This window comes from Lepidochelys olivacea (assembly GCF_965140295.1).
Source record: "Lepidochelys olivacea isolate rLepOli2 genome assembly, chromosome: 7".
In the NCBI taxonomy this organism is placed as follows: domain Eukaryota; kingdom Metazoa; phylum Chordata; order Testudines; family Cheloniidae; genus Lepidochelys; species Lepidochelys olivacea.
Window position 1 is genome coordinate 86464091 of NC_140417.1, and position 144179 is coordinate 86608269.

Consider the following 144179-nt stretch of genomic DNA (forward strand, 5'->3'; position numbering starts at 1 on the left):
GTTATGAATATTGGCCATGTACTGGTTTGATTTCTAAATAACCTTAGTAGAGCATTTGGTCAGTTCCTGGAGAAAGGAATTTGCAAAGTTAAGTGTCCAATCAAGAAGCACTTAAGGAACAATGCACCTTGGAATGCTCCAATCCACATAAGAAGTCTTCCTGGAGACATTCAAGATGCCATGTCAGCAATGGCTTCTGCCTGTAAAAACTGTGAGTCATGCATGGACATGTGATTTGCCCCGGTGACTCCAAAACTCCATCTTGGAGCTGGACTTTGCATAGGAGAGAGGAGGGGTCTCCACCCACAAGAGAAAGTCTATTTAAGCCTGTGGGAGACCCCTCCATTTTGTCTTCAGCTGGCTAAGGAGATAGCCTCTCCACGCCCAAGGATACCTGAAAGAAACTGGAACAAAGGACAGTAACTACAGGGGGTGTGAGTGATTGCTGGACCCAGACTAGAAAGAGACTAGTCTGTAAAAGAGAGCTTACTGGAACTGGTGAGGATTTTATCTGTATTCAGTTTGATTAGACATAGACTTGCGTGATTTGTTTTATTTTGCTTGGTAATTCACTTTGTTCTGACTGTTACTACTTGGAACCACTTAAATCCTACTTTCTGTATTTTATAAAATCACTTTTTACTTATTAATTAACCCAGAGTATGTATTAACACTTGGGGGCAGGGGGAAACAGCTGTACATCTCTCTCTATCAGTGTTATAGAGGGTGAACAATTTATGAGTTTACCCTGTATAAGCTTTATGGTAAAATGGATTTATTTAGGGTTTGGACCCCATTGGGAGTTGGGCATCTGAGTATTAAAGGCAGGCACACTTCTGTAAACTGCTTTCTGTTAAGCCTACATCTGTTAGGGGACGTGGTTCAGGCCTGAGTCTGGGTCTGTAGCAGGCTAGTGGGTCTGGCTCAAACCAGGCAGGGCACTGAAGTCCTAAGCTGCCAGGGCAGGAAAGCAGGGACAGAAGTAGTCTGGACACATCAGGTGGCAGCTCCCAGGAGGTTTCTGTGATCCAACCCGTCACAAGCGCAATATAAAAAACAATAATAATTAACGTTTTTTTGCTCCACAAATAGAAGCACACAACTCAAATTTTAATATCAGTCTTACCTTTCTAATGTGATGGATGTGCCCTCTCTCCCAGCCACAGCAGCCCCCCAGGCTGGGGCTGGGAAGGAGTGGGGTCTCTCCCTCTCTTCCCCCACTGCAGCAGCCCCTGAACTGAGGCTGGGAAGGAGGGGGGTCTCTCCCCGGTGGCCGCAGCCCTAGAGCTGGGGAAAGTCGCCTCTTTCTCTGGCCACCGCAGCCCTGCAGATCCCAAATTTCCCCCTCCCTCTCTTCTCACCCCACTGCCCCCTCCCACCTACCCCCTATTCCCCCCAAGGCCACCACCTCACCTTACATGTGCGTCTTCTCCAGGGTCCAGGCACCTAATTAGTGGAGCCATGCCTTCGTGGCTCCACTAATTAGGTGGTTGTCCCTTCATTCTCTTGTGTGCAGCCACCCAGATGTGTACCTTAGAGGGAACTATCTGCAGACCACCGTTTGAGAACCTCTGGGTTAGCCTATTTGGCATGTAAATACCTTGCAATGCTGGCTATAAAAGTGCCCTGTGAACACCTGTTCTCACTTTCAGGTGACGTTGTAAATAAGAAGTGGGCAGCATTTTCTCTTGTAAATGTAAACAAACCTGTTTGTCTTAGCGATTGGCTGAACAAGTAGTAGGACTGATTGGACCTAAAGTTTTACATTGGCTCTAAAGTTTTACATTGTTTTGTTTTTGAGTGCAGTTATGTAACAACAACAAAAGATCTACATTGTAAGTTGCAATTCGATGATAAAGAGATTGCACTACAGTACTTGTATGAGCTGAATTGAAAAATACTATTTATTGTTTCTTTTTTACAGTGCAAATATTTGTAATCAAAATAATAATCTAAAGTGAGCACTGTACACTTTGTATTGTAATTGAAATAAATAATTTTGAAAATAGAGAATATCCAAAAATATTTATAATACATTTAAATTGGTATTCTATTTTTTAACAGTGCAATTAATTTTTTAAATTGAGTTAATTAGTTTTGAGTTAATTGCTTGAGTTAACTGCGATTGACAGCCGTAGTTCCTAGTCTTAAAATTCCTTATCAGCATCATTCTGGAAGAAATCTAGATGGCTTTATTGTGCTTGGAGGAAGGGAGCAGCTAACTTTCACAACTATCCTGCTGCCCAAAATCTTGAAGTTGAGCACAGGAGATTGATTGGATGTACAGTGGGAAGGGATGGACCTTTTCAAGGGAGATGAGCAGTCTTTTCAGTCTAGGATTGGTCCTGCTGAACTTTTATTGCTATACTCTCTATACTAAGCAATTAGGGGTCTGAAAAGAAAAAAAAAAGACCTTAATCAAGGTTCAAATTGAGCTGCTATATACCATTACTTTTCACTGGAATAAGGTACTTGTCACTATGCCCTAGTAAGTATTCTATGCCTTGCAATAACTCCCTGTCTCTTACACTGTTCGGATTCCCCTGGGTTTCCTTCCTTTTCTACTCTCTTACTGAACCAATGCCCCAGCATGATGTTACGTGACATATGTTTCTCCAGGAGGTGCCAACGGTCATGTGGGAGACATAATACAATTGACTTGATTACTTATCTAATTACAACCAGGTAAGCTGCTGTGCCAAAGTGCAGATCTGGTGGTTGCAAATGCAGGAGGTGATAAATCTTACGAAGGAAGAGAAATGGGGAAAAGAAACTACAGTCATTACAGCATGACAGGAAGAGCTGATAATTCTCTTGGGGGAGGCGAGAAGAAAGTGAGGGTCTACACACTGAGGTACCACAGTGATGTAGCAGCAGCCTTTCCCTTGAAGACATGGCCATAGTCAATCTACATGTAGAAACAATAGACAGCAGACTTTGTTTACCATAAGGAATTTTAGAGAGAAGAAAAATCCCATCCGTGTACTACCACTGAATTTAGCTGGCAGCCTGAGTCTGGTTTTACAACACTCAATCCAATCTGTAGAGGAGCAGGTTTACTTAAATTCGTATTAGAAACAGGTCTATCCCCTGTCCACAAGAGCTTTGTTTACCATTGGGCTCCTCTGGAAGCCAGTGGTAGCACCAGTGGTATCTTCTCCCTCATCCACCTAAAACTGCCTAGTTTGGACGAAGCCTGAAAGCTCTTGTGACAGCTCTAATCCTGCCAACATGCTGTGGGTGCTTGAGGGGGTCAACCAGGGTGTGGACCAAGGGGATAGTGGATATAATGTACTTAGATATTCAGAAAGCCTTCAACAAGGTCTCTCACCACAGGCTCTTACACAAAGTAAACTACCATGGGATAAGAGGAAAGGTGCTCTCATGGATTGCTAACTGGTTAAAAGATAGGAAACAAAGGGTAGGTATCAATGGTCAGTTTTCAGAATAGCGAGAGGTAAATAGTAGTGTCCCCCAGGGATCTGTTCTGGGACCAGTCCTATTCAACATATTCATAAATAATCTGGAAAAAGGGGCAAACAGTGAGGTGGCAAAATTTGCAGATGATGCAAAATTACTAAAGATAGTTAAGACCCAGGCAGACTGCAAACAGCGACAAAAGGATCTCTCAAAACTGGGTGACTGGGCAACAACATGGCAGATGAAATTTAATGTTGATAAATGCAAAGTAATGCACATTGGAAAGAATAATCCCAATTTTACATATAAAATGATGGGGTCTAAATTAGCTGTTACCACTCAAGAAAGAGATCTTGGAGTCATTGTGAATAGTTCTCTTAAAACATCCACTCAATGTACAGCAGCACTCAAAAAAGCTAACAGAATGCTGGGAATAATTAAGAAAGGGATAGATAATAGGACAGAAAATATCATGTTGACTCTATATAAATCCATGGTACACCCACATCTTGAATAGTGGGCAGATGTGGTTGCCCCATCTCAAAAAAGATATATTGGAATTGGAAAAGGTTTAGAAAAGGGCAACAAAAATGATTAGGGGTATGGAACGGCTTCTATATGAGGAGAGATGAATAAGACTGGGACTTTTCAGCTTGGAAAAGAGACGGCTAAGGGGAGATATGATTGAGGTCTATAAAATTATGACCGGTGTAGAGAAAGTAGATAAGGAAGTGTTGTTTGCTACTTCTCATAACACAAGAACTAGGGGTCACCAAATGAAATTAATATGCAGCAGGTTTAAAACAAATAAAAGGACGTATTTCTTCACACAACACAGTCAACCTGTGGAACTCCTTGCCAGAGGATGTTGTGAAGGCCAAGACCATATCACGGTTCAAAAAAGAAAAAGATAAATTCACAAAGGATAGGTCCATCAATGGCTATTAGCCAGGATGGGCAGGAATGGTGTCTATCCTCTGTTGCCGGAAGCTGGAAATGTGGGACAGAGGATGGATCACTTGATGACTACCTGTTCCGTTCATTCCCTCTGGAGCACCTGGCACTAGCCACTGTCGGAAAACAGGAGACTGGGCTCGATGGACCTTTGGTCTGACCCAATAGTACCATTCTTATGTTCAGCTTGGGGAGCACAGGCCCCGCGGTCATAAAGCTCAGCTCAGGCGTGTTTGGAGGATGCTACCCCTGCAGGCCTGGCCTTGGCGCCGCGGGAGGTTTTCTCTGCAAACCGAAAAGCTCGCACAGCTTTTGCAGAAGGTGGGTGCTGGGTAACACCTGCCTCGGAGCGAGCAACTGCACTGCAGAGCCAGGGCCAGCCTACGAGCCGCAAGGGAGCCGGCAGAAAATGGCCCCCTTGGCGAAGGGCTGCAGCAGGCTGCGTTTCGTCCGTACGGTTCAAGGCGTGGGGCCCCTGCGGCCTCGGGACAGGCAACGCGAAGCGACGGCGGGCTCCGGCCGCCACGCCCTGCCCCGGACCTTGGCTTAACGCTCGCCGCCACGGGCCCCGGCCAGTTCCTGCACGCAGGGGGCCGGGCCAGCGCCGAGCGGGGGCGCTGGCGGAGGAGGAGCCCGGCCGGAGCGGGGAAGTATCGCGGTGCTGCCGCCGCCAGTCGCTCTCCGAGCGCGGAGGGAGGGAGCTCGGCTCCCGAGCGGTGCGCGGGGCGATGGGGTCGCGGGCCCGCCCCACTCCTCCCTGGGCAGCCGGCAGCTGGTGAAGCCCGCAGGGCGCAGACCCGGAGCCCGCGCTCTCCCCCCGGGACATGGCAACCGAGCCCCCGCGCCGAGCGCCGCCCCAGCCTACGGGGCGCCCGGAGAGCGGGCAGCGCCGCGCTGGGGACGGGGAGGAGGCCGAGCCGCTGCGGGGCTCCGCGCGCGAACCGTCCAGCGCCTCAGTCGCGGTAGGCGGGGGCAGGCGGGGGTTGCTGAACGGCTGCGTCCCGCTCTCCCACCAAGTGGCCGGGCACATGTACGGCAAGGATAAAGGGGGTGAGTGCGGCCGAGGGCAGCGAGCAGGGCGTGGAGCCCGCCCCTACCTAGTCGGGAGGCTGAGCCTGGGGTGAGGGGAACACACCGGGCTCTGGCTGGCTTCCTTCTTCTCACTTGGAAGGTGGGGTCTTGTCTTCTCTTCTCTTCTACGCCGGCCCCGGTGTGATTTGAACTTGGGTCCCGTGTTTCGACTGGGTCGTGCCCATCCCTCCCGCGCCCCATTACGTTTAATCCTCCTTTTAATTTCCTTTGGGGGTGCGGGAGTGGATCTGCTGTTCTTTGCTTTGCTATGAGCTGAGCCTCCCCTGTGTGGTGTCTCTGTGCTCCCCTTTTGCCTGTTGGGGTGTGTGAACCCTATTTGGGGTATGGATCTATTTTCTAGTCCTATATAGGGATTCCTACTAAGGAAGAAGTTGTGTGAAAGGGGTAAAACCTGCATTACCACCCAAGGGACCAACACATGTCAGTTTCTCAGGAGAGATTGTTCTTAACTAGAGGTTGTACAAAATTACAGGAGCCCCATTGCATTGGGATTCTCTAGAATGAAGGGCTTGAGTGTTGGAGATTTTTTCCCAATACAGGTTTCACTGGGATGACTGAATAAGAGTTATAAGGAAAACATCAGAGTGAGGTGTAGCTGAATATAATGATGGTGAATGACTAAAGAGAGGTTTAGTTACCATGCAAAAAGTGTCTTTGTCGTTTGGAAAAATCTTGGGGGGGCAGGAGTACCCGTACTCTGAGTAAAAGAGGGAACAGTCAAATCTCAACAACAAAGGTTTTTATCACATTCATCACGCTACTTTAAACAAGCGTCTTTAAACAAATCACCCTTTTGGTGATATGTTGGGAATATTTCTGGGTTAGGCAATACAACTTGTCTCTGAGGTAATATTAATAGACCCAGCTCAGTAGGTACAAAAGGGTCTGTGGGAAATGTAAGTCATACATGATTATCTAAATGGAAATACAAGTGACTGCAGAGCCTTCCAGATATTAATTTTTTTTTAGCTGTTAACTGAGAGGAAATGCCCATTTTTTTTTGAATGGATGTACATCTTAATGGATCCCTAATATTCTGATAGCTTCTTTTTAATTGTCCTTCTGGCTTCTGAGATACTTTTGGTGAATACTTTCCTCCCACAGTACGTGTAGTACTACAGCATTGAAGTTTTAGGTTGCTGGTTAGGAAAATATATTAGTTGAACCAAAAAAAATATATGCAGTCAATTGTCTCATAAACTAGATATTAATCTATTCAGAAAAAGGAGTACTTGTGGCACCTTAGAGACTAACCAATTTATCTGAGCATAAGCTTTCATGAGCTACAGCTCATTTCATCGGATTGTACTCCTTTTCTTTTTGAGAATACAGACTAACACGGCTGTGACTCTGAAACCAATCTATTCAGAGAAATTACTAGTCCAACTGAAGATGTTTTGTCTGTCCACTTAAAAGTAGGTTTCATTTAAATAAAATCTGTTTCTCTGCAATGAGCCTCTCTATAATACAGTTAAATACCTTGTCCATCATAGCAAGGTTAAGTTTGTTGGTGTGTTTTCTGCAGGGTCCCTCCCCCAAAGTATGCAAGCATATAAAAACAGTAGCTACTAGAGAGAAATTGGATAACTATTAAGTTTTTTTTCCTCCTCTCATATCTACATATAGAAGCAGCCCACAAATTTATGTTTGATAGATAAAGGTACATCTGGACCACAAACCTTACACATCAGATACACTAATACAGACAGTCCATGTCTAATATCTTAACCACGGTCTTTCTAAATAACATTACATAAGAAACTGCAACATTATGTGGTATGGTTCTACTCCAGTTTAAAATACTCATAACTTCTTCTTGTCCTCTGAATATCTGTCCTTCCTCTTTCAGAGGAAATGCTTCCCCAAAAAGAGACTTAGGCCCAAGTCCACAAAAGTATTGAGAAGCCTAGCTTTTATTAGTGCCAAGTATTAATAATGTTCATCCTTGTAAAGAACACAGAGAATATTTTCTAACTGTTTTCTGACGTGTGTGTGTGTGTGTGTGTGTGTGTTTAAAGGGAAAATTGGGGGCGTGGTCTTTTTTTTTTTTTTTTTTGAACACTTGCTGTATGATAGATGGGAGTGGTTGACAAGTCATATCTGGTAGTGAGCACAAAGTTATGAACAACTATAATGGCATTATGACTGTAAATATAAAATTTAATTTGTATATTAATTTTGCTGCCTCTCAGCATAAGTCTTTCTTTTCCATGAATGCAGTGAGCATTACATTGACCTTGTGAGTCTATGTGAAATTGTCCCTGCTAAAAATGTTTTGTATGGTAAGAAAAGGTATGTTCCACGATCCAGCACGTATGATGATTGTTTTCAGTAGCATCGGGCAATAAAAATATCTGGCATTTCTGTTTGAGTGTAAGGGGATGAGTGATTAGTTGATATCAGAGGGAACATATTAGTGATCTATCAGTCAGGATGAAAATGTAGTCCTCAAGCTCTTTGTTGGAGTCCAGGGAGATTGTAGTTTGAAGAATCTTTGTAGACATCTGTTGGTCTCCCTTATTCTTGACAGATTGATGGGACTAATCTGATGACAAGTTTCAAAGTGGGAAAAGAATCTGTCACCCTATTTTCAGAAGTGATAGTGGGCTATGTTCCTGGTCCATCTTTGTAAAGTATTTTGAGATTCTTTCAAAGGATCATGTTTCAGAGTAGCAGCCTTGTTAGTCTGTATCTGTAAAAAGAAACCGATGCAACCGATGAAGTGAGCTGTAGCTCACAGAAGCTTATGCTCTAATAAATTTGTTAGTCTCTAAGGTGCCACAACTACTCCTTTTCTTTCAAAGGATCATGTCTTTGTTTTTCTACTGAAGAAATAAACAAAAGGGGGTGTCTTCTAAAATAAATGTTCAGACTATTTATGTGAAAAATTGGTTTATTTATAATGCCATCAAGGGTACGTATTGGATGTAATGTGAGAATATTTGTGCAATAACCGAATAAAGTAACTTTCTTGTTTTGGTCATCCGAGCATGCGTAAAGGTGCACACACAGTGAGAAAGTTCCATTGTGTTTTCTATTGGTGGAAGTCAGCTTTTTGACTGCCAACCTTCTTTACTAATTGTTTATAAATGCATTGAGATGTAGATCTTTATTGCGCATGAAACTAAATTAAACCAAACCCACTGTGATGTTCCCCTCCGGTGTTATCTGGACCGGTGATCTGCTAGGTCATGCTAATCCTTGACTCTGGGAGCCGACCTTACCGTGCTCTGCTGTGAGTACCCCCATTCCTGGGCAATTCACACACAGGAATGTTAGCTGCTCCTTGGATTGTGCAACCGAATGACACTACCCAATATTTCAGGTCCCAAACACAACCCTAGGAACCTCTGTCTTGCAATGTCCAGTTATGTCTGCTGGACACTGAAAGCTTATATGGGTTCGCCAGTTTAACAAAGAAATTGATATGTACCAGGCTTGTTATCCCAAGCGGAGTCTGGGACACGCTTCAAACCAAACACACTGCTTCAGGTAGAATAAACATATTTATTAACGACAAAGATAAATTTTAAGTGATTATAAGTCAAAGCATAACAAGTCAGATTGGATCAAATGAAATAAAAGCAAAAAGCACTCTAAGCTGCTCTTAACACTTTCAGTGCCCTTACAAACTTAGATGCTTCTCACCGCTGGCTGGTTGCTCTTCAGCCAGGCTCTCCCCTTTGATCAGTGCTTCAGTTGCTTGGTGTGGTGTCTGTAGATGTAGGTGGAAGAGAGTGGAAGAGCGAAAGTCTCTCCCTTTTATCATGTTCTTTCTTCCCTCTTGTCTTTGCCCCCCCGCTCCCCCCTTTAGAGTCAGGTGAGCGTTACCTCATCACAGTCCCAAACGGACCAAAGGAAGGGGGGTGACTCACTCGAGAGTCTAACAGATCCTTTGTTGTTGCCTAGGCCAGTGTCCTTTGTTCCTGTGACATTGAGCTGGGTTTGTCCCATACATGTCCTGATGAGGTGTGAACTGCCCTTCTGCTTCTGGCGAGTTTTTGCCTGGGCTTGCTTTAAGCTTTGAGGACACATTTTCAAGCCTCGTAACTGTACACATAAAATTACAACCTGTAACATTACCATAACAGTGCTTAGTACATCGTGAGCCTTTTGAAGACATGACAAACTTTGCATTAGATACCCCCCCAATCATATTATAAGGATGAACATGGGGGTGCTGGGTGTTCCCCCAAGGTACAGAACGTCCCACCCACATACTCCCAAACTACATTAATATGATTCTCAAGTGGTGGTGGTGGTGGTTTTGTTTTAGGTGGGTGGGAAGGAGAAAGAATCTTGTCCTTGTGAAAAGTGCTAGGTCTGGAAACTAACTAGACCTCCCCTTGCCATTTGTTAGTAGATTTTAACTCTTGAAGTGTTCTGTATTTTTAAGAATGATTGTACTAAACTCTTCAAGTAATAAACTTTTCATAATCCAGTGTCACATATCAGAGGTAGGTAGCTGTTTAAAAGAACAAACAAACAAAACCCCAAAACAAACCAGCCAAACACTTGTATAACAGTTTGTCCTCAAAGTTCAATATTCATCACATTTCATTTTGTTAATTCAGTATTACGTGGGTTTTATTTTGAGAAGTATTTGCTTGGCTTTGTATGTTGTCTAATCTTGATGATGCAGTGGCAGAATGTAAGCTCTAGGTTAACTGAAGTTCTGTATGTGGCCTTTAACATTGAGATTGTTAGTAATTCAAACATTTGTCAGTAGAGTACCATGTTCACCTGAGGGTGTGCTTTCCACCATGTCTACACACAAATATATGTAGAAAAGGGCTGTTCTTCAAAGATGTGTTATGTTGATCCTAGTGAGTTATGAGGCCCGTATTCACTTTGTGTCTGGCAGTTCATAATTGTGGAATGTGTTCAAAACCCAGTCTTAGCAAACAGCTTGATTTCAGTCTTAAATTTATACCGCTTAAAAAAAGCCTGTTACTAATGATGCAGCCAACTTATAGACTGTGAACTAATTTTTGACTGAATGTCCTTGTAGCTGTGCCTTTAGAGAGAGGGGCACATAATTCATATGCCAATATCTAAATAAAGGACAAAAATTAAGGACTCTAGAAAACTATATTCAGCTCTTAGCACACATTTTAAACTGTTGTTAAGCGACTGCCAAGACTTCTTTACCTCATTTATAGCACCTGCTACGTTGCATAGGCCACATAAGTAACTCCATTCCCTATATAGTTGCGTGTGTAAATAGAAATTACAGAAAAATATAAAACCAGGCTTATTTTTAAAAAAAAAAAAAAGCCATAGAAGAAGCAACCATTTCCAAGACTTACCAAAGAAACCCAAACAAATGTAATTATTCCCAGAAAGTCACCATTTTTAGTAGCAATAAGAATTCTACCATCCACTGAGATGTCAGGGGCCACCCAGCTTTTTTTGTTTGTTTACCACAGGGGTGGGCAAACTTTTTGGGCTGAGGGCTACATCTGGGTGGGGAAATTGTATGCGTGGCAAGGGGTTGGGGTGCGGGAGGGGGTGTGGTGTGCAGGAACAGGCTCGGGGCAAGGGATTGGGGTAGAGGAGGGGGCAGGATGTATGAGGGGCTCATGGAAGGGGGTTGGGGTGCAGGAGGGGTGCGGAGTGCAGGAGGGGGCTCAGGGCAGGGGGTTGGGGTGCGATGGGGGCTCAGGGCAGGGAGTTGGGATGCAGGAGGGGTGCGAGGTGCAGGCAGAGGGCTTATGACAGGGAGTTGGGGGGGGCGGGGTGCAGGAGGGGTTTGGGCTCTGGCCCAGTGCCGCTTACCTAAAGTGGCTCCGGGGTGGCAGTAGCATGCACTAGGGCCAGGGCAGGCTCCATGCCTGCCTGTCCTGGCCCCATGCTGCTCCACTCTGAGAAGTGGCCAGAACCATGTCCCTGCGCGGCCCCTGATGGGGGGACCGGCACAGGGCTCTGTGCGCTGCCCTTGCCACACCTCCAGGTACCTCCCCTGAAGCTCCCATTGGCCACGGTTCCCCGTTCCTGGCCAATGGGAGCTGCGGGGGGCGGTGCCTGGAGGCAAGGACAATGTACGGAGCTGCCCCTTCCCCCGAGGCTCCAGGGACGTGGTGCTGGCTGCTTCTGAGAACGGCACGGGGCCTGCGGCACCATGGGGGCAATCCCGCAGGCCAGATCTAAAGCCCTTACAGGCCGGATCCAGCCCGCGCGCCGTAATTTGCCCACCCCTGGTTTACCATGTTTCATAAACTTTGAAGGGCTAAACTTCAGAGTCAGAACTTATTCTAGGTACTTTTTTTTTTTTTAAACCAACAGCATATTAGTACTTCTGATAACTGTCACACTATGCTTTCTTCTGTTTTGTATAGAAGAATTTATCTGAAAAGTTAGGAATGAATAAATCATAGAAAGAAGCTTGTCATCACAAAGTGGAATTTTTCTTTTTGATCAGAATGACACTCTTCAGTTTCTGTTCTCTATTAACAAAAATTTAGTAGTGGAGGGGTAGAAATCTCCTTAAAGGCACAATATTGTCCTGCCCTGTCCTTGTGATGAGGACAGTTTAATGCAGGCAGTACTAGCTCTTGGTGAGCTGCAGTCACTCTGAGTCTCTCCCTTCTTTTTCCGTCTTCTGCCCAACCATATATTTTGACTATGTGCCAAAACAATTAATTTAAGTAAATGTAAGATGACTGAGCTGAGAGATTCAGTTAATTTCTTACACTGTTACTTTGCAACATTGCTATCAGCTAAGCCAGAAGGCTGATTTTAGCAAAATAACGCATATGCAGGAAAAAATGACTAAGCCTTTTAAAACTTACATTGCCTATTCATTTTTGTTGTTATGGGCATTTGTTGGCTCTTGTTATAGTAGAGTTAAATAGCATGGAAACTTTTTCAGGCATAACCCCAATTCTCCATTTGTGTGTTCATAACTTGCTGAAACCTGAACATACTCTTCACTAAATGAATATAGAATTATTTTTGTCTGGCTTAACTCTTACCAGGAATTGAATAGCTTTGAAAAATAACATAATATCAGTCACCCTATAAAAAGGAGAGTAGTTTTGTTCTTGTTGTTATATGCTATTCTAATCCATATAGGTTTTTATACCAGGGTGTTCACGATTATATCTGAGTGTGGTGTTCTTTCTCTCATCCTCTCCTCAAAGGGAGAAGTGAGTGGATGTTATGTTTTGCTAGCTGTTTTGTTAAATATACTTCTTGCTATGCTCATGTTAGAGAAGCGAGGTCAAAGAAATGCACCTTGACCTTAGAATGGAAAGTGGTAAGGTTTGTGGTACTTCTTAGTTCCTGGGGGAATTCATGCCACAGTCTTGGTCCACCCCTTGAGAAGGTTGTCTCTTGCGGTGATGAGATTTACTCTTGTTGTTCAAGAGTTTAATTGTGCCAAAGGAGTGAATGCTGCTTGTAGAAGCAATGTTATCTAATGAACAAGTAGGTTTCTGACCAGGCCACAGCTGAACTGACCAATCATGAGTCTTAACAAACACACACTGAGGTGAGAGTCCAGCGAAAACTCAAAGATTGGGGCAGCTTTCTTAGACTGATCTGCTGCCTGTGCCACCATACGGGTGAACAGTCTTCTGAAAGCCAGCAAAATTATCGCATGATAAAATTTTTCCAAGAAGTTTTGACCAATCGCAGGCTTTGCACTTTCCTTTGATGACTAGGTCAACAGAGTATGCACTCTCAACAATTGCCTATCACAGGGTTCAGTGCTAGCACCGATCTCGTTTAATATGTATACCACTGACCTTCCCCAAACAACATCATGGAAATCTGTCTTTGCTCTGACTACACAGGCACAGGATTTACCTACTGTAGAACAAGTCCTAACCAAGAACCTTAAAAGCATGGAAGAATATTTCTTATATTGGCAGCTAAAACCAAACCCCATTAAGACTGTAATGTCAGCGTTTCATCTAAACAGTTGAGAGGCTAGGATGAAATTGCATGTAGACTTCTGTGGCCAGCAGATAAGACATGATACCACCCTGAATGATCTTGGAGTGCCATTTGACTGAATTATCACATACCACCAGTACCTGAAAAACGCACATGACAAAGTAAAGGATGCATGTAAATCTCCTCTAGAAACTGTCAGGAATGATTGGAGAAGTGGATGCAAAAAGCTTTTTGGGCCTCTTCACTAGCCCTTGTCTGCTCTACCACAGAATACTGCTCGTCTGTCCAGATTGATGGCAATCACACATCACTTGTCTCAACATCACCATGTGGATCTCTATGGACACAGCGTAATCAATTCCATAACCATGGCTTCCTGTACTGGTACACATCAACCCAGCCCAAATTAGTCGCAACATGAGAATCCTTCTGGAGTCTCATCATGTTTGAGGGAACAAGGGTCTTCCAATACATGAAGTCTTAAATAACATACTGAGATTTCCAATTCAATCCCAGAAAACCTTTTTGGCTTGGAGTGCAAGAGCTTGAAGACTCAGCATTTTGCTGTCCAAGATTAATGACGAGCAAGGTGGGAGGACACGAACATTCCGAACAAACATCTCATCTAGGATCCAACTGGGGAACCCAGTGGCTTTTCACTCCCGTGGAAAATATGGTCCACTTTGAACTGCATATGTATATCATGTGGCAGATGTGTCTACTTCCTCTATACATGGAGGCTGAGCCATGATCCTATTTGTGAGTGTGGAATCGGACGTCAGCCTATGGGACACTTGAACTAGTGTTCCAAATGATCATATCCTGGTGCTATCTCTGCCATCTACTCCACGTCACCTAAGGCAGTCAATTGAATTGCCAACCTAAACTTTAATATTAATGTTTTTAAGCCATATGAAGGAAGAAGAGGTGCAAAGTTGTTGGCCAGTCTCTTTCCTGGAGCTTTAAACAGCCTTTTTGGTATTCTGGGCCCAAAATGTTGGCTTCAGTTAGATGAGCTTGTAGTTGGCCTTTGGCTAGATTTCTCAGGAATGACAGGTTTGACAGTGGGTGATTGTTGGCTAAGATTGAAGTATCTAGGGTGGGTTTCTTTACTGTTTGAAAGAAAAAGGGAAGTTTTCCTTTTTTGAATGGGGCACTGGCTGTTTTGGTCAGGAGTAGCGCTTGTTATTCATTTCTCTCTTTCACAAGCTAAGAAGGACCTGGGTTGGATTTATATCTTGGGTTGGGTCTCCTTTAAGGTGTCTGGAACTACTTGATGAGTGAATACGTTGAACTCAGGGAATGCAAGTTGCCTGTTTGGATCCACTATGCCTGCATCGCCCAACCATGTTGTTTGAGAAGGCATCCTGAATGTGCATGATCTTTTCAGTAAAGTAGGATGATAGTGCTTTGATGCAGTTGTAGACACTCAGGCCATGGCTACACTACCAGCTAAATTGGCACAGTTGCGATCAATGCAGCAGTGTCGATTTAGCAGGTCTGGTGAAGACCTGCTAAGTCAGTGGCAGAGTGCTCTCCCATCGACTTCTGTACTCCACCTTCCTGAGAGGTGGAAGCTATGTCGATGGGAGAGCATCTCCCGTCAGCATAGTGGGGTGTAGACACTGCTGTAAGTCAACCTAAGTTACGTCGACTTCAGTTACTGGCGTAACTTAGATCAACTTGGGCCATGTCTACGTTACCCGCCGGATCGGCTGGTAGTGATAGATCTATCGGGGATTGATTTATCGCATCTAGTGTCGCGTCTAGTGTAGACACAATAAATCGATCCCTGATCGCTCTGCCGTCCACTCCGGAACTCCTCCACGGTGAGAGGCAGAAGTGGAGTCGACGGGGGAGCAGCCGCCATCAATCCCATGCCGCGAGGACGCGAAGTAAGTGATTCTAAGTCGATCTAAGATACGTCGACTTCAGCTACGCTATTCTCATAGCTGAAATTGCGTATCTTAGATCGATACACCCCCCAGTGTAGACCAGGCCTTAGAATGTTAGTATAGACCAGCCCACAGAATTAAATGATTTACCACTTGGGATAGCTTCTTGGGGTGGGATTTGGCAACCTCAATGGAGGCTGATAGAAAGGTTCTCTTGGCCTGTAATACAGCCTCAGGATAGGCTTTGAGGAATTTTTGTTTTGCTCTGTCTGAATCAGTCTTTGTTTTCTGTCCTCTGCATTTAAGTTTCTGCTCATCTCTCTCCATTCAACAGAGGGTGTCAGAAAACCAAGGAGATCTGTGTGGGGCAATGGGATGGAAGGAGCTGTTTTCTGGGGTAGTGTGCCAATGGCTGAGGCCAGTATAAAATGGTAATGATTCACCAGGTCCTCGACTTCTTGTCCTGTGGGTGGAGTACTGTTGTCCTTTAGCGGGCTGTGGAATTTGTTTGGAACACCAAATTCAAGAGAGATTCTTACACTGCTGATGTAGGTTTTTTTTTTTACCAGTATTTTAACTAACTTGTCAAGTCACAGTCCTGTAATGTTCCTTGGCAAAAGAGAACCAAAAAAACCCCTAAGTAGGTAGAAATTATAAATCAAATATTTTCCTCTCAAAAGCCTTAAATTTTTCCATAAAGTTTTAGATGGAGCTGGGATAAACAATTATATTTATGAATGATTCATTCCGGCATGATGCATCAGTATGTATTGCTTAAACAAATCTAAAGTGTGCTCTTGTTTTCTTGTGTTAGTGACAAAGTAAGTGTTTGGGATTTAGCTCAGAAATCATAGGGGTCAGAAATTTGAGAAGTGTTAACTTGTTAAAGACCTATTCAGAGAATGGAAAAAATGAAGTTAGATTTCTTTTTGATTAGTAAAGGTGAGAGGATTAAAATAGAACTTGCAAAGGGGTTTGTTTATAACTCATCAGATTGTCTGTCTGTTTTCAACATTATGCTGATTGCAGGATTCATATCTTTTAGCGTCGCTGCCAGTTGGATAACAATAATTAGTACAAAATGTTGATGTTTTGTCATAAAACAAAAATCCCTTTACAAATTTGAAAACTCTTTTGATTAGCAAATATATAACAGTCCTATATGGTTATCAAAATGTCCCATAATTAAATATAATTTCTGCTTTCGTTTGTAATTTTTTTTTTTTAAACGGTTTAGCTGATATGCTTACAAGTATCAGGGTATGGTAAAATATACTGTACAAGCTAGAATGCCTTTAGTGAAAACTTTATAGATAGTGGAACAAACATGTTCTTAAAACTCTCATTACAGTGAGAAAATACTTCTTGTACTGCCATAAAGGGCCCAATCTGGTCGCATTCCACATGCATAATAAACATTGTCTTCAGATTTTCCTGTGCAGAACAGCTATGGGATCAGTAGGTTCCTGTAAAAGTCACAGGAACAATAAAACTATTTTGTTTCAGAAATATTTTGTCCACAAAAGGACCAGTACTCCTGGCATGCTGTTTTAAAAAAAAAAAAATCACTTTCTAAAAGAATAATTTTTTATGATTAATGCCTGAACACTACATAGTGTATCAGTTAAAGTTGCTACGCACACAATATACCTAACAAAACTTCATAAGACGGGAAATGAAAAAAAATAAGGCATTACTACTCTCAGCACATTAGCACTAGTGAAGTCAAGGGAGTACAACCTCAACTTTGCCCTAGTCTTCCAGACCCTTTTTCTCAAGGTTCTTCTCACTGGACCACCTTCTTCTGACCAGACCTTTCTGCCTCTTTTTCTTTCCAGCACAGTACTATACTATAAAATCACTTGTGGGAGTGGTGGAAGGAAAGCGGCAGAAAGGTCTTCCATCCCTACTTGTGTAGAGTTAAGATTTCAATTATTTTCATATAAAAATAATTATAACTTAACACACTTTCTACAAGAACTCTTCTCTTCTGCTCTCCTTTTCCCTAATCCCTGCTAAGAGTTCGGTGATTGGGGCTGTGTTTGCTAGGTTCCTCTCTTATTTGTAAAGAACAGTAGGAATAGCTTACACTGAGCAGTTGGGCTACCTCTTGTTTCATATTTGCTAGCTTTAAAAGACCGGATGGTTGCATTCTTTAGAATTAAACTATAAACGAACTGTTTGTTTTTCTAGGCATACTGCAGCATCCAGATGGCACAGTCTTGAAACAATTGCAGCCACCGCCTCGAGGTCCCAGAGAACAAGAGTTCTACAACAAGGTAAGAGTTGTTCAGTAAGGAAGTGGCCTGTCTTATTGAAGGGAGAATGTTGTGTCTGATTCACTTAATGTTCCCTACCCATCACTGACTGAAAAAGTTACAGTGCAGTGTCAAGGTTTAAGTGGTAAGTAATGCACCATCCATATATAATATAGAGACTAGGATTCAAATCCTGCTTTCCCGGTGTTGCAGGTTTGAATGTTTGTTGCATTAGCAGAGTTGTCAGGACATTTGTGTGTTGCCTGGATCTTGCTGTTAGTAGAGTTTCTGCTGTCTGAGTCATAGAATAATAGTATCCTGGAATATCAGAGTTGGAAGGGACCTCTGGAGGTCATCTAGTCCAACCCCCTGCCCAGAGCAGGACCAATCCCCAACTAAATCATCCCAGCCAGGGCTTTGTCAAGCCTGACCTTAAAAACTTCTAAGGAAGGGGATTCCACCACCTCCCTAGGTAACGCATTCCAGTGTTTCACCACCCTTCTAGTGAAAAAGTTTTTCCTAATACCCAACCTAAATCTCCCCCACTGCAACTTGAGACCATTACTCCTTGTCCTGTCGTCTGCTATCACTGAAAATAGTCTAGATCCATCCTCTTTGGATCCACCTTTCAGGTAGTTGAAAGCAGCTATCAAATCCCCCCTCATTCTTCTCTTCTGTAGACTAAACAATCCCAGTTCCCTCAGGCTCTCCTCATAAGTCATGTGTTCCAGACCCATAATCATTTTTGTTGCCCTTCACTGGACTTTCTCCAATTTTTCCACATCCTTCTTGTAGTATGGGGCCCAAAACTGGACACAGTACTCCAGATGAGGCCTCACCAATGTCGAATAGAGGGGAACAATCACGTCCCTCGATCTGCTGGCAATGCCCCTACTTATACATCCCAAAATGCCATTGGCCTTCTTGGCAACAAGGGCACCCTGTTGACTCATATCCAGCTTCTCATCCACTGTCACCAATAGGTCCTTCTCTGCAGAACTGCTGCCTAGCCATTCGGTCCCTAGTCTGTAGCGGTGCATTGGATTCTTCCGTCCTAAGTGCAGGACTCTGCACTTGTCCTTGTTGAACCTCATCAGATTTCTTTTGGCCCAATCCTCCAATTTGTTTAGGTCCCTCTGTATCCTATCCCTACCCTCCAGCGTATCTACCACTCCTCCCAGTTTAGTGTCCTCCGCAGACTTGCTGAGGGTGCAATCCACACCATCCTCCAGATCATTAATGAAGATATTGAACAAAACCGGCCCCACGACTGACCCTTGGGGCACTCCGCTAGATACCAGCTGCCAACTAGACATGGAGCCATTGATCACTAGCGGTTGAGCCCGACAATCTAGCCAACTTTCTACTTACCTTGTAGTGCATCCATCTAGCCCATACTTCTTTAACTTGCTGACAAGAATACTGTGGGAGACCGTGTCAAAAGCTTTGCTAAGGTCAAGGAACAACATGCTTTCCCTTCATCCACAGAACCAGTTATCTCATCATAGAAGGCAATTAGATTAGTCAGGCATGACTTTCCCTTGGTGAATCCATGTTGACTGTTCCTGATCACTTTCCTCTTGTCTAAGTGCTTCAGAATTGGGTCCTTGAGGAGCTGCTCCATGATTTTTTCGGGGACTGAGGTGAGGCTGACTGGCCTGTAGTTCCCAGGATCATCCTCCTTCCCTTTTTTAAAGATTGGCACTACGTTAGCCTTTTTCCAGTCTTCCGGGACTTCCCCGGATCGCCATGAGTTTTCAAAGATAATGGCCAATGGCTCTGCAATCACATCCGCCAATTCCTTTAGCACTCTCAGATGCAACGCATCCGGCCCCATGGACTTGTGCACGTCCAGCTTTTCTAAATAGTCCCGAACCACTTCTTTCTTCACAGAGGGCTGGCCACCTCCTCCCCATGCTGTGCTGCCCAGTGCATAGTCTGGGAGCTGACCTTGTTCGTGAAGACAGAGGCAAAAAAAGCATTGAGTACATTAGCTTTTTCCACATCCTCTGTCACTAGATTGCCTCCCTCATTCAGTAAGGGGCCCACACTTTCCTTGGCTTTCTTCTTGTTGCCAACATACCTGAAGAAACCCTTCTTGTTACTCTTAACATCTCTCACTAGCTGCAACTCCAGGTGTGATTTAGCCTTCCTGATTTCACTCCTACATGCCCGAGCAATATTTTTATACTCATCCCTGGTCATTTGTCCAATCTTCCACTTCTTGTAAGCCTCTTTTTTTATGTTTAAGATCAGCAAGGATTTCAGTGTTAAGCCAAACCAAATGCACGGGCCAGGTAGGGCTTTGGGATCATGCACCTGTTCCATGGGCAACAATTCCACGTATAACACTTGAAAAACAAACAAAAAAAGAAAAACCGACCACCACCACACACCTATTTTCTCTCATTGCAAAACCACTATGTGTACTTCAGCTTCTTATTCCACCCCAGTTTTCTATATAATGTCTCAAAATCCTATGTTTAGAAATGTAGTATATATGGCCCATCCCTCCAGTTTTGGTTCATTGTTGAGAGAATAATTGCATTCTCCACTCTATTAACAAACCAGATCCATTAATTTAAAAGAAACAAGCAAAACTTCCCTTCTAACTGGGTGAAATTCCCAGTCTGTTCTGAATGGACCATGATGAAATTTATATACAGTCTAAATTTATTGCCTTCTTGGATTTGCTTTATTGGTACCTGAGATAATTGTAACAAACATAGGCTGATGTTTAAGTCTCCTTGCCAAGGTTTTGCTGTTTCTAGGGTTTTCCCTGGAGGACTTCCTCTTAACCTTGTTCTCTCTACCTCAGCGAGTTGCTCCAATCCTAACATGCATAGGTTGGAGCAAATTGGACAAGAGAACATGGAAATCTTCATATGGGATCAAACTGGTAGTCCATCTAGTCCAGTATCCTGTTTTTCAAAGTGGCCAATACCATAATTTTCAGGAGAAGGTTCAAGAAACCCTGTAGTGGACACCTTGCTATTAACCTTTTCCATGTTGAAATAAACCATTTATTCCTAGTGTGAGAGGTTGGACCCCCCCCCGCTCCCCCCTTTCCAGGGCGCCACCTGCTGTGTTGGGGTCCCATGAGCCCACCTGTCCCACCATGGGTCCCCCCAACTGTGTGCTGCTGTGTCAGGATCTCCAGCCCCTGTCCAGCACACACAGAGGTAGCGACACACCCAGCTGCAGAATCACATAGAGTCTGCAATTAGCTCTCTGTGGGAGGACTGAGCTAGGGGAATGCCCAGCTTTCCTGTGCGTACGCACTCTGGAGCGTAAACCCAAATTTATATTGTCTTGCGCTGCACAGAGAGATCTGTACAGCATAAGCTCGTAAAAATTGCCCCCTTCCTGAATGTGGAGGGAGATATGCACAGCTTTGTGCCCCCAAGATATGAATTGCACAAACTGGGTTTTGAAATAAACAAAAAATAAGTTTTTTATTAACTACAAAAGGTAAATTTTAAGTGATTCTAAGGGATAGCAAACGGAACAAAGCAGATTACTGAGCAAATAAAACAAAATACGCAACCTAAGCTTAATTCACTAAAGAAACACAAAAGCTTATGCCCAGATAAATTTGTTAGTCTCTAAGGTGCCACAAGTACTCCTCATTCACATTACAAATAGTAATTTCTCACCCTAAATGTTTTAGGCAGCTTAGAGTTTATTTCTCTTCACAGGCTAGACCCCTGTCTCAGTCTAGACTCGGCCCTTGCTTTTCCCCAGCTTAGTTCCTTTGTTTCTTCAGTTTCTTTCAGCAGTCTTCCTTCTTGGGTGGGGAAGCAATGGAGAATAAGAAGCTTGATTGACTCACTTCCTAGCCTTAAATAGGATTTACGTAAGACGGGAATCCTTTGTTTCCAGTGAAAAAATACCAGCAGTGTCCAAGATGGTACTTCGTACCAGCTGACTCCTCACATGATGCTGTAGTGTCAAAGCAACATCCCAGGAAGCTTCTCAGGAAGGTGGGAGACTAGTATCTTCAAAGTTCTATTGTCCTTCTTAAATGGCCCATTCAGGCTGATTGCCTACTGTCTGGGGGGCATTCCCCCAAGTACATGCACAGTTGTAATTGTTACATAATCAATATTTTGAACTTCAGATACAGAAATGATACATGTATACAAATTAGATAATCACATTCAGCAAATCATAACCAATGATGCCTTACATTTTATGCAAGATGGGTCATGTATCTTAGTTATGCCATATTCATATAACAATATTTCTATGAAGAATATGGGGTGTAACGTCACACTTAGTACCATATTTTCAGTCTGTTGGCCAGTTTCCTGTAGTACTATAAAATATTTTTGGGGTTTGTAGGAAAATTTTTAATTTGCATCTTAATAAATATTCATTTTCTTCTATATACATTATAAATAAAAATAAGATATTACATGTTTGAACTGCTTAGATTTTAGATTCACTTTGCAGGTGTACAGGGATTTATGTAGAGTCTTTAATTGTTAGTACAAGACATAATTTGTAGTGTGCATGCCTACAAAGCAGGCATTAATGTTATATGATTGTATTTATGTGGCATAATCAGTCTTTTCTAGCAGAATAAGATGAATACAACCAGTTTGCCAAATGACTTGAGAATAACCATGTTCATACCACACCGATTATTTTCTTATACATGCTTTGTAGTGATCACCAAAGATAATATGGGTTTTATAAAAAAAAAAAAAGGTTTTTTGGAGTGAAATGTTTGGTCTATGTGTTTTCAAATGGCACAATCCAGAAACTGGGGTGTGTGTGTGTGTGTGTGTGTGTGTGTGTTTTTAAGAAGTCCATAGTCAAATCTGTAGATTAGTAAGAAATATTATTGAATACTTGTTGCTGAGATTTTTGTGTCCTTAACTCTTTCTATGTTTTGGACTTGAAAGTTAAAGATTTTTCTAAACGAGTGAGAATATTTTCTAAGAATAATTTTTCTAAACGAGTGGTCACCAGAATATTTTCTGTTTTGGGATTGTGTGTGTTGATACCAAATTGACTGCAGTAAACAACAAGTGAAAACAATATTTACTTATTAATGTAACTTGATAATTGATGTTATGAGACTGTGTTAAACAAAATCACAACTCTTCGGTTACAAGAGGCTCAGCAGGAGCCATCTAAACCTAAATGTAAATATTTCCCTGAAGTTTCAGGATGGCTACAAAGGACATAATCCAGGCTAAGTGGTAATTCCCCAGCAAGAATAGGAGGCTGAATACAGGTGTCTTTGAAGAATGATAAAATAAAGGATAAACTCGGCTGGGCAAGTTCCTAGACCCTGATAGAGAGATGCCATCACCACCCAAACCCTCAATTCTTCCTTGAAAATCCAGGGAATGGAAACTTTCAGATATCTGAGGAAAAACTTTAAAGTATTAACTTCCATCATGCAGGATTTGTTTGTCTGTCTATTTTCATAAACCCATGTGAAAGAAGCTTGAGGACTAAACTAAGGAGATCACTTCTTTGTAATGCCACCATGGATGGAGTTGCTCTTTCAGGGAATTCCATTGCTACTAGGGTGGTGGCCAGAAATCAGTTTTAATTAAGAACTCCAGGAAGAGGATTCATCTGCTTAACAAATCCTGGTATTGACCCAAGATTTGGGGGAGCAAGCTATTTGGGAGAAACCTTGGAAGAAACACTAATTGAAAAGGAAAAGCATGTGTTACTAGTCTCCAACTACTCAAGCTAAAAATAGAGCATGGATAGTGTTCTAGATAGAATAAATTCTTTTGTTTGTGTGGGCAGAGTCACTATAGGAGAGAGCAAGAATATAGCAAGAACAGACAATGGAGTGGGAGGAAGTAGGGGAGGGATTTTCAGATACAATGACTTGAATGCCACCTTTATCTTAATTTGTCCATTAACATACCACCAGGTGTGTTTGTGCTCCCTATTCCTCCAAATGAAATCATCTGGCTCTCCTGAAATTGAAGGACTTAATTTCTGTTGGCAGTTGTCTGAAAATGACAGATAATATGGCAACTGTTGTCTCTTTCAGTCGGACAGCAGAAGCTCCCTTAATGGCTAATCTCCATTGAGCAGAGAGCCAAGTGCCACTGATACAGGTAATCACAAAATAGGAGTCTTACAGTAAACAGCAAGGCAGACTTGCTCAGTGGGACAATATTGAATCAATTAAAGTGGAGCCTGCACCAAACAACAAATTTAATAGCAATAATGACCCAGAAGGTGAAATCACAGTTGAATCTCTTCAGAAGCAGATGATAAATCCAAAAAGCCAAGATAATTTTCAGGAATCAGTGAAAATGTAAAACCTGTTTAGTCAACTCTCCAACTTCTGCCTAAATATGGATAACTAGGTTGAGTTTTTTCTTTGATTGTTTTCCTGGGAGACCTAAATTTGGCCAGGGAGCGAGACCTTTTCAATCCAACAATCCTCTAGTTAACAAAGTAAAACTTGGCTGGCTTGCTTATTTGTTTTTTATGAGATTATTTCATTGGGTAAATCATATTTTGCTTTACTCTACCACAGGGGTGAGCAAACTTTTTGGCCCGAGGGCCACCTCTGGGTGGGGAAATGGTATGCAGGACCATGAATGTAGGGCTGGGGCAGGGGGTTGGGGTGCAGGAGGGAGGGTGAGGTGTGGAAGGGGGTGCGATATGCAGGAAGGGGCTATGGGTAAGGAGTTGGGGTGCAGGAGTGGTGCAGGGTGCAGCATGGGGCTCAGGGCAGGGGGTTGGGATGCAGGACGTGGTGCAGAGTGTGGGAGTGGGCTCAGGGCAGGGGGCTCAAGGCAGGGGTTTAGGGGGCTCAGCGGGCTCAGGGCAGGCGTGTGGGGTGCAGGAGGTGTTTGGGCTCTTGCCCGGCACCACTTACCTTGAGTAGCTGTGGGGGGGAGGCAGCAGCATTAAGGCAGGCTCCATACCTGCCCTGGCCCTGCGCCGCTCCCAGAAGTGGCCAGCATGTCCGGCAGTGGCTTCTGGGAGTGGGGTGGATCAGGCGGCTCCACTGTGCGCTGCCCTTGCCCGTGGGTGCGACCCCCAGAGCTCCCATTGGATGCAGTTCCCCGTTCCCAGCTAATGGGAACTGCAGGGGGTGGTGCCTGCAGGTGAGGGTAGTGCATGGAGCCCTCTTCTCCCCTGGCCCACCTCCTCCCCCAGGGGAGGCAGGGAGCTTGCCTTAGCCCCGCTGCCCCATGGGGCTGGCAATCCCACAGGCCAGATTGAAAGCCCTGACAGGCCAGATCTGGCCCTTGGATTGTAGTTTGCCTTCCCCTGCTCTACAAGAACATGTGGCAATCTACACTGATGGGAAATAACAAATAGTGATTATCTCTGTTAGTAGGGAGGGGAAAAAATAAACTGTAACAGGAGACTGCAAGACAAATACTGAAACTGTCCCCTATAAAATGCAATTTACTAACAGATTAACGATCAGTAATTTTAGTTAATGGCTTACTAGACATTGCTTAAATTGATAGCTTTAAAGAATGTGTGTACCAATTTTAAAATAGTAGTGTTAACTTTGTCATGTGCTATGAATATGTGGCTAGGATCTGCTGTGAAAACTGCAGAGAACCCCTTCCTCTTTCAAATAAATTATTTTCCCTCAGGCTCTTGTCCTCATTTTCAGGCACATACTCTGGAGGCTGCATAAAGAAGTGGCCCATATCTTACAGAATAGGGGTGTAGAACTATCCAGAAAGTAGTACCACCACTTCATTTCTAATGGCTCTACCTAGTTAAAAGACTGAGGATTCTCTTGCTGTTCATTGGTTGCAATTCATTTCAGCAGACTTCCAAATCCATGAGCAGGGAGAAGAGAAAACATGTCCTTCGTGGGTTTTTCCGTTTTTGAGAATTTCTTAAACTGCAACAGATTGTGATAACTCACTTGCGCATTGCAGCCTAATGGAAACGTGTAGTTGGAGCCCGTGGGAAACTACAGAGAAATTGCAAGACAAGAGGGAGATTAGTGTTTTTGGGGGTGTGTGATTGTAACTCTAATATGGCAGCTCTTCTGTTTTTCCCACTTGTGATCTTTTTTTTCTTTTGTTTCTGGGGAAACTGCTTTCTCCTGCTGCCAGCTAATGTAATCTTGTAGCTCAATTAGTAGCAGTCATTACTGTAGGTTTAGGGTTCAAACCCTGTTGATTGATGATGTGGCTGTGAGGAAGCTATTTGTTTCTCATACCAGAAGTTGGCTTTTACATTTTTCTTTACTTTAAAATTAAAACTCATAAACTAAGACAGTGCATACATGAAATCCCATTTAAAAACATTAGTTAGGCTGCCGAGTCAAGCACTTGTTCACTAGGAAAAAAGATTTATGGTTTACCGTGCAACCTTAATTCTGTACCTCTGTGCATATACCTTATACCGTAGTCTTAAAGACATAACTAGGTGTTACTTTCACCCCTGACTTTGGGGAAAAAAAGTTAGAGGATTTACCAGTATGCCGGAGTCCTGAGCAGGGGGCGTGGCCTTAACCGGAAGAGGCAGGGCCTTAAATCCCCGGGCCCTTAAAATCTTGATTTAAAGGGCCCGGGGCTCTAGCTGAGGTAGTGGTGGCTGGGAGCCCAGGGCCCTTTAAATCACCCCCGAGCTACCAGCTGCAGAGGCGGCTGGGAGCACCAGGGCTGGGGGGTGATTTAAAGGGCCCAGGGCTGCAGCTGCCACTACCGCAGCGGAGCCCTGGGCCCTTTAAATCACTGAGGAGCCCTGGGGGCTCCCAGCTGCTACCGCTACCCTGGGGTTCTGGGCTCTGGCAGAGCTTTAAAGGGCCTGGGGCTCCGCTGTGGTAGCGGCTGCCAGAACCCCGAGCCCTTTAAAGGCTCGAGCTTTGTCGGGGATTTAAAGGGCCCTGGGGCTCCAGCCACCGCTACCACCCTGGCCCTTTAAATTCCCCCCAGAGCGCCGCCGCCACTACCCCAGGGCTCGGGCAGCAGGGCTCAGGCAGGGATTTAAAGGCCCGGGGTGGTAGCAGCGGCTGGAGCTCTGGTGCCCCTTAAATCCCTGCTGGAGCCCCACTGCCACTACCCCAGGGCTTTAAATTGCCATCTGGGAAAGCCGGTCCCAGTATGGCACACTGGCTCTTACCGGTACGCTGTACCGGGGCGTATCGGCTTACTTTCACCTCTGCCCAAAGGACACTTGTTTCATTCACCATACAGGCTGGCTGTGCAAGAAAGCAGAATTGACTGTTGCCCAGGCAACCCTAATATGCCATTCTTTTTTTTAGTGTATTTGAAATTAAATATCACTCATTTAATGTATGTATATTAGTACAGGTGCAACAGATACATTTTTCACTTGAAGCCTAATCCTGAATTCCTTGTGCTCCCATTTGTTCTATGGAGCCACTGTGACTTTGAGTGTATGGGCAACATTGGATAGGGGTCATGGGCACTGGACCAGGGCGGCCATGGCCCCATCACTTTTTACCGGCCGTAAGGACAAGTGATGTGGGAAGGAGGGAGTGGAGAGGAGCGAGTGGGGGTGGGGCTTTGGGGGAAGGGGTGGCATGGGGGCAGAGCCTGGGGAAGGGGTGGCGTTGAAGCATGGTTCAGGTGCTGGTGGGGGCCCCCCCACACTTTTAGGGAGCTTCTACCACTCCTGCTTGCAGTCCTAAGTTATCATCTTCCCTCTCTCTCTCTCTCCCCTTCCCCTCCACCATAGTAAAGCAGCAGCTTGCTTCAGTCCTAGAGGATTTTTTGCTTTGCTTCTTCCAATTATAATTAGGATTCCAGTGACTTGAGGCAGCTCAAAAGAATTTGATGGTTCACCCTCCCCATCAATTGCAAAAAGTCAGCCCACTATTTGAAGGAGGTATCTGGGTTGGAAGATTTCTAATAGAACTGTAACAACTAACAAGGCTCAGCCTATGTAGGGCAAAGCATGATAAGGCAGCCTGTGTTCCATAAACTATTCTTTTGCTGGTTATAGAAAATGAAGTAGATCAGGGAGGCAAGGCATCTTTTGCTGCAGGTTGAATTACAGTATTTAATAAACCCGGTTAATCATTTTTACAGTCTTAGTTCAGATAACTATGCTTCCCTAAAAAAGAAATGAACAGGAGCTCTGTCACTCCATCACTGTACTAATGTACTTTTGCCCCTCTGCAATGTTATATAGAAGAAACAGTTTCAAACAATAGAATTCAAAGAATTTTCTTATCCCTTAGGATTTTATCTGGGGGATCTTGTCTTGCATAAGGTGTATATTAAATTGAACCTCACTGTATTAAACATACCTTAAAAAGACCTGTCAATTTAAAACAAATTTCTAACTAAGTTGTTTGTTTATTATAATTAAATAGTTAAAAGTAACTAAGATTATAAACTTAATTAGAATATTTATTCTGTGTTCAGATTGATTACTTCGCATTTGTACGCTGAGAGTTTCATTGCTTCTTCTGAATATTCTGTTTTTCTTTTTGTGTGGGTCTTTCATGCAGTACAAGGGGATAGAAAAAGACTTAACAAAAAAGAAATGTAACTTGCAACACCTTAAAAATGTCCCAGGGGGAAACAAGGGCATGCATTTCCTTAAACTACTTTTTCTTAAATGACTAGATTTCAAGGTAGCAATATCTGTTTAAAAGTCCCTTCTCTCTTACTCTATCCCAAAAGCAGTGGCTAGAAAACTAGCAGATCTCTGGCAGAGATCTGAGTAAACTGAGGATCTTTCAGGGCACAATGCAAAGTTAAAGAGGTGGGGGAGAGCCAACTTCATTTGCATATTTTCAGTAAGAGGGTGTCTTGCACCAGTTCTTCAACCTCACTGCCTTATGAGGTTTTGCACAGATAAACCTGAAGGCAGCATTTGCACCTGCAGGTGGAAAAAGAAATGTATTTTGTACCTGTCATCCACTGAGGCAGTATGTAAAGCTACTACTTAAAGCTTTTCTAGATAGGCTATCAACTGACGTTAAAAAGTGTTTTCTAAAATACTTGAAAATCTTGAAAACACAATCTCATCCGTAGTCGAAAGAGTGTGTCGTTTCAGCCTGTTTGTGGAATTCAGTCATATGTCCAGGTCATCTTCTTGATCTGTGTATAACCAGAGTTGCTCTTAAGGGATATGAATGTGATTGGTTAAGTAAGAAAGCTATAATTGAATTTGGGCTATTTGATTCTTAACGCTCATGACCTTCTTTTCTTGTCTGGCTTGTTAGATGTAGCCCTTTGTAGAATTTCAATTGTCTAGTCTTCATGTTCATTGCTGTGTTTACAGAGAGACCATACTTTGCCAAAAGAAAAGGAGTACTTGTGGCACCTTAGAGACTAACCAATTTATTTGAGCATGAGCTTTTGTGAGCGACAGCTCACTTCATCGGATGCAGACCGTGGAAAGTGATCGGATGCATCCGATGAAGTGAGCTGTAGCTCATGAAAGCTTATGCTCAAATAAATTGGTTAGTCTCTAAGGTGCCACAAGTACTCCTTTTCTTTTTGCGAATACAGACTAACACGGCTGTTACTCAGAAACCTGTCATATTTTGCCAGTTTCAAATGAGCCTCAATTTGGCCTCCCCCCATTTTAAATTTTTATTATTTTTATTTATTTATTTATTTTGCACGCTCAAACATGCGTCCCAACACCTGCATGCTACTGTGTGTGTGCAGTGGTGTTAGTGCTTGAAAAGTATGTGGAGAGGTACACGCGCATGGATGCCACTTGTTGAAAATTTGGCCCCTGGTCCTTTTTTCTCCATAAACAGTACAAAATATTTGTTTGAAAACATGGTAAATAAATTTTAAAACAGTCCACTCATGCTGTTGGTGCCATCACATTTTGCTGATGACATGGCATGTGCCACTGTGAACAATTTAACTTTCTCCACTTAGTTCAGGCAATTCTATACAGTATTTAGTTAGAACCATCAGACCAAACAGCAGTATTGACAATTCAATAAGAAAATCCTATACACCACAACATAACAGAAGAAACCGATATTTCAATTAGTTTGCTAGATAACTTAAAATGGCATGATTGAGAAAAAATAGCAGATAAAATAGTTCTCTAACGGGGAAAACAGATCAATACAAGCTGTTTTTAATTAAACTATTTACATTATTAATAATAATGTGGGCCCAACAGTGTGCAGTGCCCATATATCCATGATATAGTTATACAAACATGCTCAAATTACAATCCAGATCACTACTAATTTATTCGCACAGTACAGTAGGGTTTGTTTAATCTTGTAAAGTCGGGAGTTTTAGTTTGGCAACAGAACACTGGAGCTCAGGCTAAAATACAGATTTTGAAGGATAATTTTCTGTGCTGTAGTAACTTGGAGTATAATATGAGTATAGCTATGGAAAGACAGTTACACTATACTTAATTTTTCTGCATCATGTTAGAATGTAAACATAAGACTACATGAACCATAGTTAGTGTTTAGTACTAACGCCTTATTCTAATATGCCATAGTTCAGTTAAGGCAGCACTTCATTTCCTGTTGTTGCTTTATTTATCACATGATCTCGGTAGACTGTTAATAGATTATTGAGAAAAGCGTGGGTTGACTTAACACCACCCGTCCCCCCGAATCTGATCTCACTATTGAAAACATGAGGCTTCAATGGTTTTTTTGTTAAATATGTAAAACGTTAAAATATTTCTAGGTTTGATCTATGCTTGCTATAGTATAATGAACTCTTCTGTTTAATGTGGGAGCTCTGTTCTGTACTGAGCTACTTACTGACAAATGTTTTGGGGATTACATATTAATATGACTTGCTTTTTAACTCCTGTAACTTCAATAAGTAGCTGAACTTTGGAAGCAATTTGCTAATAATTGGATGTAAAATCTGTGTTTACAAACATAGGTCTGTTAGATGACATGGCAAAACAAAGAGTTTACTAACTAGATCAGCTTGAGTGTAACTAAATCCAGTTACCCCCATTTTTTTTTTCTGACTTGCATCAGACTCTGACCGAAGTCTTGGTATCATTTTCGTTCTTTATTCCTTCCAATGCTTGCCAATAGGATAGCACAGTTTTCTTCCTTGTCTGCAGAAGATGCCCCCAGCATGGCTATGTTGGTAAAAGCCCTATTGTAGTTGCAGTTAGATCGGTCAAAAGTGTTTTATATTTGTATAGCTTATGCTGGTAGAGTTAAACTGGCAAAACCCTCCTAGGAAAGACTAGTCCTAATGCAAAACACACATTTTGGTCCACCTAAAATGTTTTGACATAGCTACATCTAATGCTAAAATGATTCTGCAGTAACTAGTTCTGTATATATTAGAATGGTTAAACAATTGCTACCAACATATGTATAACTTCTCATACCAATAAAATTACCTAAATTGTATGATGCACAAAAATAAAGAGGCAAGACTACTTTAAAATTAATTTCAAAATAAACACACATCTAAATATTTGAGAAACTCATCTTAAGGTAATGTTATTGTAGTACCTTCTCTGTGTGAGTTGCCTCCTGTATTAAAAACATATAATTGCTGAAACTTGTCTCCCTTTCTGTCTATTTGAAGTATAGTTTAAAATTTTGTTAAAGTATAGTGTTTTCTCCACTGCCCCTCCATCTACCCAAGCCTTTTAATTTGAGAGAGAGAGTGTGTGTGTGTGATTGATAAATAAATTATATAAAATGAATTGCTGTGAAAGTTTACTCTGAGCGGTGTAAGTGTGGAAGGGGGTCAATTTTTATGAATTCGAGGTACCAGCTGGTTTTAAAAGGTGAAATCTGACAAATTACATTTGCCAATTAATATTATGGCTAATATTAGAATAGACTCTAATAGGATAACCCCTTTTTATTGAGTCCAGAGAGTGTTAGTTTACTAACTTAATGCAAGGTTCTTTTCAGGTCAATTTTTAATTTGAATAGTATTTCTCAAATCAGGACACTTGGTTACTCTTAACCAGTGAACAATTCTTTAATTCACCCAGAGGAGCGATGTGTTCTAGGTATGTACTGTGCACACCGATACAGTCTTGCAAGCAGATATCAAAGACTAAGGTTAAAGCTCAGCATTTACACTAAGGAACAATGCAGATCACCAAGATTTCTTATTACCAAGATTTTGTGAGATAATAAATTCCTTAGTACCTAGCAATATGTCACTTTTCCAGTATTTCTCCAAGGAGTAAGGATGTACTTACTTGTCTTTAAAGCATTTTTAAGAGTGTGGTCCCTGCTGTTGACGTTGATTGGTCCAAAAGGGACAAGTTTAGGATTTCAAAAGCAATTGCTTAAAGCTATGGTTCAAATCTCTCTTAGGCCAGTTTGCTTGGACCTCTAAAGGAGGGCATACATATAGCATTAGTTAAAATTTGGTTACTCGAGGCCTCACTAGAGACTGCAGATTTAGCAAGATAACCTTCAGTTATTTGTATTTCTCCTTCTATTCTTTAATATCTTTGAAATGAAGTCTCACCATTTCTTATCCTCATAACCCTGGGATGCGGGGAGAGTTCTTTCCACATAGCTGGTCTGGGTACCCATCATGCTGTGGATTCTGCAGTTTACTTGTGGGTTTGGTCAGCCTGAGGGGGTCTTATATGGCAATCTGTTCTATATATATTTCTCCTGATTTCAGGGCTCATTGGAGAGAGCTACCCTATGACTTCTTTTTAACATGTGCCAACTGAACATATGCTGCTGGTTTCGCAGCTGTTTCCATTGGTATCCAGTATATGGTATTTGTGTATAACAGATTTCTTCAATCCTTTTCTTATCAGTGGGGTTTTTTGGGGGGCGGGGGCAGGAGGAAAAGGTTTTAGCAATGTACAATATTATGAGAGATTCTTGCCTAGTTTATTGATGATGATCTCATTTAGTCATTTTAATTTCTATTTTGGGGGAGTAGAACTTTCAGTTTGGCTGATCTGTGGGTCTCTAAACAAGGTTTCTCATATGAGATAAACCATTTTCTTCTTGCCTTGACTTCCTAGGTGGATCCTAGTTTGGGATTAACAGAGTGGATGGCTATATATTTTTAGTCCAGGAGAAATTAATAATTCAAGGGTTATCTGTTCTCTGTACCCTTTACAGCAGAAAGTTCTCATAAAGGGATTCTGCCCATCCCAGGAGATAACTTACTTTTACCGTGTTTTGTTTAAATTGCTGTGGACAATGTAAAGGACTTCTGATGTTTCATGTAGGCCAGGTTATACTCCCAGTTAGTGTGTCACAAATGAAACTGGGAACTGGTGTGGGGAAAAGATGAGTGACCAAGTTGTTGAGAGAGAGAGTGGTGGGGAAGAGGATTTACTGTATTTTTTTAATTGTGGGGCAGAGGGGAAGGAAAAGAATAGCTCAGGAGAAGATGTCTTTTTATCTCTATTAGATTGTATGCTCTTTGGGACAGGGACTGAATGTAGATTCCCCCCCCGCCCCCCCTTCTGTTTGGAAAGTGCCTAGCATGTTTTGGGTACTACTGCAATCTAAATAATAGATACTAATAATTTAACATACTAGATGAGTTAAAAGTAGCTCCAGGTATTATACTTGCCTCTAATACCTTGCTCCATGCTAATAAGTAATAGACTAACTTACAGATAGTTTGAGAGTGTTTGGCCAGAATGCAGACATGCTTGAAGGACCGTGACAAGAGATCCATCCACTTTGTAAGCTGTGTGTCAAATGATTTTTTTTCAGATGTCCTAACTCAAAATCGGTTGTCTGATGATATACTTGCCCCATGCTAATGTTTATGGTTTTATGATCACATTTTCTTGTGTCTTTGCTCAAATCACTTTTCCCTCCCCTTTGCTGTGTGAATTATTTTGTTTAATCTTTCTCTTACAGTGATCTTAGTTGTTACTTGTAACAATAGTAATTTTTTTAAAGAACTCTTGTTAAAGTGAGCTGTCTCTTTTTAATGCAATTTGTCCATAACATGGACTGGATTCTCTGAAAATTACTTGCAGTGTTGAGTCTTCTTAAAGAAATGTGAATGGGTTTAATCTGTTTGTATGTTCGGGTTGCTTTGGTCAGAGCTTGGAAAAAATCCTTTCCCTTACCCACTCTGGGTGCCTGGCACATCCATGTGGCCGAACAGGCAAAGAATCGACCTAAGTGTCTGTCTATGTTTCTAATGTCACAAGGATTAAGTCTGTTGAAGTTCATAGCGGCAACACCAGGTTAGCACTATTTCTGCTCCTTCTCCCAGCCAGAGCCGGCACCTGACCACCATGGAATGCATTATGAAGAACAACAACAAAAACAACCCAAAACAAAACGAGAAAAGGCCCCAGCCTACCAAACCAAAATGCTACATTGCACATTTTTCTCTCTCCCAGGGAAAGAGAACTAACCACATGTGACAGATGTTAGTCATTTAATGCGGTTCTTGCAAGTTCTTGGATGAGAGTAGTGTAAGAACCTGTATAGAATAGAGCTCTGAACTCTTATGTAGTTTCTGTTAAAATAATTTGTGTTGGTGACTGTGACAGGTTTCAGTCGGTCCTCCGAGCCCCTAGGGGGTGATGGAGAGCTATGGTCCCACTGGCAGGCCTTAGTCACACCTTTCGGGCGCTGGGGAATTAGCGGGGAAAGTGTACCGGCACGAGTCTGCAGTGCGCCCCTCAGGCAGGGGAGCGCTGGCACGAGTCTGCAGCGTGCAGTTCTGCTACCCAAGGCAGGCTGGCTGGGGTAGGGGAACTCAGACCCACCCAACTCCATTGCGTTCCAGCCCAGGGCCCGGTCAGTGGCGGGAGGCGAAGGTCCTGCCACTGGGTCAGCAGGGCCATCCGCGCCTGCTAACCAAACACAGCCACCCCACGGTGCAGTTCTGCCCCTGGGCTTCTTCCTACCCGGTCTCTCAAGCGGGTCTCTCCGGTCCCTCCAGCTCGTCCGGGTATTCTGCTGCTGGCAGCTTCAGCTCCCCCTCTGTGTCGGATTCAGGCTGGTCCGGGCTACAGCCAGGCCCCTTCAGGTCCCCCGGGTATTCAGCGGCTGGCAGCCCTGGTTGCCACAGACCTTCCTCCCGGTCAGGTTCCTCCTTGCCCAGGGCCTCACCTGGGTCAGCAGCAGGATCGCGAGGGAGCAGCCTGTGTCTGTCTCCCTCCCTGGTGCTCCCTTCACTGGGCAAAGGGCCCCGCCCTTTGTACTACTTGTCCCACCCCTCCCCTTCCGGGGATTGGCGTAAGCTTGGTCTGGTCCCGCCCACTCGGGCTGAGAGGGTGGCTCTTTACCCTCTGGTTGCTCCCTACAGTGACTATGGGGTAAAAACTTTTTACAAAGGTTTGCCTACTTAGCATGGACAGACTTGTATCTTTTGACATGTGTTGGATGTTTTTAAGGAGAACAGAAGATCAGCCTGAAATTGGTGGTATTGGGGGATCTCTAAAAGACAGTAAGTTTGATTGAAGGGTGCGGAAGGGGGAGGGACTCATTGTTCCAACATGCTGGTTGGTGGAAGGAAAAAGAAATAATGCCAAACTGGATTGGCAAGTGATATAGTACTGCCCAAATGTTAGTTTAGAACTGGACATATAAACCAATTCTGGGTTTGTTGTTGTTTTTTTAAAAAGGGGGGAGGGGCACAGGTTATGGCTGACAATGAATTCTTGCTGCTGTTTGGAATACACACACTCTGGAGATGATGTGATCCCAGGCAGACAGTTTGAGTGTGTCTGGCCAGAATACAGACATGCTTGAAGGACCCTGACAAGAGACCCACTTTTTAAGCAGTTGGTCAAATTATTTTTTTTTTGGATATGTCTTAAGTAAAAATCTGTGGTTTGTTGCAAAATTTATTAATCTCCTTAGTAGTACCAATATTAGTGTGAGGTATGCTGTGTATAATATAATGGATTTCTTCAAGAAAACGTAGGGTTTTTTTTTGTTTGTTTTAAAATAAAAAGCCTGCTTGTTTACTTGGCGGAGGAAGGCAGTTAAGCTGTACCGGATGTTCTTGAAGGAAGGAAGAATGACGGCTGCTTCCTTAGATCTTAAGATCAGAAGTTAAATAGAGAGAGAGCTTTTGTACAGAATCAGAATTGAAGATACCCTGGTGACATCTCTATAGGATGCTGTGATGATGGCTGCATAGGCATTTGTGGGCCAGGGAAGGTATAAGGGCCTGAAGAAGTTTACTTTGGTAACAAAGGATTTGCTGTGAGAAGATGCTGCCTCTAATTCCAATGATAATGGAAAGCAGGACTCTGAAACAAGCTACTTCATTTGTGCTGAGTAGGATGGCTTGTACCAGTGTTGAGATAGTATTTTTATTTTGTGTTAACTCATTGTCTCCTTTTTAATCTTGCACCAACCAAGAAACTCAAACCAGCCAAAGATTGGACTGGACTCTATTGTGTTTCTACTTATAAGATAAAGACTATTAATCTGTTGTAGGAATATGAGTGTTGCGAGGCTTTTCCTTTGCAGTCTTACAACACCATTGCATGGGAAGCAAGAGGTGGAGAATAGTAAGGTCAACTATGCGTGCGTAGACTGTCAGTCCTTCATCAGTTGAGACTGAGCCGATCACAACACGCCTTCCAATCTTCTCTCGCTCTGGCTGTCCTTCGCCATTCTTGTCCATATCTCCTTGTTAGGAAATCATCCCACTCTTTGGAGGCTGACCGCGTGGCCGTTTCTGTTCTCTCAGATCCACTTGGATATAGCTGTGGTCCATCTGTTGTCACTGAGTCAGGTCGCATGTCCCACCCACCGCATTTTGCTGAGCCTGCTTTCAACAAAGTCTTGCACTCCAGACTGCTGCCTAATTATTTCATTGGGGATGTGATCACGGAGTGAAATGCCCAAAAATGTTTGTTCCATTGCCCTCTGTGTGACAGACAGTTGATGTTCTTCAATCTTTGTCACTGACAATGTTTTGCTGCCATATAACATTGCTGGAAGCATGGTTGAGTTAAAAAGATTTGCACAAGTTGTTTTGCTGATCTTTCTTTGGAGGATGTCCTTGATATCATTGAATGAGCACCATCCAGCTTTTTTTCTGCAAGACAGTTCGTCTTTCTGATCGTGGCACATGTTGACTTCCTGGTCCAAATAAACATATTTATCAACTTCTTGGATCTGCTCTCCTCCAGGAGTTATTTGCGTTCTTGGCAGAACATCTGATCTCATGTATTTCATTTTTGACCGGTTCATTTTTAATCTGACTTGACTACTTTTCCCATTCAGTTCTTTAAGCATTCTCTCAAGCTGGGCTGTATTTTCGGCTAACAGCACTATATCATCTGCGAACCTGAGATGGTTTAGCCCCTTGCCGTTTATATTAATCCCGCCTTTCAAGTCTGCTAGTTGAAAAACCAGTTCAAGACAGGCTGTGAATAATTTTGGTGAAACTGTATCTCCTTGTTTCACACCTCGATGGGGTTCGGAGGGAGTATCGAACAGCGATCTGTCTGTGCTGCAGCCAGAGTTCGCTTCCTTTAGTAATGTGATATATTTCACACTGATGCCCTGTTTTGAAAGAGCTTCAAGAATGACGTTAGTCTCTACGCTGTCGAACGCCTTCTCGTAGTCCACAAAGGCAATGCACAAAGGGAACTTGTATTCCCTTGAATGCTCTAGTAGTTGGTTTAGAGTGAAGGTGTGGTCTATTGTGCTGTAATTCCTTTGAAAGCTGGCCTGCTCTCTAGGTGCTGTTCATCCAGGTTTTGCAACAGTCAATTTGTTTTTATTTTAGTGAACAACTTATAGATATGCGAAAGCAGGTAGATTGGGCGATAGTTCTTTACATTTTCTTGATCGCTTTTCTTATGCAGCAAGATGGTATTGGACTCTTTCCAACTGGACGGTATCTTCTGGATTTCCAGGTAGCGGCTGAACCTTTGGGCGAGAGCTTTTCAAAGTTCCTGACCTCCCGACTTAAACACTTCTGCTGTCAGACAGTCCTCGCCTGGATTCTTCCTTTCTTTCATTTGATGGACTGCGTGATGGACTTAGCTGATGAGAACTGGGAGTATGTGTTCATTGGTTTGTTGAAGTGATGGCATTGGGACATCTATATGGGATGCAAACAGCTGGGTATAGAAATCCCTGCAGATTGCCTCCCTCTCTGTTCGATCTCTTACTGATTCTCCGTCCCTGTTCTTCAAAGCCGATAACGATGACCTGTACAACACCAGTTTCCTTATGCATTTTTTGAGACTTTTATGATCTTCAGCAGCCTTTAGGAGCTTTTCGGTTCGAAATTTCTCAAAGTCTTCCTTCAACTTCATTCATATGAGTTTGCAGAGAAGGGAGTACTCAAGCTTGTCGCTGCCATTTCTTTTCATTTTCCTCCTCTTCTCCAATAAAGTCTTCGTATTCTCTGAGATTCTTCTGGTAGCTCTTCTTGGTCTTTCATGCTAAGTAGATTTCCCACACAGTTTCAGTCTCTTACCAAAGTTCTCATAATCGTCATCGCAGTCTTCCAGGAGGCTCCAATCTTCCCTAGAAATGTTTTTCCTGCAGGATTGCCTCGTCGAAAGCTACCGGTTGGTGCCTTCTGTTGGCCATACACAGCACCTTTTTTCTCCACATTCACAGTGAACGTGAGTCTGTCTCTCAGTAGGCGATGATCACTACTGATATCGAATGATGGCACTACTGAAATATCCTGCACGATGCGTCATCTATCGATCAGAAAGTAATAGATTTCATTTTTTGTCTTCGCGTTCGGTGCGATCCAGGTCCATGTTCTGTTGCCCTTCTTTCGGAACCAGGTGTTACCAATGAACATTCTCATTGTCTCTGCCAATATAGTTAGTCATTCTCGCACATTTCATTCTCTGATGCCGTACCTTCCTATGAACTTCTCACCTTCTCTCCCTCTTCCATCCTTGGCGTTAAAATCTCCTATCACAATTGTATATGTGGAGCTCTGAATGAGGGTTTCCTCCAGTTCCTGATAGAATCTTTCCATATCATCATCTTCTCATGCACTTGTGGGAGCATAGATCTGGATGATTTTGAGGGTACTATTTCGGTTCAGTCAGAGGTAAATACACAATGACTTCAAATGGCATGAGACAATTTTCGAAGACCATTCCTTGTTTATGATGAATCTGACTCCTCCAACTGTAATCGTGCCTTCTCCTTTTCCTAGAATGACCATGCTTCCATCCCTCCAGTTGACCTCCATCTCCTTCTTTCATTGTGTTGCGCAAACACCCAGCACATCGCAGGCTGTTTTTGCCTTTTTTCCTCCATGAGATGGTTTATCGGTTCCTCCCTCATCAGTGTTCTCCAATTATAAGTGCACACTGAGAGGGTTGTCCGGTTTCCTTTTGGCAACCTGGCACCTGAGATTCTTTGCAGCCTGTCGTCGTTCGAATGCCTCGCTGCCTCCGGAGTGGGGATCGAGAAACATGCATAGAACTGAGACTTGGTTTTCCATGTTGTTTTAGCCATTGTTTTCAGCCACCCGCTGGCTGGGCTGTCAGTGGCGCATTTACCTCCTCAGCTTAGCTAGCTTACAGCCTCAGAAAGAGTATACGCCCCTCCACAGAGGAAGAAACCCCCTCACTGGGCTGACAGTCCGACACCTCGATAGCATGGTTAGACCTGCCGGAGAATGCACTCAGCTACCATCGCTGTCAAACAGCCAGGGTCACCGCTGCGCCGCGTTGAGGTAGGATTTGCAGCAGGTCAACTATTTGTGTATATCTTGCCGGACTGTCCCCTTCGCTTCTAGCTACACAGAGAAGATCCTTTTCTCAGTATTGCCGTTCTTGACTTCCTGGTAACTTCATGTTAATGTTTGGATATGCTGAAGAGTTTTAGTGTAAGGCATCTTAAACAACCCTACATCAATGTTTGGCATGCCTCTTGGAACCTCAGGCTGTTGCTAAATGCTATTTCATTGTTCCCTGAGGCTGCAAGTCCTGTGAAGTGTTGCTTAATTTTCATTATGCAAAACTTAAACAAATTTGAAATGTAACTTGGGGTATGTCTACACTGGCAGAGTTACAGTGCTGCTCAGAAAGCGCTGAAAGGAAACCTCTGTTGTGTGTTCACACTGTCAGCTGCCTGCACAATAGTGTTTTCACACTTATGGCACTTGCAGCGGTATTCGGAGCGGTGTACTCTGGGCAGCTATCCCACAGAGCATCTCTTCCTCCTCTGCTGCTAAGAGTTGTGGGAAGGTGGAGGGGGTTGCGGGGCATCATGGGTCCTGTCCCAGTGCACCGGGATGCATTGCTTTGCGTCCCAGCAATCCCTGTACTTCCGTCCACATTTGGTGCCATCTTTCAACGGTTTATGTACTGCGTGCTCTGCCTCTTTGATCTGCAGGAATGGATCCCAAACTGTGGAACAGTATGCTGCTTGCTCTGACCAACACGTCACAAGTGGCAGTGGAGTTATTTCTTAAACTATAAAGGCAAGAGGAGTGCAACATTGATCTCTCCACATGTAGTAGCTACAGCACGAGGTTGTTTGTGGCATTCATAGAGGTGCTGATCACAGTGGAACGCCGATTTTGGGCTCGGGAAACAAGCACTGAGTGGTGGGATCACATTGTCATGCCCGTCTGGGATTATGAGCAGTGGCTGCAGAACTTTCGGATGAGGAAAGCCACGTTCATGGGACTCTGAGCTCGCCCCAGCCCTGCAGTGCAAGGACACGAGAATGAGAGCTGCCCTGCTGTTGGAGAAGCACGTGGTGATTGCACTGTGGAAGCTGGCTACTCCAGACTGATACCGATGGGTCGCTAAACAGTTCGGAGTGGGAAAGTCAACCGTTGGGCTCGTGTAGATGGAAGTGTGCAGGGCCATTAATCCCATCCTGCTCTGAAAGACCGTGACTCTGGGCAATGTGTGTGACGTGGATGGCTTTGCACAACTGGGCTTTCCTAACTGCGGAGGGGCGATAGATGGCACACACATTCCAGTTCTAGCACCAGACCACTTAGTCACCGAGTATATTAATCGGAAGGGGTATTTCTGAATGGTTCTCCAGGCACTTGTGGATCACCAGGCACATTTCATGGACATTAACGCAGGCTGGTCCAGAAGGGTGCATGACGGATGCATGTTTCAGAATGCTAGCCTGTTCAGGAAGCTGCAAGCAGGGACTTTATTTCCGGACCAGAAGATCACAGTAGTGGAAGTTGAAATGCCCACTGTGATCCTGGGAGACCCCGCCTATCTCTTAATGCCATGGCTTATGAAGCCATACACTGGACACCTTGACAGCAGCAAGGAGTGGTTCAACAACAGGCTGAGCAAGTGCAGAATGACTGAGTGCGCTTTTGGCCGTTTAAAGGACCGCTGGTGCTGCCTATATGGGAGGCTGGACCTGGCTGATGACGATATTCCTATGCTTATAGCCGTGTGCTGTATGCTCCATAATATTTGTGAAGGGAAGGGTGAAAGCTTCACTCAGAGGTGGAATGCTGAGGCTCAGCGCCTGGAGGCTGAGTTTGAACAGCCAGAGACCAGGGCTATTAGAGGGGCGCAGTGTGGGGCCATAAGGATCAGGGATGCCTCGAGGCAGCAATTGGAAGCTGAAAGCCACTAATATTTGTTGCTATGCTCAGGAGTACAGTGCTTGTAATGCAAGAAGGTGATTGTGAATGGTGCAGATGATGCACTATGAAGATGTAAGAAAATTGCCTGTTGCTTTGCAGGCCTCTGTTTGCTTTCAGTTAATGGAATAAAGATTGCTTTCAAACCAAAACAATTATTTTATTAAAAAACAACAACCAGAGGGGGGAGAGAAAAAACACATCAGCACTGAGAGGAATGCGGGAAGGGAGGGTCCCAGGAGGAGGTATGGTCCCAGGATGGATAAAGATTCCTGTATATCTAGGTATGCTATCTAACCTTCTCCTTCGGAGTACAGTGCAGCGGGTACTGTACTTCAGCAAGGCTAAACTGCAAAGGGTTGGGTGTTGAGTTCAGTGGGTACTGGGGGTCCGCAGGGCTGGACTGTGACGGGGCAGGAGTGGAATGCAGCAGGTACAGACTGGAGCCAGGAGGTTGATAAAAGTGTGTTGGCAGTATCTGGGGGGCACATGGCAAAGAGTTTTGTAACAGCTGCTGCAGAGGACGACGGGCACAGAGCTGCTCGGTTTGCAGTGCTGGTAGCTCCTGGAGTGTGTCCCCTTGGCGCTCCATAATGTTTGAGTCACTCCGTGGCTTAGTTCTGGTGCACTGTCTGGTGCACTTCTTTCGGTCCCTCTTCTCGCGATCTCTCCACTCCTTCAATTCCTGTTTCTCGGCCGCGGAGTGCATCATGACGTTATGCAGAAAGTCCTCTTTAGTTCTTCGTGGCCGCCTTCTAATTCTGTGCAGCCGTTCAGCTGCTGATAACAAAGAGGGAGGCTGGGCTTCCAAAGTCATATCTCTGAAGCCAAAATGCAACATTTTACAGAAGCAGTATTGTTTGCAACACACAGACTACTGATTGATTTAAAAAAACAGCCACTATTCACATACCTGTCACTAAGCACACATGAGCCACCAGCCCCCAAAAATGGTCAGTAACTGTAGGGGAAATCAGTGTTCCAGGACTGTACTGTACACGTGGCTCTTGGGGAGAGCCAGCACTGTAGCGGGGGCTTATAATCATTCCTGTCCCCACATTTTCCACGGGCTGTGTTAATTATGGAAGATATCTTGCTGCTGAGGGTGAGCAGGGAATCAAGGGTGGGGGGTCTTCTCCAAGACTGGCTTCCGTCCTGACCCTTATGTGGCTCTCCTGTGTGCAGCAATGGTCCCCCACCCCTCCAAGGGATGGCACAGTGGCGCGGGAAAGTTACCCTTAATGGGGCAAGAAACAAAGCAGCTCTGCCAAAGAACCTGCAGCAGTGGGTTGCCTAGTATCTCCTTGAGGGTTTCCTGGAGATCTCTGAGGCAGATTCCTGTGAAGTGAGGGAGTCGATCAACACCCTGTTCCGCCGCTCAGACTAGGCATGTGGTGGTACACACATCATACAGACACAAGCCTGCTTTCTGCATACAGACACAAGCCTGCTTTCTGCAACCCTCCTGCCCAACAACTCGCTTCAGCAATTCCCAAAGCCACTTACCAGGGGCCTCCTCTCCTGTTTGTGCTTCGCCAAGATCCAACAGGTGTGACTGGCTAGCCTCTTCCGGGGTACAGAAAAGCTCCGGGCTGCATGCATCTCTGACCTCTGAGTCGTCCTCTGCCTCTGGGTCCCCCTCCACATCCTCGCCCAAGATTTCCTCCTCCTGGCTCGGTCCGCTCTCGACTGGCACGTGAGCCACCGAAGTATCCACAGTGGCCTTTGCAGTGGGAGTGGGATCACCACTGAGTATCGCATCCAGCTCTTCACAGAACCAGCAGCTCATGGGCACAGCACCGGAGTGGCAGTTTGTTTATTTTATTTATTTATTTTTTTTTACAGTGCTGCAACTGCTCAGTTTTTGCACACTAACCGACTCGGTAGTGTGTACACCTTGGGAGTTAAACGCAGAAAGCTGCTTTACTGTGCAGAAACTTGCCAGTGTAGACAAAGCTTTGGTATTTTGTTGGTTAGAAAGTTGACTGAATTGTCTTTATATAAAGTCATGTTCTTCCTGTCTGTTTTCAAACTGAAACTTCTATCTAGTTTAATAGACACCACCAAAGCAATACATCTTTAAGAAAAATGAGAGTTTGGAAGTATTAGAAACTTTCTGAAATCCACTTCCAGAAGATGTTTTACAAAGTAAACTATGAAAATGTCAAATAGCAGCTGTTGAATTTAGTAGAAAAACTATTGCTTTATTGCAATTTATAGTATAGCTGTCTTTGTCAGAAGAGTAATTTTATAATGTTTACAAGGCACAGTTTTGCCCAGCAAAAAGATTTTACACAATTGTGGGAATGAGGAATATTCTGAGACATTGGGTGCAATTTCCCTATAGTCTCAGAGACAGGTATCTTTTGCTAGAGTTTGACTGATTACATACAACTGTATTTTTGAATTTAAAATAATTGTTTCATAATTCTTTATAAATATTTATGAACTATAAGCTTTGTAATTGTTAACCACCTCAGTAGTTGAATGACTATTCCGACATTTGTTTACTGAGATGTGTTAAGAAATATTAGAATAGTTGGCTAAAGGGAAACCTTGTCTGACTTTTGACTTGTGACATGAATATATTTCCACATTCTCTTGTGACCGTCACATGATACTACTTAAGAAGTTGTGAAGTCAAACACTTAAAAGTTAGGTAATTTTAGATTTACAGTTGCTGTTACAACCTTCATTCTCCTGCACCCCACTCATTTGTGCTTGCATCTCATGCACCACATGAGGCTATGGTCCTGTGGGAAATATAAAGCATGATCATATAACTAAAGGCTATATCATAATGCATTTGCACAAAGAGGCAGAATTAAAGCTGCATAGCAAGTCATAAATCTGGCACTTTCTAGCTTCCTAAATGCTTGACTTTACAACCTAATGTTCTTTAAAAAAAATTATTATTTACAACTGTAACAACATCCCATTGTGCATTATCAGAAGTGTCTGAACCGTGAACCTTCAGAACTGTAGGTCAGATTTCAGCCACTTAATTTATAGGACAAACTACAATAGCTGGCAGCAGAGAAGTTTGAGGGGAGTGGTCTTGGTGAGTCTGGTCTTAGTCTTTCTCCTTGTCTCATTCCCTGCACATGTATCTTTGTTCTCAGTGTTGCTAAAAAGTACTTTAAAAACTATATCAATTGCACTGCTCATGTTCATAATGCAATTTTAAAACATTTGAGATTCTGTCAAATGGCTAGTTTCACCAGAACCATTTAAAGGCACTGTTCTATAGTAAAAACTAGTTTTCCTTCTAAAATTCAATGTTTTCTTTGCCCCAAGTCACTTAGATGCATTAAGCTGTTTATAAAAATACTTGCAATTTTTAATAGGTACGAATATTCCCTGCCCCACCCACACCCTCTCTTTGTCAAAAACAGATGAGTTGTTTGGGCTCAAACTCCCTCCCACCCATTCTCCCCAAAAAAGGTACTTTGGGGCAGAGATCAAACATCCAATTTATAGCTTTAAACCCGGACTACTATTAGATTGGATAGCTTCCATTTGTGCTATCTGAAAAATATAGCTCATGGTATGTGACATCCATACCTACGCCAGTATGAACTGGCATAAGTTGTTGTGCAATTCTTGATTTATTATATGAAGATTTTACAAAAATGTGTGTTTGACTTTGTGCTACTAATGGGCATATTTTCCACATTTACATACATGTATTACACAGAGTGGTGGTAACTTGAAAAATTAAAAATTAGTGCTTTAAAAATTGGATTTTATGAATGTGACAATACCCAGGGTACAGTCTGGACTGAACAGCTGTCCCCCCTCAATTCTCCAACCTAGGGTGCCTTTTTTACACTGCTTTACTGTGAGAGCAACCACTCCTGGTCTGCTCATACACAGCCTCTAGCATGTAAATTACTTCCAGCTGTATTGTATGAGTGCTATGGCCAGGCGCTCTTAAATTACACTGCAGGGGAACACCAGCAAATTCCCAGTCCCAGGCTTTCCCCCAGAAATGTGCATCTTGTACTGCCCAGCCCTCTCGAGGACAACACAAGCTTATATAAAGTATCATTTTATTAATAGAAAATAATATGCACAAATCCTGCTATCTCAAATGGAGTTTCCCAGACACTTCAATCCCAAGCACAATGGTTTAGATAAAACAATAAAACAAGTTTATTAATGACAGAGAGATTTTAAGGGACTACAAGTAATGAGGCATAATTGGTTAGGAGTAAATAAAACGTAAAACGCAACTAATATCTAATTTAAGAAGCTAGAGTGAATTCAAAGCAAAGGTCTTTCTCATCATATGTTCTAGCAGTCTTACTGGTTGAATTTCTTTCTGCCAGGATCTCTCCCCAGGCCAATGATGCTTCCTTTGTCCATTAAGTGTTGTGAATGCTGTGAAGAGAGAGATTTTTTGGGGATCTGTTTCCCTTTCTTATAGCTCTTTTTTTTTTTTTCTTTTCTTTGAAAATCCTCTCCAGCTGAGCTTCAGGAAACTGAAAGTCTGTTTCGACAGGAACCTCCAGCTGTTTCTTTGCCAAGATGTAAAATTCTCACTCACCCTTTTTTCTGCCAAAGAGTGGCCACTTAACCAGTCATAATCCATTGATCTTGTTGACACCTGGCTGAGGGGTCTGTTTGCTTTCTGTTTCTGAGGAACTGGTTTGTGGCTGTTTTTGCAAACTTGGAACGTCTCTCTAATATTCTACAGTAGAATCTTTTATCTGTATATAGCATGTTGCCACACACATTGTGCCAGGATAGTAATGATCAGCCAGTTATGAGTTTTCAGATGATACCTCACAAGGCATGCTTTGTACAACATTTATCATAGTCTTATAAAAGGAGTGAACATAAGGTGTAGACTGTGACAGTGAATGAATGATGTACTTCCTGAAGATTGTGTGTTTGGAATAAGCAGTAACCTTTGGGTTCCAGGCAAGGCTTATTGATGGTCCATGTTTCCAACTTTTGTAGTTATCGTGCACATAGCATGTATTGCTTAATGTAGTGTTAACTGTAATGCTATCGTATGAGCCTAAGTTACCATTGTTGTAGGTATTGTAACTGAATTTGTTGATTCCTGTACTAGTGAAATTTAGTTGCATGTCCTTGGCTGTCTTAAAACAAACTAGACAATGCAATTTCATATTAATATGCAAGATACTTTATTCAGTTCATATTCTGCGTTCTGGACTTTGTGTCTGATTACAGCGTACTTACTGGAGTGCATGCATTAAAAGGAGAAGATGTCCATTAGCTGCTGATTATTACTACTGAGCTCTTTCTTATGGACAGGCATTGCTCTCTTTTATGCATGAGAATGAACAATGCTTCCTGAATAATTTTTTGCAGTTAACCAAATACAGTACATGTTCTTAGTTGATACACTTCTCCCCCACGCCCTTCCCAAAAAAAAAAAAAGGTAATCATGCAAACTGATACTGAGATCTGTATTTAAAGAAAAACAAGCGATCTGGATATCTGGGGAGGGATAGCTCAGTGGTTTGAGCTTTGGCCTGCTAAACCCAGGGTTGTGAGTTCAATCCTTGAGGGAGCCATTTGGGATCTGGGGCAAAAATTGGGGATTCGTCCTGCTTTGAGCAGGGGGTTGGACTAGATGACCTCCTGAGGTCCCTTCCAACCGTGGTATTCTATGATTCTTAAGTGAAATTAGTCTAGATTTAAAAAAAAAAAACTGAATTGCTTTTGGGATCAAGACAACTTTGTAGGAGGCTGATTAACATAATGCTCTTAATTCCATTTCATTGGCATTGAAGCAGTAACTCATCCTTTAACATGACAGTAAGATCTTTTTTCCATTTTAAAACACAACTGTTTTACATCTGCTCTTCTTCACAGGGTAGTAGACTATTTAAGAAACCTTCCTTATTTTTGGAGTGATTAAGCCCTGTTTTTATATGATCTTGACGTTGGGATATCCTACTGCACTAATGTTCTAAATCTACAGAAGTGTATTTTTGGTACCTTCCCAAGTCCATGGACATTAATATTACTATCATAAAAGTAAGTCCGACTATGATTCTGATCTTAAAAATTGTAGAAATGGCATCTTTTAACTCAACATGCTGTTCCCCTGTGTCTGTTCAGAATCATATCTGTTTATTTTATTGGCTAAAATATTTATTAGTACCATAAAACCAAAGCAGGACAAGTAACTGAACTCTTTTTTTCTGGTTCATGTGTCAACAGAATTATCTACTCAGTTTGATTTGTAGAATATTTACCATCAGTATGAACTAAGAGAAACCAGATCCAGGTTGACAATGAGGAAAGCAGTCTCATTACATGTAAACTGAACAGATTTGTTTTGGAAGTCACTAAGGCAACAAACACAAAACTTCCCAATGCTGTTATGTAGGAGTTTTGTTTTCCAGAGTAGAACCCTGTTTAAAGACTTGTTTGCATGGTGTGGCAAACTGCATATGTTAACATTAAAAAGTACCTAGTTGGAGTTCTGCTCTCGGCAGTTAAAGTGCAACACGTTAGGGTGCTTTACAAATCATGCCCCTCTGGCACACATTGCTGCACAGTGTAGACAAGCCCTTTATCTTCATTAGAGATTTCACTCGTAAATTAGGGGTTTTCTTGTTAATGTGCTCAGTCATCAACATCCTCATCAACACCCTTAGTGACACCATACCATGAGGCAACCATCATGCCTTGAGAGGTAGAACAAATCATGAGTGAGCTTGTCTTGCTTTTTACCAACTCAGGGTATCCGCAAGGAGAATATGCAGCTGGAGTTGCATAAGGAGTTCACCAGGTGATCAGAACAACAGTATGGAACAGCTTGGGTGCTGGCAGGAGGACCTGGGGAAGGCTGAAAAGCAAAGAAAGAAGCAATTCCAAGCTGAAAGGGAAATGCTGGTGGAGTATTTTCTTTATGATCAGGAGCTAAGGGAGTGAGACGTGCCATTTCAGAGGGATGTGATTGAGACGTTCGAGGATCATGAGCCATTCAGCCCAAAGCTGTCCTGCCCAAATTATCTGCTTAGCCATGTCCAGTCCCATAATTTTGTCTCCGTTGTACCATGTCCTCTAACCTATGGACAACTCTTGTTGTGAGCGAAGCCAGTCAGCAGTTATCTGCTGCATTTTCTTCCAGTTTTAATATGGATGAAATGAACACATCCGGACATGCAGTTCCTTTCATAGATAACATGGCACAACATTTTCAGTTTATTTTGCTGTCAGATGTTTGGAGTGTGTGTTGCACTGTTATGCTCTTGCATGCCATTGTTGCTGTTTTGCACTTGTTTCTTTCATTTTGTACATCCTTTCAACTTTGTTGTGGGATCTGGATGCCTAAATGTGCTGACATTTAATAAAGCTTTGCTTAGGCACATACTGAGTTCTGGAGTTCCAGTGGATAAATGCATCAAACAGAAATAACAGGTCCACCATATTTATTTCATAAAAAAATATTGCAAGACCACATTTCACTCCCTTGGCCCACATTCTGGCATCAGCACCCGTATACTTCCCACACAGCTCAAATGGGGGTGCACAAGGCATCCCATGTGGCTATTGTTGTAATGGACTATGTGCCAGCATCAAGAGGTGCACTAGGTGGCTATCTATAAGAAGACTCCAAAAAATGGGTGTCCTCAATCCATTCTACTGCCAGATATTCCCCCTTGTATTGTGGAGCACACGTGTCTCTGTGCCATGTACGGCATTATATATACTACAGTCCAAATGAGTCTGTAAGTAGCACCATCTTCCTTTCTGTCAAAAAGCACATTCTGCCACCTTCCTTTTCTCTGCTTGGTGTGTAATTGTACTCTCTCTTGCCAGGGCAGTGGAAATCATAAATCTTCATTACCCAAGGTATCGGAGGGTAGGCAGGGTTGGCTGAAATGAGAAGGAACGGACATCCCCTGATCATTGTCACTTGATCTGAATCCAGTATTACCTACACTGAAGCAGACCAGGCCTCCAGAACACCCTCACCTTGTGTACTCTACCATGTGTATCCTATGTAGGTGTCCGTGAATCTGACACAGTAGTCCTGCATAATGACAAAGTAGTAGCCCTTCCTGTTAATGTACTTGCTTGAGTTGGTGCGCATATAAGTATAGCATGTCATCAATTGCACCTGCACTGTTTGGGAGTGCCATCTGTTCAAACCCCATGGTTATTTCTGAATAACCCCCTTATGTTGCTGTAGAGCAATACTTGCTTTCAGATTTCTGTGACTACTGTGCCAAACGTGGATTTTCCAATCCCAAAATGATTACAATAGAGCTGTATGGAGTAGCTGGGTTCTACGGGTCAATAGCAACATACTTCTGGGCCATTACTGCCTCTCGTCTGAGTGTTTTGGTGCTCCAGGGTCCAGGCGAATTTTTATTTTTTTTTTTTCCCACATCTCCAGGGATCTCGCTTTCCTCGTACAAAAGTTCTGGGCCTACTGCTGCTTGTATATTTCCATCACCATATAGTCCCACCACTCTGTGCTCTGGTCCTGGGAGTGGGGTGATGGTGTGTTTGCTGTGAAAGAGAACATCAGCTGGGTCCATGCCTCCATAGCTGCATGGTACTGATCTCTTCTTGGTGTGCTTTTAACAGCAAGCCCCACCGCTGCCTTCTCTGGGGAAACCGACTTTGTTAAATGTCTGCTGGCGTCTCTTGGTGGCAGCTTTCACAGAGGCATGCCAAAGAAACGTTGCCTTCATAAAAACTAGTAGTTGTTGGTCCTAGTTGTTGGAATGAGCAGGTTGCATATCTGAGAGCACAAGCAGGTAAAAGCACAACAGCTTGCGTCCTGCCAGGCAATGGATCTCCTGAGCCTAGAACATTTCTGTCCACAATTCCCAGAGGGGACGGACTGTTTTCTCACAGCACCCTGTGAACACACATGTCAAGTGGTGCATTGAGCTGTGGTGGTATGGACCATGGGATATGCACCCAGAAATATCTCTCAGCTGGATACAGTGCCAGTGCAGACATTGGGCATGATAGCAGCAGTGTGGAACTTGACCACTGTTCTGCAGTGTAATTGTGCTCTGTCAAGTTAGATTAAATCAAGATGACTAACTTGTGAGTACTCAACTCAAGGTTAGACTGAAGGTAAGACAAAGCCTAAGACAAAAATGCTTAAACCAGCTTTAACATTCTGCTGCTGCTTGATGCTCCAATGTACCTGAATTGATATAAATAGTCACAACTGAGGTTTGCCTTGATGTTTGTGGAATTGTAACTAGGTATTTTTGTTCACCTTCATCCTAAAGCCATTGTGGTATCATTTAGTTCAGTCTACCATGTAACATCTTCAGTTTTGAGGAGGAGATTCAATTATAAGAAGGAAATCTCCTTCCATGGCTATATGGGTTAGTTTTGCAACATAAATGGGCTCTGTTTGTTTGAGAGTTGCATTTAAGAAGCTTTGTAAACAGTTTGGAAATGCAGTTAAAACATTGCAGTTTGGTCTGTTGCAGAATGAAAATGTGTTAGTATTTGTAGGTAACTACTACACTGTGTCTGAGGTCTTCCAGCACAGTTGCTACAGCGTAGATAGGAACTGACCCACATCTGCAATGGCTTTGGGGCCTTGCTGTCTACAAGTGTTTAGACTTGGTGTTTAACAGTGGTCTGTATCTTTTATCAGTGTGGACATGCTTTTTTTGGGGGGGGGGGTGTCTTAAACTTATGCTAGTAAAACTGCTCTAAGTTATCTGCTGTGTTGCTGGCAGCTATGTTCTCTGACAAAAAATTCTATTCCACACTGGACAGTTTATGTGAATTTTTAAAAATTCCAGTTTATGTGAATGAGAAATTAATACTGCAGAAATGTAATAAAGAGCAGCTACTATTCCCAAACAATTTTTTCCAACCATTTCTTGCCAAATTCTAGAAAAAAACAAAAGCGGAGGAAAACACATGCATCTGAATAACGTGTTATGCCTGTGTAATTATTCAAAGGATGTACTGAGAGGTTTTTTTTTGGGGGGGGGGGAGGAGGAAGTGGGGGGAAAAATCAGAAGTGAATCTGTATTCTAAGCTTGATACAATTTAAAATGGCTAAAATGTATAGTAATCCTTCAAAATCCAGGATTTCGGATAGAAGAATGAACTCAGTCTGTACTATACTGGCTTTTTAATACCAACAATTACAACTTAAAGTTTGATGAGAAAAGATTAACTATTTTTTTTGTTGTTCAAGTTAGCTAATACAGTATGCCATGGGTAGTAAAAATCAATGTATGTTCTGCATGTTGGAAGATTACACATCTTGAATTTCTCATATATACTTTACATGTAAAAACCTACAAGAAACGATAAAGTGGTTGTAAATGTTCTAGAATACAGGCTATTATAGGTAGTAGTTGGTTCTTGAAAATATAAAATGCATAATTTAATGTTATATTTCCCCTCTTGTGTTTCAGGTTTATGCTGCTGACTGTTGTGACAGTGTTCTTCTAGAGCTGCAGAAATATTTGCCAAAATATTTTGGCAGCTGGTCACCACCTACTGCACCTAACGGTATTGTTTTTTAATTTTATGCTAGCTGTCCAAACTGGATGGAAAATTTTCTGGGAAATTAGTTTGGCAATACCAACCTTTGTAACTATTTTATAGCATAATCGTATTCCCTATAACATTGCATACAGTATAACAGTCATTTAAATAGGTACCCTGTTTAAGAAGAACTTTTAATGTAGGAAAAATATTTTGTCCTACAGATATTCCTGAGTCTGAGTGAGACCAAGATCTGACACCTTAGAACTTTATTTGTATAACACTGTAAATATGTTGCACTTTTTTCTCTGATCTTTCTGGTGCGTAAGTGGAAACAAAGATACAAATTTCTGCTTTATATTTAAGAAATGAACTAGTGTGCCCACTTTCTTATCTATTGTCCACATGCATAGATAGAACCTCTGGAACAGGACACTATAAAGCCCATCTAAATCTTTGACCACCTTTTAATTAGCAGTTGCACTCTTTTTGTATAACTTTATTAGGTGTTGCTTATGCTCCCTGTGGATAACTTGCTTTCCATTAACAATTATGAATTATTCTGTGTAAAGTAATTCTACTATAATTCCTTTAGTGCCTGGTACCTCCTTGGTTCACATTAATGCCTTCTTGCTTTTGTTTTTGGCAGTATTTCAAAGAGCTTTGTTACAGTACCTATCCTTTTTATCCTTCATTCTTTGGTATGGAGTCAGCCCTTCTGCAGCTGTCCAGGGTCCTTCTGCTGCAGCACATGGCTTGTCTCCTGAGTCATGGAGCTCCCTGCTCCCCTTCTTCAGCATGTCCATCTCTTTTCCTCACTTCTGCTGAAATGCTCCTATGAGTCCCTCAAGTTTGTGTCTTGCTATGAACACCTGGTTCTCTTTTCCTGCTGCCAATAACTTTCCACTCTCTAAACATGAGCCCCTTTGTTGAGGGACTGGAGAATGCAGGTTTTCCTAGGCTTGAGCTAGCCCATTGTCCTCGGGTGTTTCTACCTGAATAGCTGACAGTAAAGGTCTAACAACTGGCTATCGTTCCTACTCTGGCAGAAATGTGAGAGAGCCCTGTCAGCCCCAGGTGGAATCCATATACACATAGAGATATTCAAAAATGAAGAAATTTTCAGAAGAACAACTAGATGATATCAACCAGAATTTATAAACTGTACTACCATCATCACTACCTCTAGGAATGTTCTATTGGAAAAGGAGTGGTGGGTAGGAGAGAAGATTGATCAAGACACACTGCTGGGAATGATAGACTTGCAGTGGGAAAGAGAAGGACTGTTAAGAATTGAGATTGTTGACAATACCTGGGAGGGACAGACAAACGTTATTGTGAGGGCCATGAATTAAGCAGGCACAGTTGATAGCCAAGAGGGAGGATGGGGTAACTTATTTCACAGGGAAAGGGTGGAAATGAGAAGTCTAAGGCTAGATCATTAATATTTGGGTGAAATGGGAGAAGATGCCAACTAGATTAGATAAAATCTATTACCAATTAGAACAAAATAAAACTAGAAAACATTGACTGATGTTCATAAACACACTTATTAACATTCATATATTTCCATACTGGTGGAGCAGGTATTCTACTCTATTTAAATATAATGTTCCGTCAAAGATTGAAGGGAAAGTCTGTTTAGGCCTTCCCAATCATGATTTAACATGAGTCAACAAGCTGGTGTGTGTGAGCCATAGAGTTATAGGATATGGACAAGTTGTCTTATCTCAATCCCCACCCCCAATAAATTGCTGTAAAATTGAAGCAAGACAAATTTGATTTGAACTTAGATTTCATGGAGTGTGGGTAATTGAAGATTATTAGTAATATACAAAAACATGATTCTAAAGGGATGCATAAGCCAAAATATCCATTTTAAATTGTCTGCTGAAAGTTTTAGGGATCTGGCCATTGCTCTCTGGCTGTTTCTCTTGTTTACGTTTCAGTACTTTATTACTATTCAGTGCATTTTCCGTTTGGGATCTGATTTTCATCACCTGGACTAAGAACAGGGCAGATCAATATGAATTATCTTCAAAATTTTCCTCCTTTGTTGCTGATAGCAACTTAGGTTCCCTCCTGCTTCATTCATTTATTTCAAAATATGTCTTTGTAAGTTATGAAAAACAAATCAGATGCCTCAACTAATTTTTCCACTGCTTACGCATTCAGTCGTTGCTGGAAGAAGTAAGTTCATACTAATGCATCTGTGGGCGAATCTTGCTAAAAGCACCAGCTGAAAACAATGTATTCAGTTTGTATACCTCTTAAAAATATCTAAAGGAATTAACTTTTATTATAGAAATGTATCCTTCATAATATCAGTGCACATGTACAAAAATTATGCAAGTCTAAACATTTAGAAATCCCCTTCTCCACATGGGTTTTTGATTTAAGGTATCAAAGTCCCTTCATGTTTTCTTTTGATATTTGTTTAGATATAGATTTGAGCTATAGATATTTTTAATATATATTCTCTTTTTGTGTACGTCTGTATGTATAATTTGAAGAAACATTTGGGAGTAACTGATTTACACAACATTTTTTAGAAAATTTGTGTTTTAAATACGCAATACATGCTATGGTTTGCTTTGTAGTTTTGAAAATTTGCTTTCTAAACTATTCAAAAATATGCATAGCTTTTTTTTTTTTTTTTTTTTTTTTTTAAGTAGGACAGGAAGGATGATCCAGTGGCTAGGGCACTAATGTGGGCCTTGAGACCTAGGTTTAGTTCTCTGCTCTGGTACAGACTTGCTATATGACCTTGGGGAAGTCACTTTGTCTCTATGCCTTGCTTCCTCGTTTCCCCAAGGAGAAAGAGATATGCTGTGATGTGCTGTGAGATATGATGATATTCATGTACACTGAAGGTTGTGAGGTGCTCAAATGCTATGGTTATGGGGACCATATGAGTAGATATATTGTAAGGTCTGACATATTAAGGTATTGAAGAGGATACAGATAAAAATTAAACATTTCAGAAAGAAAACACATATAAACAGATGAGCATCAAATTTTGTGAGAGTATAACATGGAGAGAGGATTTAAGCTTGGATTGCAGTACCAGTAAAAGCATAAAAAGCCTGATTTTTGGCAATAGGAGAGTTCTGCTGGACAAGAGCAACATGAGCTAAATCTGGAAAGTCTGAGCTACCAAGTAGTAAGGATACAGGCTTCAAGAACAATTCAGCATGCAAGGGGGAGTATAGAAATGACCAGGGCCAAATTAGTGAGATTGGAGACACAGAGCTAATGTCTTTCAGAAGCCCCCCTTTTGTGAACGTGGTATTAATAAAAGAAAAAAAGTACTTGGTTTGTTGCAATCAACAAGTCATGTATATTACTGAATAAACACGAAAAGAAATCAAGGACAATAAACAGGTTATAGAGTGCCTGGATAAACATAAAAACGTAAGACACTAAGTCAGATGAACTGCTGTGTGTTTAAACTGGCATCTTGTGAGCTTAATCCTAATGACACGGTTGCTTGAGTCTGTTCTGGAAGTCAGTAAGAGCTTTGTCCAAAGCTGACTGAAGTTAATGGAAAGACTCTGCACAGCTTTCTAAAACAGTTTCTGGGTTTTTTTCCTCCTCATTAGACAAACAACTATTAAATGCATTTTTTCCTGAATGTTTGTGTCACTTTCAAAGTTTTAAGCCACTTTTTATTTTCTTTCATGTTCTGGTGCTGTGCCCCATTGTCTTTAGATTATTTGAGAAATAATGCAGCTTGTCTACATTTTAGTTAGCAGCAACTTTTGCTAGTAGTAAAAGTTCAGCAGTTGGAATGTAGTTAACAATTCCTCTTAATGAATAAGCTAGAATTTAACCAGCTTGCTCTCCTCTAGCAGGGCTGATTTTGTAGTGCTAATAGAAATTAAAAGTAATAAAAGCTATCAGTGAATCAGGTTTATGAAAGTCTATGCACAAAGAGATCAGATCTCTTGAGTGAGAATGCACTTTTGATACATTTTCTTGAGCACAACTGCACTTCAAAAAGCGTTCATTATTATCCTGACAATATTTTAAGTCCCCTTTATAGGTCTCAAGGTTAAGTAAGTTTCAAATTGATACACATGTACTTTGGAGATAAAGTGTTCTACTCACAGTTATACCATGGTATGAAAATATAGAATACTAAATAAGACCTATTCCCCAGTACTTATAAGTACTGTTCATGTAACTGAAAGATCTGGAGGAAAGAGACTTCTGATCAGGAAGTTAAGAATTAGGTATTATTACTGGTTCCCATTTTCCTGACAATAGCTCTGTTTTCATTGTGTCTATAACTTATCAAATCAAGACTTTCATCTTCTCTTTACTCTTAACTGATTTCAACTGTGGAAGTTTTCTGTAGCTTTTCTATAGCTTACTTTATGCTTTGGGGTTTTTATATATTTTCATATTTCTCTGGGCCCAATTAAACACTCAATACAAAGTAATGCAATTGTCAAATAGGTTATATTTGAAAAAAGCAAAACTTTTAGGAGGGAGAAGTGTTAAGTGTGAGATTTGTGAATAGTTTACAGAAGGCCATGGTTGTTAGAAATGGATGTGTGAAGAACATTGGAATTATCTGTTAATTTTGTGAATGTGAGGTAAATACAGACGTGTGTGTGTGGGGGGGTGGGGGCTTGCTGGTTGTTGTGTGGTTAGCTCTCTGGAACACTAAGGGTTAATTCCAGCTGGAGCTCTCCTCAGGTATCCAGGACCCTGGCAATGACTGTAATGCAGTTGCCTGCTTCTCATATGGAGGTGATTGGAGGATTTCTCCTCTGGAGAAACGCATAAACCAGTTTGTCCTTGTACAGGAGCCCTGCTCAAAACCTCAGGAGCACTTTGTGTGGGAACTTCTTAATAAAGGAACTTTGAAATGGGTAAAAGAGAGCCTGTGACTGGAGAGAGATTCCTACTGTCATAGAGGCAGAAGTTGCATGGGTGCCGCCTGTCTTGTTCAGCCCTAGTTGCTGTGTGTATCTGCGTCAAGTGGGACTTACTTAATAGCTGGCAAGGAAAGACTTGGTTTAGAGAAGACAATATGCATTTGGGCTATTGTTATTTTAACCCTCTTATCTCTGCCTGTGATGTTCCTATGGATAAATAAATCATACTAGGTTTTGAACAAGCTGTTTCCTGTCACTGTGCTTACCAGCTGGTTCACAGTTCCTGGAGAGAAGCCTAAAGCAGGCTTCTCATTTGTACCTGTTGAGGTAATAAGATTGGTACATGGGAGGATGCTGTAACTTGCTGATCCAGTCAAAAGTGGGGTGAATTTCAGGATTCCACCCCGAGAGAAGTGCTGGTATAGGCCTGTCACTTGATGGAAGTGCCCCACAGAGGAAGTGAAAGAGAGGCCAAAGGTAAAGTTAATCCTGGAACTGTAACAGGACGTTTCTCCTTTAATTCACTGAGTGCAGATAGTGGGGCTCAAACCTGTCCCTACACAACATGTAGTCCCTGCTTCAGTTCCAACAGTTGCTACCGGAGAGGTCTCTGCTGTGATACACAGATGAAAGCATATGCTCAAAGTAGTGGAGATGTCTAGAAGATGATATTATTGAAAGACTTTGCTGTATAAGTGTGTTTCAAGATGAGAGTTGAAGGAAGACGAGAAGGTTGTTTGGACTGGTGTGGAAAAGAGGAGAAAGATCAAGAAAAAGGGAGGAATGAGAGTAAAATGGCAAGAGGCTAAATGAGAGCAGAAATGTAGATGGCACAAAGTTGTGTAGGATCTTGAAGGAGATGGTGAGAAATTTGAACTTGATGCAGAAGAATTATTAGGGCTTACAAAATTCTTCTTTTTGAAAAGGAAATCTTTAATCAAACCCTTGTATTTTTGAAACTCTTATGCGTTTTGGCATGGCTGCTTGGAAAGGGGTCATGTAAAATGAATGAAATGATGGTCTCTTAAGGTGGGAAATTTTTTTCCCCTCATGGTCATGTATGGCTTATAAGTTTAAAATTGGCTAAATAGGGGATTAGTGTCCAGCATATGAGAGAGCATACAAATCTGATGACCTCTGGGAGAAAAGAATATGCTTGCATTTATCCATAGGGGGCTAAATGTGACCCTAAAGTATTTTAGTTTCAGCAGTAGATATGCTGAATAATTCATAATTGTTAATGGAAAACAAGTTATCCACAGGGAGCATAAGCAACACCTAATAAAGTTATACAAAAAGAGTGCAACTGCTAATAGGTCCTTTTCTACAAAACTTCTGCCTAGCCACTCGGTCCCTAGTCTGTAGCAGTGCATGGGATTCTTCCATCCTAAGTGCAGGACTCTGCACTTGTCCTTGTTGAACCACCTCAGATGATTTCTTATTGTCCAATCCTGTAATTTGTCTAGGTCCGTCTGTATCCTATCCCTACCCTCCAGCGTATCTACCACTTCTCCCAGTGTAGTATCATCTGCAAACTTGCTGAGGGTGCAATCCGCTCCATTCTCCAGACCATTAATGAAGATATTGAACAAAACCAGCCCCAGGACCGACCCTTGGGGCACTCCTCATGATGCCGGCTGCCAACTAGACATGGAGCCATTGTTCACTACCTGTTGAGCCCGATGATCTAGCCAGCTTTCTATCCACCTTACAGTCCATTCATCCAGCCCATACTTCTTTAACTTGCTAGCAAGAATACTGTGGGAGATGGTATCAAAAGCTTTGCTAAAGTCAAGGAATAACACGTCCACTGCTTTCCCCTCATCCACAGAGCCAGTTATCTCGTCATAGAAGGCAATTAGGTTTGAGTTGCATTTCCTTCTCCACACTCCTGGGGTGACATAGCAAACACACTGCTCCATACTCAAGCTGACCCTAAAGGCTTTCTAACCTGCAATATTGTATCTGATCCATGTGAAAAGTGAAGATAGGATCACACATAAGCATGTCTGAAAATGCCCACAGAGAGCATTTCTGGTTGGATAGACGTACAGACTTGATATAACATCTTGAATGTGTTTCTGTCCAAAAGATTTATGCAGTTGTAAACAGTTTGGAAGTTTCTGTTCTGTTTCAGTTAAAGATTTTATTGCACACACTGGGCCAAAATGCTTTGTTGCTAAGTACAGATGTCTTGAACTAGAATGGTCAAACTGATGAGAGAAGTGGGTGGACAATTTTTACCGTGCTATGGTAAGGATATGAGCTATGCCTTTTCCTCTTAAAACCACAGTTTCCATTGATTTTAATTCCACTTGTCTCATGTTTAAAAATAATACTTAATTTGATCATTGGTACTTATTTTAAATTTTTATTAAAGACTTACTGTGAATCAAACTCCTGAATTCCTTTTCAGCAATAAATTGGAATCTGATTCAGTACCGGATAGACTGTTGTAATTAGTATGTTTTCCTGAGGCAGGAAGATTTGTGGCTATCTTTTGCAACTTAATTGCAACAGAATTTGTAGTGTATCATGCTAGTGGTTTTTGTTTTTTGTTTTGTTTTATATTCACTGGTACAGATTTGTCCTTCCTATTCTAACACCTAAACTTAACATCTAAAGTGTGCTTTGTTTTTTTCCCACACTGATTCAGGCATAACTTCTATAATAAAGAGCTTTGTGTTATCCTATTGTTAACCGAGTTGTCTTTTTAACAGATCTATACCTAAAACTGGAAGATGTGACCCGTAAGTTTGATAAGCCGTGTATAATGGATGTGAAAATAGGCCAGAAAAGTTATGATCCATATGCTTCAGCTGAGAAGATTCAACAACAGGTCAGCAAGTACCCACTAATGGAAGAAATTGGGTTCTTGGTGCTAGGCATGAGGGTAAGACCTAATCTTTTGTTGTATTCAAATTCAGTTTATGCCCTGGTCTATTGCCAAGAGTTAACAAGATTTAATCAATAGTTTTCTAGTAAATAACACACTTCTGTCCCTCCTACGTCATTAAAATGTTATGTGAGTAAATTCACAAATATTGATATGTCACGTAAAATATATTTAAAAACACAGCTCATGCTTTAAAAAAAAGTGTTTAACTGTGCAACGTCCCTTCCAAGATTCTAACCATAAATTGAACATATAAATACATATAATACAGAAATGTGTCAAGTTAGAAATTGGGTCTTTTTAAAACTGAATTTAGTTTTGCCCCAAAGATTTATTTTCACTTGTCATCATATAAATGTAGGGGATTATCAAAGCAAATTTTCCTTTTTTAAAAAAAATTATAAAGAATATATTAGTTACTTTGTATAATAATAAGCCCACATTTTAATGTGTTTGTATTATTTGGTATAGTAAAAATATTTACAAATAGAATGATGTTATGGGACATCTTGTCAGCAGTATACATATTAAGGCAGCTTTTGGCTTTGCTTTCAAGACAAGGGCTCCAGTCCTGCAAATACCTACATTTGCTTAACTCTGCTTATGTGAGTAGTCCAATTAATGTTGGGATGGGGTCTACTCGTGTACAGTTAAGCACATACCTAAACGTTTGCAAGGATCAGAGCCTAAGATATTAAATAGAAATAGATGTTATATATATATTTTTTGAGATTAAAAGAAATTTGATGTTGAAGTTTCAAAGAAATTTGTGGTATGTGGAGACAGAGGCACACATACATTTACAGTCCTATTCTGTTTTTTTTTTTTAAAGTTTTTTGTTTATAGTTATGCTACTTTCTGACTTCAGTGTTTACAACTAACAGTGCACAAAGTTAAGGTTTTTTGGCATCATTGGACTTCAGTTCATGAAGATATTGACCAACATAATGCGAAGAGACACATGTTCATTTCTCCAGTAAAGGCAGTGCTCAACAACATCATGATTGACTTTTTCTTGCATTCAGCCTGTCCAGCATAATCTTCATGATTGTTTCAAATACAAAATTTCTTTTCCCCACCTCTTCCATGATGTCTTTTTTTTTCTGTTTCTAGAAATAATATTTCTTTATATTGCTAACGCACTTTCCAACCACTTTTGCACTAATTATTGAGCGGTGACAGAGTTTCATAAAGTAAAATAATTGACAGGGATTTTGCTTATGAATATTTTTGCTTGTTTTTGCCAGTATGGGGTCATTTTGAACAGCTAGATGCTTCAGTCTTTCTGCGTGGTCATCTTTTGGTGTTGATCTAGATTTCGCTTGAGTCGGACAGGATTTTACGTTTCAGTGAACTGACACTTGGTGTAAAATCAAAGAATTACTCCCGGGGGGGAAAAAAAAAACATAGACCATGCTGCAGCTTCCTCGTTAATTATGTTGGGGACCGAGAAGCACTTTGAGACTTGTTCTTGGATAACCTAGTCATGAGCTATACAGTCTCCTAATCTGAAATCTTGATTTAGTTAGTTTCTTGTGTGTGCATATGCTTATGCTTTAATAGGCTGAGGGAAACAACGTGTCTAAAGGAGAACAGGTAAAATGCAAATACAAAAAATTTGACTAGTTTCTTGAGCGTTGCACTGAGTGTGTTCTCCCTCAGAAGCACACTTTTCAAATGTCACCTTCTCAAGCATTTGTACGCTTGTATCTAAATAGACATTCCAGGTAATGCACATATGAGACCTGAAAGGGGCAGGCAGAGAAGATTACAGACCTTTAGAACATCTGAGCTGAACTATTGCATCTTTTTTCTTGTCCTTGTCCGTCTTACTCCAGGTCTAAAACAAGACTTTTTACTTGTATTATTACTAACCCTGGAAAATGTATTTGTAACAATCTTGCATAACTTCCCTTTATACTGAAGTGTTAAGCTGCTTATGCCGGATCATTAAGCACATAAAGATTTTGCTCTCAAATCTATAAACCAGATCGTGATGTTTGAGTGCATTAAAAATTAAGCTTTATGGCCTAGAGGGCAATAGGGAGCTCCTTTTCATTTGAAGAACTATCTCATGGACTACTTAGATCATCTCTAATCTTCTGTAAACAGTAACTTTGTACATGGATTAACATGTTTTGTAGAAGCCTGTTAACAAGATTATCCTTTTCAGAAAGACTTAATTTTGTTATGAATTTCCTACACACTTCAATTTGGTAGGCATTTTCTGTCTGTATTTATAGTAGATAAAGAGTGTTACTCATGTGTCCTTCGTTTTGTTTTCTCATTGTTTTTCTTTACACTCTGGTACTTGCTAATTAGTGAGGTTCTACTTTATCTTGTTGAGTGATGTCCCATTACTGTTTTAAGAGAGAGATCTTTGGAATAGTTTTTCTGAGATCTGTTGGGGAAAAATATTTGGTCTGAGATTTCTGCTGCCTCAGCTAATACTGCGCTGGTATAGAATGTAAAAATGAAAATTAAGATAAATGTTTTTTCTGGCATCTTAATAAAGGCACAGTATGTAAATAGACAATGGGGTTTTATTTATTTATATATAATATAGGTATTTAATTGAATGGGGGCAGCAAATGTAGATTTTTTTTTTTTCATTTTTTGGCTTAACGTTTAGTTGAATTTAATCACAAGTTCAGAAGTGAATGCATTTAATTTGTGCACAAAGTGTCCTCCCAGGAGCCATGGTTAGAACAAAGACCATCTGCATTCCTAGTATTGTGCCTCAGAATTCTGAGACAATGTGCTGGGGTTAATTTGAAAAGGGCTGATTTTCTTACCCACATGAAACACCAGAAGCTTACATAGTTAGTCCATGAAGATGTAGACCTGACCTGGCAGCAGGTAAAAGTGACTTTTGATATTGGTGAGATGGTGGCAAGAGCTGCTTCATCCGGGATGGAGGCCTACACTGCTTCTTGGCTACAGGTATCAGGGTTCCACCAAGAAGTCTAGAGAGAGAGAGCAAGAGAGCTTGAGGACCTGCCTTAAACCTGAGACCTCTTGTATGGGGAGCTTGTGCAGGGCTCGCTGCGGAAGGCAATGGAGATAGTAGCTGCTTTGTTCTCTTGAGCCTGTGTATCTCTCTTCAGGTCCCTCTGTCAAGGGAGAGCAAGGAGAGGCTGTGCTTTGCAAGGTGGGTTTCATGTTGAGGACTGGACTCAAAGCAGCCCTGTACCATCTGCCCAGAGCTGTCTGCTTAAGCAGCATCAAAAGCCAAAGGGTCCAAAGTCCTTCACCAGCAAGCATGAAAAACTGAAGGGCTTTTGAAGGCTTTCAAGTTGCTTAAGTATCGTAACTGAATCTTTTCATACCTTTAACTTGTTCGTGCTTCATTAAAGTTTAACCTTAATGCTAAAATTCCTGGGTGTATAACAATTGTTTTGAAGATAATTCCCACATCTCTAATGCTTTTTACCCTAAACTACAAAATGGCAAACAGTATTTCAGTCTGACATGGATTTACTAATTTTTTAAAATGAGAAGAGTGCACTGTTGGAGAAGATAACGAAAGTCCTGGACCATCTACAGCTGCATGAAATGAGCCAGCTGAATGAATGAATGAAGTGGTAAGAAAAGGAGTACAAATACTTGAAGTTCCGATTCTCCTTTAGTGGATCGGATGAGTACCCATTGCCTCACTGTGTTGTGTTAACTTACTTTGTATTTTTAGTTACAATATTTTATTCTTTTTTATTAGTAGAGAGTAGAGTTGGGTCTTTACTTCCACAGCACAGAAATTCAGATTTTACACTAAAAAAAATTGAAACACAATATAGTGTTCAAAGTTGGACAACTATTTTGTTTTAAAATAAAAAAATAACACCATGTATTTTTAAACAATTTTGTTAACGTTGTGTTGCTTATTCAGTTTTATACATTTATACAGTGTTTGTTTTTTCCCTGTGTGAACACGATGTTTTGCTATCAAAATTTTTTTTTCCCAACTGTAGTTTTACTAAAACTGTTTGGTTTCAAAGATCTTGAAGCTTTTCTTTTAGAGCATACAGTACAGACCTGTTTACGCGTGAATCCGCTTAACGCGCGGTAGCGCCATGCCTCCCAGTGCTACCTATTTAACACATGAGACTCATCAACATGCAGTACAGGAACTTGCTATGCTACAGATTTGCTCACTAACTCACTGACATAGAAATCGACAGGAAGTGTGGATGTAGATTTTTGTTGTTGTTGTATGTCTTTACCGATATTGGTAAAGCCATATCACGCACGCTTAGTCATTGTCACGCTAGAGAGATATATAATATATAGCAGTTATATAGTAATAAATACACTACATTAGAAAATTTTAACTGTAGGCCGAATACAATGGCAGAGGGCAAGCGTAGTGTTCCTACACTGTAGAAGAAAAGATAGCTGCAATAGATTGTGTAAATAGCGGAGAAACCCAGGCCAAAGTTTCAAAAGATATTGGCATTGCTGAATCTACTTTCCGAGGACGGCTAAAAACTGAATCTAAACTGAATGGCTTTGTACAAAATATCGATTCTGCTGCGGGGCGTAAGCGAAAACGTGTGCGGTATTCAGCAAAACCCACAATAGACAAAGCCATGTGCACTTGGTTTGCTCAGGAAAGGCTGAAAGGAATGCCGCCAAGTGGGCCAATTCTTCAAGCCCAAGCAACAAAATTTGGATATTTAAGGGGGGATGAATCATTGCGAGCCAACAAGGGGTTTAATCACCTCAGTAGAGCCAAACTGCCAGTAATATACGTTAACCGCAAAAATGCTTGGATGACGAGACACATTTTCGATGACTGGTTCCACAACAGATTTATTCCAGCTGTTCGTAAGCATCTGCTGTCAAAGAAACTCTAAGCCAAAGCACTTTTGCTACTTGACAATTGTTCAGCCCATCCTTCAGCCGAACCACTGGTATCAAGCAATCGAAAAATTCTAGTGCTATAACTACCATTCAACACCACATCAAAAATTCAACCTTTAGACCAGGACATTATTCAGAATTTTAAAAACAATTATCGACGGGAGCTGATTTCGGCAATTGTGTCATGCACGTCTTCAGGCATTTCCAAATTCCTGAAACAGTTAAACATGAAGGAAATTATTTATTTAGTTAAAAAAGCTTGGGACGGAGTAAAACAAAAATCCATTGAAAACTGCTGGCTCTCGGTGATGCCTTCTCTGCCAGAGACTGCTCAGATTCAGAAAACTCCAGCAGTGGCCAGACTTTGAAGGATTTTCGAAAGAAGACATCCTACAAACGCACGATAAAGGTAAACTTCTCTTTCAAATGATAAAAGATTTTAGTTTGGATACATCGCCAGAAATCATTACAGAGTGGCTGGAGATGGATGAAGATTGCCCAGCTTCAGAATTTCTGTCCAAGGAACAAATATTAACGGTCTGCAAGGCTATGTCGGACTGCAAAAGTGATGGTGAGGATGTCGTTGAAAAAGTCAAAATTTCGCTTACAGAAGGCCTTAGTGCTGGAGAAACTACTGTAAGATTTATGGAGGAGCAAAATGCGGAAAATATCAAAATCATTCATTTGTGGCGAGTGACAGACTTCATAAGAAAGAAAGAAAGAAAAAAATGCGAGCCAGAAAGAGCAGAAAATAACGGCGTTTTTTTTCTAAGTGAATCATAGACACTTTTTTCAGCATGGCCCTCTTAACCCCGGGATCTGTTAACACGTGGTCGTGATGGCCTGACTTCTGACATGTGCGCGTAAACGGGTCTGTTCTGTATTGCTAGGGATTTCTATCATTACAATTGTTTACATTAAAATGAAAAGGAAACATATACATTTATTTACAGTTTATATGTATGTAATTAATAATTTTCATCAAGAAGTGTTAATAGTGGGCTGCAGTGCCTATTGCAAATGCACAGCTGGGCCTCAGGGGAAAAAAGTTTGGGAACCCCTGCCTTAGAGCATGTTATATAGCACAGGTTCCCAAAGTATAATCTGCAGTTCACTTGCTGGTAGCCTGTGAGAGATCAGACTGCCCTCAAGGTACTAGGTCTCCTTTTTTCCAGCAGAGAGAACAGATGGGTGAACAAATAAAATAAAAAGTAAAAGTAGAAATTGTGATTAACCGTTGTTCAAAAAGCACAAACCACTTACAATAGCACTTAGGGCAGGTAAAAATACATAAAATATTTACCTATTATCTTTCCATCTAAGATATTGCTTGAGTTGATACAGGGTTGTTATGAATTGGAGGCTGGGTGGAGAGAGTCCATGAGACAATCGCTCTGTTTTAATAAGGTTTGTCCTAAAACATGCTTGTGAAAGGAAGCAAGTGCTATGTAAAATAAACCTATTGTTCTATCAGAATATTTCTGGCAGTGTTTTCAATATACTAAACACAGGTGCATTTTATTTCAATGAACAGGCATTCCACTAAATGTGCACACCTGTTAATGTCTGAGATATGTGAAGAATAGATTTTGAATGTGTATTCACTTCAGTGAATCTAACGATTGTACTCCAGATAGTTATAGTCTCATGTTGAACATTGATAAAATTGTGTGTAGTTCAGCGTGGGATTAGGGTTTTTTGTTTTTAAAAAAGGAAATTGCTTTAAAGTTGGTTGTTTTTCAATCAAAGAGAATTTAACCCAAGTTTAGAAATGTAAAATATGGTGTAGGAAACAAAACCTGCCACCCACATATGCGGTATAAGAAATAGGTTTTAACAGCATATACAACAGTACAAAATACTGCATAAATGCAGGTAGAGTGGAGGTGTAACAAAGCAGGCCACATACAGCTTGCAAAGACACATTAACACACCAACAGTCTCCTTTAGGCAGTTTATTTGCCCCAAACTTAAGCAAAACAAACAAATAGTTCTTCAGCTCACCCTGGGCTATAACTCTCAAGGGATTTTCCCCTTTACTTCTCAGGCTGTCACTGACTCCCCTCCCAGGGGACTCTGGCAGTCCTGCTTCCTAGCTCCGAGTCACTGGGTCTCCCTCACTCTAAGCCCAGGTTCCTCCTTCTAAGTTCAGCTGGTGTTAGCGGACCTGTCCCAGGTACACTGGCTTTGCTCCCTCTTAAAGAGCTAGTGTCACCCTGTGACAGGGGAAGTGTTTGATTTTAGGATCCATAACTTTGAAGTTCTTGACTTCAGTGGAATTAAATTTTCATCCATAATATTGCAGTCAAAACATGTAGTCCTTAGTGCTAATGAAATTGTCTTTAAAACATAGGGCAGTAAATTAATCTTCACAAGTATAATCTCTCCTCTGTTAATAGAAGTTAATACAGGTAGCAGACAGAGTAAAGCAGGCACATATCATTAGAGCTATTTTCATGGCTTTTCTTTCCAGCATATGGAAAGTTTCCATGACCCAGATATCGTTGTTAATTATCTTGACTGAGTTCAACTGAAACCATTTCTTTCATTGTTGAAAGCTATCTCTAGAGGTGATTGTAGACCTCATTGTATCTAATACACTGTAGCAAAATTTGTGAGACAATGAAGGGAGACTAGTAATGGAGCTGTTGAAAAATCTTGCACTCACTTTTCATACTCTTTTGACACTAATGTGGTGAAAACCGTAACAGGTCACATTATCCTACATACTCATGAGTATAAATTTCTGAGACTAAAACTCAGAGAAACTTACTGGAAGTCAAATCCAAGATGATTGATTATGGCAAGCGACAAGCCAAGATTTTGATTTTCTGCAAAACTGTTTAGTTAGTTCCCTTGTCCTCCCATCTTCTCCCTATTTGTCTGTGTTGCTCACCTGTAATTTCCTATCTAACATCTAGATTGTAAATCATAGATTTTAAGGTCTGAAGGACCACTATGATCATTTGTCTAGTCTGATGTCTGGCAGAATGTAGGCCACAGAATTTGATACAGTAATTCCAAAAAATCAGTCCAATAAATTGTGGTTGAACTAAAAGAGATTTTTTTAGAAAGGCATCTCTTCTTGATTAAAGGTTCTGAGTGTTGGGTAATCCACTACATTGCCTGTTAAAAGTCCCAAAGGTTAATTGTCCTGGCTGTTAAAAATATGTACTTCTAGTTTCTCTAGGTCAGGGACTTTTGTCATTGTCTGTCCAACAGGACTTTGATCATTGAGTGGAATTCCTATGTGCTACGATAATATAAAAAATAATGCATGAGGCAAAGAGACCTCACCCCCACCTTCCCCCTTATTGAAAGGTTATGGTACAGCATGAATATCTTAACTGCTCTTGAAAGCTTAGCTACTCTGTGGAATAATGTTTTGGACTACAGATCATACAGAAAACATTTTGAGATATTTCATAATTTGGAACGTTTTTCATAGGAATCCTCAATTATATTCTGCTTTTTCACTGAACTAGTTCACAGAACTCCGTTCTGAGTCCATAAGTTGGTACTGAAGCGTTCTTTGTTACGAGTTAAAACTGTATATTCAAACTGTGTCTTCACTTAATTAATTGTATGCTTACTCAGAGCTGTTCTCTTAAACCAGTGTGCACATAAACCAGAACTACTGTTTATAAACCAGAGAACAAACTGTACACTTTGTGTCTTTCTGACTTTCAGCAGTAGTGAGATTTTGTACCTTAATCGTGTCAGTGCAAAAAAAAAATAAAACATATGTCAACCTTTCAAAGTGAATTTGCAGTCCTTGTCAATAACAATACAGTACCAGCCATTACTAGAGATTAAGGGTATTAGAATGAGAGAATAAAAAAGAGTTCCTAGAGGTTTTTCAAATACTTAATCCCCCCGGCCTCTCCCCCGCCCAAATAAAAAAAATAAGAAGTGCTTGTCAAACCTTAGGGGCCCAGGTCCTCTGCTGGTATAATGGAACTATATTGATTTGCATCAAAAGAAGATATGTCTCAATATTTGTTTGCTTGCTGTGTTTCATCATGTCACACGCTCCTTTCTGCTTGGCTTTTCCAATCTTGTGAGCAGGCAGGCTACTAATATTTAAGATTCTTGCTGTAAGAGCAAAGACACCTTTATGTAAGCAAAAGCTGTATGTATAATTGTAATAAAATATATATTTATATTTTATAAAATATATTTATATGTAAAAGCACTCCTGAATAATAAGTGATCATCCTTTAAATGTTTTCAGAATCAGTAATGAAGCTTAATTTACACATTTATAAAACTAATTTTTGACAGATGTTCAAGAAGTCTGAAAAATATTTAATCTAGATATTTATGAAACCAAAATAGTACTTTATTTGATAAATATTTAGATGAAGGTCTGTAGAGGATGGGGGGAGATCAACCATAGATTATGGTTTTCAACAGTTTGTACATTTCACTGTCTTGCCCTGAAAATCAATACTGGATTACTATAACTAATATAATGTAATATTTGCCTTGAGTTCTGCAAATCAGTTTTACAACTTAATATCTGAAGTTGGAGTCGCAAATTTTCAACCCAGTCATTTTATTAATATATTAAACATTTTAAAAGGAGAATATTGGATCCACCTTTTCTTTTGAATTTGAGATTTACATTAAATCAAATATGTAACATTAACTAAAACTACTTAAAAAAGATCTCTCACACATAAGGAATAAGATAACAGAAATAAGATAACACATTGACACGCCTGGAAACAAGAACAAAGTCCTGGTTAAGTTCATATGGGGAGGGTTTTCTTTGGAAGTTAATCATTATCTGAATTTCTTTGCCTCCTTCTCTTGTAGAATCCACATTACTAACATCTGTTTAAAAAGAGACTGGTGTACTGCGCCCCAGTTGTGCATCTGGGTCTGCCCATGTGGAAACCCATTAACTTGGGGCTCCTCATTGGTTCACAGATCTGTCCACAAAGAACCAGATGCATGGTCTTTGTTTGGGGTCTAGTGGGATCAGATACTTACAGTGATTCTTGGTTATATGCATAGCGCAAAAATGGCAGCTAACTTTGAAGAAACTAATTTTCTTTTAGGGGATTTTGGCAGGGACCTTTAGATTTTTACCTTCCCCTGGGATGTTGAATGGAAATCAGGTGGGCATACTCCTTGCAGTCAGTGAAATATAGTTGAAAAGAGGAGGGTGGATAGAGATCTTTCCTATCTAATCCCTTTTTGCATTATGAAGAAGGTCACAGTTTGGCTTGGCTAATATATTTGACAGAAATGAACTAGTGCTGTTGATTGCAACACCTGGGTTGAAACAGTTTGGTCCAGAGGCAAATACATTTGGGGAAGGGAGTCTTGTTAACAACATCTGAGTGGGAAGAAAACATGGTTGAACAAGAAGTCAGGTTGTTTTAATTGTGCTGGGTATGGAGAAGGAGTTGGTTACAGAGAGGAATACAGCTGTAACAATGCAACTATTACTGTTGTTTGGCACAAGGTAATGATTGAGTAAGGCGTATTCCTATCAGATCCTGGGTTTCAACTCCACTGATTATCAGAAAAGGAACTGTTGTATTTGAGATGTCAGACTTTTTTAGACCGCTCCAGTAGGTCATTTATATTGAATCCAGAAAAGTTGTTTTTGAATAGAATTGAGTACCATCTTTATGGTTAACTGTCCTTAGATATTGGAAACAAAATTCCTAACTCTAATTTTATATATATTTCTTTCGACTAGACATTCTTTAAATGTAGTTTTTTAAAAAAGATATAGTGGAGGAATTACAGCTAAATCCATTTGTAACTTGGGTAGCCTCACCATATTTGTATTAGTGTACAGGAAGGTTGAGAAATATATTAGTAACTGTAACAGTCTGGTACATTAAAATGCTAAAATATCCATTCACTGGACCTGACTGTTCTTTTCTTTTGAACTGTAGGAATACTGTATAAATCAATACTCTAAATAGTTACCAGGTAACTTTCTGACTAGTGTTGGACAGTAACTGTGTGGTGACTCCCTTGTCCTTTAAAACCCATGGAAATGGTTGTATCAAAAACAGGCTGTCATAGGCATCATGGAATAAAAAGTTTGCACCCAACTCCAGTTAGACCATCTACATAACTGTTATCCAAAGTACCCTTGTATTCACACCCTACATGCTGTTGTAATGATATTTGTACAACATATGCATTGTGAGGTATCACTTGAAAACTATTAACTTGTTGTTCAATAATATCATGGTGAAATATATGTAAAATTATGAACTCCCCCCCCCCCCTTGTATGATGTCCTTAGCACATGTTCTAAACCAGACAGCCCTGCCTACACAAAAGTTGTTAAACTCATCTATCCTAAACAAAGGAATGTGTGTTTACCCCCAGTGTGTATATATAAGTGGTAAACAGGATCATCAAGACAGCCGGGGGAGGAGATGACAGGGAACAGAACAATTCACGTTCCAGAAAAAACAGCCGCGATGGGGAAAAGAGACCATGGCATCTTCTTCACCATTAGACTCCATGTTGTCTTCCTCACTGCTTGAATAAATGTTGCTTTGAGGGGTAACCTTCAGAAGAATCTATTTCAAAGGTTTGCTGGACTATAAAAGAATGGAGCAGAGAACCCAAAGTTCTCTTTCCCCTAAGAAGACAAAGGCACCAGTGCCTCTGGAAGAGATTCTGACTGAGGAGAGTGCCAGTCACCATCCTGCTGGAAGACTGGGTGAGAGAGGCCAGCTTGAACAAAGTCGTGAATCAAAACTTGATAGATTAAATTTTAGACTTAGATACGTGTTTTCACTATTATTTGCTGGTAATAATTTCTGACTTTCTCTTTTACTTGAACTCACTTAAATCCTATCTTCTTTTTTTAATAAACCTGTTTTACTGTTAATATGAACCAACAGTACTGTATTTGTACAAGAGTGAATGTCAACTCCAGTTAATGTGGCAAACTGGTGGGTGTTGTCTCTTTAAAAGAGTAAATGGATCTTATTATTCCTCTGTACGTTGCAGGAGAGGGCTGGACATATCAGAGCACACAGGCCTGGGGAAGTTCAGGACTGGGGTGTGTTGGGGTCCTCTTGCTGATTATAACCAAGGGTGGTGGAATCCAGTCTGAGGCTGGTGTGGTGGTGGCAGGTTGCTGGACTAGGGCTGCAGTTCTGCGCAGATATTCAGGGTAGGCTGGTTGTGAGCAGCCCAGATTGCGAGCTACAATAACAAAGCATTGTGAGGCACCAGGGTTACAGGACAAATGGTAACACAATCCATCATTGGTCCGAATTGCACCCCAGAATGTGACAATAACTAGATGCTTTTTCTTCCAAAGAACACATCTTACCATGGTTGTGAAACAGCAGCAGCTCTCCTTAATTTTTCAGCTGTCCATTTTGGAGTCTTGTCATTAAAATGGTAAAATAAACAAAATTATTAGCAAGTACGCATCCTGGGATGAATAATGTCTGAGTTAGAGATGGAATGACTCTCAGAATGTCAGTGGATATATGTATGTATTGCAGGTGATGTATAGGATCCACTGGGAGGTAATCTGTTTCATGGACCATGTTGTGGATGGGTGTACAATTAATGTGCTGTAGAATATTTAACTGTTAAAAAACAAAAAATGATAAAGGGCCCTCATTTGGAAGGGACACTGTGTAAAGAAGAGACATTGGGTGCCCAAAGAAAAATATAATGGGTCTCATTAAAGCAAAATGCTGAGGTCATTTGGCATTTTGCTTGAGTAAGGGCTGAAAGAGGCATAATGGCTTTAAAACAAAATTTCTTCAGAATATTTTAATGCTTTGCCATTAGGGGTCATTGCACTCAGACTAATTAAGGAGACAGAGTTTAATGCACTAACCTTTTGTCAAGTAGGGTGTTCATGTTACTGGTGCGATGTTACATGCTGAAGGTATGGGTTCTACTCTCCCTAATTACCAGGACCCAGGCTTTTTATGGAAGCAGTGTTTGGTTTTTGTGCCTCTTCACAGGCGGCTGCCAGGCACTTTGGCAGGGGTTTCAGAATCTGTCTTGGAATGGAGAAGACATTTCTAATTTGCTGTTAGAAGTAGCACAATAGCCGCCACTGAATGGAACAATGTGAACTGAGCTAATGCAATTTTTAATGGTAGAGGACCCCTATGCAGATTGCCACTTCTGGGCCAAGAACAGAAGCACACACTGAAGGGACTGCATTATAGGATGCATAGGATGACCAGCAGTGGGCCTAGCACTTTCACAGGAGGACACATTCATGGGGCTTTGTAGGGACCCTGCCCTGGCATTTGCCTTGCCAAGCAATCACATGAGAGAACAAGTAAAGGTTCAAAAGTGTGTTGCCACCAGTCTAGGGAAATTGGCAACCACAGACTGCTATATAGATCTGTTGACCAGTTTTGGGTTGGGAAATCTACAGTTGGTGCAGCAGTTATAGAGGTTTGCAAGGCAACTAATGCTTTGCTGGCCCCACATTCAAATAATGGTGGGGTTTGAATAGAAGGGCTTCCCAAACTGGGTAGGTGCAATTGGTGGGATACATGTACCATTTCAAGCAAGCCAATATATTAACAGGAAAGGGTATTACTTCATCGTTATGCAGGCCCTTGTGGACCACATGGCATGTTGATGGACACCTACACTGCATGCACTGACAGGATGTGCATGATGCCAGGATGTTCCATAACTCTGGCCTGTTTCAACACAGTTAAGCTGCCATGTCATCTTGCTACCAGCACAGTCGTCAAGGGTTGTCTGTGCCAACTGTGATTTTAGGCTACACAGCATATCGGTTGCTGCCCTGGTGCTTACAGCTTTATCCTGATGTGTGCCAGCAGTACAAGAGGCACTTCAGCGACATGCTGAGCCAGTGCAGAATAGTGGTTGAATGTGTCTTTGGCTGACTAGAGGCGAGAACTCTCTAGAATACGTCCACACTAGTATCAACTTCCTGGACACCACTGTCATCTTTAGGGTTCCATTGCTGAAGCTAAGTATATACCAGTAAGCATGCCAAACACACCAAAGAAATCTGATAACTACAGCTAGGCACTCAGATACCACAGAATATACTCAGAGAAGAAGTCTGGGATACACATCTTAAGATGCTTAAAGTCGCATACACCAAAGAAGGACATTCCACCAGAGAAATAAGTCATCATGAAATGGACTGCTCAAATACCCCGAGAGAAATCTACTTCAATATGGGGCGAGGGGGTCTTCAAACTACATGTCCCTAGTTGTCACCTACCACACCACACTGGAACCCATGCAGGAGATCATTAAATGGTTACAAAAATTGGTTCAATAAAAGATACTACCAGCCCACCATGTCTCTCTAAAGGCATGATGGTGCTGCTGACTGACTTGTTTGGACTGTAGCATATTTAATGCTATATAGAATCATAGAATATCAGGGTTGGAAGGGACCCCAGAAGGTCACTAGTCCAACCCCCTGCTCGAAGCAGGACCAATTCCCAGTTAAATCATCCCAGCCAGGGCTTTGTCAAGCCTGACCTTAAAAACCTCTAAGGAAGGAGATTCTACCACCTCCCTAGGTAACGCATTCCAGTGTTTCACCACCCTCTTAGTGAAAAAGTTTTTCCTAATATCCAATCTAAACCTCCCCCACTGCAACTTGAGACCATTACTACTCGTTCTGTCATCTGCATATCTGTCATATGTGTGATTAGAGCATGTTGTATGCCTCACAATATACATGAGCATGAGGGGAAATACTTTTGAATGGACAGGGTTGCTGAGAATTGTGAATTGGGGTGTATTTAGAGACAACCAACAAATGAGTGCTACAGGATCTGCTATACCAAACGCCATAAGGGATGTCATTTATGATTGCATATATTTAAGCTACATGGGGAGAACACACGGGCTGAATAATGAGGTTGCATGGCACATTTGAATTGTATGGTGCATGGAGGTTGTTGCCTTGTTTTCAGATTTAATGTTTATGCATACATTAAAGAATACAAATCAATGAATAAATCATTGGTGTTTATCTGGTTTCTTTCTGGTGCACTGGAGCAGACAGAGTGACCAGAGGTGTGTGTGTATGTGAGTAAAATGGACCAAAATCAGAACAGTAATAAACCAGCTTCTGCAGTACTGGTTTGGTATCTTACCATCTTACCATGCAGGTAAGTTTGGTTTGGTATCTTACCATGCAGGTGTTTGGGATGTTATGACAATTTACATTTTAGTTGAGATGTGGCCACAAACTTCCTAACTTTTATATTAAAGCATTTTCATTAAATGAGCTATTGCATTCATCAGCTGTAAGTGCTGGTTAGATTTTTTTCTGCTTGTACACCATATTGAACAGCGTGACTTGGGAATTGAGAATACGGTGGGGAGAGAGGGAATTGGGAGGCGAGTATAATTGTTACATCCTCCCTCAAGTGAAGCCAAAGCTAGAATTATAGGCTAAGAAACCACTCTATTATTTCATAGAATTATTTATAATAAAAAAGATAGCAGCCTCTATCTTACTGACCTGAGATGCTGAGTCCTCCCCTGCTTTTTAAGTTTGGGAAACCTCCACCACTTTGCGCTCTTCTTGGGATACATGAAGGAATATGTCCTGTTATTCAGAGATTCTGGTCTCTGAGCCTTCACCCATCCCAGCTCTACAGATGATTGTGTGGTGAAATGGGCCTTCCTGCTCACATAGGTGCTTGGAATATGGTCCAGTTCTTTGTAAAGCAGATGGGTGTAGGGATACCACTGATTTCTTTTTCTTATACCTGGACTTCCAGTTGCTCACCTTGAGTCAGCCCCTTTTTCTTGTTGCCCTGCTGTCTGCTCTGCTTGATCCCGTGTTCTTCTCACAGCTTCTTAGATATATCTTTGTTTGATTTTCCTCTTTGTACTGTTCAAGTGATGAGTTTTACTCACGTCAGCTCAAAGCTGCATCAAGATTCTGGTGTGCTCATATGGCCAGGTGGCTGCATGCTGATGTGCAGGCTTATCAGGGGCCATTGTAATGCTGTTTCAAATATGGGATGGGGAAGCCAGGAGCAACAGCAATCAGTTGGATCATGGACACTGAGCAGAGAGATATGAACGTGGATAGGAATGGATACCCAGTGGGATTATAGGAAGGGATTGGAGGACTATGATACCTCAATTTATTGTGGATGCCCATGGCTGCACCTATTAACTGCATTAACCTTGTACCAACACATGATAACAGCTACCTCGTCAGCCTTTCAGTTCAGAACATGGTGGCTGCCTTGCCATGTGGCACTGATAGCAATGTGGATGAGTGAATCTATGCAGCATTCGGGGGAAAATGCGGGGGCGGGGGGAGTGAGCATGAGGTTAGCATGCAGTGAAGACAAGGCCAGTTTGTTTAGATCTCTGAGTTCTGTTTGGAGAGAATGCGAGAGCATTGTTTCTTGGGACAGGGCATAGGTGCCAGGCATGAGGTTTCTGCCAGAGGCAACTCCCTATTTGCCACATTGTTAAACATCCCTGCTTCAAAAAGCAAGGCTTTGTGTAAATGTTGTAAATAAAATAATTGTATGAAGATCTGGTTGACCAGCAAGTTTTGTCCTGGTATAATTGTCTGTTAGGGTTGCAATTTAAAAAAAACAACCTGAAATAGTTACACCAGAGCAAACTCTATTGTGACTCAGTTATGTGGTACGGCATATTCCTGTTCCTGTATATACAGCTTATTCTCCTTCCGGTATGGGAATAACTATACAGCATTAGCAAAAAGAAAAAGAGTACTTGTGGCACCTTAGAGACTAACAAATTTTTTTGCTCAAATAAATTTGTTCGTCTCTAAGGTGCCACAAGTATTCCTTTTCTTTTTGCGGATACAGACTAACACAGCTGCTACTCTGAAAACTATACAGTATTAGGCACCATTATACTGATATAACTGCATCCATGCTAGAAGGCTTGTACTGCTTTTGCTAAAACATACTGCTTTGCAGTGCAGACAATACGTAAAAAAAAATCTGATAGATGACACCAATTTCAGTTCCAAATGGAAAACTCACCTGTCAGGGTTTGAAAATCTGCTACCGTTTGGCAGAGGGAACCACATTACTCCTTATCTTAGTAAACTTGTTGAAATACTTTGAAAATTATGAAATTGTAAAATTAGGCTTGATTTTTAGAAGCTTGTTGAGTTTTATTGTTTTACACCAGAGTATTTTACTGTGGGAATAACGTACTGCAAGTAGTTAAACCTGTAGTGGAATGTTGTTTTCTGGTTTGCCAAATAAATCCACGTTAGACCACACTATAAAGTGCTTGCTTCCAAGATGTTGATAATGATGGTTGAGGGTATTTCATCACTACAAAAGTCTGTGTTCTTAAAAAGTACAATTGGATCAGATTGATAATTGGCATAATAGAGCACAAGAGGGCAGTGTTGACCTCTTAAAATCTGGTATTATGACTCACTGGGACAAGTTTGTCAAAGTTTTCCTAGTATGTCTGTTACATGACTCATAGCTATACAGGAATATCAGCTGCTCTGGGTGAATTCAGAATTCCCTTTGTTTTTTGCAGGTTTACCATATTCATTCTGACAATTATGAGACACAAAACCAGCACTATGGAAGAAGCTTAACAAAAGAAACAATAAAAGATGGTAAGTGAATTAAAGTATATGTGGATGGATGTGCACAATAGGAATAGGCAATTTGACTCTAAATATTTTCTGTTTTCTTGTGGACCCCTGTGCACTGGATAACCTGCTGGATCTGCAGCAGGCTCGGGTGGCATTTGAATTAGTCAGTGATAGTCCAAGTAAACTTGAGCTGTTGCATTTGGCCTAAATAGCTCTGCAGATTATAGTAAACATCCCAGAACATTTGTTTCTTGTGAATAAGGAGGTAATCTGTGGTAGAATACAAGTAAATTATTCTGTGCCAATATGATTTAGTAGAATAAATTCACAAGAGTGTTAAATACACAACATCAGATGATAAAAATTTACCTTTGAAAGATCATATAACCGAGCATGCATTATGTCCTTTTATGATAAGGCTGCTGTAAATGTATGTTTACTTACTTCAGTTTTCCTCAGTTTAAGCCCACCCTTACCTTCTGAACATGCATCTTAAAATGAACCTGTATCAACTTCCTAAATAACTGCAACAGAATGGGTGGTGCAGTGGCCTTTGTATGTTTCAGAATAAAATATTTCTCTCTAAAACCAGCCTGTTCAAAGCTGGACCAGGTCAGTACACAACAAAGGTTGCCACCATATGACTGTTTAGTGATCTTTGTGATCTTTATTTCAAACCAATTCCTAATTGACACATGTCCATTTAACAAAAGTTCTTCCACATCTGCACTAAGTTGTCACCTTGTTGACTGTCTTAGTAAAGAAACCAAGGACTACTTGAGCATGGAGACCAAACTGCTTGCTCTTCCTGGGAGCGTTGGTCTCCCCACAAAAAGATTGATGCACATTTATAGTATGAGATGGTTGACAATTTATTTGGCTGGTCTCCTTGCTGCACTTGTTCTGTGAATAAATTTGTCAATTTTCAATACTTTCAGTTTTATACTTAAAACGAGTGCTAGATATGCTACTATTAGATATACAATATAATTCTAATTTGTTTGAATGTTAAGTGTGTACAGAAAGGAACATTTTGTATGCATCTTGATTTTGAACCACTGAAATCAATGAGAACAGATTTGGGCCCAAAAACTTATTACCCTAACAGAAGGAAAAAAATCCCCTTTAATGTTGATTTTAAAAGCGATACATATACTGTAAACTTACTTATCCTGAAAGTTTGTTTCCTTTTTTCAGGAATGTCCAGGTTTTTTCATAATGGGTACTGCTTAAGAAAAGATGCTGTTGCTGCCAGTATTCAGAAGATTGAAAAAATCTTGCAGTGGTTTGAAAGCCAGGAGCAGCTTACCTTCTATGCAAGTTCATTACTGTTTGTTTATGAAGGTTCATGTCAGCTGATGGCCACAAGGTTGAGTGATGGCACTTTAGCAGAGAAGAGAGTAGTGCCTAAAGGAGTGTTACAAGATGGAGACTTACTGGAGTATAATAATAATATTCATGTAATAAATTCTACAGAGAATGGAAAAGTAGAGGCCTCTGTAGGTAAAAACTTGCCTCAAATTTATGCATTTCACAAAAAGGCATATTCAAAGAGGAACCACAGTCAGATCTCACTAAAAGCTGAAAACCTGGAGCAAGACAATGTATGGAAAAGCAGCACTTGCATTTCCCAAGAACATCTAAATGGAAATGTTATACCCCAACTGGAAAAGGTTTTCTGCCATATGCCCAAAGAGATAAAGGAAAATGCAGATGTAGAAGTTAGAATGATAGATTTTGCTCATGTGTTTCCTAGTAACACAAAGGACCAGGGCTACATTTATGGTCTGAAGAATTTAATTACTGTACTTCAAAATATTTTGGATAACTAAATTCTTTGTTATGGATTTTAGTGGGGGCCAATGATAATGAAAAGCAACAACATAAAGAATTTCTGCACTTGTAATGTTGTATAACTGGGTTTGTATTGTTCTACTACATTTTATTTGTCTTTGTACTTTTGGTAGAAGGGTTTAACTTTTTATACTCTTACTCAGGAAAATTAATTGGTAGTTGATTAGTAAAGTATGACAGTATACAATTTTTAGGAAGTTCAAGCAGTGGTGATAGTGGATATATGAATAAATATAATGAAACATGCTTTGCCCAAATCAAAGGAAAAGTGCTATCTCATAACAAATGGTTGAGGTAGCTCCCCATAACTGCTTTAGGTTAGATGATGTTTGTCCACCTAGCCTTAACACTGAGCCATATCTAAATTAACCGGTTGTTGGAAGATAGGCAGAAAACTAGAAAGCCTAGGCTGATGTCCTCAATATTGCCCTCCGTAATTACAACATTGTTAAAACTGGAGTAACCCTACTTTGAGAGAAATCCTATTTACACGCTGAATTCTAATTTAGTAACCAGCATATCAAGTGGTGCTTTGTAATGAAAAGGTATGATATTGCTGCATTCTTAAAACTGGTAGGAGCTTCCCCTTTCTCATGGGTAGCCCTTAATGTAAGTTCATCGTCCACAGGGTACAATGTAATTAATGTGTTAGTGCTGTTGAAATGCTGGACTAAAGAATCATAAACAAAAATGACTTTAATTGTATATTTGCCTGAGAAGTCTTTATTTATGTTTTAAAAGGAAAAAGAAAAATCTAGAAATCCCATCTTGTTTTTGATGTAAAATTCCTAAGCCTGTTTGGGTTGTCTTCTGAAACGTACTTTTAATTACATTTTATTTGTGGAATATCTGCCATTGTGATTAAATGGAGGACTGGAGAACTTCCATCAGACTCCTTTCTTCTAAAAATGACATATCAAAAAAAGCAAAACAAAACATGGCATTTTTAAAAGGAACATTTATTACAGATTGTGATTTCCTCTGCCTATAGGTTTTATTTATTTTTTTTATTAAATGTTCAGAGTTCCACTATAGGGTAATGCCTAATAGACGCCATGAGTGGGACATGCAGAGGAGCCCTTGTAACTGTAAGACCAAATTTAACCCCAGTGTAATCTGGCATGGTTTCATTTATTCACTGGAGTTGTACCTTACTTACACCAAGGCTAAATTTGGTCCTTATTACTGACACACAAGCAAGCTATGTCATTTGAAAGCAAATCTGTGTTTGTGTACAGGCAAAATAAAGATTCATATGCATTAGTTTTGTGATGGAATATCCCAAGTATATTTTGTGTGCCCCTTTACGTGCTGTTTATGCTGCTGTCCTAATTTGCATACACAGCAGTATGCGATATGAGGAAGAGGTGCTGAGAATGTTGTGATCCATGCTGTGAAAGGTGATTTATGCTGAAGTTAAACCCCCAAAATAAAATGGCTAGAATGAACTCTGCTCTTGGAATTACATATTTATTAATTCTGAATATGGATTTAATGTGGCCTTGCTTCTCAATATAGTGTTATGCACTGTGCACTCATTTGTACAAATCCCTTTGCAAATTTTGTTAGAAACAGTTTTGTATATTGGAAAGAGATAATTGCCTTTTCAGTCTAACTAGTTTTTATATCAGGCTGTCTCAACATTTAGATGCTGAGATACTTATTTAATTAGAAGCAAAATAAAAGTACAACACAATAGGTTGTAGACTAAATTGTTGGATTTTTGTTTAGTTAATATTTGATAATACCTTAGTGTTAAAACAAGCAATTTGCAAGGCAAGATGTCTTCAAAGCATGGAAAAATAATTGCTCAAAAATAGGAACATAGTCTTTTTAATGGAAATTTTATGCAAAGTGTAGTGAAGGCTAAAGGAAAATAATAAAGGATATTTATATTTTGGTGGCATTTCCTTTACAAGCTCAAATTTAGACTCTCTGATGCTCACCAGAAGTTAGGAGTATTGATTTAAGTCATATTCCTGGGAAAGTTTCATTTTGTTGCAGTTGTGCTCTTGTTTCTGTGGGTTACTGTTTTGTTCTATCCTTCAAGTAGTTAACACTATTCAAGCCTGTTTACAGCAATTAGAGTATTTTAGCTTGTTAATGGCAGTTTTCCCAATTATATTCAAAATGCTTTATAGAAAAAGCAGTAGAAAACCCACTTTATAGCTGCATTTGAGTTCTCACCTGTAATTCATCTCTGTTGCACATTACTACATATGTGCGAGGGAAATCAGACTTTTGATTCCAAGGAACCTGTTATTGGAAAATGATCTGTCTTCTCCTAGTCAGAAATGCTTGTGCACTCCTGTCTGTACTGTAATATATATGTCTGAAGTGTTTGAATGCCCTTTTAGTGTTGATTATGGCTGTGTTGATTGTGGCAGGCAATGCACTTGGAATAGTGTAAAATTGTCAGACTATTTTGAATAAAATCTAAATAATTATTTCCTTTTGTAACAGAAATTACAGATATATTTTCTATTAATTAAAACTGCAACAAAGAATATAAAAGTAGTATTTTTAATCAGGAAATTAGGTATAGCTGAATGCTTGTTGTGGAAGTGCTTCAACATAGTATCTCCTGTGAGTTTAAGCCTGCAAAATTACTACATTCAGACTATTTTTGCACATTTTAGGTTAATATAGTAGTGTCTTGTGCAGTTCAAATCAACATTTTCAGTTTTAGGTGGAAATGTAGTTAGATCACTGAAACCAGTACCTTGTGACTTTCATTGGTAAACTGATTACAAAAATCAACAGTAAACAAAAGGAAGACACGCTGACCAGTATGCTTGTGTTTTAGCATTGATTCTTTTGAGCCTAATTTTTCAAATGGTCTGTGTCCTCTCTTTACGATCCCCATATTATACATGTATGAAATGTACAATATAGAGAACAGTTACTCAGTAGTCTTCACTTAAATATTAGTGAAACTTATGGGTATTTCTGCTAAATAGAAATAGGTAATCATTGACTGGAGTAATACGTGATCACTATTATCTGTTGATTAAATCTGACTAAATGAGTGTTTTGATTTAAGCAATAAGCATGAAAGACATTTGATCTTACGAAATAATCAGTTGTCAAAAGGGAAAATTCATGAAAATGTTGCTTAAATGTATTTTTTGTGAATATCGTCTAAAGACTTTCTAGCTATGTAATTGTGGGAATTGTGTACAGGTTTACCTAATAGCAATTTAAATTGTATACATTTTTATAACAAAGCATTTACATTCTTGATATTTTTGGATATTGGTGAAATTTGTTGCATAGATTCAAGTGAAGTTGGAAATTATTATGCCATTATGAATTGTTGAATAATTTATTCAACTAATTTTACAAGTTAAAACTATAAAATCTTCTGTATGAACAGAGTTTAACATGGAGCTTGTAATATTCTCAAACTATTAATTTTTTCCCTCGTGTGCAGTTGGACTGTATTTTTGCTTCTAAATAACACTACATTTCCATGTGGGGTTTATAGACTGTTGAGTAGGAAAGATTACTTGATTTGGATTAACAGAGTAATCAGGTTATTGGCATAAGTCAATACACTTGTTTCCAAAGTAATGTCATCATATACTGTATGCCTAGGGTGCCAATCAGGTATTTATTGTGTACAGAGAACTCCTATAGACTTCAGTGGGAGTTCTGGATAAGAAAGTACGCAAGATCAGGCCCTTAGTCCATGACAACAAAAAAGAATGAACTACATAAGGATGTGAACATTTGTTACTTGCAACCTAAAAAATTTTGAATACCATTGAAACTATTTTATGTTCTGTTTAAACTGGAAATAATATGAAGTCTAGGAAGAGGAAGAAAGGGTAGAACCACTAACATGTCTGGTATGGGCTAACAATTTTAGGTTTGTTATCAGTTTTTTTAAGAGTTGGACTAGTTTAATAGCCTTCTATGTAAACAGGTCCAGATCTGCTATTTAAAAACTATTATTTGCTTATTTAATTGTTTATACTTTTTCCAATAATCTTCCCTGCTGAGTGCCTTCAGCTCCTGCTTTGATACCTTTGGTGACCTCACATATGTAGCATCTAAAACATCATAATGGAATGCTTTAAAGAGGATTTTGATGTGGTCATTAAATTTTTTTTTTTTTAAAGAAGTCTCATATCCATATAAGGTACACATACATACTGGAGAACATTGCCCAAATGCTTTAAATAATATGGAAAATGCAATTGTACATTAACATTTGTCACCGTCAAAAAAAAATGTAATCTGAAATGTAATCTGGTTGGAAACTAGTTACCTTAGGTTTTATGAAACTAGCTGTGTCTGTGTTTAAAAGAGAACCTTTCAAAGCATGGTGCATGAAAACAAGACTGTTGTTTTAATGTAATCAATATTCAGTGCTGGGCTTGGGGTGGCTAAAGTAGTACAGCTGAAAGCAGTAAAGGATCGTTTACAATGAGCGGGACATCTCCTCAATCGTGCAATGCAAGTAACTATTACAGATAATGTCCAAAGACTTTAAGCTTTCATGTGTCTCATTCCTGTGGTACTTGCTCATGCAGTCCATTGAATTACAAACATATTGTAGTAAAAGTCTTATGTGAAGTTCATTCAATTACATGTCCACAGGCCAAATACTGCACATTTGCCATTGTACATAAATTGTTAATTAAAGCACCAGTGAACATTACAACTTCCAAATTGCAAATGTTCGTAATAATTGACACAGTAAAATAAAAAAATAATTATAGGAAAAGTGAATTTCAGGAAATATTTTGCCATAATTTTATTTCATAAAGATGGACCCCACATATTTGGAGTTAATTCTTGTTGGAAATCATTTTGATGATATGAAATCCTATAGAAATAAGGAGATTATGCAGAAGAGTGGTAACCAGGAACAAATGTACTTTTAAAACACCTTGTTTTAAATTGTATAAACATTAGAACTTGATACTAATCTGTTCAATGAGATATTAATAAATCTGCTATGAAGTAATGCTTTCCAAGTGTGATGTATATTGCACCTGCATATAAGTGAAACTAGAGTGAACAAAGGCACTTTATTACTCTGGGATCTGTACTGGAAGGTATTTGAAAGCATGTGAAAGTGCACCTAAAGCTGTGTTATTAACTGGTGACTTTAAAAACTACAATGCTAAATTTATTGTACTTGATGAATGTACCTAGTCTGGTTTCAGTTTCTTTGGTTCAAATGTCTAAACTATGTCACTCTATCTCCTTTAATTTGTATATGTTTGACTGTGGTTCATACTTTGTTTTTTGCCATTACTGGACTGCAGAGGGTATTGGGGATGTATAACGTGTCCATTATTTTATAGACCAATAGAATATGCTATATACCAACTTTTTGTAATTTAATTATGAGTGATATTTAGGTAATTCTAATAGCTGTATATTTCGCAAACTATTAAAATGTTCAGCAAGTGATTTTTGTATGTGTAAGTGCTTCCTTTATTAATATGGACTATTGCCAACAAACAAAAATCCATGTATCTATATTCTTTTCCCCACTGTATGCACTGTTTTATCTCCCAGTTCATTCTCATTCTGTTCACCATTACATAACAGATAATATCAACAAGCAGGAGGTCAGATACTCCCTTGGATTTAGCACCATTGGTGGGAAAGTGTTTCTCTCTCAATGGGCATCCACGCCTGGTAAAGCCTGCCTGTCAGCACAACACAGGCAGCTCTGCTGAAACTGGGCTTTTTCTGCAGAAGTCTGTTTCTCTACTGGATAGAATGCTGTACTACAGCTGAGCTACAGTTCTCTGCTTCCATCAATTAGTGTTGCACTCAGTTACTGCTACTATCCCTTGAGAGCCTCTTCCTTGCAGAAGAGCTTCTTTCTGCTTCCCTGCTAAGAAGCAGCTTTCTGAGGGACAAGAAAGGAACCCTCCAGACTGCGGGAGAGTAGAAAGCTAGGCTTCTAACAAGTTCTTGACCTTTCAGTCCTAAATCTAATGATATTTGCAAAGTATCAATTGCCTTACTAGTCTTGTGTCTCAAAAAACTTGCCCCTGAAGATCTATGTATTCAGTTGACCTCAAGAACTCTTGTCTCTGTGTCCTGCCACCACCAGTTCCCAATATTTGCCATTGCAGGCAAATATTTAAAATAGCCTTGCTTTTAACCTTTCCTGGACTTGGAGGTCATTTATCAAGCTAATGAACAGTTGTTGTTAATAAAATTGAGAGGGGTATCCTGGTTTACAATTATCTGCCTGACTGGATAATCTTTGTTGAAAGAAACAGTCTTCTTCTACCTGCTACAGATGGCTGAGGCTTCCAGACATCATAAGTTCATTGTAAATCAAATGGAAAAGCTATTCTGCCTTAAGAAATAGTTTGAGAAGTCACTTCTCAGCCATTATGGGAACAGTTTGCCTTTTGAAATTACAAAGATATGATGCCCTGTTCTTTCTCACTTCCTACTTTATAACAGTCATCTATAACATACTGAGTCCTACTTCTAATAAGCACTAATCATACAGTGAAGTTTTGGAAGCCTATCCTGGAACATGAGTACAGGGCAGCAGTTTATCCAGTAGATGGAGACAGGACTTCCTGTTATAAGGAAAAATGTGAACAAAATGGCTTTGGCAGAAGTGCCTTCTGACGGTAAGACATGAAACTAATTACAGGTAAGATTAAATTTTAAGTACTATAGAGATTTAGGAAACTTACTTTGAAGATTAGCTGCAAAATTGCAACCTTTTATATGCAAAGGATATAGGAATCCGAAGGCACACACACTCTGTCTCTATGGCAGGCAATTCTAGAGACCCTGTCACAGTAGATTAGAAATCAAAAGCATCTTGCATCCAATGGAGTCCAAAACTATATAATTTGTTTTTCTGTGCATCTGTTCATTTGGGTTTTCAAATTTGGTGTGAGTATGATGATAGAAGGTGGTTTTTATGGTGGGGGTAAGAGTCTCAGTGGCAGTCAAGATAATCAAATACATTAACATTTAATTAATATTATTTGGGTTGTATTAAATTTCTGTGCCACACATTTTCCCTGCATCCCTGCATTCAGCTTTGATACTTAACATTTTAAAATGCCTGTTCTCCTATACCCTATGTTTCAAAAATCATTTTGTATACTTTTTGATCACTTAGGCAGAATGCATCTAAGCTTGATAAATGCCCTTCAAGTCTAAGAAAGGTTAAAAGGTAAACTGCTGAGTTTTCATAGTACTATCCTCTTATGTGTATTTCACAGTCAAATCTTCACTACAGCCATGGCCATCTTTTAATTTTGTTGGAATCTCAGAGGTGAGGAAAACTGACATCAATTATACACCACCTTTCAATGCATCAAATACTTATTTAAGGATAATGGAAAGAGCCATCCATCTTCCAAGGCACATGAGGTATTGGGGCAAAGCAAATACTCCAATACTAAAGTTACAGTAATTAGTGCATGCAGTGGTGGTGTAGCCATGTGGGTCCCAGGATAGTAGAGAGACAAGGTGAGTGAGATAATCTTTTTGTTGCACCAACTTCTATTGGTGAGAGAGACAAGCGTCATCTCAGAGCTCTGTTTAGCTCGAAAACTTCTGTTGGTGTGAGAGAGAGAGAAGTTGGTCCAATAAAAGATATTACCTTGCCAGCTTCTCTCTCTAGTAATTCTTGCAGGCTGCTGGGACCTAGTCCGAGGAGAAAGGTAGAGCTGTGCTAAGGAGCAAGGAAAGTGCTTTACACAAGCTTTCCTTTCACAGGGAATTCCTTGCCACCGTAAATTCTTATACTGATATTTTTTGACTCTTTGTTTGTTCCATGCATGAAGCTTGTAGGATGCAAAGCTGCTGATGCATTGTGCTGGATTAGATATTTTATTTATATCTCTGTTGACTCGAGTTTCTGAAAGACTTTCTTCAAAACCCGCAGACTGGATAGAATTATGCTCCGACAAAGTATAGTGAGAATTTTTGAAACTAGGAATTCCCAGCTGTGAAAATCAGTTTAAGTGAGGTGGTTTTTTTCCTGCATTTGTTCTTTCGGAAGACACTGCATGAGCAGCAGCAAAATGAAAATAAAGACAAAGTTGTAAATGATAAAACATTATGATCCAAGAAGGAGAAACAGAAGGCTCCAAACATGCTTATATGGCAACCCAAGAAGAGACTAACACTGATAACTTACCGCCTAAACTATAAATATAATTTAAATGAGGCCAGTTCTAAGATAAATGTGCAGATCAGAAAGGATGAGGACAGGAAAGTGATGCACTCTATGGTCTGAAACCTCCTCAAATTATCTGAAAGGGACAATACAATTGTTAGCTTTTCCTGTGACTTTTGTGATCAAGGAAGGAATTTACGATCCACCTGGAAAATTGTTAGCTTGCAGATGCAAGGGCTAAATGAAATTAATCTGCTGACAGGAGTTATGGTTATAATTATATTGGAACAGTTGGTGCCATTTAAAGGCATTTTCAGGCTAAGATATATTTACAGAAAACATATGCGAATTATTTTGGAATATAGTACACAGCAGTTGTAAGTGTTGGATCATAGCTCATTCAAAATGTGGTGGTGATTATTCTCAGGCTAAGTTGGCAATGCAGTGGGCTTTGCATGAAATAGTGGGGTGTGGTTTACATAGTCATCAGGCTTGGGGCAGGAGATTACATTACAGTCTCTGCTAAAGGTTGTAACCCTTTGAGATATATTAAAGGGATAGAAACAGTTCTACAGAGAATGGTAAAACAGTCTTCTGTAGGTAAAAGTCACAGAAGAGGGGCCCTACTGGGTCAGACTAATGTTCTATCTAGCCCAGTATCATGTCTCTAAAAACAGCTGGAGGTTTAGGGACACCTGGAGAATGGGGTTGCATCCCTGACCATCTTGGCTAATAGTCATTGATGGACCTATTTTCCAGGAACTAGATTCTTTTTTGAACACAGTTATTCTTGGCCTTCACAACATCCCAGGGCAACAAGTTCCACAGGATAACTGCATTGTGTGAAGAAGTACTTCCCTTTGTTTGTTTTAAATCTGCTTCCTATTAATTTAATTGGGTGACCCCTAGTTCTTGTGTTATGCAAAGGTAAACATCTCCCAATTCAGTTTCTCCATACCATTTATTATTTTCTAGAGCTCTATCATATTCCCCCCTTAGTAATCTCTTTTCTAAGCTGAACAGTCCTAGTTTTTTTAAATGTCTCCTTATATGGAAGATACCCATAATCATTTTGTTGTTGTTCTTTGTACGTTTTCCATTTCTAATATAATTTTTTTGAGATGTGGCAACCAGAACCACATGCAGTATTCAAGGTGTTGACATATCATGGATTTGTGTAGTGAGATTGATAGTTACTGTCATATTATATATCCCTTTCCTAAGGGTTCCTATCATTGCTAGCTTTTTTGACTGCCACTGCGCATTGACTGAATGTTTTCAGAGAACTATCCACGATGACTTCAAGAGCTCTTTCTTGAGTGGTAACAGCTAATTTAGACCCCATCATTTTGTATGTATAGTTGGAATGTTTTCCAACGTGCATTACTTTGCACTTATTAACATTGAATTTCGTCTGCCATTTTCTTGCCCAGTCACCCAGTTTAGTGAGATCCTTCCGTAGCTCTTCGCAGTCAGCTTTGGACTTAACTATCTTGAATAATTTTTTATTGCCTGCAAACGTTGCCACCTCACTGTTTACCACTTTTTCCAGATCATTTTTTAATATGTTGACCAGCATAGGCTCCAGTACAGATCCTTGGAGGAACCCGGCTATTCACCTTTCTCCATTGTGAAAACTATTTATTCATACCCTTTGTTTCCTATTTTTTAACCAGCTACTGATCAATGAGAGTACCTTCCCTCTTATCCCATGACTGCTTACTTTGCTTAAGAGCCTTTGGTGAGGGATCTTTTCAAAAGTTTCCTGAAAGTGCAAGTACACTATATATATGCACTGGATCACCCTTCTCCACATGTTTGTTGATTCCCTCAAAGGCATGATTTCCCTTTACAAAAGCCACGTTGACTCTTTTCTCTAACATACCATGTTTAGCTTCGTACCTGATATTTTTGTTCTGTACTATAGTTTCAACCAATTTACCTGGTACTGAAGTTAGGCCTGTAATTGCCAGGATTGCCTCTGGAGCTTTTTTTTTTTTTAAATCGGTGTTACATTTGCTGTCCTCCAGTTATCTGGTACAGAGGCTAATTTAAGTGATAGGTTACATACCACAGTTAGTAGTTCTGCAATTTCACATCTGAATTCCTTCAGACCTTTTGGGTGAATACTATCTGGTCTTGGTGACTTATTGCTATTTAATTTATCAATTTGTTCCAAAACCTTCTCTATTGACACCCCAGTCTGAGACAGTTCCTCAGATTTGTCATCTAAAAAAGAATGGCTAGGATCTGAGTGTGACAGATTTATGTTACCAATTTGCCTGAGGGTTCAGGTGATTAGGCTGAGGCCGCAGGATTTTTAGGGGAGGAGATGAAGGAGCATACTAAGTGACTAAGTTTAAAGCTTTATTAACCAAATAACAGAGGTGAGTGATGGGTGTGCCCCACATCACTCAGAGGGAGGAAGAAAGCATTCATGCCCGAGCCCTAATCCACTTTCATACTTACACACGCACAACCCAAGGCTGGCCAAGCCTGGGTGTAACTTAAGAAGAACAGGGGGAGGGTAGATGAGAGTTCTGCCCTTTGCATATGTTTTCTAGGATCTGCTGTAAATCTCCCTGCTTTAGCTCTTGAGAGGGTTTTAAGCCCTGGGTTCTTCTGGGGGCGTTTCATCCAGAGACCCCCTTGCTCTCTGTACCAGTCCGAACCAGCCTTTTGCGGCTCCCTTAGCTTCCCCAAAACACACTGGTTTCAGGGTCGTGAGACTGTTGTGTTTCAGTTTGCTGACCTTTGCAATCTTATTAGTTTTGCAACCCTTCAGTTCTGTCTGGCTCAGTTCTCCTTTTTCACAGCTGGCTGGGGTTGAGATACTGGCTTCCAGCTGTTTGGCAGCAGAGAGCCTGTTTGTGTACGCTGGCCTTGGGCAGCAGTTAGTGTATTATTTTTGGACCTAGCTGGATTGTCGAGTTAACAATTGGATTGTCCTTTTTCCCTTCCTCCCCCTTCAGCCTCTTGCAACCTGCAAAGGAATCTTTCACTCCACACACACACACCTTTAACCCTTCCCAAGATCCTTTCCAATGCATATAAAAATATTAGCCATATACAACACTGGTGCTTACCCAGGGGACCCCATGGGGGGGCAATTTTTATTGTGACATGAGGATCTCCCCCACATCCTCTGAAGTGAAGACCAATGCAAAGAATTTATAGCATCTCGATAGTCCAATGGCCATACTGACTATTTGGCAGGCTTCCTGCTTCTGATGTACTTAAATTTATTTTTTTTTACTGTTAGTTTTTTGTCCTTAGCTAGTAGTTCTTCAGATTCTTTTTTGGGCTACCTTATTATACTTTTACACTTGACTTGCCAGATTTTATGCTCTTTTATATTTTCCTCTTTGGTTTTTGACTTCCAATTTCCCTTTTTACCTCTAACTGCTCCTTTTCCTTTGCTGTAGTGGAATTTTTTCGGCCCTCCTACTGTGTTTTTTTTTTTCTTTTAATTTGGGTGTATACATTTAGTTTGCTCCTCTGTTATGGTGTTTTTAAATAGTCTCCATACAAGTTGCAGGCATTTCATACTTCTGACTAGTCTAAATTTATGCATTTCATGTAAAGAAATACTTTGAGAGGCACACCGGTTCTAGTGACAGATTCTTGTGCTATGGATTACAAAGCATCCTGCATTCCACAGTTAATTCCATCTCTTACACTAAAAGAAAAGGAGTACTAGTGGCACCTTAGAGACTAACCAATTTATTTGAGCATAAGCTTTCGTGAGCTACAAATAAATTGGTTAGTCTCTAAGGTGCCACTAATACTTGTTTTCTTTTTGCGAATACAGACTAACACAGCTGCTACTCCGAAACATCTCTTACACTGTATAACAATCACACAGAAACTGACACTGGTTTTAAGTTGTATTCTGTATTTAAGTTCGTTCTCTTCTGCATTCTGGATGCATGCATGGAAAAAAAATGGTGTCCTTTTAAAAATGTTTTCTAAACAATAACTCTGTTTAACAATCTGGATTTTTGTGTGTGTGGATTTGCCCTGACCTTCCCCTCCCTTGCAGAAGAAAGGTGTAAATATGGGGCACGTATGGAACATCTGTAAAGTGGTGTGTCTTTATAAATACATTTTGTAGTTACTTATGCTAATTTTTTGTATTGGAAAAGGGCTATGTGTTAAGCTTATTTTTGTATTTTTTCTCTGAATATTTCTAATAAAAATAATCTACAGACAACAGATTCCACAACTTTCCTCCTTCCATTGTGACATATAGAAATGAAGGGTAAATCACACTATATGCAGAAACAAGACCAATTAAAACTATCAACATTTTACTCACTTGCTACTTTGTTTCCCATTTTGTATATTTTTTTTCCCATTACCACCACTTCCTAGTGACACTTAGCTCAGTTTGGGCTTGCAGCTGATCTGAATTTTAATGCTATATAATATTAATGACGTCTTAGTTGATTTCATTAGCAGTTTTGTCAGTTCCTTACAAACAAAAAATAACCATATTCTCCCCTCTCTGCCCAAAAGTAGTTTCCACTTGACAGAAAAATCTAGTAGTACCATCTAATAGTATTTGATCATATCAGCCAATGCTCTTGTGCAAGGAAGAATGTAGTTATGATTCCTAAAGAACTCTGAGAATGTATCCAAGTAACAAATGTTCTTCTATTGTAAGCAACCAGAAATGGAAGTAGCATGTGAGAGCAGTGAGCTTTGTTTTGAAATGATCACAAAGCAAATTGGATATGTCCCTTCAGAATGTATTTTCTACAAACTTGAAAAAAATCAGCCTGATTTCCTCTGAATTCCTTCACGGAGACACTGTTTAATTATTGCTTAAAGCACAACACCCTGAGGCTCCCTGTGTGTGCAACACATTTTAAAAATGATTTTTCATTAAAATCCTCTTTTTTCTCCTGAAAATTCTGCATTTCTCTTTAAATGCTTAGTTTTTTATTTCATTCATTTATTTTTTCACCATTTCTCTTCTGTCGCCTTGCAGCTTTACTTCTCTTTTTTTTATGCAGTATATTTCCTCTTTCTTCCCCCTTACTATTTATCGAGTACTGACAATATGCTCACAGATGGACAGGCCATAAAGGAATATAGACCCCCGGTCCTAAGGAACTTACTAAAGCCCTGATCATGCAAAGGGGTCCATAGGTGGCCCCTTACATCCATGCTGCATCCCACTGATTCCCTGTGTTGGTATGGTATGGTGCAACCTCCTAAAGTAAATTGAACTGTTTAGAAGCCTGGGTCACTTTACTGTTGAGGACCTAAATCTCTTCTTCCTCTCTTTGCTTCCCAATCCCCTTTCTACCTATCTCTCTCTCCTTCCATTTTCCATTCCTCTTGTCTCCCATTCCCAAATTCATGTTTCTGCTTATCTTACAAAATACTTTTTAGCTCAAACACTTTCTTTGAATCAAGTTTTGAATGCAGTTATAGTCAGTGTTTTTATTATGTATTTATTTTCCTTCTGTGGTTTCTGTATCTAATCTGCCATTTAAGTCAAAAATAAAATATTTCTAACTGCCAGTTCCTCATGGCATCTGACACTCAAGCAATGTTCTTTCACAGAACATCACCACCACCAGCAGCAATAAAGATTCTGGAATCGAAATCAGCTGACAATTTTGTTGATGATACGTAAGGAGGAATTGGGTGCAGTCCATTTTCCCACAGCTGTATTAGCTTTGAAATGTGGATAGTAGTAAAAACTTGATTTTGTTAGCAAATTCAGCAGATATAATTGTGCAGACAAATGGGAAGTGATCAAATATATTCTGTGAAAAAGTACCAGTTTTATAGAGTCACTTTTTTCTAAAACCATCCTTCAAAGTTATGACTTGACCTAGAATTTCCTGGATTTAGGATAACTTGACTTCTTGGATTACATAGTTCTCAAAACAGAGTAGTGTATATTCTCTACAATCCTGTGCTCACTACCTTTTCTCACGTACAAAAAAACCACCTCCACATCCCTACCACCCTTAAACATTTCCACTAGACCCTCTTTCATTTTTGGATCCAATTCATAATTGCCCTTATGTAGAAAACCTTTAAATTACTAAGCTCCAGCCTACCTCATAGACTTTGTCACTCTCTGCACCCTTGTCCATTCACATTGCCAAGTACTTTTCTTCCTTTGTTTAGCTTCACCAATGCTTATTGAAAAACCTTCTCTGCAGTTTCTGCCACCAGGAACATCCATCCTGTGTATCTATACCTCATGGACTCTCCATCTCACTTAAAATCTCATCTGAAAATCTCTTGCCTGTACTGCTTAATTTCTCTTTCCTTCTGTTATTGACTTTGATTGGACATTTTAATTTATTACCATACCGTGTCTTTACACGATTACTTCTTATGGTGTTGTATCATTTCAATCTAAAGCATTTTGGGACAGTATTATGAAAACTTATGCAAAATGTCTCTGGTAAACAATTCAGCTTCATTTCCTGGAAATTTGCTGCTTTTCTTTATCCATTAACACATTCTGAAACCACATAATCCATACAAGTACATTGTTGTATGTCATATTTTTTCATACCATGTTTTGCTTTGGTATGGTAGAAACCTTGTACATAAAGATCATATGTTATGATGACATTCCTGCAATAGGAACAGAAAGCTGGAAGTCATTTCATCTTGACCTGTGGACACTCTAGCTTCTGTTAGTTATAAAACTGATTAAACTTCACTTTTAAGTATATTACAGTTTAAATTTTTTTAAAATTGTAGCTGGAAAATCATATCACAATTTTTGCTGTCAGTGAAATGGTTTAATTTTTGTGCTCTGTATAAGTCAATGACAAAGAACAATATGGACATCAAAGCAACAATTATGGCCTGTTTCTGTCAGTAGATGTATTTTTCTGGGGATATATTCTTTGTAAATCTTTGTATATCATCTTTGTAAATTGGAAAACCATATCACATTATGGATAAATCTGCATAGTTTGCATAAGTGCTTCTGTTGCCCTTTGTGTTACTAGACCAATTGCATCCAAACAGTGGCCCAAACATCTGCTCCATGAATGTACAGATATGCTTAAAGCTAATTAAGGTTTATTTAACATGATTTTTTGATATCGTTTCCATAGATTCACAGAAGTTGCTTTTTAATGTCTGAAGGCTCTCATTGGACTCGATTAAGATATCCCTGAAAATTTCTAGATTTGGTGAAAACAAATGAGGTCAGCTGCAATAATAGAGTTCCTAAAGTTGGCCAAAACACCAAAAGTTTGATTTCTTTATAACCCATTCAGAGAGCATAAAAAAAATATAATCCTGACCCCTTTGACACCATTTTGCCCTATATGGACAGCCATATTGAGAATCAACATTTGATGTTGCTTAGCTTTGTTGTTCATAGGCCTAAGGCAAGAACAATGAAAAATCTGATTTGAAATGTAGATTGCTTTTCAAAGAAAGATTATCTTGGCCAAATGTCCTGTGACGTGTCCAACACAACCATAATATTTCAGCCAGTTCTCAGTTATCATTCATCTCAGTACATTCCCCAAAATGACAGGCTAAGACAGAGAGCATCTGTAAGTAAGCTTTTTTACTTAGTACATGTATTTAGAACCCGCTTAGTGGTACCATGTAACCCAGTACAACCTGCTGCTGGTCAGCTGCTTGGCAACTAAACTGGGAACCTTGCCACTCACGGAGTGGTGGTGGTGGTGGTGGGAATGCTAGATACTCCTTTGTGGATATTGTTTTTCATTCCAAGGGGTAACTCCACCTGGCACTGCTGCCGTGCAGCTAGTTTCCTGAACAAAGACTAGGGGAGAAAATCCTGAAACAAATCCTCTGTGAAGTAAATGTCAAGCAGTGGTACTGCAACTCAGCTTTGCTCTCCAACATCTTATTCAGCAATACTGGTTTCCAAAAGATTTGGTCTCCAACTCTTTGGGCCTGGTTAGTACTGCCGAAAGGGGGGCTTTAGTCCTAAGGCAAGGCTCTGCCTCTTTATTGTTTTTATGGCTAGTGGTACATACCAAAGGTTCGGTTACAATGGTCACTTCTTCAAACGTTGTCGGAATGTGAGGACAATATGCACTGGTTTGTCAAATAATCTAGAGGAAGTCAATTACTCTAAAAAGACTGCCATCATTGAGCTGGACATCAGTGTAGACAATGTCTCTGAGCCCAGGATAGCTGACACAGGCTCTCTATGCAGCACACGTTACACTTTCTTCTGGCAAGGAAAAAGCAAAGAAGACCGTTGCGAACGTGGGTGGGTTTTGCAGTCAATAACTCATTAGCACCCATGGTTGAATGTCCTGTTGCAACATCAAAATGTATCCTATCACTAAGAATATTGACTACAGGTGGCTTGCCTGCTGGATGGAAGGAGGAGTACCACAAAACATAAAGGATGCCAACATCATGTTTTATAAAAATAGAGGCGATCATAGTGATTGCAACAATGATGGAAGGATTTCTCTCCTTAGTATTGTGGGCGTGACATTCACGTAGGTCAGTCTCAAAAGACTTCAAGTTCTTGCTGAACCTGTATATCCAGAGTCAGTGGAGCTTCCATGCTGGTAGATCAACTACCAACATGGTCTATGCACTAACACAACTACAAGAAAAGTGTCAAGAACAAGGAAAACCTGTCTACGTAGCCATCATAGATCTTACAAAGGCTTTTGGCCTGGTGAGCAGGAAGGGCCTTTTCCAATTGCTAGAAAATTGGTTGCCCCCACAATCTCCCTCAATCTGATTCTATCCTTCCACCATGGCATGAAGGCTACAGTCCAATATAATGGTGATCTATATGTCCACTTTGACATCTGCAGTGATGTGAAAGAGGGATGTGTTTTGGCATCAACACACTTTGGTATATTCTTCTGTCTGCTGCTTCATCATTCTTTTTATTTAGCACCCACAGCATACATCTCTATACAAGATTAGATGGAAAATGTTTCAACATTGCACATGTAAAAGCAAACTCAATCACCTGCTGATAAAAGAATTTCTTTTCTCTGACAATGCATTGCTTGTTGCACACAGTGAAGAGGAGCTTCAGCAACTTTGTAATAACTTTGAGCTTCCTTGTGATGAATTTGGACTAATCAGTCTAAAGAAGACAATGTTTATGGCACAAGGTTTGTTTACTTTACAAGTTTTAATAGGTAGCAATGCACTAAAGTTGTGCATAAGTTCTGCTATCTAGAATTAGCTGAATTGGGTAACTTATTTCCAGATGGTGAACTTAATTCTCACATTGGAAAGGCAGCCACTACATTCAGACACCTGGCAAAGCTCATGTGGGATAACAGGAAATTAACAGTGAACACCAAGAGATGGATTTACCAGATGAGCATTCTGAGCATGCTGCTGTATGGTGGCAAGACCTGCACTACCTACAGCAGGCATGAGACTGCTAAACACCTTCCACACTCAGTCTTCACCATATTCTAAATATCAAAATCGGAAACCAAAGTTCCTTACACTGAAGTATTTGCGAAAGCAAATTTGCCAAGTCTTATCACAACTCTCAAACACAGACATCTCTGTTGGTGTGGTCATCTGGATCAGATGGGTGCATTCCAAAGGATCTTTTGAATGGAAAACATGTGGATGCACCAAGGCCACAGGGCTGACCTAGGTTCATTCAAGGATGTTTGCAAGAAAGTTGAAAACTTTCAACATCGGCCCCACAAGCTGGAACAAACCACAACAGAGAGCTGTGCTGCACCAGGAAGTCAAAAAGGCTAACGAGAGGTGGTTGAGAGAGAGGAAAGTGAAGAGAGCAAAGAGGAAAGTGCAGTAGGCCCCAAGTGGTGGTAGTGTACCGGCTTGATCCTCTGGCTTTGCTCATCTGTATTATCTGTGGCAAGAACTGTTGCTTGAGAATTCAACTTTTTAGACACCCATGATTCTGCAGCATGATACACAGTAACTGAGTTGCATTGGCGCTTATCCTATCATCTTTTGAGATTGGTGGCTGCCATATATAAAGACCAAAACAATCAATTACACTTTTGATAGGAAAACTACTTGGGGGAATGTGGAAGATCAGGAGTATGTCTGGATTTAAGCTGTCTGGATCACCTTCTCAGTATATGATTCGTCAGCCCAACCTTGGAGAGATTGTTTAAGGCATCCTTGACTCACACAGCCAATAGTAGTCTTCCCTCTTTATTTTAGTTATTATGGTGCCCAACTTGATTTTAAAGTTTTATAATCTTACTCTGACTTTGTACATGTAGATTTTGGCTGCATTAATCCTATGAAGAATGATCATGTAGTCCCTACCTTGGTGGAATCATGAATTCCCCATGTAGCTATTGTGATAAGAGAAACACTGATATTACATCAACAGGTATAGTACCAATATTCTTAATGTGCACTGTATGTTCATAGGGCACCAAAAACATCACATGGTTTTTATAGTTAGTGTCTACCTTTCTACCAGTAGGGAAGGTAAGACTAGAACTCATGGTGGGGGGGACAGTGGTAGGGTGACAATGTGCTTTGCCTGTGTTTCAGCTGGATCTCTTGCTGTGTGTATGTATTTGGTATGTATACATGTCATGAACAAGGGTCAGCATGGCCTTGGAGCATACACAAAAAAGGGCTAAGTGTTGATCAAGTTCTACTGAGCATGGTGATTTTTTTTGCAGCTTCTAAAATATACAAGATTGTTTCAGAAAGGATTTGAAAAGCACAGATGATGTATGGACTATCATTGGAATAGAGCTTCAGGGATGAGGAATGCATACTTGAGATCTGTAACATGCTCTCTCTCTCTCTCTCTCTCTCTCTCTCTCTCTCTCAATCACTGAAGGAAAGGCAGTCTTGGCAAAATAAAGTAAGAGTTGCGATTGCCGAACATATCCATTTGCCTCTGAAATTGTTGCAAAGTTATCATCCTCTGACATTTTGAAAACTTCCTGGGGAAGGACATAAAAGTAGGTACTTAAGTGAAATGAAGTGACCTTTGAAGCTGTCTAACACCAATGAAGAAGTAATGAGGGATGTGAAACCTATTTCTTTTTAGGGCCAATAGCCTCATATTTAATGGGCTTTTTAAAATTAACTGTTTCATAACCTCTTTGTTGTTGTAACCATTTTAACCCCCATTGCCTCCTACTCTTGTCAGCACCTGCCACGCTTTGTCTAATAAGCATCCAGGGGCCAGTTCCTGTCTTTTAATTTTTTTTTTCAAATTCTGTGCCTCCCCCTATAGTTTTGTAGATGAATGGGGTCAATCCTAGTCCTCTGTAGAAATATTCATAAAAGGGCACGGGCACTCTGCAATGTTTCTCTGTCAGTTTCCATTCTGTTCTTTTACTGGAAAGGAGGGGGGAGGACTGTTTGCTTCTCCTCCCTGTGAAATAAATTAGATATCTGGCTCAGACCCTGCACATCCTCTGAGATCCAGCAGGACACACGGAAGCCCTGTGTCTCTGCATTGGCTCTGGGTCTCCTGCAGCTTTTTTCCCTGCTCCCTGGCAAAGACTTCCCATCTGTTGTGTGACTAGACCCTTCTTTCTCTCATGTGAATTTCCCAGCACAGAAGATGTTTTGCTGGAAAGTGAGCACAGTCATAGGCTCTTGTCTTTGTGCTTGGTAAAGGGGTGAGTGACATGCCTACCCCAGAGCCTGGCCCTCTCCCATTATATGGATCCTCAGACTCTTTTTGAGATCCAAGGAGAGGGGGATGCAGTCATGCAACCTGTTGGTCTCCTTTTCTGCTTGGGAAGAGAGAGATACATGGCCTGAAGGTCTGTTCTGCACAGGGATCCAATATGCTGAGTCTGGCCCAATCACTGGGTATTCTCTTGTAGTTGCTGTTGACCCCTGTTGTAGGTAAAATTAGAGGATGCAGCGTTGTGACATAGCAGCCCTGTGTTTGAGACTAAAGTTTTGGAAGGGAACACTCTTAACTGAACAGTGACAAGAAATGATGAATAATACTTTAATGTACCTGCCCAAAGGTTTGTATGGCAAGAGGAAAACAGAAGAGAAACAAGAACTACTTGAAATTCCCTTGATATTATGATTTTTACTGACCTTCATAACTTTGAAGCTTCCCAAAATCTTTTGAAGTTACCTGATACTTTATGGCATGAAAGTAGCTGCAGTATATTTCAGAAAGAGTGGTCAGTGCGACAACCCAGTGAGAAACGTTCCAGACAAATGAATCACGGTGTCTGTTTAAATTTTAAACTTTTTGCCAGCAGGAAATTAAGGTGCTTTGCAGTGCTACTTACAGACCTCAATTATGTTAGCTTTGGTCTAAATGAAAAGAGTTGCTCTGAGGCTATAAAAATCAATGTGCTTGAAGAAAAGAGAGAGAATAAAAGTCAGAGGAGAACTTCTCAGAAGAGGGGGAGCCAAGTGGTAGGGAAGCATGAGTTTTTTCTTAAAGAAATGTACTGTGAAAAATAGAAGAGGTTTAATGAAAGATAAATGAGTTTAGTACTCAGGAAAGATACCAGGTTTGGTGGCCCATTAATTGATGTTCTTTATTTATGTGCCAACAATTACAGTATAGGAGTTGCAGTACAAACTCTCTTTATACCACCAATATCTTTAAACTTTAACCTCAGGTCTTTTCATAGGAAGAGATTGTGGATATACCCCATAATTGTGTACAAGTAGGCTGAGATTTTCTTCTTGAGTGTGCACATCACTCTCACTGCTTACTGAATCATTGTATCTAAGTGTTTCTGCCATGTGATGCAAAATCTGGACACACACAACATGTTTTTGGTTAATATCAGGGATGTAATCTCTTCTTTTTCTAGAGGTGCATCTGGATGACAATCGGAACGATCTCCACGGGGCCTGTCTACACAGGACTCATCTCTCTATTGCTTCTCTAATCTATTTCAATATCACATTCATAGTTGCAACACTGTCAGCAATCCCCATGGCCGTCAAAGAATCACAAGCCACCCTTAGATCTCGTAAGCTGTTTTGAGAACTTGAGAAATCCTCACAAAGCTTATATCTTTTGGTGGGGTTTATAATTCCCACCTCACAGAATTAAAATCCTCCTTTCTGTCTAAAGAAACCCCGCAATTAACTCACCCTGTCTGTTTACAGCATAGGAAATTAATCGGTTCCCTCTAATACAAACGTTGCCAGGTTTAACCACAGTTATTGAGATGATATTGAATGGGGTTAGTCCCTGTCTACACTTGCAGGTGAGCCATGTTTAGCATTTGTTCTGCTGCCCTAATTGCTGACACCAGTTAGCAGCAGGTTATTTTTCTTGTGCAGACAACCCTTGTATTTGTATATGGGCACAGTTAATTACAAAACCACATTCTTTAATGTAACCAGTCATAAACAATCCTACAAGAGAATGACCACCTACTTATGTAAGTACACTTCTTAAAAGGCTATGGGGAAAAGATCAAATGTCACAGCACCAAATGGACTCATACGCAGAAAGCCCCAGCTTCTTCTGTACCTGCCTCTAATATAAGACGTTCCTAACTGCAAAGACAAAAACCAGGGTAAGTAACAGCTTCCCCATCTGACTGGCTGGGGATTGATGCAGAGGCTAAGGTATAGTTTATAACTAGCAATCAACAAGAAATATACATAAATCTTTAAATTATGCACTCACCTTCTCTAGGTTGCACAGTAAAGAAGCATCTGAGCATAAAGCTATTTTCCAAAAAACCAAGCTATTCCTAAACGTAACAGGTCTCAAATCCACAGAGCCTTCCAAATATCCCACCTACTGAACTTGTTCCCTGCCATGAGCCTGATTTTCAGAAGTACTGAGCACTCACAACTCCATTTGAAGTCAGTCAGAGCTGTCAGGCGCTCAGTGCTTCTGAGAATCAGGCTCTGAGTGTTTCAAGATGACTCCAGGATAACACATCGAAGCAAAAGGGAGGGGATAGCTCAGTGGTTTGAACATTGGCCTGCTAAACCCAGGGTTGTGAGTTCAATCCTTGAAGGGTCCATTTAGGAATCTGGGGCAAAAATTGGGGATTGGCCCTGCTTTGAGCAGGGGGTTGGACTAGATGACCTCCTGAGGTCCCTTCCAACCCTGATATTCTATGACTCTAAAAGGAAAATCTTGATGTCCAAAATAAATCAACCCCATATATTCACCTCTCCCACACTCTGACTGCAGTGACTTATTCACATGTATTTCTACCCCTCTATCTAGGAATTTAATAGAAACATTAACACCATCAAAATACGTGGCTAGAAGGTCACACAGGCTTCCTTCACTTTAGATAAGCTATTACCAGCAGGACAGTGGGGTGGGAGGAGGTATTTTTTCATATTCTCTGTGTATAAATAAAGTCTGCTGCAGTTTCCACGGCATGCATCCGACGAAGTGAGCTGTAGCTCACGAAAGCTCATGCTCAAATAAATTGGTTAGTCTCTAAGGTGCCACAAGTACTCCTTTTCTTTTTGCGAATACAGACTAACACGGCTGTTACTCTGAAACTCTGCTGTTGAAGCATGAAGTTTCTGAAATTTGTATTCAACTATTTGTTCAGTATTTGTTTTTCTGTATTTGAGTTCTGGATGTTGACGTCCCATGTACCAGTAATTTTGCAGCCTTTATTGTTTGGATTTTGTACATACTATTGCCCTTCTTGACCTGAGTCAAAGTTTGGGGCCCTGGAGATGTTCCAGCTGGAAGTAGCAATTAATGGAGTCTGTTATTTTCTTTGATGCAATCTCATTTATTTACAAGGAATGTACAACATAGAATCATGGAAGATTAGGGTTGGCAGAGACCTCAGGAAGTCATCTAGTCCAACCCACTACTCAAAGCAGGACCAACCCCAACTAAATCATCCCAGCCACGGCTTTGTCAAGACAGGCCTTAAAAACCTCTAAGGATGGAGGTTCCACCACCTCTCCAGGTAACCCATTCCAGTGCTTTACCACCCTCCTAGTGAAATAGTTTTTCCTAATAGCCAACTTAGGCCTCCCCCACTGCAACTTGAGACCATTGCTCCTTGCACCACTGAGAACAGCCTAGCTCATCCTGCTTCTCCAAACTCTGGACCAACCAAGAACAAAAGGAGCAGTTTCTTAGCTTGCAGCCTCAACTGTCTTTAGCCAGCAGTCCCAAGAGCATTCTCTCTAGCTTTTTCCAGGGTGGCACTGTGCTCACTGGCTACTGCTTGGCTTGTGAATGCCAAGATTATAACAGGGATCAAAAAAGAACTAGATAAATTCATGGAGGATAGGTCCATCAAGGGCTATTAGCCAGGATGAGCAGGGGTGGTGTCCCTACCCTCTCTTTGCCAGAAGCTGTGAATCGATCACTTGATGATTACAGGTTCTGTTCATTCCCTCTGGGGAATCTGGCACTAGTCCCTGTCAGAAGACAGGCTAGATGGACCTTTGGTCTGATCCAGTATGGCTGTTCTTACGTTCTTGTTTTTTGTCTCTGCCTCTCTCTCTTTGTTCTGTGTTCTCAGTTTCCATGTGTTGTCCTTTCTCTCTCCCATCGCCTTTGTGTCACCCCTCTTTCTCCCCGCCCCCTCAATAGTCAGCAAAAGCCCCTCCAGCTACCCAGTCTGAAACTCCTGGGTGGGTTCACACAGCCGTTTTTGTTTTAGGTGGGGGTGTTATGGTTAACTCATCCTTACAGTTGTGTTAACTGAAGGGTGCATTCACACCCATCATTGTCAATGGGGTTTTAACTCACCCCATAACAAGGTGTAACCCAGCTTATAACAGTATTCTTCATTTTGTAAATTTTGGGTTTATCTGATTCCTGTGTTCACTATTGGGTAGTGAGACATAGTTGCCGATAACTGTAGCTTGGTTAGGACAGTCCAAGCTTTCCAAAACTGATCCATTCCTGGACAGCATTTCTTAGGAGCAATCATCAACCACCTGTCTGCTACTTCTCTTGGCAGCAGCTAGCTCTAAACCCACTCTTACAGCCCTGTCTCAGCTGTTCCCAGAAAAGCTGGAGGGCTGCTGTTGAGAGAGATGCAGTTGGCAGGGAGCAGGGGAGGGGATCAGTGTAGTGTTTTTAGAGAGGTGTCTCCATGGGTCACACATCAGTCCCTGGGGACTATGGGGAAAGCATATGCAACCTGGGAAGGATGAAGTAGCCATGTGGGGGAGTTGACCATTGGCACCTGGGCCTCCATTTTCTTCTCCTCAAAGCCCTTTATTATTTTTAAACAAAATTAATCATGGTCAGACTGATCAATACTAAGCTTGGGCTTTTTGTTTTATGTCAGGTTCAGCTGTTACATAGAAATGGTTGATTTTTCTTTTTCTTTTTTGTTACTATCAAGGTATACTGAGCTCTGCATGCACATATTCTCCATAGAAGCTCTTGAAAATTGCTGCAAATTTGAATTTCAATTGTCAAAAGGTTTCAGAGTAACAGCCGTGTTAGTCTGTATTCGCAAAAAGAAAAGGAGTACTTGTGGCACCTTAGAGACTAACCAATTTATTTGAGCATGAGCTTTCGTGAGCTACAGCTCACTTCATCGGATGCATACCGTGGAAACTGCAGCAGACTTTATATACACACAGAGAATATAAAACAATACCTCCTCCCACCCCACTGTCCTGCTGGTAATAGCTTATCTAAAGTGATCATCAAGTTGGGTCATTCCAGCACAAATCCAGGTTTTCTCACCCTCCACCCCCCCACACAAATTCACTCTCCTGCTGGTGATAGCCCATCCAAAGTGACAACTCTCTACACAATGTGCATGATAATCAAGTTGGGCCATTTCCTGCACAAATCCAGGTTCTCTCACCCCCTCACCCCCCTCCCAAAAACCACACACACAAACTCACTATCCTGCTGGTAATAGCTCATCCAAAGTGACCACTCTCCCTACAATGTGCATGATAATCAAGGTGGGCCATTTCCAGCACAAACCCAGGTTTTCTCACCCCCCCACCCCATACACACACAAACTCACTCTCCTGCTGGTAATAGCTCATCCAAACTGACCACTCTCCAAGTTTAAATCCAAGTTAAACCAGAACATCTGGGGGGGGGGGGGGTAGGAAAAAACAAGGGGAAATAGGCTACCTTGCATAATGACTTAGCCACTCCCAGTCTCTATTTAAGCCTAAATTAATAGTATCCAATTTGCAAATGAATTCCAATTCAGCAGTTTCTCGCTGGAGTCTGGATTTGAAGTTTTTTTGTTTTAAGATAGCGACCTTCATGTCTGTGATTGCGTGACCAGAGAGATTGAAGTGTTCTCCGACTGGTTTATGAATGTTATAATTCTTGACATCTGATTTGTGTCCATTTATTCTTTTACGTAGAGACTGTCCAGTTTGACCAATGTAAATGGCAGAGGGGCATTGCTGGCACATGATGGCATATATCACATTGGTGGATGTGCAGGTGAACGAGCCTCTGATAGTGTGGCTGATGTTATTAGGCCCTGTGATGGTGTCCCCTGAATAGATATGTGGGCACAGTTGGCAACGAGCTTTGTTGCAAGGATAAGTTCCTGGGTTAGTGGCTCTGTTGTGTGGTATGTGGTTGTTGGTGAGTATTTGCTTCAGGTTGCGGGGCTGTCTGTAGGCAAGGACTGGCCTGTCTCCCAAGATTTGTGAGAGTGTTGGGTCATCCTTTAGGATAGGTTGTAGATCCTTAATAATGCGTTGGAGGGGTTTTAGTTGGGGGCTGAAGGTGACGGCTAGTGGCGTTCTGTTATTTTCTTTGTTAGGCCTGTCCTGTAGTAGGTAACTTCTGGGAACTCTTCTGGCTCTATCAATCTGTTTCTTTACTTCCGCAGGTGGGTATTGTAGTTGTAAGAAAGCTTGACAGAGATCTTGTAGGTGTTTGTCTCTGTCTGAGGGGTTGGAGCAAATGCGGTTGTATCGCAGAGCTTGGCTGTAGACGATGGATCGTGTGGTGTGGTCAGGGTGAAAGCTGGAGGCATGCAGGTAGGAATAGCGGTCAGTAGGTTTCCGGTATAGGGTGGTGTTTATGTGACCATTGTTTATGAGCACTGTAGTGTCCAGGAAGTGGATCTCTTGTGTGGACTGGACCAGGCTGAGGTTGATGGTGGGATGGAAATTGTTGAAATCATGGTGGAATTCCTTAAGGGCTTCTTTTCCATGGGTCCAGATGATGAAGATGTCATCAATATAGCGCAAGTAGAGTAGGGGCTTTAGGGGACGAGAGCTGAGGAAGCGTTGTTCTAAATCAGCCATAAAAATGTTGGCATACTGTGGGGCCATGCGGGTACCCATAGCAGTGCCGCTGATCTGAAGGTATACATTGTCCCCAAATGTAAAATAGTTATGGGTAAGGACAAAGTCACAAAGTTCAGCCACCAGGTTAGCCGTGACATTCCGGTATGCATCTGATGAAGTGAGCTGTAGCTCATAAAAGCTCATGCTCAAATAAATTGGTTAGTCTCTAAGGTGCCACAAGTCCTCCTTTTCTTTTTGCGAATTGTCAAAAGGTCTCAGGCATCCACTGAGTCTTTCGGATAATCAAGGCTTTCAGATAATCAAGGCTTAATTGGGGGACGGGGGGAGGACGCAAGATACTACAGTTATAGGTACATTTAAAATTGAGAAATAGTCAGTCTTAAACGGGTCCACAACACTGCCTTTGTCTCCTGGAGCACAGTGAATACTTCAATAAACATCTGGGGTCATAACTGATCTTGAGATAAATTAGGGTTTTCGTTAAATGAGGCTTTATATTGCATATTAAAATATGACATCTGGTTTGTCTGTGGTGCTGGATTTTATAAACATTGTAATAGATTACAATATTCGAAGTCCAGGAAAAATAAGTTACAAAAACTGATAAAGTTCACAAAAAGGAGTACTTGTGGCACCTTAGAGACTAACAAATTTATTTGAGCATAAGCTTTCGTGAGCTACGGCTCACTTCATCGGATGCATTCAGTGGAAAATGCAATAAATCTCCCCACTGTATTTTCCACTGAATGCACCCGATGAAGTGAGCCGTAGCTCACGAAAACTTATGCTCAAATAAATTAGTTAGTCTCTAAGGTGCCAGAAGTCCTCCTTTTCTTTTTGCAGATACAGACTAAACCGGCTGCTACTCTGAAACCTGATAAAGTTCAGTAATTAATAACCTTTAATTGTAAAGAGTAACAGCTTTGTGTGAAAGTCTTGAGCTCTTCACATTCGTTCCCCATCACTGTAGTTAAAGAAAGCAGATGGCTCTAAGTATCGTTATTAGGATTTGTATAAAAGAGTATATATTTTTAAAATGTGCTTGAGTGTCTGAACCTTTCTGTCCCTGATTTATTTGAAAGGTGCTTGAACTTCTAAACTTTTCTGTCCTTATACTTTTTAAAAGGTGCTTGAACTTCTGATCCTTTCTGAATCTGAGAAAGGCTGCTGATTGTCTTTGTAACAATGGCTTGCAAGAGCTCAGAGGGCCTTATTCAAAGGTCCTTGGTTCAATGTTTGTGTGCACCATTAAAACTGGCTGAAAGTGCTGTTCGAGTGATTTTGCTGCAGCATGGACACTGCAGCCTTAAAAATATAGTGGAACATTAACACAATACCACTAGATGGTGCTATTACAGAGGTTATTCAGAGTTCTGCTTCTGAGAGCCTCTGTGGTTAGAGCTAGAGAATTCTTACTTGTTATGAGTATGTTCCTGTTAGGAAGCTGTTGCCTGCACTAGTAAATTTAACTGTCCAAGTTTTGCTCGTAGAATTGTTTTCTAAGGTAGCAGCTGAGCAATTGCCTACAGTAAAAGAGTTATACCACATCCTCCTAAAACATTGCAGATAGTGCATTAAACCTGGCCAAGATTGGCTTATTACTGTTCATCCCTTGGGATTATAACTGTGTATCAGAAGTACCATAATAATATAAATTTATAGGGTTACTTCAAAGAGACAGAGAAGTAATAGAGCTCCTGCATCATTGGGACTGTTGTAATGAGTGTTAGGATTAATTATTCAGTGTTAATAAGCAGTAGTATTCCCCAATGGAAGTTATTGAACATGCTTATTGGTGTCCATTACAGAGAAATATTGACCTATTTTTAAGAGGTTTTTAAAAATGTGTTTTTAAGGATATTAGTTAATTTTCCCCTTAGTTGTAAAGCTGTACTAGCTGAATAGTTGAAAATTAATAAATGTATAATGTTCAGGGTAAACATCTTTTCTTTGACAGAATTCCTGTTTATGGCCATACCCTCTTGTCAAGGTTCCTCCCCCACTCTGAACTCTAGGGTACAGATGTGGGGACCTGCATGAAAAACCTCCTAAGCTTATCTTTACCAGCTTAGGTCAAAACTTCCCCAAGGTACAAAATATTACCCCCGTTATCCTTGGAATGGCCGCTACCACCACCAAACTAATACTGGTTACTGGGGAAGAGCTGTTTGGACGCGTCCTTCCCCCCAAAATACTTCCCAAAACCTTGCACCCCACTTCCTGGACAAGGTTTGGTAAAAAGCCTCACCAATTTGCCTAGGTGACTACAGACCCAGACCCTTGGATCTTAAGAACAATGAACAATCCTCCCAACACTTGCACCCCCCCTTTCCTGGGAAATGTTGGATAAAAAGCCTCACCAATTTGCATAGGTGACCACAAACCCAAACCCTTGGATCTGAGAACAATGAAAAAGCATTCAGTGTTTTACAAGAAGACTTTTAATAAAAAATAGAAGTAAATAGAAATAAAGAAATCCCCCCTGTAAAATCAGGATGGTATATATCTTACAGGGTAATTAGATTAAAAAACATAGAGAACCCCTCTAGGCAAAACCTTAAGTTACAAAAAAGATACACAGACAGAAATAGTTATTCTATTCAGCACAATTCTTTTCTCAGCCATTTAAAGAAATCATAATCTAACACATACCTAGCTAGATTACTTACTAAAAGTTCTAAGACTCCATTCCTGTTCTGTCCCCGGCCAAGACGACTACAGACAGACCCTTTGTTTCTCTCCCTCCTCCCAGCTTTTGAAAGTATCTTGTCTCCTCATTGGTCATTTTGGTCAGGTGCCAGCGAGGTTACCTTTAGCTTCTTAACCCTTTACAGGTGAGAGGAGCTTTCCCCTGGCCAGGAGGGATTTCAAAGGGGTTTACCCTTCCCTTTATATTTATGACACCTCTTAATTTGGAAGTGTAGTTATCCTTATACAGATAAGTCATTTATTGTTCAGAGTAGGAAAATAAAGTTGGTCTGGCATTAAAATTCCCATGAAAATTCATCCCAAAGCAAACCAACGTCTTTTCAGGAAATACCACTCCAGGACAATAGCACTGTCCCAGCCAATCAACATTTCAGCACTGTATTGTCATTCATTGAAGTTACTGCCTTCAGGTTGGAGGTTCCAATAGGAGAAGGCAGGTGCACAAGCACTGTATTAAAATAGCCACAAAATATCCACCAGCAATTTTGTTTCTTTTCTGCACGCCTCATAACCCGTGTTAACATATGTGAAAACTATCAGGTTGCAGAACAACAACTAGGCAAGACAGCCCAAATGAATGTCATTTCAGTCACAACGGCCTGACCCTATCCAAGCACGTCTCAGACAAGAGCTTGAGTACACAGATGAGCCTTACAGCAGGCCCTGCAGTCAATAAACCCAGGCTAACTGGGAAAGTGAATTCCAGAGTTGGGAGCATTTCAGCTGTCGTGATGGTGCATATGGAGAGAAAAGGTCTCTAGAATAGCCATAGTCAAACCACATATCTTGAACTGGTCTCAGAGGCAAATCTATAGCCAGTGCAGACCAGAGAGCATAGGGATAATGTGCTCAGTGTGAGAAGGACCTATATGTAACTTGGCAGTTGCATCTGCATTAGCTAAAGCTTCCAAGTGGTCTATAAGGGAAGCCCCATGGATGTAGGTAACTGTGACTAGATTTGCCTCCAGAAGGAATGGTCACAATCTCCCAGCTAGACACAGATATAAAAAAGCTCCTTTAGCTACTGCTGCTACTTGGGACTCCAGCAACATTAGAGGCTCCCCAGACTGCAAATCTCACTATCAAATAGCGGACACACACTGTTCACCTCTTCTTTGTTCTGCCCCTTATTGTCCAGTATCCCCTCCATCTTCTTGGTGTTGAGCAGTCTTTCTCATGACCCTCTCTCGATCAGGTACTGGACAAATAAAGTAATTGCAGTGTCTGGGGCTTACGAAGAAGACATGTAGAAGGGAGTGTCATCAGAACATTGATGGTACTGCTATCCAGTTGGATGAAAGTGTGCAACTGATCAGTGAAATTAACTGTGTCGCCGTGTCATAACCAGGCCGAACACCTGACTTCACAACACATTTCAGTGTAGGGACTCCAGGGGATGCTAGAGCTGCTTAGTTACAACTTGCTCAATAACCTGGCCCAAAGAACAAGATTAGACATAGGCTGGTAATTGGCAAGATCATCAGGAGTAAAGAGGTGCTTTTTAAAGCAAGGGTGAACAACTGTTTATTTGAGTGACGTCTCTTTTTCTGTAGGAAGGTGGTGGTAATCTTTGCCAACAATGGTCATAACATCCCAGCCCTGTTTAAGGAAGTCACATTGGAATATCTAGCTTGATCAGCCAACCAGAAATCTAACTGGAATAATAGAGAGCGTTATGTTAAGATTCTTACTTGCAGAAAAAGCAAAAAATGCTTGTTTATCAAAATCTCCATATTTTTAATACATTTGGGCCTAATCCTGTTTGTAGTAAATCAGTGGAAGTTTAAATGCAGGGCTGGCCTTACCAGGAGGCAAACTGAGGCGGCCGCCTCAGATGCCAGACTGGGGGGGGAGGGGTGCACTAGGACCCAGAGTGTAGAAATTTGTGTCTGCTGCTGGTGCATATGTATTCTCTCTGCTCTAGATGCACAGAGATGGTGAAGTGCTGTGCTGGAGGAAGGAAGGCACAAGAGACATAGCAGGCAGGCAGGAGAAAAGGTGAGAGGGAAAAACAGAAAGCAGCAGGAGCTGCAGGGAGAGAGAGGAGGAGGAGTCTCTTATGTACCTCTCTAGCACCTCCAGGAGCCTGGACTGATTAACACCAGCTTCTCAGGGAGCTTCCTGTTTCATGCTGCTTCCCTGAACCCACTTGAGGAGAACAGGCAGTCACCTGAAGTAGTAGGTGCCAGTTAGGCCCTTAAGATGCAGATATCTTCCCTCACTCAGGCCTTGCTACCAGCCTGCTTATTTGTCCCCTTCAACTGAGTGTTGAGAGCCACTATAGCTGGCACAGAACAGCAGTCATAAGTGAAAGAAGAAAATGCCCCTCTGGGGCAGCATTCAGAAAAAGAAAGGAAGCTTTTCTATCTAAGCAGGAAGGAGCTCTCCTGAGATACATAGAAACAAATGTTCACGGTGAGCCTTCTGGCCCCAGTGAGGATGTGGGTGGTGAGGAGATGCCTGATCTTTCACTTAGTCAGAGTGCAGGTGACCTGGCAGCTACTGAAGCATCCATATCTCCATCTCAAATGGATGGAATCATGCACATTCCTGAAGAAAAGTGTAGATCAGAGAAGAGTGTGGTGGAGGTGCAAGAAACAGCTGCTGCTGAGTTTAGTTCTTTAAATCTAGATGATCCAGGACCGTGGACCCACTTGAGCAGTAGCCTGAGGGACTTTCTTGTTCTGCATGGGCCACAACAAGTGAAAAACTTCATGTTCCCCAAAGACAATGAAAATAGAAGTTTCCATCCAACACATTACTGGCGTGAAATCCCCAATGGTGACAAAGTGGAGAGGCCATGGCTTATGTACTCAAAAAAACAGAATGCTGCATACTGGTTTTGTTGCAAACTCTTCTAGTCTAATGTTCCAGCCACATTGGGTTCTACAAGAAAAAAGGGCTGGAAAAATCTGGCTAGAAATCTGGCATGCCATGAGAAGGCAGCAAATCACTAGAGATCATTCCATAGGTGGAAAGAGCTTGAGATGAGACTAAGGTTAAAGGCCACCACAGATGATCAGCATCAAGAGAAGATTGCATCAGAGTCTCTTTACTGGCAAAATGTTCTGAAAAGGCTCATTGCCATTGTGAGAATGCTTGCTACCCAAAACCTAGCACTGCGTGGCACTTCAGATCAGCTGTATGTGTCAAACAATGGAAACTTCCTTAAAATTGTGGAGCTGATGGCTGAGTTTGATGCTGTACTCCAGGAGCATCTAAGAAGAGTCACCACCCAAGAAATGTACACACACCACTACCTTGGAAAAACAATTCAAAATGAGATCATACAGTTACTGGCAACAAAAGTCAAACAGAAGATTGTGGCTGATCTGAAGTCAGCAAGATATTACTCTGTTACTCTGGATTGCACACCTGACATCAGCCATATGGAACAAATGATTTTAATGATGCGTTTTGTAACAACAACAGAACCTAGTGAAAATGTTCCTGCAATGGTGACTGTCAGAGAGCATTTTCTAGAATTTATTGACATTGATGATAATACAGGAGCTGGTATGACAAATGTGCTTCTTAAAAAGCTGAAAGATACGGGAATTGCGATAGCTGACATGAGAGGTCAGGGCCACAATAATGGTGCCAACATGAGAGGAAAGAACAGAGGAGTGCAGACATGGATCTGAGAGTTAAACCTTCAAGCTTTTTTTGTCCCACGCAGTTCTCATTCATTGAACTTGGTAGTCAGTGATGCAGCTGTCAGCTTCTAGAGAGACTGCTGAATTTTTTAATGTAATTCAAAGCATCTATGTATTTTTCTCTGCACCAACTCATTGATGGCAAATTTTGAAGCAACATCTGGGAACATCCTCTCTGACACTGAAACCACTCAGTGCCACACGATGGGAAAGTTGAGTGGAGGCGATAAAGCCTATCAAACACCAAATTGGGAAGATAGATGATGCCATAGTTGCCATTATGGAGGATAATGCTATGACAGGAACTGTTCATGGGAGAACAGTGGCAGAGGGAAATGGAATCACCAGAAACATACATAATTTCAAATTTCTGTGTGACTTAGTGTTGTGGCATGGCATACTGTTTGAAATAAATGTTGTAAGCAACACACTCCAAGGTGTTGACCTTGATATATCTGGAGCAATGGAACAACTGGACAAAGCAAAGTCATACTTACAGTCTTACCGGTCAGATGCGGGATTTCAAAATGTTCTGAAGAGTGCACAGAAGTTGGAGGAGGAACTTCACACTGAAACTATTTTCCCATCCATTCAAGAATAGAAGAGTCACTGAAGAAGAAGACATTTTGATTACGAGTCACGGGATAATCCCATAAGAGACCCCAAACAACAATTCAAAGTTGAATTCTTTAACCAGGAGCTAGATTGTGCAATACAGTCAGTTGAAGAACGTTTCATGCAGCTCAAGGAACACAACAGTATATTTGGGATGTTGTATGATATTTCCAAACTCCTCACTATACCTGAAGAAGACCTACACCAGCAATGCAGGGCACTAGAGACAGTGTTGACACATGATGACATGAGTGATATTGATGCGAGTGATTTAGGTGATGAACTGAAAGCCCTTTCAAGATACATTTAAGCAGGATCAACTCCAAAGGCTGTTCTGGAATATATGTGCACAAATAAGATGACCACCCTCTTTCCAAATGCTTTTGTTGCTCTGCACATACCTCTAACACTTCCTGTAACAGTTGCCAGTGAAGAATGGCAGCTTCTCCAAGCTGAAGTTAATAAAAACACATCCATGCTCCACAATGACACAGGAGAGGCTGGTCGGCCTTGCAACCATCTCAACAGAGCATGAGCTGGCCTAGATTGTGGACCTTCAGGAAGCAGTTCAAATCTTTGCAACCAAGAAAGCACGGAAAGCACCACTTTGATTATTCAAACAGATAAAAATGCCAGTGTTTACTATGCAGACAAGAAAAGTTACATTTGTTGTTCAGGCTTTTGAAAGTTAAGTGTTACTTAAAATTTTTGAACAAGGCATTTTAAGTTGTTAGTTCTCCTTTATTGGGGTAGGTGGAAAAGCAGTACCATGAGGGGAGTAGAACAGGAAGAAGGCAGAATTGAGACCTTTCAAAGTTTTGGCCCAAGCGCAGGGCATGGGGGTGTCATTTGAGCTCCCCGCCTCAGATGCCAAAATGTTGTGGGCCAGCCCTGTTTAAATGGCACCAGGATCCATCATTTTGTTAGGAATGAGGATAGGGGATGCTTCGTGTATCTTAACGGATGTAATGAACTTTGTAAGCCCAATTATACAAGTCAACTATGTTTCTAGATCTTAGTGTTACAGAGATGCTGTTCTTTGAAATGGAAAATGGAGGGTGGCAAACTAATCACTTCTTATTCAGTTCAGATGAACAATGCTATTCCATCAGTCTGTGCAATAATGATTCAGACTTGATGGAGAAAATGTGGAATTGTAGTTCTCTCTTACGGTAGATAGTTTTGAGATAGAGCCCATTAAAGAGGAAGCTGTAATCTTAAAATTTAATGGAGCAAATGAACCCTAGGCTTGTGAACATTGTCATCATCCTTTTTATTTATTACACAAACCAGAGTTACGTCAAAATTGTGGCAATTTGACTTCACTCTTAGAAGGCACAGTTATTTATGTTGTTTGGAGTATTTAATCACATAATTTGTTTTTAATCTTCTTTTTGTGTAGTGCGATAGCATGATCTGTAAAAATGTTCCAGGAATTCTTGAAAGCACAAGACATACCTTTGATAGTGAGGATGTACAGTCACTCCTTGTCATTTTTCCCATTTCCTGTGTCACTTGTCTTCAAGAATTCCAACTGTCACCCTGTCCCCTTCCATCATGATTAAAAAATCTTCAGGTTGTTTCATTTTTGTTTTTAAATGTTTTTATTTACTGTAAGTCTGGGTTCATCACTTCACAAAGAGGAGGACTGCTGTTTTTTTAGGTCTCAATCCTGCAAAGAGAGGTACATGGACAGATACCTGCACCCATGGGGAATTCCATTGCATTTAACGAAGCACCATGTGAGCATAGAGGTCTGTCCACCATATAGAATGTTATAATCACTGCTCCCCAAAGGCTCCATTTTGGCTTTGATTAAAAGGAGATATAGAAATTTAGAGCACATTTCCTGCTCCCCTTGCCTGTAGGAAGTCATTTGTGTTGTTGAGCTGTAGGTTTAATGGTGGACTCTGTTACTTGAAGTCTGAGATAGTGGTTTTGTAACAGCACACAAGGATTTGATTTTACAGAGAGTATCTGATCTGAAATTGTTGCTAAGCCAGACCCTCTGGGGCCATGCCATTTATATTTTCAGTGAACTGATAACACAGCGCTTTGACAGCTACTTAAACTGTTGGTCATATTTTGGCTTACAGCAATCAGCACACATTTGCCTAGTTCGTTAATGCTCTGAACATTAATATTGCTGCACATAAGGATTTGTTCCCTTTCAAAATGTGATCCTCATTTTCTAAATCAATTGTGTAGAGCAGGAGTTCTCAAACCTTTCACTGTATGGATTGCATCTTAATCAACAGATTGTCCTATGGCCACTGCACCTCCCATTCACATGGTATCACACACGGTTCTCCCACACTGATGATCGAAGAACATCCCTGTGTTAGCTACAGGAGTTGCTTACATGGAAAAGAAACACCGAGTGAGTATTTAATGTGTGTTTTAGCTTCCTTTAATATGGTTTAGTGGCTGGAAACAGAAGAATCAGCATCATGTGACCAACCACCTTTCCATGGGAGACCAGCAATGGTAATAAATGAAGCAGTTATTGGTACTGTTGGTTTAGAATTTGATTTTAGATGTTACTGTAGGTATATCAAGAATATTCTTAGAATGAAACAGTGGGTAAATTAGAACTTTGGGTTACAAAGGTGAACAGAGAGTTACATTTTTATCAGAGACACATAGTTATTTATTTTTTGTTCTTTTAAAATAGCTCTAAGTGTGCAAAATACATGGTCCAAGTGATGACAGCAGGTGTAGGTGCCTTTATTATATTTATTGCTTTGCGTCACATTCTGCTTTGGATCACATTTAGCAGTAATACAAGAAACCTACAGGCCTGTATCCTGGAAGACATTAGCTTCAGCAAGTTAGCGTAAGGCTTGCGGCCTATGAACTTTGAACAGCTAAACTTTGCACAGATAAACAGCCCAACGAAAACCCCCAAGTGTTTGGGGAGCTGAAAATAGAGTTTAAGGGGAATTTCTGACCACAGGTACATGATTCAACCACAGAAGTGTCCTGGAAACGAACTGACATAGATAACAGATACATGAGATACATCTAAGGCTAGCCTGCTTGCTTACCTATATATCTTTTCTTATAAGTTTCTTATTTCCTTATGGGTTTGATTATTTGGTTTATTATAGTAGGTTTATAGATTTATATTAGAGTATATTTTGGCTGTAACACAAGGGACCTTCAGGCCACATCCTGTGTGTTGAGCTAGGGCAAAGTTAACATAGATGTGTTTGAGACCTTTCGCCAGATGGTGATGAGCTGAAGCATAAGGTCCATATATGGCTGCAACCTTTAACATGGAGGATATATTAAAGCAGGTTGGCACAGGGGCTCTCCTAAGTTCATGCGCCTTTAAACTTAATAGGTACACCGCAACTTGGAACTTGGAAAGAACCGAAATAACCAGTTAGGACAGAAATAACAAATGTGATACTTAACCACAAAAAGGCCATGGGAACGAATGGACATATATGATAATAAGTTGAGATCACCAATATACTAATCTAAAGGAAAAAGACACTCCAAAACATTAATAAGGTGAGGAAATGCAAATAAGGGAAAGGGGAAAAATCGCCTACTAAAATCCCCTACTAAAAGTGGCATCCCAGCCTAGGAGCGATAGGAGAGAGAGATGTTGTCCTTGGGAGGTGCCAGAATGATGGCCTGGTGATGATGGGAAAGGTGATTGTGATGAGGAATATGATGGCAAATATTTCAGGTGGTTCTACAGCAGATGGTGTGAGTATATGGGTGTGCAGATGTACATTCTGTAGAACATTCTGATGTACATCTCCTGTCTTACTAAGTTGGGGTTTTTGTGACTGTGCTAAATGTATTAATAAACTATATTTGTAAACAAGAGAGTTCCTGTAGTGTGAGTGTTGCAACTGTGTACATTGTGATTCCCAACTATATAATAATTTGAATAATACTGGGCCTGATCTTGGGGCAAGAACCTGTCAACCCTCCAAGTGATAACTGGGGATTCATAAGTAATCCATATAATTAATACATAATGTAAAGATTGGGCAACATCTGAAATAAATGTATTGATTTCTGGCTTTGTTTCTGAAGTGGCTGCACACATTATGGAATACTGGGTTGAGAATCTTAGCTCTATTCTGCTTTGTTTGAAAGAGTCTGGCAGAAACAGTAATCATGTGGCAGAGCTCTCAGTACCTGTCACTCTGCAGGCATTGATAGAAATTCAGTACACTTGGATTGAAGTGGATTGCATTAGCACCACTCAGTTAATTCTGGCTGAATTTTGGTTTTAGCTGCTCTGGGTTCAGGTGAAAGTGGTCCTGTAAAGAACTGTTAGCATTTATTGCCCCTTTTTTGCTCTGAAGAGGTGCACAGCAGAGGGCCTCCTTTGTTATGGAGCTTAGGAGATGTTTGTTCTATGGAGCTTGTGATTTCTGAGGGAAACGGGGCCAGGTTGTTACAGAGTTTGGGTCTCTGCTAAGTCGTCTTGTGCGATCTTCTGCTGCATCATCAAGGTTTTTCTAAAGATTGTTTTTGTTTGGAACTAGCTCACACATAAGCATTCTCATGACAGATTCTGAAGTGAAATATTTCATCCATCGCTGGTTCACATTATTATTTATTTTTCGTCTTTCGACAAATATACTTTTCTGTTGACTTTTGTGTTAGAGATGGAAGAAACACTGGGGGGATAATGCTGATAGTTCTGTTGGTTTTGATTTAAACATTTTGCAGAACATGAGGTTTCTTTTTAAAATCTACATAAAGATTTTGTAAGTTAATGGGGGTTTGGAAAATATTAGGCACTAAGCCTACAATTAAAAAACAAAGGCTTTAACTCCTTCAGTCACCTAAACTATTGACTGCATTTGTGTGAACATTTCCAGAGAATTTAATCTTTTGGTGCATGTGAGTAATTTGTTTTCATCCTTAAGTGAAGAGATTTAAACCTCACTTTAAATTAAAACAAAACAGAACAGCAGCAAAAGAAAACCCCTCAGTGTAACTTTAACTACAGAGCTACGTCATACTCCCTCATCCCAGGTGGTCTGGGTTTGTGGGGAAGGGAGTGACCTGGAGATCTGGGTTCTGTTCCTTGCTCTGTCACGTATGACCTGAAGCACCCTTTGTATATCACGTAGGGCCACAATTTAAAGTGCTTTGGAGCTCACAATTGTGGCCAGATTTTTTCAAAAGAGTACTGAGCTCAACATCCAAAGAACGGAGCTCTTTAGAAAATCTCTGTGCCTTATTTCCCCACCTGGCTAGTGGGGTTAATAATACTTGTAAAGACAAGTACCATACGAAAACCTGTAAAAAATAAACAAAAGCTTACTCCTGAGCTCGCGTACGTGCTCTTGCCCTGTTACTCCCCTTCATACACTACCCTCATCATGGATGGAATGCAGCAAAGGGGAATGAGGCGGGAACACTGTCAAGCTGCTACTGTCCCTGCTGTGCAGATGGGTGGGGAGTGGATGAAGCCTTGGCTCCACACGCAGTGTGCTGGCTGGTGGTGCAGTTGAAGAAGCAAGAATCTGCTCTAGGAGAAGGGCTTGCAGAATTTACTTCCCCCAGGCAGCAAGGGGGAAACAAAGATCAAAATGCGCCTCTGACTCAAGTTCGTCCCTTGCTCTGCTTTAGAGGCAGTGTAGCTATATGCTGCCCCTTGTGCAGGGTAGACTGCAAGATGCCAATTCAGCCCTGAATGAATGAATAAATAACTTTAAAGGAGACAAGTAGCACTAAAGGCGGAAATTGTGGTGAAGAAAGATCAGGTCTACAGTGCTGCTGAGCATGTGTTCCTATGAACTATTCTTCATTGAGAAAACTTAATGGACGTGTTTACTGTTCTGTTATTGCTTGTAGTAAGCCTTCCAATCTAGCCCCAGGAATAGAGATTCTGTTCAAAGGGAAGTCTATTAAGGTTTTTAAGTAAGCTCTGGTAGTGTAGCACTGCTTTACTACCCTGGCCTGTAGTCTAAATTGAGCTTTTAAAGAGGTAATGTGTTGGACAGAAAGGGATATGAAATAGGTTATTTGACTATTTCCCCCAAAATAGAAGTAATTTTATAGTCACTTTGGTTGATTTCCTGTGCAGTATTCACATACATATCACTTGCTTCTTGTAACAGGTATGTTGCTTCCTGAGTAGTCCCTCAAGGCCAGAGTTCCCTTTGCAGCAGCTTCCCATGGTCCTAAGGTATTGTAAATATTACTACAGCAAATACAAACTTCTCTTCTCCAATACTGCACAGCTGTATTTTTTGAGCCAAAACCCCTGTGCTCCATCCTGAAGTCTCACGTGTGATACTAGAGATGATCACAGTCATTGCATGCACGGCACACTGATTCTGTACAATCTGTAGTGGGTCAGAGCTACACTTGGCCCATGCTGTACTGAAGAAATCTTTTCCCATGCCTGTAATTGTTTGGACTTTGTGAGTATTGCATGATTTATAGTAACGCACCAAATAAAGAAAAAACCATGTAAAAATGTACAAGATAGCTGAGTTGCTAAAATGCAGTCAAAGTAGATTATATCATCAGAATGTGCCTTTGATATGATAGATTCAAGGTTCACTTATATCAAGGGCTGTATATGCCATTAATGCTGAAGTCTTCAAAATGCTGTACAGTTTTAGAGCTGATACACAATGTGTCAGCACGACATAGCCACTATGTTTCAGATGGTGAATTTTTGTCTATGTGTCAGTAGTCATGCTATACTTAGATATATACTCTTTAAAAAAAAAAAGCAAAAACCCAAAACTAGCCGCTAGTATGTATGCACCACTTCCACCTGATGGATGGAATATCAGACCTTCTGAAGTGTGTGTGTGTTTGTGTGTGTGTGTGTGTGTGAGAGAGAGAGAGATTATGTTATGAAATTCAATGTGGATGAATGCAAAGTAATGCATATTGGAAGATATAATCCCAACAATACATGTAAAATGATGGGGTCTAGATTAGCTGTTACCACTCAAAAAAGAGATCTTGGAGTCATTGTGGATAGTTCTCTGAAAACATCCACTCAATGTGCAGTGGCAGTCAAAAAAGCAAACAGAATGTTGGGAATCATTAAAAAAGGATCATAAGACAGAAAATATCACATTGCCTCTATATAAATCCATGGTATGCCCACATCTTGAATACTGTGTGCAGATGTGGTTGCCCCATCTCAGAAAAGATATATTGGAATTGGAAAAAGTTCAAAAATGGGCAACAAAAATAATTAGGGCTATAGAATGGCTTCTGTATGAGGAGAGATTAATAAGACTGGGACTTTTCAGCTTGGAAAAGAGACAACTAAGGGGGGATATGATTGAGGTCTATAAAATCATGACTGGTGTCAAGAAAGTAAATAAGGAAGTGTTATTTACTCCTCACAAGAACTAGGGGTCACCAAATGAAATTAATAGGCAGCAGGTTTAAAACAAACAAACAAAGGGAAGTATTTCTTCACACAATGCACAGGCAGTCTGTGGAACTCTTTGCCAGAGGATGTTATGAAGGCCAAGACTATAACAGGGTTCAAAAAAGAACTAGATAAGTTCATGGAGGATAGGTCCATCAATGGCTATTAGCCAGGATGGGTAGGGATGGTGTCCCTAGCCTTTGTTTCCCAGAAACTGTGAATGAGCGACAGGGGATAGATCACTTGATGATTACCTGTTCTGTTCATTCCCTCTGGGACACTTGGCATTGGCCACTGTTGGGCAGGGTTATAGAGGTAGAGTTAAGAATGCCACACCAAATCTCACTCTGGATTTTGTAAGTTTTATTCAGCATCTGAATATTCCATTAGTGTCACTTTTGTTTCTGCATGCAGTTCCATTAGATAACTTCTACTGATACTATGAGCAATGGCAGTACTCATCAAACTAAGTAATCATCTTGGACTTGGCCATGAAGTCTCCTCCAAGTAATCTATCAATTGGGGAAAAATGTTTCATCTGTCTCAGATTGTAGACAGAGGGGAGGAAATGTGTGACCCTCCTTCCGTTTTCTTGGGTGTTAGTTAATAAGAACTCAGCAAAACACTTTTCCTTGGTTGCCCAGATGTTGTCCTCAGGTTGCCCAAAGCTTAAGATGGATCACAGACACAACACAAAATAAATGGATACCTCTGAGTGGTGTGAGAGGGAATACTGTTGAGGGGCAGCTGAGTTTGAAGCACCACTCAGTTAAATGTGGAGTGTATTATTGATGATTGTTCTCCATGCCCACTACAGACAGGACAAGAAGTAAATGGCTTAATCTGTAGTAAGGGAGATTTAGGTTGATATTAGGAATAACTTTCTAACTATAAGGACAGTTAAACATTGGAACAGGTGACCAAGGGAGGTTATGGAATCCCTGTCATGGGATGTTTTTAAGAACACAATAGACAAACGCCTGTCAGGGATGGTCTAGGTAGACTTGGTCCTGCCTCAACGCATGGGGATGGACTAAATGATCTTTGGAGATCCCATGGGTGGCGGGTTGCCCCACTCTGGGGAGGCTAGCCCCCAGCTCCTCCCCTCCCATCCACACCCTCCCAATGGCTGGAGCCACGAGACCCCCGACATACCCCCACCCCTGCGGCCAGAGCCACAAGCCCCCCCTGCCTGGAGGAGCCCTGGGCTGGCTGGAGCCCTGAGACCCCCCCCCCCCGCCAAACCTGCCCAGAGGAGCCTTGGCCGGGCTGGCTGAAGTCCCCAGCTGAGCCTCCTCCACTTAGAGGACCCCAGCCAGACTGGCCGAAACCCCGAGCCAAGCCTCCCTGCTCCTGAAGGATCCTGGGGCTGGCCACAGCCATGCCTCCCCTCTCCAGACCCAACCCACCCACTGCCCAGGGGAAAAGTGTCTGTAGAAGATGCTTTTTGATATGCACCATGCAGATTCCGGGGTGGCTGAGGAGGCGGTTTGTGCCTCCTCAGCTGCCCCAGAACCTGCATGGGGCATAATAAAGCAAAAACTTCACTGCCAAACCCTGCAACCGGGGGTCCGGTGGCCTTGGCAGCACCTGAGGGAGGCAGAGCCTCCCCTAGCCTATTATATCCATCGCCCATGGGAGATCCCTTCCCCCCCTATAGTCCTATGAATCTGATGTATCTCCTCATGGTACTTTTTTGTACATGTCCTGCAGTTTTCAGATATATTTCCAGTGGAACCATTCTTTGGGAGTGGGGAACCTCTGATGTTTTAGGCCAGTTACGATCAACATGATGATATTTTGTACAGTGTATGTATAGTGACAGTGTTGGGAAAAACCTTTCCAATTTAACCTCTGAAACATAGCTATCATTACTTCAGAATCTGCACTATTCCCTTGCACTTCCCTAGAGGAAGTGTCTTGAATATTATAAATGATCAAGTTAACTAACTGCAAACTTTACCAAAGACAAATGACTAGTTCACACCACTGTGGCTATGTAATTCAAAGAAAACATCATTCTGCCTTCTGTGTCTTGAACATTTAAATATAGAGCAGTCTCCTGCAGGGCAGTTGAGGCAGCTGCTATTTCGTGGTTCATTTTGCATGCAGAATGTTAGTGAGACGCTGTGCTCTTCTCTCTCATGGGGATTTTATATTTGTTTTGTTGTTTTTTCCTCAAGCTAAAAAAAAATGTAGACTGCAAAATACATGTGCTGCTCCCGGTGTCTGAGAAACCAGAACACACCTCACCTCTCCTTTCACTGCATGCAGGACTGTATACTTTAAAATAATTTTCTGCCCTATTGTCCCTTTATGGGCCAACACGTCTTTGTTTTTCAAAATAGGATCCAAGTATTAACAGCCTCTTGCTCTACTTTGCTTACCCTGCCATTGTTTTTTATTCTATATCTGTTTGACCTGTACTGCCCTGGTATTCTGGAGCTATGTCTGCTAAATCTGTACTAGTATTCCATTTAATCTTTCCAATTTGTTCCTGTTCTTTAGTACATTCCAGTTTTTCCCTAATCATGGGATGATTCATTAAGGGTCTCTCATGAGCTGGAAGAGTTTGATCAAAGTTTACTGAGGTATAGTATAGGAACAGCTTTGTAGGGCTGCATCAGAGTCTATTAGGGAACAGGAAATTGTTAGAAACACTTTAGTGACAGGATTCGAGCAAGAAACTTAGAAGTGGAAGGCTATAATTTGGCAATCTGCTGCTTTTTATAAACCACTAATTGTTTGACCTCTAGACAGAAAGCAAGAGAGGGACTATAGCAAGACAAACAAGGGAGAAGGAGATGAAAAACTATTTTGCTTTCCGTTCTTGGAAAAATAATTACCATTGCGTTTTTTCTGGGCAAAGATTTCATTTATTTTTTGATTTATGAAAATTTAAGCATCATGCCAGAACAGCAAGAGCACATCACACCAGTATCCCATTATGTGTGCTGTCTTCCTTCCAATTCCAGATCTACTTCAAAGTCCTTGGGTAAAATTCTGGCTCCACTGAATGGGAGTTTTGCCATTGACTACAATGGATCTGAGGGTTTCATTTCTAGTGTTAATGGGCTGTGCTATTTCAATGAGAAGACATCACTTATGATTGAACAGAAACCAAAATCTTCAAATTTCAACCTGGGACAATAAACAGCCTAGAACTACTGGTCTATGACTATGGATACAGTTTAGAATCCATGGCCGAGACAGAAAAAGAGAAGTCTGCTAGGGTTGTTTTTTTTAATGTGTTCTGGGCCTAATATTTTATACAAAGCTTGGTTGGAAGAAATTGTTTTCCTGTGTTACCTTGTATTTAATTTTGACTTCAGTGATCTAAAACTGAAATGTAATTAATACTGACATTGAGTACCATTGTTGTATGCAGTGTTGTTGTAGCAATGTTAGTCCCAAGATATTAGAGAGACAAGGTGGGTGAGACAGTATCTTTTATTGGATCAGCGTCTGTTGGTGAGAGGGACAAGCTTTTGAGCTTACACAGAGCTCTTCTTCAAGCCTATATAGCAATGAAACAGCACCGCAATCCGAGCTCTGCGTTGGCTGGAGACTCTTTGCCTTTAGTGGTTCTGTGGTGTCCCATCTCTCTAGCCAGGTTACTTCTTACTTCAGTCCCCTTCTTGGGAAACACAGTTACCCTGGGGAATGTTTGGCCCATCCCTGGGCCTGTTTAAACTCCCAGCCCCTTTCTTGGGCTTTTAATGAAGAGTCTTAGCCCCGCCTTGGGGCTTACACCACTTCTCCAGTGGCTGGTGGGAGGAGCTGGGCCCACCCACTATTCCAGGTCCCAACCCATGTACTGCTTTCTTTTACTTGGTTGCTGCTACTATTCCCTGGGACACTTCACACCTGTTACCTTACCTGTTACCTTACATTACGGTCCTTGGGTTCCGTATGTCTTGTTCCCTGTTTGCACAGTGCTTCCCCCAAGCCCCATGCCTGGAAAGTTTCTCCATCTTCTCCATCACCCTTTTGGTTTCAGTCAGGAACTCATCCACCAGGCCCTGCGGCTCCTTTTAACTGAGCCTGCTGCACTGTAATTGTCTGCTTCCCTAAAGCCTTTCTAGATAGATTTGGAGGACCCACCTTCACTGCTCCTTTTCTGGGGTGTGGTACGACCATGAGGTCTCCAACAGGTAGTCACAAAGGGTCCAGTACATCCTGTCACACTCTGGTATATCATTGGTTTCATGATGCACTTGTTCAGAAATTCTTCTTCAAGGTGGCCCCGTGAAGAGGTTGGCATATTGGGAGCCATCCTGGTTAGATCATTATCTGGTGATTGGTTTCCGAGACTGCATAGCTGTCCTTTCAACAGTGGAGAGATTGTGGTGGATGTGATTTATTAAGGATTTCACAGTCAATTTTGTTCCTGAAGCAATCAATGTAATGATCAAGAATGTGGCTTCATCCGCTCTGTGGTGTCCCGTCAAATGATTGTTTTCTTATGATTTTCAGTGGGGACATGGTAATTGTGAGGGGAGTCATAATTGTGCAAGGGTTCTTAGAGATGAAGTTGGCGGAAGAATTCTTCTAGTTCTCCACATGTTAGCATGGTATCAGGTTCTGTGGTGGGACAGAACTGTGACGGGTTGGATCACAGAAACCTCCCTGGGGCTGCCAACTGATGTACCAAGACTACTTCTGCCCCTGCTTTCCCTGCCAGCTTGGGACTCCAGAGCCTGGCCTCGCTGTGCCAGACACGCTTGCTGGCCACAAACACAGACCCAGGTCTGAACCACGTCCCACAAACTGCAGGCTTAACTGAAAGCAGCTTAAGAAGTGCTCCTATCTTTAACACTCAGATGCTCAACTCCCAATGGGGTCCAAACCCCAAATAAATCTGTTTTACCTTGTATAAAGCATATGTAGGGTAAACTCATAAATTGTTCACCCTTTATAACACTGATAGAGAGATATGCACAGCTGTTTGCCCCCCGCAGGTATTAATACATACGCTGGGTTAATTAATAAGTAAAAAGTAGGATTGAAGTGGTTCCAAGTAGTAACAGACAGAACAAAGTGAATTACCAAGCAAAATAAAATAGAACACACAAGTCTATGTCTAATACAGTAAGAAAAAAACTGAATACAGATAACACCTCACCCTCAGAGGTGTTCCAGTAAGCTTCCTTTTACAGACTTGTCTCCTTCTACTCTGGGTCCAGCAATCTCTCACACCCCCGGTAGTTACTGTCCTTTGTTCCGGTTTCTTTCAGGAATCCTTGGGGGGTGGAGAGGCTCTCTTGAGCCAGCTGAAGACAAAAATGGAGGGGTCTCCCAGGGGTTAAAATAGACTTTCTCTTGTGGGTGGAGACCCCCTCCTCTCTCCTATGCAAAGCCCAGCTCCAAGATGGAGTTTTGGAGTCACATGGGCAAGTCATGCATGACTCAGTTTTTACAAGCAGCAGCCTTGTCCACACGCTACCTTGAATGTCCTCATGTAGACTTCTTATGTGGATTGGAGCCTTCCAAGATCCATTGTGTGTTAAGTGCTTCTTGATTGGGCACTTAACTTGCAAATTCCTTTCTAAAGAAGCTGACCAAATGCTTTACTAAGGCTACTTAAAAATCAAGCAAGTACACAGCCAATATTCATAACTTTGAATACAAAAATGATACATGCATACAAATAGGATTAATCGATTCAGTAGATCATAACCTTTATAGAGATATGTTACATGTCATATGTAGCATAAAACATATTCCAGTTATGTCATATATACATACATAAGCATATTTCCATAAAGCCTTATGGGGTGCACTGTCACAAGAAGTTCAGTCCTTTAGAAAATACAGATAATTCAGCTCCAGTTAGGGACAGTCTTGATCAATTGATGATGTTTGGGTGTTGTGTAGTGTCATATGGTGGGTACTAGTGCCAGGGTTTCTCCTGGAGGTGGTGGTGTAGTTGGTTCCACTTTTTGTTTTTTTGTTGGATGGCCCTTGTCAGGTTTATTTATTTATTTATTTATTTATTTGTTGATAGTTATTTTGGATTTTTTGCATGATTTCCAAGTAACTTTCCTGATTATTTGTTTCCAATGTGTGGGAGCACGTAAGATACAGTAAATGGTTCCTCAGTTTTTCTGAAGTCCATCTGCAGAGCTGGTCAGCACATATGGAACTACATGCAGTGGTCAGAGGATTATAGATGGTGTTACCTCTGGGGACGGTGGTTTGTTTCTTGCATTTGCTCAGGGAGTAGACGTCGCTGTTAAATTTTGCTTCCTTTTTCTTCATGTTGTGGAGTTTCCATTTCAGATAGCAAAATTCAATATCTTCCGTTATTGTATGCAGTGTTGCTGTAACCATGTTGATCCCAAGATATTAGAGACACAAGGTGGATGAGGTAATATCTTTCATTGCACCTACTTCAGTTGGAGAGAGAGACAAGCTTTTGAGCTTAGACAGAGCTCTTCTTCAGGTCTGGGAAACTAAATCTGGGCAGGTCTATGGTACAAACTTGCATCAGCGCAGCGGCACTGATGCATCTGCACCGCTGTAGCACTTCTGGTGAAGATGCTATAACATGCCAATGGGAGAGAGCAGTCCTGTTGGCTTAGTAACTCCATGTCCATGAAAGGCATTAGCTATGTCAGCAAGAGAAGCTCTCCTGCTGATATACCACTGTATAAATAGGGGGTTAAGGTCGGTGTAAGTGCATTGCTCAGGGGTGTGGATTTTTTCACATTCCTGAGCAACGTAGTTACACTGAAGTCAGGCTTTGTCTACACTAGCATTTTTGTCAGCAAAATTTTGTTGGTCAGCGGCGTGAAAAAAACACAGCCCGACCGACATAAGTTTCACTGACAAAAGCGCCTGTGTGACAGTGCTATGTTGGCGGGAGAGTGTCTTCTGCCAACATAGCTACTGCCACTTGCTGGCCGTGGTTTAATTATGCCAGTGGGAGTGCTCTCTCTCACTGGCATAGAGCCACTACACAGGAGACCTTATAGTGACGCAGCTGCAGCGGTACACCTGTGCCGTTGTAAGGTCCATAGTGTAGACATAGCCAAAGGGTGTAGTGTAGACCTGGGGTCATATTTTCACCGCTAAGCATAAAGTGGAACAGATCGTTTATCATAAGTAGTTAATCGTATTTCCAGGGATCATTCAAGGTGAAGCGGCCCATTAACACATCTCCAGTCATAGGGCAGAGAGGGGCGGGGAGGAGAGAAATGCAGGTGCTTCAATACAGAAATTGCACCTGCTCCAACAGTGCGCCCCTAGTGGGAACCCAAATGGAGTATCATCAAGCAACTACAACCCATACTCGATGCGGACCCCATCCTGAAAGAAATCTTTCCTGAACCCCCTCTTCTGGACTTCAAATAACCCCCAACCTCTCTGAGTTCATCATCAGAAGCAAGCTCCCCACAGACCAGAACACACCAACGCAAAGTGGCACCAGACCCTGCCAGAACAACAGATGCAAAACCTGCAGATATATCTCCTCTGCTACAATACACAACACTCCCCCACCCCCCCACACCTTTCAAGATCCCTGGGTCCTACACATGCCTATCGCAACATGTGGCTTACCTCATCCAGTGCACTAAATACCACAACTGTGTGGGTGAAACTAGACAATCACTATGTACTCAAATGAGCTCACACAGGAAAATGATAAAAGATAAAAACACCACATCACCTGTGGGTGAGCACTTTTGACAAAGTGATCACTCTGTATCTGACCTCTCAGTCCTCATCCTCAAAGGAAACTCGCACAACACCTTCAAAAGACAAGCCTGGGAGCTTAAATACATAACTTTACAAGACACTAAAAAGCCTGGCCTGAATAGAAACACTGGACATATGGCTTATTATAACAATCTGTAAACCACTAACAAGCCCCTCCCTCCCACCCTCCCGCAGCTTTCCCCACCTCCCTTCCTTTCTACCCTATGATTGGAGGGATGTTAATGGGCCACTTCACCTTGAATGGTCCCTGAAATGTGTGTTAACTATTTAACAATCTATTGCATCTTGTATTTAGCTATGACACTCTGAGTGAGGCCTGGTCTACACTACAGAATTAGCAAAAACAATGAGGAGTCCTTGTGGCACCTTAGAGACTAACAAATTTATTTTGGGCATAAGCTTTTGTGAGCTAAAACCCACCTCATCAGATGCATGGAGTGAAAAATACAGTTAGCAGTATATATATTACAGCACATGAAAAGATGGGAAAGTTGCCTTACCAAGTGGGGGGTCAGTGCTAATGAGGTCAATTCAATCAAGGTGGAAGCGGCCTATTCTCAACAGTTGACAAGAAGGGGGGAATATCAACAGAGGGAAAATTACTTACAACGAGCCCCTGATGGTGTGGCTGATGTGGTTATGTCCTATGATGGTGTCCCTTGAATAGATATGTGGACAGAGTTGGCAACGGGATTTGTTGCAGGGATTGGTTCCTGGGTTAGTGTTTTTGTTGTGTGGTGTGTAGTTGCTGGTGAGTATTTGCTTCAGGTTGGGAGGCTGTCTGTAAGCAAGGACTGGCCTGTCTCCCAAGGCCTGTGAGAGTGAGGGATTGTCCGTCAGGATACGTTGTAGATCCTTGATGATGTGCTGGAGAGGTTTTAGTTGGCAGCTTACGTCAGCCTAACTCTGTAAACATCTACACTAAAATGTAACTCCCACTGATGGAACTCGCTCACTACACCGACTTAGTAACTCCACGTCTGTGAGAGGCATAGCACTCAAGTTGATGTAGTTAGGTCAACGAAGTGTCAATGTAGACACTATGTTGCTTACATTGATTGTTGCTGCCTTTCAGAAGCCGTCCCACAATGCCCCACACTGACAGTTAATTGGTGCAAGTGCTCCTTGTCAGGATGTGCACCACCAACACAAGGAGCATAGTGTGGACGTGGAAAAGTGATTTAATTACTGTGGTGGCTGTATGTAGATGTAACTTAGTTTTGTAGTATAGACTTGCCCTTAGAGTCCCAGACCTGAAGAAAAGTCCTGTGTAAGCCCAAAAGCTAGTCTCTCTCACCAACAGAAGTAGGTCTAATAAAAGTATTACCTCATCTTCCTTGTCTCTCTAATTGATTTCCATTATTAGTTTAATACCTTGGACAACAAATAACATAATATTTTAACACTAGATGTCAGTAGTGCTTCAGCTATTTCCTATACCACACACAGTGGAGTGTCTCTGCTGCTAACCTTCTGGCTCACTGATGTACTCTCCTTATTGCATGTCCTATAACATAAATAAGTAGAAGTGTTTTCTTCAAACAGATATTTTCCTTCTACTTTGCAGTCCTTGGTGAATATGTGATTTAGGTCAGTTATGACTTGCAAAATTACTGAGGACTTACTTTGTAACATTTCAATAGATTCTTGAAAGATTCCCCTCCCCACCCCCCCCTTTTTTAAAATGGATAAATCTTTATGACTATTAGTGATAAATTAAAACTGGATTTGCAGCACTGAAAATATTTAAAGATGATCAACTCATTCAGTAGTTGCTTGTAAAACTTTTGGTTTAGAATTCTCTAAGTAGCTTATCATTTCTAAACAAAAGGTATTTTTAGAAAAATGTAATATCTGTAAACTCTGATTTATCCAGTGTCTTTCCCCCACTTTATTAAATATCAACTAGAGCCACTGTCAGTAAATGCTTTCATAAACTGTCCTGTATTATACTGAAGGAAACCAAATATTGAAAGGAACTAGTATAATGGATTGGAATACTACTGACATTTAGAGTTCTCTTGGTTCTCAGCTGACCTTAAAAGCATATGATTTTGAAACACCCAGAATAGAAGCCACATCTTTAGCACCATCTCGATCCAATCGTTGGTTTGTTAACTGCTTCATAATAATAAGAGAATAAAATTCTATTGCCAGTGATGCTGAATAAAGCCAGTCAGTTCTCCTTACTACTACATATATTGTACAAAACCCCAGACAAATATTAAATATATTAGCATTGTATTTCTGATATCAAACCTTTGTTGTTAAAGGAGTTTATGAAACTTGTAATTATTTCTTAAAGGAAAACTGTCATAAATATTCAATTTGCAGTTGATAAAGTATTTATTCTGTTCTAGTTTTGGCTTGGAGATGCAGTTTTTAGGAACATAAAAATATTTCGGACATTGGTTCCTGAACTGCCTCCTTCAAAATGGCAAGAGCTTTGTAATAGCCCTTGGGACAGGGATTTGTTTCCCTGTGTTTGTACAGTGCCCGACACAAATGAGTGCTATCATAATATAAATATTTACTATTATTTTCTGTTTAAAGATGAGACACGGAAAATATATTGGTAAAATGTTACAAAAATGGTTAAGTCCTCATACATACAGAAAACCCAAGATAATGGGAACATTACAAAAAAGTTACTATAAGCAGGTGGAATTCTTAACACGTTCCTAACACAGCTCACCTGCTCACTGCATTCGCACATGCTGGGTTTGACTCAAACGTAGGGATAGACCTGTGTGGGCAAAAGGGGCAACTAGTCCCTTGCCACGGTGTGGGGTTTGTCTTCATCATTAACTTAAATGACAAAACAGAGAACACACGTTCTGTCTTGAGTACGGCTGCCACTAGTTCTCTCTGTCTCAGAGGCTCAAACTTTTAAAAAATGTTTCTTAATTGGAGTAAATAGGAGCCACCTGGCTGCCAGGGTGAATCAGCATCCTAGAACCTGATACCTTGTTAGTTACTTGAAGTGGTAAGACACAGTGGTGATGCTGATTCACAGTGAGAATCTAATGATTCTCTTTTAATTTTCAGTGACATTAGTAAATGTTCATGGTAAAAGAAAAAATAGGAAAATCAAAGTCATTCTTGTATGGCCTCATCTAATTCAATTTCCTATAGATCTTACCTAAGTTGCAAATAATGAAACTTAGTGTCTTATAATGACAATATACTGAAATATATTGCATACTATATGATGTATGTACCTATCTACTGATTTTTATTACACTAACTTGGAGGATTGCTTCAAAAACGAAACACCGGTTGTGTGTTCCATCTACTTACAGATAAGGATGTTGTGGGACAAAGACTGCAGTGTTAGCTTGAATGCATTCCCCCCCACCCGCCCCCAGGCATCTATTCTTCAGGAGTTTGCAGTGTTCAAAAGCACTCTTATTTCACTACAAACATTATCCTAGCCAGCTCTCAGCATATTCTGGGTTCCTGACTTGCTGGGACGGAGAGTAGTTTTCCTTCCAGTGGCAAATTCAGCTACAATATTTCCTCCAGGGGTGATTTATCCTTTAGAAATATATATAAACCAGCAAAATGTGAATGAATACTCATCCCTTTATGACTAATTACAGGGAATCTTTTTATGGTCTCAGAGTAGCAGCCGTGTTAGTCTGTATCCGCAAAAAGGAGGACTTGTGGCACCTTAGAGACTAACCAATTTATTTGAGCATAAGCTTTTGTGAGCTACAGCTCACTTCATCGGATGAGCTGTAGCTCACGAAAGCTTATGCTCAAATAAATTGGTTAGTCTCTAAGGTGCCACAAGTCCTCCTTTTCTTTTTATGGTCTGAGATTGTCATTTTATTTGCATTGTAATTGACAGAGACGCTTGGATTTGCTTTGCTCTTTTACCATCTAAGTTATTTTCTGTACATTTATCCTGGATTGGCATTTATTATAGTTTGTACAAAATAGTTTTTTTTTTAAAAAAAAATCTAAACTCTATTTGTGGGGTCACAGGCCAATGTGCTAGCATCTGCAGCCCTAGGCTAAAAAGAGATTAATTAACTCAATGCAGGTATTTCTCATTCCAGCAAGCAATTTATGGCTTCCTCAAAAAGAAAACATTTCACATTTCCTTAAAGTGCAGAAATAATTCATGTTAAGATGATGCAGAGTGTCTGTAGAATGTCCTTAACCGCTTTACTTACCACACTTTAGCTATTTTAGCACATAAAAAGTGTTCTTTCGGTAGGTTTAACAACTTGATCACCAGAGAATGAGACAGCTTCTGGGGACAAAATTCAGCCATTCTAGCTCATCCAAATCAAAACAGGCAAAACCAGCTGTTGAGCTGACATAGGTGAATTTTAATGTGTTTTTAATTTAGTTTAAGACCATGGCTATGGCTCACAAGTGTAAGTACATCAGGTAATATAAAAATGTGATTGACTGATACTGTTTTGAAAGAGACATTAAATTATGCAAGCACACTGCAGAGTAGCTTATTGAGAAACCTGATGAAAGAAGTAAAGAAAGGATTATCAATGTAAACGCTTTTTCAAAACATAAATCTGGCACCTATTTCCTTGGAAATGGAATCAATGCAACAGCAGAAGAAAATTCTCTTTTTCTGGGGAATTCTCTAGCTTTTTTGTGATGTCTTTTTCCTTTTGTTCAAGAAGTTGATTTTTTTTTTTTTGAGATTTGGAAGAGTATATTAAACTCAATTTAGGAAAAGCATAGTGTCATTTTAGTAATTTGCTCTTGTTTAGCTAGTTTTTGAGTAGATTGTCCTAGAAGGAGATTTTAAAGAATATGATAGAACATTCTTCTAACAGGGTAAAATCTACCTCCGTGTAGAGATCGGGCAAAAGAAACATGCACCAGCTAAATCCCACTTAAGCCTTGTTTTGCAGGCTTGAGTGGGGCATCACTGAGCTTTTGCTTGACCTCTGTACATGGGAAGGACTTTCAAAGTCTAGTGACACAGGTATGATGAGTTGGGAGATGCTCTGTACTGAAATATGAATAGTTTATGTTGACCTCGTTATTGGGATGTTTACTATATAAATATATTGATAAGAACTGTTGACACAGGGTGCTATAGCACAAGGCCCAGACTATGGGTGGGGAATTCCACCTCAGGAGAGGTAACATGTGAGGCCTGGCACTTGAGGGGTGCACTCAGAGGGACCAGGAAGGGACAGCTAGCCCTGTAGTGATGACAACTGGTATATGAAGAGATGAAAGAACTGCAGGATCTTGTCCTTGCCCGAGGTAGCTGCAAGGGATGGGGAGTACACTTTCTCTGCAGAATCATAGAAATGCTGGGATGGAAGGGACCTAGGTGTGTCATCCCCTCACACTGTGGCAGGATCTAGTATACCTAGATCATCCCTGACAGGTGTTTGTCTAACCTATTCTTCAAAACTCCAGTGACAGTGATTCCACAAACTCCCTTGGAAGTTATCTTCACAGTTAGAAAGTTTTCCTAAAATATCTAATCTACATCTCTCTTACTGCAGATTAAGCCACTTATTTCTTGTCCTACCTTCACTGGTTATGCAGTACAATTGATCACCGTCCTCTTTATAACACCCCTTAACATATTTGAAGCCTGTTATCAGTTTTCTTTTCTGGAGATTAAATGGTTTTTTAACCTTTCCTCGTGGGTCAGGTTTTCTAAACCCTTTATCATTATTGTTGCTCTCCTGGGCTCTCTTCACTTGGTCCACATCTTTCTTAAAGTGTAGCACTCAAAACTGGAAACAATACTTCAGCTGAGTCCTTACCAGTGACAAATAGAGTGGAATAGTTACTGCTAATGTCTCATGTTAATACACCCCAGAATATTTACCTTTTTTTCATCTGCATCACATTGTTGGTTCATATTCAATTTTTCAATCCACAAGAACCACCAGATCCTTTTCTACAGTACTACTGCTTACCCAGTTATCCATTTTGTAGTAGTGCATTTGAATTTTCCTTCATAAGTTTGTATTTTGCACTTGTCTTTATTGAATCTCATCTTGGTGATTATAGACCAATTCAATTAGTCAAGGTCATTTTGAATTCTAATCCTGCCTCCAAAGTGCTAGCAACCCCTCCCAGCTCGGTGTCAACTGCAGATTTTATAAGCATACTCTTCACTCCATTATCAAAGTCATTAATGAAAATACTGAACAGTACTGGACCTGGGACAGACCCTTTGGGTGTCCCTCCAGATAGTTCTCCCAATCTGACAGTGAACCATTGATAACTACTCCTTGAGTATGGCTTTTCAACCAGTGAGAATATCATGGGGGAAAATGTGATAAGCATTACTAAAATCAAGATATATTATATCACGTCTACTGCTTCCCCCTATCCACTACTAACCTTTTCAAAGAAGAAATTAGGTTGGTCTGGCAACATTTATTCTTGACAAATCCATATTTGCTATTATTTATCACCTTATTATCCTCTAGGTGCTTGCAAATTGATTATTTAATAATTTGTTCCAGTATCATTCCAGGGACTGAAGTCAGGCTGACTGGTTTATAATTCTCTGGGGCCTCTTTGTTCCCTTTTTAAAGACTGGTACTATGTTTGCCCTTCTCCAGTCCTCTGGGACCTCATCTGACTTCCATGAGTTGTGAAAGGTAATTGTTAGTGGTTGTAAGATTGCTTCAGCTTGTTTCTTAAGTATGCTAAGGTGAATTTTGTCCTTGACTACATCTAACTTATCTAAATATTCTTTAACCATGTTCAGCACAATATCCAAATGCTCAGACACCATTGACGGGAATGTAATATAAACACCCTGAATGCAAGACGACTCAGGATAAGCTGCCGTCATGCGCTGCTGTGTGCCATTTGTCCTTCACAGCTGAGGTGGAATCTGCCCATTCTCGCTGGTTATGGATGTGCAATAGCTGACTGGGGGCTTAGATACCCTCTAATCTGCCCCTTGAGGGTGGATGTTATTACAGTATTAGATATCTCTTCAAGACTGCAAGCTCCTTAGGACAGGAGCTATGTCATTTCATATTCCTGTGAGGAGCTCTACGCATCAGTGGTGCTACATGAATAATTTTTTGAAACTTGCCAAGCCTCAAACACCACTGTGTTTTCCCATCCCTGAAGAAACACTCTTTTCCCCAAGGAGAAATTAAATAAATACTCTGTATTATCATTTTGGTTGTTTGTATTGTGGTGGCACTCAGAGACCAGGGTTCCATACGAAGCACTTTATAGACATATAACAGAAAGATGGTCTCTTTCCCAACAGAGCTTACAATCGAAGTTTAAGACAAGGTTTTGTATCTGTTCCAAATGTCAGCTGCGTGAGTCTCTTTCAAGCCTTAGGTTGTTCTGAAGCCACAAATTCTGTTATCAAAGCCAGAAGAAGAGAAATGACTGGGTCAGTATTAGAGTTGAACCCCATTATGAAAGAGAATCTATTGTGGTGGTCTATGTAAATTTTGTATATCTTCCTAGGGAGAGAAAACTTATGATCGGGTAACTGGCAGACAGCTTTCGTTATTGTTTGTATACTGTCATGGGGCCTAATCCTGCAACCATTGCTGTGATATCTTTACTGTGCATGTGAGGCTCAGTGAATGTTTTTTGCATGGATTGTTTGGAAGCCGCTATTTTTTATGTAGAAGACAGTTAAGAAACTTAAATAGAAATCCTATATATGGTAACTGGAATAAAATGTACCCCAATAAATTTAAGTACAGTACTGGTGCCAAACCTTGCATTAAATGTAAGTACGCAGTTGTTAAAATCAATTAGGCATGTACCTGCAGGAGACAGCTATTACTTAGTGTCATTTGTGTGTCCTGTCCCATGAAAGATTTTGCATCTGTCTGTAAAAGGTAGAGATTTATACTGTGAGTCAGACAATAGCTGGAAAAATCAACACGCTCATAATTACTATTCAGCAGTGCAGGCTACTCCCTTTAAGATGACTGCATGAGAAGAAATGTTGAGTTTGCTCTTTGAAAAGGAACTTCATCTGTCATTGGGAATGAATTTATAAAATTATTTTGCTTTAAGTAAACATTATGTAGCAAACATCATCAATGGACCAGATCATATTCAAGTTTGCATAATGTTATGAATAATACCTGCTGATTTTTTTCTAAACTGTTATCAGCGACGAGCCAAAATCTAAAGGAGCAAGCTCGGAAATTCCTTAACGCATGTTGTGACAAACTAGCAGTGACCATTACGTTCACATACGATGAAAATTGTTTACTTTATTTTTCACGTTCTCTACTTTGTTTCCTACCTTATACTTTATTTGGACCAGATGTGAAAATAGGATTTCCCTCTCCGATGCCACCAACTTCCTTTTGTCATAAAGTAACGTAATTTTAATATAGCCTATGAATCAAAGTATTTAATGACCTTCACATCAAAAAAATACCTTCCGCTGAGCTATTCAGTGTCATTCTGTAGAACTGCATAAACCAGACAATTGTGAACTTTCCAACTAATGTCAAGAGAATCAAATATGTAGAAATTTCAAATAACCATCACTGTATACTCTGAGTAGAGTCTGTACTGTGACTTCGGTTTTCCCACAAGAACTATGTGTAAAACTTGCTTTGTCCTTGAGATTATTTCCAGTACATTGAACTGGACCAATTGTTAGAGTTAAAGTAATGCTTCCTAGATCTGCTATCCTCTCAAGGCTTTTGCTTCTGAAATGTATCACCAATGAAGACAGCTAATGGTGAGTGGGTCTATCCCAGAAGAAAGAGTAGCAGCACTTTCAATTAATAATACTAGCAGACTAAATGGTGCTAAATGAGAAAGTGGATGACATTAGTGTTTAAGGCTTATGCAGCAAAGCAAATATTTCAAGTATAAAGCAGATGCTTAGAGAAGGAGCTGTCCTGTATTAGAGTTAATCTGTACAAACAGCTTTATAATTGTATGAACCCCATGATATTCTATTTTACAGTAAGTCAAACTGTCAGTTATATGGGTTGCTAATACAAATATCTGATTACTTGATACAAACAACCACATTCTGAAATCTAGTTCTATGTAAATGAAGGATTTAGTGTACTTGGAGGAAAGACTGTAATGCAATTATACGTCTCTTTTCAAATGTTCACATCATGTGTTAGCTATCCTGACTTGGCTATATCGAAGTGGCCATCCGTGTGGGTTTTAAAAAGGACAATGGGAATTGAAAATAGAAAAATCCTATAAGTTTTAAAATAGCTCACTGAAATCTGTGCTTTATCCTGTTTTCCAAAAATAAGATTATAAATCTTTAAGGATTAAAATCTCTCCTTTCAATTCTCTAGTGAATGACAATTGGCAGTTCTATTTTATTTTTTTCTTAACTTATATTCACTGAAAAATAAAATTCAAAAAATCAGCAGAGGCAAGAACCTTTTCAAATCCCTAATGGTAAAATTCAGCCGTGTTAGGAGAATAATTGTTTATTCACGTGGAACTTCTTGAAAAGACTTTCAAAGTAAATGTAACCTCTGTTTACCCAACATTTCCATTTCTATGATAATTTTTTGGTTTTAAGTGTCAAATAGAATGAGCTCAGCTACTTCACTGACAAGTGCTGTAAAATGTTGGGGCCTGACTCTGCTGAATGCCTCAGTACTCACAGGTTCAGAAATTTGGTAAATTTTAGTTACTGCATACTTCATTATAAAGCTATTAGAATGACTGGGGGAAAAACCACCATCTGATCCGCCCTGACACTGCACTCCTTTCACTTTGCAAAACAAACTTTGATGTGGGTCTCTAGAGAAAAATTAGGTTACAAGACATGTCATGAACTTTGATGGATAGTGCTATAGCTAATAACATTAGAAAGAATGAAGTACAGTGGTGCCTCTTGGAAGGCCTTTTGCTGGTAGTGATGTTTGAGTTAGGGGGAACTGAGACTGGTCAGGCTCCAGTTTTCAGTTGAAATGTGATTTATAAACAAGATGGAATTGCAGGAATCAACTAAGCACATGGATGCTGCTTGAACTTGCATTAACACTACATACAATTATTTCTTGGGTGTGGTCCTAGGTTCCCAAGACCTGAGAAGAATCATTTGAGAACTATTTCCATTCCACGCTCACTTGCCTCCTGTATCACTGGATCTGAGCTTGTCCAAAACTTTTAAGCTTTCTCATGAACCTTTTCATGATCCCTCTCAGCTTATCTTGGTCTGCACCTAAAGCCCAATTAAAGAGACAGTAGCAGATCCCCAAAAGGCAAACATAACTTCACACAAAATACTCAAACTAGACTTGAGACCTAAGTCACACTAAGCACAGCATCAATGTTAATTGTAGAGCACTCTTTCCTACAGCTGCAGGTGATAAGGTAAGTCAGGTTTTGGTAAGTCAGGATTTGGTAAGTGACCCAGAGTGAATGACTGACTCACTGTTCCAGTGATTTTTCATTATGAACTATCGATGGGGCTGAGAGCCAGAATTTAGTAGCCTTAACTCCACGGAAGTTCATAATTAAAAAAAATCTCCCCTTGCAAATTTCTACCTTGCTATAAGCCATATGGTCCAACTTAATGTTTCATGAAAACCATCCCTAAAAGTTTTATGGAGTTAAATAATAATTAGTGTTAAAATAAAATAATAATAATAATGAAAAGAAATCTGGTGGAAATGGAAACAGAGCACGAGAGAAGAGTTATGTCTTCAAAAGTGCGATTTATAAATAGTGATCTGAAGCAGTGTAGAGATAACCGAGACAGTCCCAGGTAACTGGAGCTGCAGGAAAAAATGGTCCCCGAGTCAACACTTTTGAGATTGTTTGAAATGCAGGATAGAAAAGAGGCTGGTGCTAGAGAGATAAGTGGATTAGGAGGGGAATAGAAAGAAACAAATTTCAGAAGGCAGGCTGCAGATATGTCACAGTTTTCAAAATGAAGCAACAGCATGTTCATGCGAAGCATGCAAAGAGGTCACTGAACTGGGTTTTAGGAGACCTGCATTCTATTCTTGGCTCTGCCATTGATTTGTTGCGTGACTTCATGCAAGTCACTTCACCTCTCACCCTTTTTTCTGTCTTGTCTATTCAGACTGTCAGCTTTTCATATAGAGACTGTCTCTTATGATGTTTGTACAATATCTGGCACAATGGGGCCCTGATCTCAGTTGGTGCCTTGAGTTAATAATCCTGAAATTAATGGGAAACTAACAGAGTTGTTTGGGGATAGGATGAGGTCACATTTCTTTGTACAGTAGGTGAAAGGTTGGCAGCAGCATTCTGCATAAAACAAATGGTTTCCAAGATCAGCCTAACAGGGCGGGAAGGAATGATGTACAGTGGCAAAATGTATGAAAAAATTTGTAACCATCACAATTAGCTGGGACTGAGACTGGCAAAAGTGCCTTCAGTAAATGAGGCAGGTTTATTTTTGCAGTCACCAATGACAGGTTTACTGCAATGGGTTTGGTCACAGAGACCCCCTTGGACAGTCACCTGATGTGCTGAAACTACCTCTGAGCCTGTTTTCTTTGCCAGCTTGGGACTCCAGAACCCTGCCTTGTTGAGCCAGACATGCTAGCCTGTTGCAACAGACACAGAGTCTGAACTACGCCCCCAAAGCTGCAGACTTAACTGAAAACAGCTCAGCAAGTACTCCTGTTTCCAGCACCCAGATACCCAGCTCCAATGGGATCCAAACCCCAAATAAATCTGTTTTACTCTGTATAAGGCTTATATAGGGTAAACTCATAAATTGTCCACCCTCTATAACACTGATAGAAAGATATACACAGCTGTTTGCTCTCCCAGGTATTAATCACGTACTCTGGGTTAATTAATAAACAAAAGTGATTTTATTAAGTATAGAAAGTAGGATTTAAGTGGTTTCAAGTAATAACAGACAGAACAAAGTAAGTTACCAAGCAAAATAAAACAAAACACGTGAGTCTAAGCCTAATACATTCAGAAACTGAATACAGGTAAATCTCACCCTCAGAGGTGTTCCAATAAGCTTCTTTCACAGACTAGACTCCTTCCTAGTCTGGGCTTAATTCTTTTCCCTGGTACGGCCCTTGTTAGTTCCAGCTCAGGTGGTAACAAGGGGATTTCTCATGACTGGCAGCCCCCTTTGTTTTGTTCCACCCCCTTTTATAGCTTTGGCACAAGGTGGGAATCTATTGTCTCTCTAGATCCCCACCCCTCCTTCTATATGGAAAAGCACCAGGTTTAAGATGGATTCCAATTCAGTTGACATGATCACATGTCACTGTAAGACATGTCACTGCCTCATTACCTAGTAGCTAGAAGACACGCACACAGGAAGGCTCGCAGGTAAACAAACTCATTCACTGCTCATCGATTCTGAAGCACCCTTAATGGCTTCCACTTAACATGTTTACACCAGTAATACAAGTTTATATCTGATTCTCCTAAACTTATAAACATATTTCCATAAAACATATAGAGTGCAACGTCACAGTACAGTGGCACAAATGTATGAAAAAATTTGTAACAATCACAAGTAGCTGGGACTGAGACTGGCAAAAGTGCCTTCAGTGAATGAGGCAGGTTTATTTTTGCAGTCACCAATGATAGGTTTTCAACCGAAGGGGCAAGCTGAGAATTGTTATAGCTAATAATGACATTTTTATTCCATGATGATATCACTAATATTGTAAATACAACCCTGGTGTAACATCCTGCATGTGATATTGCAGGCAAGAAACAATTCTGTTGCAAACATTTCTGTTTTTAACAGTTCCAGAAAAGCTAATTGCTAGTTACACTAAGTCAGAAGACAGAAGTCATGGTTAGACTCATGCCAACACCTCAGTAATGATGTACTGAAATAGTCTGAAACTGCAAAACCTAGAGATTTTTGCACTGTAGGCAAAAGAAATAAGCCATTAGGTCAGTTTCAAAAGGAAGAAGAGGGGAGAGAGAGAGAGAAGAAACTTACAAAAGTTCAAAAGGTTTAACAAACTGACTTTTACTGTAAAACAGAGAAGCCGAAATCATCTGCAGGTAAGGAACAGAGAGCTCATGTATAATGTAAAAGGGAAAATAATTCAAAAACACAGAGATCTTTGAAGTAGAACATTTTAATTTTAAAGGAATGCTTATCTTGGAATGGAACAGAACCAGCACATCAGTGTGAGATTGTACTACAGATGCTTAGCGACAGATGCTTTTGTGTGCCATCAGTATCCTAAGCCATGAGGGTGGCTGTTGCTTACTGGCCAAGCACCATACAGGTCAGTCCAGGTAGAGGGTTTAGCTTCTAAAAGTGCCTAAGACCTTGTCTACACTAAACTTACATTGGTATAACATATGTCAATAAGGGGTGTGCATAACCCACAGCCCTGAGTGACGTAAATTACACCGTGTGGGCAGCGCTATGTCGGCAGGAGAGCTGCTCTTGCCGATGTAGCTACTGCCTCTTGTGGGAGGTGGAGTAATTAAGCTGACAGGCGAGCTCTCTCCCACTGGCTTACAGCAGCTTCACCAGAAGTGCTACAGAAGCTGGGCAACTGCAGCACTTCTAGTGTGGATGTAGGCTAAGGGTATGTCTGTAACGTGGCTGTGTAGTCGTGGCACCAGTGCTGGGAGAGAGCTCTCCCACAGCACTGTAAAAAAAACCAAAAAAAACAAAAACCCACCCCCTCGAGGGGCTTAGCTCCCAGCACTGGAAGCGCAGCTCCCAGCGCTGGTGCATTGTCTCCACTGACGCTTTACAGTGCTGAAACTTGTTGTGCTCGGGGTGGTGGTGTTTTTTTCACACCCCTGAGCAAGAAAGTTTCAGCCCTGTAGAGTGGCAGTGTAGACAACTAACTTTCCCTCCCTTCCATTTCCCCCTGTGACTGGAGGGATGCTAGCAGGCCACTTCACCTGGAATGGTCTCTTGAAATATGTATTAACTACTATGCTAAACGTTTGTTGCATTTTGTGTTTAGCTGTGAGAGTCTGAGTACATATAGTCTGTCTATGAACTGCAGAAAATTCTTTCCTACAGCTGCCGCTGATGTATCAGGAAGAAGCCCAGAGGGAACGACCAAGCGTTCCAGGGATTTTTCTTTATACTGCTGTTTCAAGTATAAAACTATTAAATCCAGATTTTCCACTGAATTCACTGAAGTTCATTAGCCAATGGACAGGCAAGTTTTCTATCTAGAAACATGAGGGACATTGCCAAACTAAATAGTCATAAAAATGATCAGCCTTAAAACTGATTCTCCTTGGAGATCTTGGGCTGGATTGTCTTATTCATGATCAATGATGATCAGTCATGATTTGAACAATGCAGGACCACAGGGGAATGGTGAGGGAAAGGGAGGACAAAAGTGGTGTTATGACATTTTTGCCTTTTCCTGATCCTAGGGCTGTTTGGAGGCCACTTTGACCCCTATGCAACTTAAAGCAGCCACAGGTCTGCTCCAACTTGCAGCTGGAAGCCAATAGCTCCACTGAGGGGACTGAGTGTGACAAAGGAATCATGGACATTGATGGATTAAAGATCTTGGAAAAGCTGTATGGCAGGGTTAGGTGGGAAATGCTAAAGGAAATTAAGTGATCCCCAGAAAGAGTGAATTCACCATTGAGAGATCAGAGAGAGGGAGAGAGCTGTATCCATTCTGTGAGGAGGTATGAGCAGAGATGTGGGAGGTTTAATGGGTCCAGTGGGACATCAACATAGAAGTTGAAGTCACCAAGGATGAAAGTGGGAAATTTTGAAGAGAGAAAGAGGGAGAAGCAATGTCAAAATCAAAGAGGAAGGTGGACAGGGAGGAGTTGAGGGCCATGATAGATGACAGCTTCCTGGATGAGAAAGAGGGGAAAGAGAAACCTAATGGTGAGTTGTTTAAAGGATTGAATGAGGAGGAGGAGCCTGGAATCAGGATGAGCAGGAGACTAAAAGACTTTTGTTCCTTCCATATTGGAATATTTAATTTATGAAGTTATAAATTTCTGAAAACCAGAACTTTTCATGGACAGCTTGGCTGATGCTTAACTAAAGGAACTGTACTGGCTGCTATTAGGCCGTCCCTTGTGGCAAAACCAAAGAAAATGTAGCAGTAGCAAAGTGTGGTATATGTAGCTCTGTAATTGTTTGTGTACTGCACTCTTACATTTCAAAGGAACCAGCTGGTGCAGCTTGTTAGCGAAGAGAGACACCCGGTGCCCTTTCTAATGGAGGCTTTCCTTTTTTCTTTGTTTTGGTGCTGCCTTTAATCTTGAACCAGCCATTCTGCATGGAAACGTGGGCAGCTCTACGTGTGTGGAAAACAAGACCCAAAGTGATAGAACTATTTTAAGATTAATGCTTTGAACCTCACAGAAAGGTTTCCTTTCCACTGCCTGCATCAAGCTGTTCTTAATTTTAGAATCAAGCCCTTTGCTTTCCAAGCAATTAGCACGATCTTGAAAATGATGACTGGCCGTGCTCTTTTGAAGCATTTGAAAATTATATATTGAACTCTGAAGATTGACATTTTGCAGAATGCCAGGTACATGAATGCTGCTGAATGTGTATAGCGTATATGCTGACAGCTCGCAAAACATGTTTGCGATTTAAAAAAAAAAATTAATACACTATGTACTTATGACATTCGGGGTTGCAGTCCAGATAAGTGAGGGGTTGTGTTACCACCTACCCTGCAACCTGGGTTGTCATTTCCAACCTGGGATCTTCACAACCAGCCAAACAACATGTAGGTCATGCCCTGAGTGTCTGTGTATAGCTGCAGTCTGCCAGCACAGTCCAGTCCCACTCTGGCTTCCATCAGCCTTGGTTACCACTTTCAGGGTGACCCCCAACACACTCCCAGCCCTCTCCTGGACAGTTCAGATATTTTAGGTCCGTTGCCCCTCAAGGGGGATCCATATCCAACAGTTTGTTCCTTTAAATGGAGTTACCTGCAAAATTCAGTTTAAACACTTCATTGGATTAGTTTTGATTAAAGAATAAAGCAAATTTATTTAATTACAAAGAGAGAGATTTTAAGTAAATACAAGTATAAGACATTAAAGTCAGAAATGGTTACAAGAGAAATAAAGTTAAAACTCTTCTTAGTACTAAAACTTAACAAACTAGATTTGTTTCAAGGTAAAATCCCTTACCCCATGTTTCCAGTGACACTGCTGACCAAATCCTCAGGCCAAGATCTGCTCCCAAAGTTCAAAGGCTGTTTCTTTTGTCTTCTTAGGTGAAAGAGTGAGAGATGGTTAGGGAGAGAAACCTTGAAGAGTTTTTGCCACTCACTTTTGTAGTCCAGTTCCCCTTTGAAATGCATTTTCATGAGGGTTACCCCTAGATGAATTTTATTCCTGCTGTGAGGCCCTAGATTCTGGTGGCGAAAGAGGTTTCATGTTGTTGTTTGCTAAAATGCAGATTTGCCTTGCCTCCTCTTGCTGTCTCAAGGAGCTTGTTTACTACTTATATGTAAATTTAGGTAAACACACATTCCTTTGTGGTACCAGTGGACCTGCTTAACCACTTCTGCCTAACTGGAGCTACGTGAGTTTGAACATGTGCAACCAACACCAAAGAGGGGAAATTCACAACTTTACATATAATACACATTTCACCATGATATTAATTACCAGCAAATTATTAGTTTTCAAATGTTACCTCACAAGGCATATTTTGTACAAAGGTTAGTATAATAGTGTGCAGGGTGTTAATACAGGTGCAGTCAGTCACAGTACTCGTAGAGATGCCAGTGAGCATGCATATGTAAATGCTTTCTGCACTGCTTGGTACTTTAAGATATGATGCAGGGAGTCTACAAGGCAAAGCCAAAGGCAGCTGTAAATTCACATGCTTTCAACTCTAGATGGAGGGGGCAGCAACAGGAAAAATATGAAGATCCCCAATTTAAAAATAAATTAGAGAGGCCCAAGTCTGCAGTGAGAAACTGCCAGCAGGACCAAACCTGTATCCAAGAACTTGGGGCCAATAGCCTTAACCTTAGTAAGTGTCTTGCTTGCTTTCTTGAAATACCATTGAATACTGTACTCCAGAGGCTAGTAATAGCAGACAGAGGGGTCTCTTCAGCTCATGGATTACTGGGATGGGAAGCACTTGTTTTTATAGTTCAGGAAGATTAACTGCTATCCCTGTTGGCTCTGGTTCACAAGAGGAGGAGAAGCTGCAGGCACAGCATCCACTACATCTGCTGCCATTACACTCAATGTTACTATCATTGCTGCCCTGCTCCTGCCTGTGTTGTTGCTGCTTCCACCTCTGCTGACATAATTTCACTTGCAGCTGTTTTTGTTGCTGCTGTGATTACAGCAGCATCTTCTCCTGTCTTTTACTCTGGCACTCTGAAATTAAGT

At 40.8% G+C, this 144179-nt stretch overlaps 1 protein-coding gene across 1 annotated transcript; it reads left to right on the forward strand.

The window, feature by feature from the left end:
• Positions 1-5026: 5026 nt before the first annotated feature.
• Positions 5027-83953, forward strand: IPMK (inositol polyphosphate multikinase). Its single transcript, XM_084634355.1, has 6 exons — positions 5027-5424; positions 17454-17539; positions 51372-51468; positions 59051-59223; positions 76612-76693; positions 77870-83953. Exons 1-6 carry the CDS (start codon positions 5199-5201, stop codon positions 78502-78504), a joined length of 1299 nt encoding a protein of 432 aa, XP_084490481.1. The 5' UTR covers positions 5027-5198; the 3' UTR covers positions 78505-83953.
• The last annotated feature ends 60226 nt before the right edge of the window (positions 83954-144179 follow it).

Excerpts from the sequence above, each read along its gene's own strand:
- IPMK (XM_084634355.1), top strand. The coding sequence starts at position 5,199 with ATGGCAACCGAGCCCCCGCGCCGAGCGCCGCCCCAGCCTACGGGGCGC. Across the intron at positions 17,540-51,371 it reads AACAAGAGTTCTACAACAAG|GTTTATGCTGCTGACTGTTG; the intron begins GTAAGAGTTGTT and ends CTTGTGTTTCAG. Across the intron at positions 76,694-77,869 it reads AAAAGAAACAATAAAAGATG|GAATGTCCAGGTTTTTTCAT; the intron begins GTAAGTGAATTA and ends TCCTTTTTTCAG.